Source organism: Jaculus jaculus, chromosome 6 (assembly GCF_020740685.1).
Source record: "Jaculus jaculus isolate mJacJac1 chromosome 6, mJacJac1.mat.Y.cur, whole genome shotgun sequence".
Lineage (NCBI taxonomy): Eukaryota > Metazoa > Chordata > Mammalia > Rodentia > Dipodidae > Jaculus > Jaculus jaculus.
In genome coordinates, this window is record NC_059107.1 from 43,854,570 (window position 1) to 43,998,748 (window position 144,179).

The window sequence follows — 144,179 nt, forward strand, 5'->3', positions numbered from 1 at the left end:
ACCATTTTCTCTCCTTTCCCTCCTCCCTCACTCCTCCCAGCTTCTAGTAACCACTATCCTACTCTCTACTCCTGTGACATTACCTTATTCCCACCTGCCCTGCCTGTCTTCCTACGCCTGGCTTATTTCACTTAACATCTTCCTGTTCCATTCATGTTGATGCAAATGACCGGATTTCATCCTTCTCCTGACTGAAGAGTACACACATTTTCTCTCTCCACTCATCTGTTGATGACACCTAGACTGACTCCATATCTTGGCTTCTATAGTTTGTGCTGAAATAAACATAGGAATACTGGAACTTCTTATGTCTGTTTCATCTCCTCTTGAATACACCCAGTAATGAAAATGCTGGATCGTGTGGTCATATGGTTGGTTCTAGTTCTAGTTTTTGGAGGAATTTTACTTCTCTTGTACCAAATGGCTAGGCATACTGACTTGCCAACCAACAGTGTATGAAAGCTTCCCTTTTCTCTGCATTCTCATTAGCATTTATTCTTTTTGCCTTTTTACAAGCAAGTGATTTTAACCACTCAGCTATCTCCCCCGACCTAATTTTGTCTTTTTGATAATAGCCATTCTAACTATGGTAAGACTATACGGTGATTTAATTTGCATTTCCTTGATAGTGATACATACATATTTGTTTTTGGGGTTTTGCTGTTTTCATGGTATGGTTTTACTCTGGCCCAGGCTGACCTGAACTCACTCTGTAGTCCCAAGCTGGCCTCGAACTCACAGTGATCTTCCTATCTCTGCTCTGAGTGCTGGGATTAAAGGCATATGTCACCACATCTAGCTCCTTTTTAAAAAAATTAAATTTATTGGGCTAGAGAGATGGCTTAGCAGTTAAGTGTTTGCCTGTGAAGCCTAAGGACCCCGGTTCAAGGCTTGATTCCCCAGGACCCACGTTAGCCAGATGCACAAGGGGGTGCACGCGTCTGGAGTTCATTTGCAGTGGCTGAAAGCCCTGGTGCACCCATTCTCTCTCTTTGTCTGTCACTCTCAAATAAATAAATAATATAAAAACAAAAAAAAATTAATTTATTTATTTGTGAGCAGAAAGAGGATGGAGAGAGTGAAAAGAGAGAGAGAGAGAGAGAGAAAGCTTGGGTTACACATTGTTTCCTGAAGCCACCTCAGCCACAAGATACCATCTTTTTTCTCTTGTTTTGTCATAGGTGGAAATTACTTTTCAGCATCTATAGAAGTTTGTATTAGAGGATTGCTACATCATTTTGCCTGATTTAAAAAATATTTTTTATCATTTAGTTCCCACAGAGAAACAAACAGAAAGAGAAATGGGCATACCAGGGCCTCCTGCCGCTGCAGACAAACTTCAGACGAATGCACCATTTGGTGCATCTGGCTTTAGCCGGTACTGGGGAGCTGAACCCAGGCCACCAGATAACACTGAGCAGAATCTCCCGTCCATGCTGACTGAACTTTACTGTGTACGTATACCACGTTTCCCCCACTCTCTGACACACACTGATGAAGCTTTTTGTATTAAAGTTTTTATTAACAGCCGGGTGTGGTGGTGCACACCTTTAATTCCAGCACTCAGGAGGCAGAGGGAGGAGGATCAAAGTGAGTTCAAGGCCACTGTGAGACTACATAATGAATTCCAGGTCAGCCTGGGATAGGGTGAGACCCTACCTTGAAAAACAAAACAAAACTATATATATATGCACACACACCCACCCACACACACACACACACACACACACACACACATATACACACACACATACATACATTCATACACACACGCACATACAAACAATTAGGTTTCGTTGTTATGTTTTTAAGTAAGTGTCTTTAAATCACTGAGCCTTTTAAAAAATATATTTTTCTTATCTAGCTGTACGAGAGAGGCAGCTAGAGAGAATAGGTGCTTCAGGAGCTCTAGCCACTGTAAACAAACTCCAGATGCATGTGTTTTTGTTTTTGTTTTGTAGGGTCTTGCTAAAGCCCAGGCTGACTTGGAATTCACTATGTAGTCTGTCTGGCCTTGAACCCACGGTGATCCTCCCACTTCTGCCTCCCCAGGGCTGGGATTAAAGGCATGTGCCAGCCCGGCTAACTTTTGTTGTTGTTGTGCTACTGAGCCACCTTAAAAATATTTACTTTTGGGGGGAGACAGGGTATTACCATGGAAGATGTTAATAAAAATTGAAGAAAAAAATCTGTAAGTTTAAAAATTTTTTTTTACTTGTTTGCCTGTGTGTGGGTGCACCAGGGATGCCTGCTGCAAACAAATGCCTGATGCATGAGCCACTTTTTGCACTTGGTTTTATGTGGGTACTGGGGAATCAAACCAAGGAAGCCCCATTATGATGTTTTTAGATACGTTTTTTTTTTTCTTTTTTAAGATTCATTTTTATTTATTTACTAGAGACTGGGTGGGGGGGGGGCAGGAGAATGGGCATTCTGGGGCTTCCAGCCACTGCAAACAAACTCCAGACACAGGCGCCACCATGTGCATCTGGCTTACTTGGTACCTGGAGAATCGAACCTGGATCCTTCCTTAGGCTTCGCAGGTTTGCACCTTAACTGCTAAGCCATCTCTCCAGCCCTTGACTCTATTTTGAGCCAAATGATTCTTTCTCTTTTTGCATTATCAATTATGTACATTTATCCATCATTCATGTATCTTTGTGCTATGAAACTATGTAACAGAAATTTTAGAGGAGTTTTAGATACGTTTTGTGTTTGTTTCACTTCACCTCTTTCTTCCCCATCCCCTCTGCCCCCGTGACTGCATCCTCCCCTCGCTGCTGCTGCCATGCTCCAGGAGCCCACCTGCCCACCTCCACTTTCTCACTAGCTTTCTCCCCTTCTGTGTCCTCCTACCTAGTTTCAGAGTCTATGTCCACTTGCATCTCCTAAACACATATGCTGAAATACTAAGAGTTAATATCTACATGAGAAAACATGCAATTTTTGTCTTTTTGAACCTGGCTTGACTTAATTAGTATAATCTTTTCCAGTTCCATCCATTTTCCTACAACCTTCATAACTTCATTTTCCTTTACAGGTGAATATTCCATTTTGTGTGTGTTCCACATATTCATTATCCAGCCATTAGTTGACGGGCATCTAGACTGGTTCTATTTGCTAGCTGTTAGAGAGGGAGGGAGAAAGAGAGGGGGAGGAAAGAAGATAGAGTGTGGGAGATAGAGAGAGAAGCACACGAGGGCCTCCAGCTGCTGCAAACAGACTCCAGATACCTGTGCCACTTTGTGCATCCGGCTGTACGTGGATACTGAGAAATCAAACTCAGCTTGTTAGATTCTGTAGCCAAGTGCCTTATCTGCTGAGCCATCTCTTCAACCCTTCATCACATTTCTTTTTTTAAAATCTTTTAAATTTTTATTTATTTATTTGAAAGTGACAGAGAGAAAGAGGCAGATAGAGAGAGAATGGGCGCGCCAGGGCCTCCAGCCACTGCAAACGAACTCCAGATGCATGCGCCCCCCCTTGTGCATCTGGTTAACATGGGTCCTGGGGAATAGAGCCTCGAACCGAGGTCCTTTGGCTTCACAGGCAAGCGCTTAATCGCTAAGCCATCTCTCCAGTCACATTCCTTTATTGATCTGCAGTGTACATCAAAGCTGATTGCATATCTTGGCTGTAAGCATGGATGTGCAGATAATTTCATGGTGAGCTAATTTAGAGTACTTCAGCTTTATATCCAAGACGTAGAGCTAGAACATATAGTAGTTCAATTTTTAGTATTTCGAGGAACTCTATATTGATTTCTATAGTGGATGTACCAGGTTACATTCCCACCAGAGTGTATAAAGCGCCCCCCCCCATTATGGCCAGAATTTACTGTTTGTTTCCTTAATAGCAGTTATTCTGACTGAGGTGAGATGTTCCTTTCACTTGCATTTCCCCGATAGATAGTTGAACTTAAGTCTGCCTTTCTCAGGAGGACAGCCTTTCATTTGAATCCGCAGATCAGTTATTTTTATGGTGCTGAAGGAGAATTGATGCCTGACTGGTTGCTGGTCTCTGTGGCCATGTGTTCAGGGACAAGCAGGGCAGGATATTCCAGGTGCCATCCACACACTGAGTTGCTGAGCGGGGTACTTGCTGGAGAGGTAAGGACTCTCACCTGAGCCACAGGCAGACAGTCGGTCCAGAACCTCACTAAAAGCTTAAGTCTACACCAGCCTTTTCATGAGGACCAGGGTTAGAAAAGTCAAAAGAGGAAGGCAGGATGGCATAGAACTGTGGAACTGCCTAGTGGGAAGAAAAGGGTGGATGAAACAGGGGCTTCTGGTGGGCTCAGACAAAAAGCATGGCCCTTCATGGGCTGGAGAGATGGCTTAGCGGTTAAGCGCTTGCCTGTGAAGCCTAAGGACCCCGGTTCGAGGCTCGGTTCCCCAGGTCCCACGTTAGCCAGATGCACAAGGGGGCGCACGCGTCTGGAGTTCGTTTGCAGAGGCTGGAAGCCCTGACGCGCCCATTCTCTCTCTCTCCCTCTATCTGTCTTTCTCTCTGTGTCTGTCACTCTCAAATAAATAAATAAAAATTAAAAAAAAGCATGGCCCTTCAGAGTGAGCTGTGTCTGCCCACAATTCCCCCTGAGCAGCAGAGCAGGGGCTTGCTAAAAGTGAAACTGTGATTTTCGGAGGGTTCCAGAGGCGTTTGCCCTGGGAGGAAAGATGTGTCACTTGAGGGTCCATGCTACCTTCAAAAGAGTGTCCCAGGCCCCTCAGTAGCCTCAGCCACCCCTAGATACTTCCAAGGCTACAGTGGGCCCCCTCATGTCCCAGCCTAGGCCAGGGCAGGAAGGGCCCCGAGTGAATGCAGCTCAAGTGTGGCTGCCGGGACAAGACCCTCTCTGGCTTCCTCAGCACAATGCAGCTAAGAACAAAATGACCACTGCTGTGGGCCTCCCTGAGCCAGCACTGCTTTGGGAGCTGTGCGGTCCTCTTAAAAATAATAATAATAATAGGGCTAGAGAGATGGTTTAGTGGTTAAGGTGCTTGCCTGCAAAGCCAAAGGACCCAGGTTTCATTGCCCAGACCCACATAAGCCAGATGCAAAAAGTGGCACATGTGTCTGGAGTTCATTTGCAGCAGCTGGAAGCCCTGGCATGCCCATTTAAAAAAATATATATTTATTTGCAAGGAGAGAGTGAGAGAGAAGGAGGGAGAGAAAGAAAATGGGTGTGCCAGGGTCTTTAGCCACAATTGAACTCCAGACACATGCACCACCTTGTGCATCTGGCTTATGTGGGTACAGGTGAACCAAACCCCAGTCTTTAGACATTGCAGACAAGCACCTTAACTGCTGAGCCATCTCTCCACCCCTTTCTGGCTAGCTTTCCTGATGACCAAATGAAATAGATATTAGTAACCTGTTGAGCAGTAGAGAAGAAAGTCAGAAAGACTGGGGAACGTTGGAAAGCACATTGTATAAATAAACTGGTCAGCTAGGAGTTAGCGCCTGGTGGCCTGGCACCCTATATACTCCTGACATGGTACAGAAAGAGCCAACCTAGTCCACAAGCAAGCTTCTTGAGTTTGAAAAAAAAAAAAAAAACTTAGAAGGAATGTGTAACCTGCTGGGCATGGTGACACATGCTTTTAATCCCAGCACTCAGAAGGCAGAGGTAGGAGAATCACTGTGAGTTCAAGGCCACCCTGAGACTACGTAGTGAATTCCAGGTCAGCCTGGGCTAGAGTGAGACCCTACCTTGAAAAACCAAAACTAAATAAATAAAGGAATGTGTAACCTGATAAAAACTTAGAAGAGCCACAGGCTCAGGGTGAGGGATGCATCACCACAGAGTGGGAGCCAGTGCCATCAAGAAAAGAAGAAGGTGCCGGGCATGGTGGCACACGCCTTTAATCCTAGCACTTGGGAGGCCAAGGTAAGAGGATCGCTGTGAGTTCAAAGTAGCCCTGAGACTGCATAGTGAATTCCAAGTCAGCCTGGGCTGAAGTGAGACCCTACCTCAAAAAATCAAAAGCCTGTCAGAGCCACATGGTGGGTCATGATATGCAGACATTTATCCTAACCATAACTGTGGGCTGACTCCAGAATGCATGACCCATACACCTCAACAAGGAGGGCCAAGGGGAGGGGCTAGGTAATGGATGAGCCTACTAATGGTACCAAATTGACTGTATTTGCTGAGTACAAAACTAATTAATAAAAAAAAACTTATAAGAAAATCAAAAACCCATGGGCTGGAGAGATGGCTCAGCGGTTAAGCGCTTGCCTGTGAAGCCTAAGGACCCCGGTTCGAGGCTCAGTTCCCCAGGTCCCACGTTAGCCAGATGCACAAGGGGGCGCACGCGTCTGGAGTTCGTTTGCAGTGGCTGGAGGCCCTGGCGCGCCCATTCTCTCTCTCCCTCTATCTGTCTTTCTCTCTGTGTCTGTCGCTCTCAAATAAATGAATAAAGAATTAAAAAAAAAAAAGAAAGAAAATCAAAAACCCAAAAAGAAGAGGAGGAGGAAGGAAGAGGGCTGGAGAGATGGCTTAACAGTTAAAATACTTGCCTGCAAAGCCTAATGACCTAGGTTCAATTCCCCAGTGTCCACGTAAAGCGGATGCGCAATGTGGCACTTGCATCTGGAGTGCATTCACAGCGGCTGGAGGCCCTGCTCCCTCACTCACCCTCATTCTTTCCCCCTTTCTCTCTCTATTTCTCGTGCTGCTTGCACCTCCAGGTCCAGCGAGGGTGAATAAATGAAAAGAATGAGCAAACAGAAGACGAAAGAACTTCAGAGGGGTTGAGGTTCCCTTCCCCTCTCAACTTGGTGCTTGGAAGCTTTCCCCAATCCCACTGCACTACATACCTCAGGACATGCCCAGCACCTGAGCCCCTCACCTTGCTGTTGGGTGCTTATCTCCCCTTTCTTCTCAGGGCCCAGGACCCCCCTGCCAGACTGCGGGTGCCAAAGAGCAAGCAAGAAGAACCTGGCCCCACCCCTTGATGCTTCTGCCCAGCTGTGCTGCTGGCCAGGTCAGCCTGGAGCTGAGCACCCCTTTGCCCTCACTTAGGATCTCAACTACTGTCGCGTTTCATTGTATGACAAGTGAGGAAAGGAGAGTGGAGAGAACTCAACATTTTTTGACATTTTAACCTTTTCTACCAACTGGTGGAACTGGTGACTCAGGACTCGCTAACCAATACTGAAAGATCAGGAGAGGCTGGGGGAGGGGGTCTCACTATAAACTCTATCTTGGGCCAGAAATTCTACCAGTGATTCTCGAGTCCTTGTAAATGCAAACTCCCACTCCCGTCCCATCAGCCCCAGAGATCACCAGTCTCCAAAGCGGGATTCTAGGCGAGGTGATGCATGCCTTTTACTCCCAGCAGTTGGGAGGCTGGGGTAGGAGGATCTCAAGAGTTCAAGGCCAGCCAAGGAGTCAGCTTGGAACTGAGCAATAACCAACCTCGAAATAAAAACTGGCAGCAATCCAGGGGACTTGTAACAGGGCAAGTGGGGAGGGGATGGTGAGGAAAGTGAGGGGCAGAGCCCCAGGCAAGGGCGAGCGCACAGGGACCGAGGTGAAGAAAAAGACGGCCGGGTGCCCCAGGCTGGGCAGAACGGTTCTTGGGCTTCATTTTCGGGTGCAGTCAGGGGCTGATTATTTCCAAGACCCCAACCTTCAAACCTGGCCAAACTAAACCCACGCCGCCCCCTGCAGGGCAGAGCTGAGCGTCTGAGGCCGGCAATGTTCGTGTTGCGGACAGGGAGTATCCTGAGCTGCTACCCCAGCCTGGGTTACTCGGCAGGATGTTCATTTTCCTCTGTTTCCCTTCCTTTAAAAAATATTTTTTTAAATTTTTATTTATTTGAGAGAGAGATAGAATGGGCACGCCAGGGCCTCCAACCACTTGCAAACTCCAGGTGTATGCGCCAGCTTGTGCATCTGGCTTACGTGGGTCCTGGGGAATCAAACCTGGGTCCTTTGGCTTTGCAGGCAAGCACCTTAACCGTTAAGTCATCTCTCCAGCCCTGCTTTCCTTCCTTTTGAAAGTGAAATATGACGGAGCCAAGAGCGATGACACACGCCTGTAATCCCAACCCTCAAGGCCAGCCTGGGCTACTTGAGATCCTGTCTCAAAAAAAAATAGTTTTGTGCTAAATCTAAAGTCCTTTCCTTTTTGCCGCCCCCCCCCCCGCCCCCCGCCACCACCACCAGGGACCTTCAGAATGTCCCTCTTTCTGCCCCTTCTCTTTCTGCCTTAGTAATGCCGCCGAGATCTCCCTTCAGGGGGCAGCTACAGACCCCCAAACCCGGCTTTCCCAGGGACCTTTCTCGGTCCCCTGGGGCAGGAGGGGGAGAAGCGCTGACCTCCTGGGTTCTGGGCTTTATAAACAGAAAAGCAAACCCAGCCTGGCGCCCCTTGGCTGGTCCCACCACCTGCGGGCCCCTCGCTCAGGCATCACGTGGTCTCTTAGCCGCCCCCTCGGCCGCGGGACCCCCGCCCTGCGCGCTGGAGCAGGTGGCAAGCTCGGAAGCTGGACGGACGTCACCACCCAGGTCACCTCCCCGGGCTCGCGGCGCGCCTCGCCTGGAAGAGGAGCCCGCCTGCCCTCCGAGGAAGAAGCCGGCTGCGGTGGGCCCGGGGCCCGAGGCCCTGGTAGCGACATCCCAAAGACCCTGGGACCTCCTCCAGCTGCTGGGCTCTTTTCGGATGCTGCGCCTCCGAGCATCCCCAGAAAGCCTCCCCACCGGAAGGGGAAGGGGGAGCCCGCCTGGGGACCAGAACTGGAGGAAGGGAGGACACGCTCCTGCTGCCTCTTCTCGCCCAATCCGACTATTTCTACCTTCCTCTCTCCACGTCTTCCAGAGGAGACAAGTTCTCGAAATGGGTCTCCAGCCACAGAAAAACCGTGGTGCCGCCCTGGGGCTCCCATGGGTGGCACCTGCCCATGTTTCCATCAATGCGTCCTCGCCCCTCTGCAGCTGGCAGTTCACCGACCAGGATCCAGGGCTTGCCACTGCCAAGGTCACCGTTTGCAAAACGTGGGAGGGCAAAGCTTTATGGTTGAGTTGAGGTTACAGTGGATCTGTGGCCAACGCCCAGACGAATGAAGCAACTTCTGAAAAAAAAATTAAATTTCCACTTAAGTTTCAAAGTTTCTATTTTGGGTAAAGTGTTCAAGATAACGAATTGCCTCCCATACAAAAAGAAAAGAGAAAGAGAAGCCAGGAGTGGTGGGTGGTGGCGCACGCCTTATTTCCAGCACTTGGGAGGCAGAGGTAGGAGGTTGGCCAAGAGTTCGAGGCCACCCTGAGACAACACAGTGAATTCTAGGTCAACCTGAGCTAAAGTGAGACCCTACCTTAAAAAGAGACAGAGAGAGAGAGAGAGAGAGAAGGGGCAGAGGAAGGGAAAGAAAGAAAGAGGGAGTGAGTCAGGGAAAAAGAAAATAAGAGAAATAACAAAAGGAAGGGAGGAAAGAAAAGAAAGGAAGGAAAGAGGCAGGGAGAAAAAGAGTAGTAACAAAAAGAAGTAAGAGAAGAAAAAAAAAATTTCTGTGCTATTTCTTTGGCCTCAGAGTGTTCCTTGCCAAACTTTAAAAAAGGGACTCACAGGGCTGGAGAGATGGCCCAGCAGTTAAGGTGCTTGCCTGCAAAGCCTGAGGACCTGAGTTCAGTTCCCCAGTGTCCGGGTAAAGTGAAATGTACAACGTGGTCCATGCATCTGGAGTCCATTTGGGATGGCATGCAAGAAAGAAGGAGGGAGGGAGGAAGGAAGGAAGGAAGAAAGGGAAGGAGGGAAAAGAGAAAAGGTCAAAAAGGATTTATTTTGGTTGTCGTGTTTATTGGTAGGAAAGGAATCGCGTTTGCTAAACATGGATGAAATTCTTACTGTGGCTCAGGTCTGGAATCCCAGCACCTGACAAAGTGAAAGCAGATCTCGAGTTCCAAACCAGCCTGAGCTAGAAAGTTAGACTCTGACCTAAAAATAAATCCCAAGGCCTTTGGCTCCCGCTTCCTGAGCTTCCTGATTGACCAGCACCTGAGTCCCCAACTCCTGGGTCTCCAACTCCCAGATCCCCTGCTCCAGAGGGTGTGCACCTGGAAAGGTGGCCAGAGGGGAGGAAATAAACCACCCCTCACATTCCAGCCAAAGCCCAGGTGAAACCACAGAGGAAATGGGGACACATGCCGCTTCATGGTGAACCTGGCAATCAGTGCCAGGGTGATGGAGACCCACGCTGAGGATACTCAACACCGACCAAAGCAGAGATCCAGAGGCCCCTGAGAGCTCATCACTGAAACGGACTTAAAACTCGCTGGCCATGGCTCAGGGAATTTTTTTTTTTAATTTTTATTTTTATTTGAGAGCGACAGACACAGAAAGACAGATAGAGGGAGAAAGAGAGAATGGGCGTGCCAGGGCTTCCAGCCTCTGCAAACGAACTCCAGATGTGTGTGCTCCCTTGTGCATCTGGCTAACGTGGGACCTGGGGAACCGAGCCTCGAACCGGGGTCCTTAGGCTTCACAGGCAAGCGCTTAGCCGCTAAGCCATCTCTCCAGCCCATGAAGGGCCATGCTCCAGCCCGGCTCAGGGAATTTTGCCAAAGGGGCAGAAAGATTGTAAGAGTCACAGGTTGGGACATTCTACCCAGAGGTCATTGCCTCCCCCCAATAACCAACTACTGCGCTCACAACGCATAACCCACAACCCCATGGGGAATACCAGCAACCCCACTGAGGACAGCCCCCTGTGGAATGGGAAGGGAGGAGAGGAAAAAAAAATGGTACCAACACATGATGTATCCATACAAAGTATGTTATTAATAAAAAGATAAATAAATAAGGGGTGGAGTGATGGCTTAGCAGTTAAGGTGTTTGCCTGCAAAGCCAAAGGACCCAGGTTTGATTACCCAGGACTCACATAAGGCAGATACAAAAGGGGTGCATGTATCTGGAATTCGTTTGCAGTGGCTGGAGGCCCTGGTGCACCCATTCTCTCCCTCTCCTTCTCTCTCTCCCTCTCTCTCTCAAATAAATAAATATATATATTAAAATTAATAAATTAAATTAAAAAGTAAATCCTGTGCTAGAGAGGTGGCTTAGCCATTAAGGTGACTGCAAAGCCTAAGGACCCAGGTTCAAATCCCCACTACCTATGTAAGCCGGCTGCACAAGGTGGTGCGTGTTGTTGGAGTTCCTTTGCAGTGGCTGAATGCCTTAGCACACCCATTTTCTCTCTCTTTCTCTCTCTCTCTCTCTCTTTCTGTGTGTGTGTGTCTATATCATCTATCTATCTGTCGGATTGTCTGCAGCTGAAGTTCCTTTGCAGTGGCTAGAGAGCATGGCGTGCCCATTCTTTATCTATCTGCTTCCTTCTCTCTCTGTCGCTCTCAAATAAATAAATAACAAAAAAAAAAAACATACAAATATAATTTGAAGATTCTGGCATAAAAAGAGCCACTAAAAATATTCTCAAGTTTAAAAACTGGTGTGGGATATATTTCAATACAACATCCTTTATGAATGCTAAACCCTTAATTTAATTCCATGATTTTATTATGCCAGAAGCACTGGGTCTTCTAATTTTTTTAAAAGAGATACTGATATAATAATACATTGGCTTAATAATAATTAAAGGCATTTTGTATACACAGTATCTGTGTGGGCTAAAACAATTTCATACTGATTATTTACTATGTTGCCTTAAACTTTCAAAGTCTTTTCAACAGAAGTAGCTGCAGACATTGAAGCGTCTTTTTTTATTTTATAAAACACAGTAAAATTAATGATTGGTTTTTGTAGTTCCTAGTAGTAAGTCCCATCTTATTTTCTCGCATAGGATAAATCGTCTCACGCAGGACCGCATGAAGACCCTGCAGTTCTCACGCAATGCTGCACGCAGCCGTAGAAACTGATGCCCCGTAACGCCGAAGCTGCTCCTTTTGGCTGTCTTTCCACTTCAGCGTGAGGGAGATTGTTAGGGTTTCATTAGTAGTTTCATCATGTGGCTTTTAAAAGAAAAAAATTATTTGATTTCTTCCATAGTCCACAGTTCTCAGAAGAGACTTACTTTGGGAAATCATTTAATCTGGTGATGTTTTCAGTAACCAAAAGCTCTGTAGTAGATAAAATTTCTCAATGCAACTGTAATAAAAAAGCATTTACATCCTTAGCTATATTACCAGTATATCCTGGAACCAAAGTAAGATGGTTTTTCCTGTTCCCATAATCCACTTAATTGTTGCTTCAAAATTTTAATATTTCCATCATTTATAATTTCCATTTTGGATGATAGTTCTGAGCACCACCTTTTTATTACTGCTTGAAGCCAGTTTAAACAAACTATTACATATTCTTCAAAGTTGCTTTTTAGTAATGACTTTACTAGAGGTAACATGTCTACACAGCAGCCAAGTGAGATATATTTCTTTTCTTCCTATTAGAACTGGAAGGCAATCTACCACAAGTCCAAGATCTTCCAGCCTCATCAAATAGGCAACAAGTTCAGTTATACTTCTCTTTCTCCAGAAAGTTAAAGCAACATTTAATCTCAAATTCCTGCTGAGTAAAACTTGGGCCATTGTTTCATGGTCCTGAGAAACCTCAGGGGGGAAAAAAAAAAGCCACTGTATTTTGATGATGGACTTTCTGTTTGTGAAGAACCAGAATCACTAGAGTTGACCAAAAGTGTTTGACTGTGATGGCGTAATTTTTCAGGCAGGTGGCCTGCACAGGCCAGTTCATTTTCTTTATTTGCCATGTCACAGTCCCCACTTTTAGGAGACTGTTTGTTTCTGTAATAGGGATTTAGAAATGGGTGATGACCTTTCTTTCTGCGACAGATCACCTTGCGTACTTTATCTGGGCTTTTCACTACTTGGGCCTCACTCTATCCCAGGCTGACCTGAATTCACTATGTAGTCTCAGGCTGGCCTCAAATTTATAGCAATTCTCACCATGCCCAGCCCATTACACATTTTGAATGTGGTTTCAAGTTGTATAAATTAAAATTATTTCATTCCCATCTTTTTAAAATGTGAGACTATGCTGTACATGATGGTGCAAACCTTTAATACCAGCACTTAGGAGACAGAAGTAAGAGGATCACTGTGAGTTCTAGGCCACCCTGAGACTACATAGTTCTGCCTGGGCTAGAGAGAGACCCTATCTGGAAAAAACAAAAACTAAAATGTGAGAATAACAAAAACCTACTTAGGGGTCATATATACATATATATATATATTGGAGGTAGGGTTTCACATTAGCTCAGGCTGACCTGGAATTCACTATGTATTCTCAGGGTGGCCTTGAACGTAGCTCTGCCTCCCGAGTGCTGGGATTAAAGGCATGAGCCACCACGCCCAGCTGGGGTTATAATTTTTTTCTATCTTTCTTTAGATTTTAAGAAATAGGTGGTGACAGAGTACAGTCTTTCTTTCTTTCTTTTTCTTTTCTTTTCTTTTTCTTTTTTTTTTTTTTGAGGTAGGGTCTCATTCTAGCTGAGGCTGACCTGGAACTCACTATGTTATCTCAGGATGGCCTCGAACTCATGGTGATCCTCCTACCTCTGCCTCCCAAGTACTGGAATTAAAGTTGTGCACCACCACTGCCTGGCTGCAGTCATCATTTCTTTACGCCACCCTTTTCCTGAGCTATCCCATGTAAGTCCTGCAATATGGGGAGGGGCTTCAACTGGCCATGATGGGCAGGCCCAACCTAGCTGAGACTACAAAAAACAAGCATCTGAAACCAGGACAATTGCATATGCTCTTCTGCCTGTTACAGGGCGGATGTCATTGTGGTTACAATTGAGAACCCACCAGCTTCTGTGAAAAATAACTTTGGGGTCACAAAGCCTCCTGTTGGGTCTGACATGTTGCCTTGGCATTCCCCCTCTCCCCATCTCTCATGGTGCTCTCTACAAAGGGGTTGTCACCTCCATGGCTGACACTTCTCTTAGCTGCAAGGTTGGAAGTCCCCCAGGTTAGCTACAGCTCACTTCCAGGAGACTGAAATGGAATTATTCTGTTTTCAGGTGTTACACCCCCAAGTCCAGCTATCATCATTATAGGGCACCTGATTCTCAAGACCCACAAATTGAAGGTTGACTACAGTCCTTGCCTAACTGGGCAAGGTAGACATTCATGTAGTTCCATTCTGTCTCAATCTTCTGATTGTATCCTTTGGCTCACAGAGTCCTGTGACCATCCTCCTGCAGTGGGAACAGTGGCCAAACACAATGCGAAACCACCATCTCAAACAACATTTGCCATGCAAGTGGGCTGTCAACTTACATGCTTCCTTGCTGTCCTCATTCATGTTGAGTTGAGGAAAGCACTGTGCCTACCCAGCCAGGGGCACACACGCACACACACACGTGTACAGCCATGTGTATATTCATAGCAGTTGTTGCAAAGATTTTTTTCCTTCTCCAACTCCATCTTCCACTTGAAATTGCTATGCTGGCAATCTCAATGGAACAATGATACAGGTACACTCTATCCACCACAGCCCTAATAGTAAAGTAATGGCATAAAATAGGAAATTGCCCAAATGTCCATTAATAGAACTAAGTTTTAGAACACCCATATAGAATGCGTCTATTTAAAAAGAATAGGGTAGGCCAGGCGTAGTGGCACACACCTTTAATGCCAGCACTCAGGAAAGCAGAGGGAGGAGGATCTCCTTGAGTTGTATATATGGTCCAACTTCCATAATATATAATTTAAAATGATATATAAATACCTGTTTGTAGTAAGTCTCTTAGAGAAGCCTACCATGTTGTGCCTTTGTTTTTTCTTCTCTTTTCTTTCTTTCCTTTTTAGGGGGTGCCTCTCTTTTTCTCTTAACCTCATGTTCAAGATATTTAAAAACTCCAACTATTTCAAAGAAACAAAACAACAAAACAAAACAAAAACTCGGTGTATAGCCAGGCATGGTGGCACATGCTTTTAATCCCAGCGCTCGAGAGGCAGAGGTAGGAGGATCGCCATGAGTTCAAGGCCACCCTGAGACGACATAGTGAATTCCAAGTCAGCCTGAGCTAGAGTGAGACCCTACCTAGAAAAACAAAACAAAACAAGAAACAAAATAAATAAATAAAAATATCTCTGTGTATAGACAATATTTCAGGGGCACACTCAGGTACATCAGTGGTTTTCTCCAGAGAGTGGAGGACAGTAAGAACTGAGATGGAGGACTTTCTCTGCACCCATTTCTGTATTGTCTGACATTTTTCAATAACATACTACTCTTGAAATTTAAAAAGACACTTTAAAAGCATCTCTAAGGCTGAGTGTGGTAGCTCATGCTTTTAATCCCAACACTGGGGAAGCAGAGGGAGGACGATTGCTGGGAGTTCGAGGTCAGCCAGGGACTACAGAATGAATTTCAGGTCAGCTTGAGATAGAGTGAGACCCTACCTCAAAATAAATAAATAAATATCTCTAAATGTCAAATGTCCCATGTTAGAGTATGTATTTTGGATGCTTTGAAAAGGGAAAGAGTGTTGAAATCAAGTCAGTTTTTAAAAACTCACCAAAGACTTGTTTAGTTTAAACCTGTCAGGGGAGCGTAAGTCAGCAAGCACAGCTTAGTGTGTGGTAGGGTGACGGGGGGGGGGGGGGGGGGGCAGGGATGAGGGACATGCCATGAAGTCCGAGATACGGTCCTCCTGGGCAGAACGCTTGGGTGGGGCAGACACGTGGAGCAGAGGCAGCCCAACGTGAGGACCACCGTGTGTGGTACCACAGGTGGGCAGACGCCACACAGTGGAGACCCTGGAGAAATGGGAGGAGAGTAAGTACATCACTGAGGCTGGCTGGTCTTGGGACAGGAGTGGGTAAGAGCTTTTGTTGTATAAGCGAGAGGAGGCGAGTCCAATTCCCAGGACCCATTTAAAAAGCCAGCCATGTGTTTGCCTGTAACTCCAGCACTGAAGTGAGCCAACCGCACATGTGCGGCAGGGCACAAGCATAAAGAAATGGAGGAGGAAGAATTCTCTTTCTTTCTGCCCTTTTCTCTCTCTCTCTTCTCTCTCTCTCTCTCTCTCTCTCTCTCTCTCTCTCTCTCTCTTTTGGTTTTTCAAGGTAGGGTTTTGTTCTAGCTTAGGCTGAGCAGGAATTCATTATGTAGTCTCAGGCTGGCCTCGAACTCACAGAGATCCTCCTAGCTCTTCCTCCTCTGCTGGGATTAAAGGCACGTGCCACCACTCCTGGCTTCATTTCATTTCCTTCCTTCCTTCCTTCCTTTTCTTGTCTTTTCTTTTTTCCAGGTAGGGTCTCATTCTAGCCCAGGCTGACCTGGAATTCACTCTTGTCCCAGGCTAGCCTCGAACTCACAGCGAGCCTCCTACCTCTGCTTCCCTAGTGCTGGAATTAAAGGCGTGCACCATCGCACCGGGCTTTCTTTTGTTTCCTGAAAGCTCTTAATTACTTTACCTTGTTGCTGTCATGCCTTCATGAGAACCATTTCCAAGGAGCCCTTTCAAGCCCCAAGTCTCATTCTCCTTCCCATAGTTGCAACTTGCTCCCCGCTGCTCTGCAAAGCTACTTCGGGGCTGCATTAGAGTGGCGTCCAGCCCAGCCCCTGCTGCGGGCTGGAAGGTGACAATCCCCAGGAGGAGGGCGACTCTCCTAGGCGGGGGTTCGGGTGACATCACATCCTCCAGCTGCGGGCCAGCCGCGGGGCGCTGCCTCCCCCTGCCATTGCGCACGAGCTCCCTGGCGGGCGTCCGAGCTGCGCGGCCCGGAGCGCGCCATGGCCCGGCCGGGGACCGCCTGGCTCCTGCCGCTGTCCCTGCTGCTCGGTGAGGGTGCGCGGCGCGGAGGGCGGGGTGGGGGGACGGCCCGGGCCCGGGGCCCCGCTCACCTGACCCCCCGCCCCGCAGACGCCGCCGCGGGCCTCGTGCGGCTGAAGGTGAGCCCGCCGCAGGTGGTGGCGCGAGCGGGCCAGGACGTGCGGCTGAGCTGCGAGGCGGCGCCCGCTCTGGCGGCGGGATGCTCGTGGCTGCGCCAGAGGCCGGGCGACGGCGCCTGGCCGCCCGCCTTCCTCCTCTACACGTCGGGCATGCGGGTCCAGCTGGCCACCGGGCTGAGCGACGCCAAGATCTCCGGCAAGAAAGAGGGGACGTGTACCTTCAATCTGCGCCACTTCAGCGAGGACGACCAGGGCCACTACTTCTGCCTGGTCATCGTCAACTCGCAGATGCACTTCAGCCCTTTGGTACCCGTCTTTCTGCCAGGTCGGAATACAGGGTCCCCTCGCCCCGGCGTTAGGGCTCACTTGTGAGCATCTTTGTCACACCGACGCCCGGTCTTCGAGTCTCTTGGGACCCCTACTTCAGTACTGTGGCCATTACAAAGCGAAGCTGAGGTGCCCCAAGATAGGATTAGAGGTGGCTTTTATTATTTATTTTTAATTTTTTAAAATTTATTGAGAGAGAGAGACAGAGCGCAGGGGGGGGGGGCGGGGGGAGGAAACAAACTGGCGCACCAGGGCCTCCAACAACTGCAAACAAATCTCCAGACTCTGCATCTGGCTTATGTGGGTCCTGGGGAATCGAACCTGGGTCCTTTGGCTTTGCAGGCAAGTGCTTTAACCGCTAAGCCATATCTCCAGCCCTATTTTTTTTAACATTATATTTAAGCTGGGGTGGTGGTGCACGCCTTTACTCCCAGCCCTCAGGAGGCAAAAGTAGGGGGATCACTGTGAGTTCGAGGCCAGCCTGAGACCACATAGTAAATTCCAGGTCAGCCTGGGCTAGAGCGGGACCCTACTTCAAAAAACCAAAAAATATTTTGTTTATTTTATTTATTTATTTATTTGAGAGCTACAGGCAGAGAGGGGGGAGGGAATGAATGGGCGCTCCAGGGCCTCCAGCCACTGCAAACGAATTCCAGACGCGTGCACCCCCTTGTACATCTGGCTAACGTGGGTCCTGGGGAATCGAGCCTCGAACCGGGATCCTTAGGCTTCACAGGCAAGCACTTAACCGCTAAGCCATCTCTCCAGCCCCAAACCAAATATTTATAGTGAGATTGGGCAAGCCAGAGCCTGTTGCCACTGTAAAGGAACTCCAGAATCATGCGCCACTTTGTGTATTTGGCTTTAAATGGGTACTGGGGTTTCAAACCCAAGCTGTCAGGCTTTGCAAGCAAGCGTCTTTAACTGCTGAGCCAACTCTCCAGTTCCTAGAGGTGGCTTTTAATGCCCGGCGATCTGGGATCGAATGGGAGTACGCCCGTGGTCCAGGGGCACGCCACTTCACCTCCCAGCACCGGCTGGTTTGCTCCGGGCAGAACGCGGACGGGAACTCCCCAGTTGCTGCTGGAGCCGGGGATGTGGTGCAGGTGGCGGGCGGCAGGAGGATCACCGGGAATTCGGGGACCCTTCTCCCAGTCCAGGGAAAATCAGGAGGAGGTGTCCCCGCGGGTCAGGGCGAGCCGGGAGGAGTCTGGGACAAGAGAGCCAGCGCAGCCGCTGCCTGACTTCCCGCCTGTCCCCGTGGCTCCCGCAGCTCAGCCCACCACGAAGCCAGCGCCGCTCCCGACCACGCAGGTGCCCGGCGGCTGGCGCACCCGCTCCCCACGCCCAGGACCGTGCCGGCCCGCGGCGCCCGGCGCAGGTGAGGCGGGAGGGGGGCGTGCTGCGAGGAGGGTCCCTGCCACCCGGACCCCGGCCCCGCGGGCGCCACGCGTGCGGAGGGTGGCCGTCCCGGCCGGCTCCTAAATGTGGTCCACCTCCGTGTTGCCAGCGGAGGAGACGGGGCTGGACTTCGCCTGTGACATCTACATCTGGGCGCCCTTGGCCGGTGTCTGCGCGGCGCTTCTCCTGTCACTGATCATCACTGTCATCTGCCACCACAGTAAGTCCCCGGGGGAGGAGTCGGCCGCATTCCCGTGCCACACCACAAGACCCGCACAGCACGTCCCTTCCCGGGATGGGGCACCAGAAAGTTCTCCCGCTCCTCTTACCGCCCTCTGGGGACTCAAGCTGGGGCCGTCAGGCTAGGCAGACCAGGGTCCAAAGACCTGGCTTTAGATTTGCCCTTGATCCCCACTCCAGGACCCTTGGCAATGATTTTATATATATACATATATGTATATTTATATTAATTAATGGTCAAAGACAAGGCTGGAAAGCCTGGCGGGGTGGCACACGCCTTTAATCCCAGCACTGGAGAGGCAAAAGTAGAAGGATTGCACTGAGTTCGAGGCCACCTTGAGATGCCATAGTGAATTCCAGGTCAGCCCAGACTACAGCAAGACCCTACCTGGTGTGGGGGTGAGGTGGGGGGAGGGGGAGACAAGGATGGAAAAGAGGCTGTCACCACAGCTCTCAAGAGTTATAACCCCCGAGAGACAGGAAAAGGGGAGAAACCATATTTGGGGACTGTGAAGGGACTCTCACTCCCTCCCCCCCCCCCCCCCCCCGCTTCTTTCTCTTTATCTAGGGAACCGGAGGCGGGTTTGCAAATGTCCCAGGTGAGTCTCTTAACTTTTGCTAACCCTGGGAAGCAGTGGTTCTGGTTGCTCAGTGGTAGTGCTGGAACCTTTCCCAGAAAGAGGTCCCGACAGTGGAGTTCCGCGGCAGCTGCTGGGAGTCAGCTAAGCCCTATGGGAAGAGGCAGAAGGCTGGCCTGGTCAAAAGGGAAGCCCACGATGCGCTAGTGAGGAGAGCTGAGTGACTTCAGTAAATCCAATTTGGCCTAACACCAAAAAAAAAAAAAAAAACCAGAGGTTTTCTGCCAATTCATCCTAGTTCTCAGATACCTAAGGTCCTCTTTTTCTGGATGTTTCCATCAAGATGTGTTAAGACACCCTCCTTTCCCCTCTTGATTGGTCTAGTTTTCTTGTTATTTGGTGTGGTGTGCATGGACATCTTCATTACTTGTTTGAGCACGTAGTTGCTTTTGCAAGACAATCACTTATCTCTACCAATTCTGCAAAATAATTTTTTTAAACTTTTATTAGCATTTTCCATGATTATAAAAAAAATCCCATGGTAATTCTCTCTCCCCCCCCCACACTTTCCCCTTTGAAATTCCATTCTCCATCATATTACCTCCCCATCCAAAATTATTTTTGAGCCAGCTTTTTAAAATTAATTTGAGAGGGAATGAAAAAAGAAAAGCCGGTGCGGTAGCGCACACCTTTAATCCCAGCGCTCGGGAGGCAGAGGTAGGAGGATCACCATGACTTCGACGCCACCTTGAGACTCCATAGTGAATTCCAGGTCAGCCTGGGCTAGAGTGAGATCCTACCTTGAAAAAGAGAAAAAGAGAGGGGGGGGGGGTGGCAGAGAGAGAGAAAGAATGGGCATGCTAGGGCCTCCAGCCACTGCAAACAAAGTCCAGACACATGCATCCTTTTGTGCACCTAGCTAACGTGGATCCTGGGGAATTAAACCTGGGTCCTTGGGCTTTGCATGCTAAGCCATCCCTCCAGCCCTGAAAAGCAGTTTTGAAATGCATACCAGAATAAAAATCTGGCCTGAAACACAAAGCTATGCAAATTCAACACTCTAGGAATTCACACACTTGAGTTAACATCCTAGATGATATCAAAAGACAGCTCGGGGCTGGGGAAATGGCTTAGCGGTTAAGGCTTTTGCTGTGAAGCCTAAGGACCATGGTTTGATTCCTCAGGACCCACGTAAGCCAGATGTACAAGGGGGCTCATGCATCTGGAGTTCATTTGCAGTGGCTAGAAGCCCTGGCATGCCCATTCTATCTGCCTCTTTCTCTCTCTCAAATAAATAAAAATACATTAAAAAGGAGAGAGAGAGCTCAGCTGGAGAGATGCCCACAAAGCCTAACGACCCTAGTTCATTCCATGTAAAAGCCAGGCCAGATGCAGAGTGGCACATGCATATGGAGTTTATTTGCAGTGGGTGGGGGCCCCGGGCACACCTATCCTCAGCCTCTCTGCCGGGGCATGGTGACCCCACGGCCTTTAATCTCAGCACTTGGGGTAGGGGAGGGGGAGGAGGAGAGGTAGAGGCTGAGGTAGGAGGATCACTGAGTTCAAGGCCAGCCTGAGACTATATAGTGAATTTCAGGTCAGCCTGGACTAATGACCCTACCTGAAAGAGGGGAGGGGGAAGACAGCTCAGCTTCAGTAGAGATTTTAAAAAGCAGGTGACAATTAGCCTATCATGAGTCACTTGCCCAGCACTGAATTTAACAGTCAAGTTTGACATCAAGTTTGGGAACTTTGAGCTCCAACAGCTCTAGTGGGCTGAGGGTGGTGGTGCCCTATGCTATTCCTGATCCTGGTGGTGATGGTAGCAATCAGGCCAGCTGATTTAGATTGTCAGCCTCCTTCGGTGTCCAAAAGACTCAAGGGACTCCACTCCTGTCTCAACTACCTGCTACTTGTGTGACCTGGGCATTTCTCTAACCTTGCCTGTGCGGTGTCGACCCCCTGGTCTCTCTGGACTAAAGGGAATGGCACAGTCAAGTACAAGGCAGGGTGGCTACAGTCATTCACTGCATTCAAGCTTGGGCCCCAATGGAAGTTGTCAGAGCCCTCAGATGCCCAGTGGTAGGAGGGTAATCACAGATGGATGCTACACTGAAGGGGTTCCTGCTATAATGGTAAGCCATCTGCCTTTCTTTCAGGCCCATCGTCAGACAGGGGGGCAAGCCCAGTCCTTCAGGGAAATACGTGTGACATGGCTCCGGGCCTGTGGTAAGGGTCTTCATGAACAGAGAAGACATGTCTGCATACATTTAAGCAAATTTGAAGCCTAGTAGCTTAGAACAGTTTCTGTACTGTAAGTAAGGGAGTGGAGGACTGGAGGAACAGAAGAAAAGACAAACAAGAACATTCCGCAGCAGGCTGGCAGGCATCCTTGAGCCTGCCTCCTCCCCACCTGCCTGAATAGCAATTGTGATAACTTTAAAAAATAAACTCAAGGGCTGGAGAGATGGCTTAGCGGTTAAGCCTCGCCTGTGAAGCCTATGGACCCCGGTTCGAGGCTCGGTTCCCCAGGTCCCACGTTAGCCAGATGCACAAGGGGGCGCACGCGTCTGGAGTTCGTTTGCAGAGGCTGGAAGCCCTGGCGCGCCCATTCTCTGTCTCTCCCTCTATCTGTCTTTCTCTCTTTGTCTGTTGCTCTCAAATAAATAAATAAAAAATGAACAAAAAAAAATAAAAAAATAAACTCAAAACCAACCATCCAGAATATGAGTATCACCCTGTATAGGAAACACGGAGATGAAAGTCTCTTTAAGGCAATGTCCTGCTGTGTTTGGGGCTCAGACTTTGGATTTGAATCCACTGAGTTTGTGTTAATATAAATATACTGCTTCCTGGAAGCAGCTTGGGGTCTCATTTCTTTTTTTGTATTTGTTTTTGTTTATTTGTTTTTCTTCGAGGTAGGGTCTCACTCTAGCCCAGGCTGATCTGGAATTCACTACACAGCCTCAGGGTGGCCTCGAACTCATGGCGGCAATCCTCCTACCTCTGCCTCCCAAGTGCTGGGATTAAAGGCATGCGCCACCACGCCCGGCTTTGGGGTCCCATTTTATTCCCCCCACCCTGCAACATGGCTTTAAACTAAGACCTTTCCTTGGAAGTTCTTCCCTTTCAGGTTTTTCCAATCCTCCTCCTCATTCATTCTTGTTACTGTTTTGGTGGGGGGGAGGTGGGTAGAGAGCCTATCATCTCTTTGACACAAATCCATATAAAGTCTGCAGTATACCACAAAGGCTACAGCACTGCCAAGCACACACAGAGGGGTACAGGGCATAAAGTGTATACCAGAGCTAGAATCACCTGGGTGGAGCTGGAGGGAGCCCAGGCACTTATTTGATAGAAACTTCTTAAAGAGGAGACCAAAGGCCAGAGACGGCATCAGCTTGATCAGTGAGACACAAGCCCAGAGGGGCCCAAGCTGGAAGAAATCATGCCTTGGGACTCTTGCATCCCTGCCATCCAAGCTTTCTGATCAGGGATCCAAACCTAGTGGTGTCATGCTTGTGCTCAGACCACAGAGGGACAAGTGTTTCTTTTGCACCTGTGCATAGTCAAAACTGGGCCTCACGCCTGGGGCAGCAAAGCAATGAAGTGAGAGAACTTTTGCCTCTGACACAGTTCTATGGTGCAGCTAAACAACGTCATAATTTCTTATAAAGGTTCGTGAAATTGCACAGACAGACAGCACAACTCGTACAGCAGAGTGAAGATGATCCTGGAATAGAAGTTCCCCCTTATCTAAAGAAAATCGTCATAAAGTTCCTATGGAATGCAAATCAGTCTCCCAGCCCTTGCACAGCAAAAAGCAAACTTGCCAAGTGATTTGAACATTAGTAAAGTTGTAGAAAGGGTCCCTCACATCTGTAAATGTGCCCAGGAATCACCAGGGGTTTAAATTTTTTTTTTTATTTTTTTATTGAGAACTTCCACAATTATAAATAATATCCCTTGGTAATTCCCTCCCCTCCTTTCCCCTTTGAAACTCCACTCTCCATCATATCCCCTCCTCCTCTCCATCAGTCTTTTATTTTGTCATCTTTTCCTCCTATGATGGTCTTGTGTAGGTAGTGTTAGGCACAGTGAGGTCATACATATTCAGGACATTTTGTGTCTGGAGTAGCATGTTGTAAGGAGTCCCACCCTTCCTTTGGCTCTTAGGTTCTTTCTGCCACCTCTTCCGCAATGGACCCCGAGCCTTGGAAGGTGTGATAAGAGATATCACACTGCTGAGCATTCCTGTCACTTCTTCTCAGCACCATGGTGCCCTCTGAGTCATCCCAAGGTCACTGCCATCTGAAAGAGAAGGTTCTCTAACCAAAAGTGAGAATAGCATTAATATATGGGTATGAACATTAAGAGAAGTGCTTACTGGGCAGTTTGGTGAGCACAGTATACACTTTTAGCCAGACAGCAGCAGACGTCACACCCCTAGGACTCATGACTACCCTTGTTGTCCACCAACCAGCCTCATCATTTGGTGATCCTGAGTCATATCTTGAGAACAGAAAGAAATTTAATGACTCTGTATTTAAAACATTTGAATATTTGAGGAAGTGTAAGACAAATGATGAGCCTGGCTGGTTGCTTCTAGCATCTCTGGACAAACTAGTGAGGGAACAGCGGCTCAGAAGGGAATTTTCCAAGCTCAAGACCTATATACATGATCTGTGTCAAGGGTGCCCTGTAGGAGAGTCTCCTCTCTAGCCAAAACAGGGCTCAAATTTCAGAAAACCAAACCCAAGCTCTCATTGTAAGATTGGCTAACTTGCAAGTAAACTCAAGTCCCAGTCTCACTGGATATCAGAAGTTAAAGTGAGGGCACTGATTGGAAGAGTGGGATCCTGTGACTTGGGATGGTGATGTGTGGGAAGACCCTGAAGAATCTGGGGACACTGAAGTGTCAGATTCTGAAGAAGTTGTGTTGAATGATGACCTCCCCTCCCTTAGCAGCAGTTGTATCCCCACCTCCACATCTATTACCCTCCCCACCCTTGCCAGAGGGAATTAATCCCTCTTTGTTTGAGGAATCAGCAGAGGTGCTGATGCTTCTCAGTTCCCACCCATCTTTGCCCCTAGGCCTATAACCAGAGGGAAGGCTAGGCAGGCCCCTATAGGTGAGACAGAAAATGTGACAAAACGCTTTTTGTGAACTGTGTTAAGAATCTGCATTGCCAACAACATTGCAGCTTGAACTTAAAAGTTGTTACTCAAATAAATATTAAAGAAAAAAAAAAAAAGAAAATGTGACACAAGAGGAGGTGAGGGACACCCCTAAAGAATTTCAGGAGCTTTCTAACTTGCAGAAGCATGGGGAGTATGTGTGGGAATGGATTTTACCCATGTGGGATGGTGGAGGAAGGAACATAAGATCCAATCAGGTTGAATTTACTGAAATGAACCCATTGAGCAGAGATTTTAGGCTTAACACGGCAGCTTGTGCAGTTGTAAGGGGTGCCAAGAGTTTGATTGGTTGGCTGAAGTATGGATCCAAAGATGGCCTACCGTGAGTGAGCTCGAGCTGCCTGGTATCCCTTGGCTTGGTGTTGATGAAGGGATTAAAAGGCTCTGAGTACTTGGAATGCCAGAGTGGACTTGCCATGTAAACTCGTCTTTGCCCCCACAATGGGAGTGTCCAGAAGATGTACCCTTCACTAAGACTATAAGAAACAGATTTGTAAGGGGATCACCAGAATACTTAAAGTGCCCAGTCATTAGTCTTTTATGTAAAGACGACCTCACAGTGGGAGCCACAGTTGCTGCATTAGGTGACTTAGATGCAATGGGTTTTAACAATCTCAGGGTAATAAGGGCCAAGTGGCAGCACTGAATCGTCAAAGATGGGGTGAGCATGTTTTTCATAATAGCGTAGGCAAAATTATGCACACAGAGGTATGACTCATATAGACCTTTGGTACTGGCTAATTAATCATGGTGTTCCCAGAAGTAAAACAGGTAAGAAGCCTACTGAGTTCCTGCTTGATCCGTATAAGCAGAAAAGTTCCAGGCCAAAGGAACATAAAGCCACTTTGAGTTATAGCAACAGAGAATCAAGGCATCTTAATCAGTTTCCAGACTTGAGCCGGGACTCAGATCCTGAGACCCAAGACGAAGGGTGGCTGGGTGCCCTCAAGGAAGGACCCTCGTACAACCCTCAAGTTTCAATATTAAGTTTACTCCTATCCTTCCTCATTCATATGACCTCAGTCCTTAGGACAGGTGAGGAGCCAGTTTCATCTACACTACCTGGGTAACTCGGGGACCCACAAGCAGAAAACAATCTGTTATACCAGATATTGCCACAGGACTCAAGTCCATAAGCTTGTCCTACTTCTGGTAGGTGAATTTAGGCAGAAAGGCCTTATTAAGTGGCTGAAGAATGAAGAAAAGCTGTCTTTGCTCACAAACTAGCTTCTCTATTCCAGGGACTAAAAGATTAGTTATAGAAAAGGATACATGGTGATGGCGCACACCTTTAATCCCAGCACCTGGGAGGCAAGAGGAAGGAGGATCGCCGTGAACTTGAGGCCACCCTGAGACTCCATAGTGAATTCCACATCAGCCTGAGCCAGAGTGAGACCCTACCTCAAAAAAACAAATGATAAACGAAGAAGGGCTTAATAAAGGGGAAGATTCATGTCTTTTCTACAAAGAGGTCGAGATCTTTAAGGAACTCAGGTGCCACCTCCTTTCACTGCTCTCATGGCCTATTGTTCAGTCATAATGGTTGGTGTCATTAGCCATAAATGGGGGGCAGAGGGGTGAGGGGCAGACTAGGCACGTCTCAGACAAGTTAACCTTGTTTTATAATAACGCTGAACAAGACATCTCTCAAATAATCAACATGAATACCCTCAGAGCTGAACAGAATCTGACCCTAAGGTTAAGGCAACAAAGTGAGATACAAGGAGGCAGTGCTATCAAGCATTCCTTCTCATCTGACTGCAGTCATCTATCAGAACTGCAGGTCCAAGTGAAGAGAATCAGTACAGTCAGTACTTTAGGTAGTGGCCTTCAAGTTAAGTAACCTTGGCAACTGTTACTGTAACCTAATGGCAGAGATATTATCTATACCAGAGCTAGTGGGAACCTAATATGCTGACCAGACATCAATCCCTTCCCCCAAACTAGTGATGTTTTTGGAGGTAGGGTCTCATTCTAGCCCAGGGTGGCCTGGAATTCACTCTGTAGTCTCAGGGTGGCCTCGAACTCAATGATCATCCTATCTCTGTCTCCAGAGTGCTGGGATTAAAGGTGTGCACCACCACTCTCCACTTAGTGATTTCTTTTTTAAACAAACAAGTTTTTATTTGAGATGGAAAGAGATGCGGGGAGGAGAAAGGGAGAGAATGGACCTCTAACCACTGCAAACGAACTCCAGATGCATGACCCATCATGTACATCTGGTTTACAAGGGATCTGCAGACTCAAACCTGGGTCCTTAGGGCTTCACAGGCAAGCACCTTAACTGCTAAGCCATCTCTACAGCCCCAAATTAGTGACTTTTAAGAACTAAGAGCTAGAGGGTTTAAGTTTTTCCCCAATGACACCATGGGAGCTCCATTATGAAGGAACTGTGGTTCTGAGACACTGCCTGACACCCAAGTTGATTCTAGTGGCTTAGTAAGATTTCATGTTTCCCTGGATAACAACATGATAGGCTCTTTCTAAAAAGTATACAAGGGGCTGAGATGGCTCAGGTGCTTGCTTGCAAACCTGTCAGCCAGAGTCCAAGACCTCAGCACCCACATGAAACTGGAAAAATCTGTAACCCCAATATGCTATGGCAATAGGGCAACCTGGAGGGCAAGCTATTTCTAACACGTGGTGCCAGGCATAGTCACTCCTGCCAGCATAGGTGTGAGGAGAGCAGTCCCCTCGTTTCAGATTCCAGATGGCACCTAGCCATCTCTTCTCATCCTCATAGCAACACAGGAGGCAGGGTGCAGCAGTGACGGGTAATGTTCTTCTATTCTTTCCGCAAGTGCAGACACCTGGCAGGTGCAGACAGCAACTGTCTCCCGTCACGCTTAGCATCAGATCCCTTCTCCCCCTGCCACCGGGCAAGTTTATAGACTATTTCCACAAAACACTTTTTAAATGTGCATTTCTTTAATTTTTAAAAATATACACAGGAGAAGTCATGTGTTTTACATAGGAACACACACATTAACAAAGCATTTCTTATAGTTTTCCAAAATTCTATTATATCAGTCCAAAATTTATAAATTAAATATATCAGAACTTTTTAAGTTAAAATGAAGTCCCTGAAACTACTGGATATGCTAGACTTTTTCCAAATTCAAATGAGCAGAGTATGAGTATGATTTAGTAAATACAGTTTACTGTTAGCTTCATTGCCTATAATTCTAGAAGATGCAACTTTATTGTGCCTTGCAAACAGGATACATCTGTTAAAAAACTGATCAAAATTTTCCATACATATAGCTCTATCTGATAGATTACAGTGCAACACTATTCATAATTATAGAAATACTATAGAACCCAAGAGCACGGGGTAATAAGCAAAAGTACAATCCTGAGCCATTGGAACGCGATTTGATGAATCCTTTAGTGTGAGCTTAGAACACATGGAAGAAAAAAGTGCATGCACACTGCAGTCGTGAATAAACGACATCCAACACCTGTCACTGCTAGACGTGAGGGAAGGGTGACGGAGAATTTCTGACACAATCTGACACCCACTCACACTTCCATTTCCTTTCCCTGCTTCTCTCCCATCCCCCAAACATTCACTGCTGCCCCTTCCCCAAAGAAAAGCTCAGGCACTGCCTCCTAGAGAACCCCCCACCTGCCCGGCTGGGGTTAAGACTGAGAAGAGAAAGAGGCAGTCCTCCTACAGAACATGAGATAAAGCACGTGCCACAAATCCAGCTGCTTCTGCCTCTTTGGAAGCCAATGACGCACATGCTCACTACTTTAAAACTATCATTTGAAAATGTCTTAAAAACAAAACTTTCTTGTTACACCTGGAAATAAAACCAGTGGTGGAAAAATTCACTCTAAAACTAACTGCCTCATCTGCTACTAAAATACATCTGTCAATCTATTTTTGGTATCTATTCAGTAAGAGTTTGATATGAAAAATTCAAGAAGGTTGTACTGACCTATGGTAAACACTATGACACCGAATATGACCTGTCACCGGCTTATAAAACACCGAGTCTCTCTTGTACGTGATCCTTGCTGTGTGTTCCCCAAGATCTCAGCACTCTAGTGTTACCCAAGATGATGTAGGTAGAGTTAAACTGTGAAAGGTATTTGGTTTGTCTTCGCCTCACACATCCTGGTAATGAAATAAACGATGGCGCCACACCTTCCCTGAAGATAACCTGAGCGCTGACTAGGCAGAGCGGCCAGCGTGGCTGTCAGTCACTTTATCAGAGGTTGAGCTGGAAAACCAGAGGGCTCATGGAGTCCACCAGCAGCTTGTCTCGTGCGGATAAACCAAGAGTTCCTGGTTTTCAATACCCACCGTCCCAAAGGCTGGAAGCAAAGGTGGAAATAACTCACAGCATGAAGAATACTGAGTGTGAACTGCAAAATCTGGGGGACTGACTACTGGAGAGAAGGAGGAAGAAAAGAAATGAAAAAGGATCCTCATCCCCACAAGCTTTGGTGTGGGTTTCAGTGTCTTTATACGTTAGCTGCTACGGAAAAATAAAACGAGAACTTTACTTCATAATGTTCTTATTTTCAACTAGATGCTCACACACTCACAAAATATACACCCTATGAATATGAGGTGGCTCTTTTCTTCAAACTTTTAGAAATAAAGAGGTGCCACTACCCGTTCATTTATGTATTAAAAGTCTCACATAGTCATCAATAAAACAAAAGTGGTCATCTGTGATGATCACACAAAGGAGAAAAAAAGATCAAAATTAACATTAGCCGCTGCAAGAAGCTCTGGAAAGGCCAGAAGCTCCGGCTAAGTCAGAATCTAAAGAGTTGCTAGTAAGGTTTGATTGGTTTAGCACAGTCCCATGGCCTTTGTCCAACCCGGAAAAGGGCATGGCTCTCCAAGAAATGTAAGATACTATTTATTGTCAAGTTCTGTTTCCAAGTATGTTATTCATCTGATTGTGTCAAACATCTTGCCTCTGCCATTAGCTTTTGTACGTGGAGGCAGAAAGAGACCAACAGCGTCCTTCCGCACGCTCCAGGACGGCATGGTCCTAACCCCGGCGTGAAGATGTTTCTAAAGGAGGAAGGACAGAACGTTGTACGGGAGCATCTTTGGTTCAGGTCTGGCCTCTTCGTGTCCACCTCTCTGCACATTAAGTCTCTCAAAGATTCTAAGCCCATGCATTTAAAGAAGGGCACAAGACCTAATCTTCATGGTCATTTGTTAGATTAAGCATTTCACTTTTTGGTCCTTGCCGTATGCTCTGTGGGACTACAGGGAACTTACACACGAAGCTGTAAAGTTAAATGCTGGTTAAAGCACGTTCTCTAGTTTCATGAGCTTCATGGTAAATGGTCAATATGACTCCCAGCACTGGAAGGGCAAAGCAGGCACTTTGTCCTGAAAGTGGTCTGAGCCAACTAAGTAACGGGAGCCGTGACAGCTTGTCAGCGTCACTCAAACTTTATGAACCCTAAACGTTCAGATTTTTGAGGTGGGAAGGTGAAAATAAGTGGCGAAAAAGATAAATTTGGCCTAGGGAGAAAAACAATTAAAAGGAAAAGATAGTCTAGAATTTAATTTGGAGAAAAAATATAGTAAACAAGTTTACACCCTTGACTGCCTGGCACTCTGCCTTTTCTCCCGCAACAGTGTCTCTTCTTGCTCCTCGGCTTTAGTGGAGGGTAACTTCAGAGGGTCCCAGCAGTTAGCACAAGTCACTGTGGGCCAGAAAGAGTTTAAACAAAGCACTGTGAGCTGGGCCAACTCTAATTCCTAGCTAACCTACATAGCACAGCGGCCATGACTATGAAAGTGACCCCATGATAATGACACAGGGCTTTTTCCATAGCATTCCTTCACAAGAAATCCCAGCTCTCCCAGGTAAACAGCTCCAGGCTGGTTGTACTATTGTTAATGTGGTCAATTTCCAACTAATTTAGCACCAAATCTGTTATTCCCACTCCCTTAAACTAAGTCCATCTGTAGTTTAAAATCTGAAGAGTCACATTTCTCTTTGCTTCTGTGTTTTCATTGTCTCAAAGTATTCCTATGTTGATGTTCAGTTCCATGTCAAATGAAATAAAGTTGCAAAGTATTTGGTGATTTGCACATAGTGATCTTCTCATGATGAAATAACTTCATGGGTTTAAGTCAGAACTATGTCCAGAAGTCTTTTCCACGCAGCTTCTCATACAGAGAAAGACACATGGCCCTCTCTGGGCAGTGCATTAAATGAAGATCTCACAAAAGAAAAGATCATTATCTGTAGCCATCTGAACAATTTACAGACTCACACTCAGTGAGATGATACACTCTGCAGAAGAGAGGCATTGAACATTATACTAATCAAACACAAAACAGCAGTAAACATATTCCACAGTACAGAAAATTGCTAGCTTCTATCTGTAAGGATTTAAAAGCGATGAAAACTGGTAACTGCACTTTAGGGCTGGAACATGCTTCTTCCCTTCCAGATACACAACGTATGGTGCTGGTGCACATAGATATACACACATGCGCAACACTGTGATATACAAATGTGACATCCAGCCAAGTACTGAAGGCAAAATCTCAAAGAATAGGTAACTAAGACCAAGAGAGCAGATATCAACTTGAGGACACTAACTTCAGAATCATTTTATTGAATATATTTTTAAAAAAGCACCTCTTGGTAATAAAAGCAAAAAATAAAAAATAAAATAAAAATCACTCAAACAGTAATACTTTTTCCACTGTAAGTGTAGTCAAAGACTTGCTATATTCATGACAGGATTTTAAGCGGGCCGCCTGACGGGGCAACTAAGAGCTCAAATGCAGGTGTGCTGACTTTGAGGCAAGAGCTAGAGCAGAGGAAAACATCAAAAAGCAAATTTGGAATTTATCATAGCTTTCTTCCTTAAGCAAAAAAAAAAAATAATAATAATGCAAACTAATTTTATAACCACAAGTCAGTTTGTCAAACTTGCTACGAAGAGTTTTCATTTAATTACTTATATATAACAAGAAAGAAAACTCTTCCACAAACACTCTCAGGCTTAGCAACTATCAAGAAAGTGACAAAAGTAAAAGCAAGAGGAATATTAAACACATGGCAGGAGGTCAATTTCTATTTCTGCTCTTAAAGAAGTAAAAAAATCACCATATAATTAAGTACAAAAACCTGCATTGAATGACAACTGCTGGTGTAGTCACTTGATCAGAAATGAAGACCAAGAGTATAGAAAAGCCCTATGAAAATCCTCATCGGGAGCGTTCCCCTGCGAACACGAGCATGTCGGCAGTCTCTGGAGCATGAGCTTATATAAACACGCAGTCCTTGGTTAGCTGCAAATGAAACGTGCTCTTCTGAACCCACAATTCAGTTTCACTTACAAACTGCAAACTAAACATATTTCTTCAGAAAAATATCTGTTTGGCATCTCCTGGGCTTTGTTCCATTGGACAATATGGACATTTTAACCTAATGATAAGAAAGAAAAGACAAGACAAGGATTAAGTTCAGTGCTAGACACTCTGCTTTCACTTGGTTGTAGACTAACTACTTCCAGTAAGTATAAACAATGCATGCACCAACACAACATATGTGTGTATTTTGCTTGGAGGAGTGATGATGCTTTCTCTAAATGTAACAGTCAGGCTCTGAGGAATCACAATTAAAATAAGTAACACCAAGCCAGATCTTAACCTGAAAGACTCTATAACACTGGCAACCAATAAAAACTGTTCTGTAATTTCCTGAAAATGGCTTCCAGGGTTTCAGAAATAAACATTAAGTTTTCTATTAAGTATGCACTGCACTTGTCCCTAAAAGATTTTCCAGTATTCGGCCATAAGGTCCATTCAAGGGCAGCCAAGCTGATGCCAGCTACTAATCCTGCACCAAGAATGGTCTACATGACTGGCAGGGGAAACCCAACCACTGTGAATGAAGACCAGTACTTTATTTGGCTTTTGGTCATCACCAATCTACACTGCCAAGGTTGTTGCAAGGTCTGAGGAGGATACAAACAGCTTCTTTCTCGCAAGGGACATCCCAGGAAAGAAGGACCTTACTACTATAATGATTCCAAAATTGAACACCTGTGCAAAGCTTTTTAGCTAAAATAGCTTTTTTTTTTTTTTTTTGAGGTAGGATCTCACTCTGGCCCAGGCTGACCTGGAATTAACTTTATAGTGTCAAGGTGGCCTCAAACTCACAGAGCTCCTCCTACCCCTGCCCCTGCCTCCCGAGTGCTGGGATTAAAGGTGAGCGCCACCACACCCGGCTTAGCTTGCACTTTTTTTGGTGGTACGAGGAGACTGAACTAGGCAAGCACTCTACCACAGATTTTTTTTTTTTTTAATTGAGCTCATGATAAAAATCCTTTGAATCCAACTGAAGGAACTTATCTTTCATATACAAATAAGGTAAATTCACTTTGGAATGGCATAGTAACAACACAAGTTCATCAACAGAAAAGTAGCTACATATTTATATTGCAGAATATTCTAGCTTGTTTTGGTGGGAAGGGGCCAGCAAGACAGGAGCCCCAGGTTGGCCTCCAACTTAGTATGTAGTTGAGAATGACCCTGAACTTCCGGTCCCTCTGCCTCTCAAGTGCTGGCATTATAGGCATACAGTGCCACAACCAGGTTTTCTGTAACTTTAACAAAGCAAAGAACAGGGGCTCTTTTGCAACACAGAATAAAAATTCCAGGATAAATTCACAACTGGAAAAGGCAAAGTGCAAAGAATACACTGCAGGCTAATATAAAACCTTCGGGGGAAAGCACTCTTTGATCCAAAGTACTGAAGACTATGCTTATACCCAAATCTATGAGCAGATTAATCAAATAAAAGATGACACCCACTTTTGCACAGTAGTAATAATTTCTTAAATTTATTTCTAAATGTAGCTGCATTCATTTATCCTCATTACTTCCTACTCCCCCACTAAGTTCTAAAAGATTTACTCCTACCATTTAGTCAGATACTTACTTGCTACCATTAAACATCTTATTGAGGGCATCTCTTGATATAATATGACCACAGACCAACTTCATAGGTGGATTGTTATCTGTTGTTTGCTGACGAAGAATGGGGCAGGCAAATATAGAGTGATACCAGCACTTTTTACCAAGGTCCACTTCAATCTGTTCAAAAGAAAAAAAAAATGGAAAAAGGCTAATTATCTTTCAGAACCCTATCCATATGTTATCAATGTGCACTGTGTAGCAAGAACACTTATGAAGTGTTCCTTCAAGTGGAATTTTCTTCAGCATGCTCCCCAAGGTGAAAAGCCTTAGGATTCAAGGTTTAGTTAAAAAAAAAAAACAACTCCATCTTTGAAGCTATACCAGCACTTTCATTAAATTCTGAGTCAAAGGCTAAGTGATGGTTTATAAATCAATTATTTATAAATTTATAATTATTTTGGTGGCAGGGACTAAACCCATAGTTGGGGCTATGAGTGGTTACAAGTAAACTGCACCTTACCCTAAACAATGCCAAACTCATAAGGATATACCTAGAAGCAAAAGCACCAGACACCATGATTGTTTGGCATGCAGCACACTTGGCTAGGTGATAAAATTCAGTGCAATAACTCCTTCACAAGGGCAATCTAAATGCAGGTTATGTCTATGTGAGCTTCATGTCATATTTCCCATGTTTTCTGTAGGAATTACCCGCAACAAGGTGATAAGCCAATTTTTTAAATTTTGTGGTGCCAGAAATCAAATGTGGAACTTTACACATGCTAGGCAAGCTCTACCAGTCAACTATATTATTAAAACACCAGCCATTCTTTTTAAACCTTCATTTGGAAGCACTGTTAAATTCCCCAACCTGGCCTTGAACTTGTGATCCTCTGGTCTCAGCCTCCTGAGTAGCTAGGATTACAAAAGCCTATGCCATTAGGCCCACTTTAAGCCAAATTTCAATAGGACCTTTTGCAATTTTTTATTCAAAGCTCATGGCATATTATCAGCTGTCTTTGTCCCAAACAAATCCTATGAAAGGTGACAAAACTGTAACAAAGAAGCTGGTCCACACCACAGCCTCAATGTTTCCTTCCTTCTGAATCTATAATGGCTATCAGTACAAAAATGCATTACTGGGCTGGAGAGGTGGCGCATGCATCTTGAGTTTGTTTACAATGGCTAGAGGTCCTGGTGTGCCCATTCTTTTTCTCTCTCTCTTAAATAAAGTATTTTTTAGGGGCTGGAGGGATGGCTTAGCAGTTAAGGCATTTGTCTGCAAAGCCAAAGGACCCAGGTTCAATTCCCCAGGACCCACATTAGCCAGATGTGCACAAGTTCATTTGCAGTGGCTAGAGGCCCTGGCATGCTCATTCATTCTCATTCTCTCCCTCCCTCCGTCCCTCCCTCTTTCTCTGTCAAATAAATAAACAAAATATTTTCTAAAATAGTTTAAAAAAAATCCACTACTAAGACTCTAAAGAAAACTGACAAAGGGGCTGGAGATGAAGCTCAGTTACAGCATTTGCCCAGCATGCTCAGAGCCCTGGGTTCAATACCTAGCACCTTGCCAAAAATAAATAAATAAGTTGACCAAATATAACGGAGCAATACTGGTAAGTGATGGCCAGGTCATCACTGATTGCTTCGCCAGCCCCATGTGCAAGCCCTCAGTCAGGACAGTTTACATTTCAGTCTGCTCTGCCCTAGTGTTTGCAGACGTTTGCCAAGATGTTTGCAGCATAACTAGGAAACTGCCAGGAGCCGAGCACTGCCTGAGGCAGTGAGGGAAGACTCAAGTTCCTCTCACTTGCTCAAGGAAGCAGCAGTGAAGCTGACACTACTCATGTCTGACCACATGCAGCACTGGGAAGGCACCTGTGCTCTAAGCACAGAAAATCTTCAAGGAAAAGCTGGGGGAACCAACTGACAAGTTTTTAGCTGCTAGAATGAGGTAACTGCAGAGAAACCTGGGCACAGGCAGGGGTGGCAGAAAAGAAACAAAAAGCCTAATGCATATTCTAGTCCTCTAGGGTCTGTGACAGAAAGGCTAAGTCCACCACAGAGCCTAGGCGTTTACTGCCAGAGGAAGGCACACAATCAGCTTTGCACTCCACGTCACAATTGCACCATGGCAACCACAGCGCTGCCTCCAGGCTTCAGTAGCTCCATCAAGAATGGACCTCCCTTCACAGATGAATAACTGTCACTTGGAGCAGTGAAACACGCTACAGAGCACCTCACGCTACAGCATGCACGATTGCCACTCAACATTTGCCTTCATCAGCTTCTACTGCCACTTAAGTCAAAATTTTGCACTTAGGAGGCAGAGGTAGGAGAATTGCCGTAAGTTCAAGGCAACCCTGAGACTACATAGTGAGTTCCAGGTCAGCCTTGGTCAGAGTAAAGACGCTACCTCAGGAAAAAAAAAAAAAAAAAAAAAATTGGACACATGCTTTCAGTGTCTCCAAAACGTGCTATGGTCCTCATATCTACTTTAATTAAATTTCAAGGTGAGGAGTGATACTGGGAGTTAGACCAAAAGCCTTATTCACTGACCAACACGCCTAGCCTTATTTTCAGTTGTTGGGGGTGTATGTGTATATAGTGTGCATGCATGTGGAAGCCAGGTTGATGTCAGGTGTCTTTGTCAATCACTTCTCTGCTTCATTTTTCTGAGACAGGATAGTTCTGGTTAAATGAAGGATGGCCATTTTGTAAACTTTTAAAAACATCCACATTTTTCTATGGCAGGACAGGTAAATAGTCAATGGACTCACAGGTAATTCGTCTTTCTGGTTCCAAACTCCAGTGCACTGCCTTTGTTCAATCACAGCTTTGATGTTAATTAGCGCTGGCAGTGCCACACAACCCGCTGAGAAACTGAGAGAGCAGAAGAAGAAGAGTCAGTGTCAGTGTCAGCCAGCTTTCAGGCTGGTTGAAGATGCCAGACTCCACATGCACAGGCCCAGCCGACAGGGCATACCACCTTCTGCTTTCCTAAAAGCAAATGCAGCTGCTTCCAGTAGAATTTCTTTCTCCCCAGTTCCCTAGACTGCCCGATGTATTTCCTATAGTTACTGAAAAATGTTCTTGGTCAAAAAAAAAAAAAAAAAAAAATTGGCCAGGTGTGGCAGCACACACCTTTAATCCCAGCACTTGGGAGGCCAACAAAAAGTGACACAAGTGTCTGGCACTCATTTGTAGAGGCAAAAGGCCCTGGCATGCCTATATATTAACCCCCCCCCAACCCACACATACACTCCACACCACCACCACAACAAACAAATGATTCTGGATGTGTCCAGGCATGGTAGGTCACACCTTTAATCACAATGCTCAAGAGGCTGAGGTAGAAGTGCTGGGAGTTCCAGGTCAGTCTAGGCCAGAGTGACACTCTGCTTAAAAAACAAAAAGGAAACCCAAAACAACAAAAATGTAACTACATGAATAACTGTGGTTTATTCTCTTGTTCTTGTGGGTTACATCTACCACTTAATATGTAAAAAGGTACTCATTATTTAGAAATTATTAAGCACTACATTATAGTATAGTATCTGTTAGTAATTATTTCAAGTAAAAGTTATGTTCCACAAGAGAGGGCAGTCCATGACTCATCACATGGGTGCATTTTCCCAAGACAAACATCACACTGTGGCATGAACCTGAAGTACCTCTTAAGCAATTTTTCTATTTTATTACACAGAATATTAAAATGATATGAATCCAAATATGAAGATAATGAAACTAATAATCTTAGCCAGGCGTGGTGGCGCACACCTTTAATCCCAGCACTCGGGAGGCAGAGATAGGTGGATGCAGTGAGTTCAAGCCACCCTGAGGCTACAGAGTGCATTCCAGGTCAGCCTGGGCTAGAGTGAGACCCTATCTTAAAAAATCAGTAAGGAGATAAACAAGTAAGAACTAATGAGCTTTACTTTCGACTGGCATATCTAAGGCTGCAACGTGCTGGTGAGGCGTAGAGGAGGACCTGCGGAGGCTGCACTCGGTAGCACTCTAGGACTGAACACGGGCTCCAGCATTTAACCCATTATTATTTTTTGCAAAATCTCTGCAAATGTTACCAGTAGAAAGGGGTACTGAACTCCCTAAGGTTCCCAGGTCACACTATGAGAACTGCTGCCCTAAAATTGTGCCATTACCAATTGTGGCAATTGGTTGAAATGCCAACTGAACAGTTGTCCAGAAAGAAAACCAACCTCTTGGTTTTAGCCATCAAGAAAGATTGCCCAGTGCAGCTCCCATTTCAGAATAGCCAAGGCACATTTCCCTACCTGACACTGAGAGGAGACTCCACAGAGAGCCCCAGGAGGGCACAGGCATCACGTGTAAAAATGTCACAGATGTCAGCCCACTGGTTTGCATCAAGCAAGTGAACATATGGTGAGTTCTCAATCCCTTGTCTCAGGTACACAAGGCTTCCCATCAACACTTGAATGTCTGAAGGGGAAAAACAGGAAAGAAAAGCACCAGCAATTTGGAGGTGTGGATAATGACCTGAAACATTTACTTGAGAATAACAGGCTGAGAAATACAACAAAATAATGAAAAATTTCTTATTCTTGTTTGTAGAATTCCCTCATCTGAAATCAAAAAACACAGAATGGAGAGAAGGGGGAGAGTAAGGTAAAGGAACTGAAAATCTTTTCTTAAAGAAGGATCATTATCAAAATACCATTATTTGAGAGTCAGGCATAGTGGTGCACGCCTTTAATCCCAGCACTCAGGAGGCAGAGGTAGGAGAATTGCCATGAGTTCGAGGTCACCTTGAGACTCCATAATGAATTAATTCCAAGTCAGCCTGAGCTAGAGTGAGACCCTACCTCGAAAAAAAAAAATCATTATTTTGATATTTTGGTAGAGGAGCAATAATGATATTCTAAGAGGCTGTCACATATATTCAGTGAAGAACTAACCAGCCAGCATCCTACACTGACTATGTGCCAAAGGCACCAGCATACCAAGAGGAGCAGAAGAGCGAGTGAGCACCTTCCTCTTGGGTAACAGTAGCCCTAAACTGTGAAACCTCTTCTTAATGTTCATTTTAACAGGCTTTGTCAGTGTTTTCATTGTAAGTCTAGATCCAGTCACATCACAGCTTTTTTTTTTTAAGGAAATGGTCTCGATTGTTTTAGTTTATTAGCAAATATGTTTATTAGCAAACATGTAGTTAACATAAACTGCTAAATCGATCTGGTAATGGCTATAGGCTCATTCCAAACATCAAAAACCTCTCATTCAAGCCAGTTTGGTAGCACGATCTGTACTCCCAGCACTTGGAAAGTAGAGCCAAGAGGATCTCAAGTTTGAAGCCAACCTGGGCTACACAGTGAGATCCTATCTCAAAATACACACACACACGCACTCACACACGCATACACGAAAATAAGTGTCTGACTCCAAACTCACCTTTTTGATGATTTAGGGCAAATGGTTGAAAATTCTTAGCATATTGTAATGCTTCTCGCTGATTTGTAGTTCCACCCATTAACAAACTAATAAAATACAGTCGGTGTAGCTTAAATTCCAAGGAGCTGTTTTGAGCTATAAGCATTTCTCGGTTTGATACTGCCCATCTAAAGAAAATAAGGGGTTTATGAGTAATCAAAAGTGAGAGATACATTAAAAACTGTTTGAACTCTCATCATGTGAAAACAGGGTCTGTTCTGCCATCTTGTGGAAGAATTTAGTAACATCAACCAAAGATTTATTTAAAAAAAAAAAACACCTACTCTACTTACAGGTACTTTAAACAAGGTTTTTATAAAAAATTTTTTTTTAAATTTATATACTTATTAGAGAGAGAGAATGAATATGGGCACACCAGAGCCTCCAGGCACTGAAAACAAACTCCAGACACATGTGCCACCTTGTGCATTTAGCTTATATGGGTACTGGGGAATTGAGCATGGGTGCTTAGGCTTTTCAGGCAAGCACCTTAACCATTAAGCCCTCTCTGTAGCCCAAAGCCTAGTTTTTAAACCTTCTTCAGGTTAATATGTGCTACTCACTTCTTGATTAAAAACATTACATAGAGCCGAGAGTGGTAACCATTAAGCCCTCTCTGTAGCCCAAAGCCTAGTTTTTAAACCTTCTTCAGGTTAATATGTGCTACTCACTTCTTGATTAAAAACATTACATAGAGCAGAGAGTGGTGGCGCACGCCTTTAGTCCCAGCACTTGGGAAGCAGAGGTAGGTGGACCACTGAGTTTGAGGCCACCCTGAAACTACATAGTGAATTTCAGGTCAGCGTGAGCTAGAGTGAGACCCTACCTGGAAAAACCAAACAATTTAAAAGTAAGTAAAAATAAAAAATAAATTTACAAATGTTGTGGTTGTATGGGCATTCCCAGGGCAACCCAATTCATCAAGGACCACTGGAATCTGAACTAGGTTTGAACAGAGAGAATGTGAAGATAAAGTGAAACCAATCTGAGTAACTCTACAAACTATATGAGAAAATGTTTGAAGTTATTGATAATGCATCAGTCAACTGGAATTACAGTATAAGAAATGTGCTTTTGTTGGATTCCACTTTTCCCCCCAAGACTGTAAAAGCATGTAACAGTTGTGTTGCCTTGCTGATATATCCACACAGAAACAAATTTCATAAAGTTTCCTAACTTCAAAGTCAAAGGTATTTTTTTAATATTATTTTATCCAGGTGTTGTGGCACACGTCTTTAATCCCAGCACTTGGAAGGTAGATATAGGAGAATTGAGTTCAAGGCCAGTCTAGGACTACACAGTCAATTCCAGGTCTGCTGGGCTAGAATGAGACCCTGCTTTGAAAAAATAAACAGCCAGGTGCGAGTTTCAGGTTGGCCAGGTAAGTTCCAGGTCAGCCGGGGCTAGAGTGAGACTCTGCCTCAAGAAAAAAAAAGGTATTTTTGAGCTGGAGAGATAGCTCAGCGGTTAAGGCACTCGCCTGCAAAACCAAAGGACCAAGGTTTGATTCCTCAGTACACACATAAAGCCAGATGTACAAGGTGGCACATGTGTCTGGAGTTCGTTCTTGGTGGCTATAGGACCTGGTGCACCCATACTCTCTGTCTCAAGTAAATGATTTAAACAAAAATAATTCATGTCTTGCACATATTTAAGTGGCACCAGGCCCAGCACTAACATGATGCAGTCAAGTTGCAGCATCAGGTGTAGTGAGCCCTGACAACATCAAGGTACTTATGGAAACTCCCTGAGAACCAACAACACTGGACTTTTGCAGTCTGTAGTCTGCCAAACACCTAAGGTACCATGGTTTCAAGGAGTGTATCTAAACCAGGTTTATGCCCTCAGGTCATAAGTGTATACTTTCCTACAACAAGCAGTAAAAGGCAGTGAGCCTTTTTACTGTTTCCCATACGATGTATGCAAGACTATGAAATTAAAGGTAGCTACCTAGAGCAAGTATATATTTCAATGACAATGAAAGCCAACAGAAAAAGACAAATCACCTATGCAGATAATTTAAGAAAATAAAAATGTGTGTCATTTTTGTTCACAAGAACATGTTCATGGGACAGTGTTAAAGAAGAGTGTGATATGTAAGAAAAATCCATCATCACCACCCAGCCACTGCACAGAGTTAACACAGGTTAGCCTCGTTTTTAAAAAAACATTTTGTGGGCTGGAGAGATGGCTTAGTGGTTAAGCGCTTGCCTGTGAAGGCTAAGGACCCCGGTTTGAGGCTCAGTTCCCCAGGTCCAACGTTAGCCAGATGCACAAGGGGGCGCACGCGTCTGGAGTTCGTTTGCAGTGGCTGAAAGCCCTGGCGCGCCCATTCTCTCTCTCTCCCTCTGTCTTTCTCTCTCTGTCTGTCGCTCTCAAATAAATAAATAAAAAATGAACCAAAAAAAATTAAAAAAAAAAACATTTTGTTTATTTATTTGAGAGGGAGGGAGATGAGTAAGGGAGTGGGAGAGGCAGATAGAGAATGGGCATGTTAGGGCCTCCAGTGACCTTGTACATCAGGCTTACATTGGTACCAGGGAATCAAACCTGGGTCCTTAGGCTTCACAGGCTATAGCCTTAACTTCTAAGCCATATCTCCAGCCCTGACAAGCCTCAAATTCTTTTTTTTTTTTTTTTGGTAACTGAAAATAAGCTCTATTACATCAAGTAATAAATACATACAAAGATGCAAACAATTTTAGTCACTTTCTTCCAGATGTTTTGATCAACTTACAATAAACATAGAACTGAAATCTACACTCTTAGTATGAAAATGTTCAGGGTGCATGTTAGGTTTGGTAGATTGCTCTTTCTTCGCATGTATAACTTGTGCATCTTTAAGATTGACTTCAAAGCACTCAGTCATGCAAATGCTTAAGCAAAGCTCTGCTGAGCAGGATCTGTGGTGTGGCAGGTAAGCCAGCTAGGAGTGAAGCGCTGTCAGTGTGTACTGCGAGTCCTCAGAGTCAGACGAGCTTATGAAAAGGAGCAGACCAATTCAGGTGATGCAAATGTGTTCAAAAGAAGGTTAAAGGGAGACACTGGCTTTAGGACAGTTTGCTGTAAAGTAATGTCACATGCCTCTTTAAGTCAATGCTAAAAATAATAAAATTAAAAAAAAAAAAAAACCCTGGGTCATCCTAACAACTTAAAATGCAAATTTTACTGCAAAATCTCTTCCCAATCTTTGAGGGTGTAGGTATAGAGCTTAGTGAACCATGGTAGAAAAAACTAAACTGTTACCATTTTGAAAACAAAGTTTTGTCTCAACAGGAGAGATGAATGTAACCTCCCATCTTGTAGAAAGACAGGACCTTCAGATCTAATGAGACTAGGATCTGGCATTGCATCCTGTCTCAGCCAAGCACTGCCGAACCAGCCCTCAGGCGTGGATGATGCCTCATTTGAGCCACTCCATGGCATTCTTGCTCCCTGCATATGTGGGTCTGATCTCCTTTCCCAGTTCTTCAATGATGGCTAGCAGCTCGGCATATTTGCTCTGAGGCACCTGGCTGATCCCGGTTCCCAGGGTACAGCCTAGCGATGGTGGCCCATAGTCACTCAACAGCTGACGGTACTTGGAGGATGTCGCCAAGCTAGTGGAAGGCGAGTGGATGCTTCCAGCAGCGTTGAGGGCAGCAGCGGGCATGTGTGCGGTCAAGTTCGGCTTGTAAGACATCCCCCCGAGCGGCAGGCGCACCAGGCGCAGATGGGCCAGGCTGCCCGAGCACGGCTCAGGCCACACTGGCAAATATGGCCATTATCCTCAAATTCTTGATTCTCCTGCCTCAAACCTTATTATAGGATCATAAATGTGTGCTACCATGTCCAGTTCATATTTTTCTTTCTTTTCAAGGGAGGGTCTTGCTCTAGCCCAGGCTGACCTGCAATTCACTATATAGTCTCAGGCTGGTCTCTTGAGTGCTAAGATTAAAAGATGCACCACCACACCTGGATCTTGTTGCCTTTTAATAAATCAATCTACCTTGAACTACCTTCACAGCCATCTTAACATCTTATGTCTTTCTCCTGCTGCATCTTTCCTTCTTTGACAATGATCATATCTTACCTAACTCCTTCCTTAACTAACTTGGAATCTAGATACAAGTTTCATGGTAGCACTCCTATATACTTTTCCCCAGGTAGCTTAATATTAGTGAACTGATGACAATCTGAGCTGATGTTAACTATTTTTCACTGGCAATGTTGTTTCCCTACATCCCTGTGATTACTGTCTTCTTTCAACAGGCTAATTTAATTGAAGTTAGCTTAGTCTGAATGTTAGCCCAATTACAATTATTATAAATATAAGCCTTTAATCAAAGCAAAAGTAAATGCTCCAATCAACCAACTGCCCTCCAATTGGACTGGAGGCCCACTCCATGGGGGGGGGGGGGATACGGAATACATCCCTGATACTGAAAACCTAAAACAGGAGTAGTCATGAGCCCTAGGGGTGTAACATCTGCTGATGTCTGGAAAAATGTATATACTATGCTTATCAAACTGCCCAGTAAGCACGTCTCTTAATATTTATACCCTTGTATTAACGCTACTCTCACTTTGGGTAGAGAATCTTCTCTTTTCAGATGGCAGTGACCTTGGGATGACTCAGAAGGTATCGCAGTGCTGGAAAGAAGTGGCTGGAGTACTGAATAACATCTCAATCACACCTTCCAAGGCCGAGGGTCTAATGCGGAAGAGGTGGCGGAAAGAATGTAAGAGCCAAAGGAAGGGTAGGACTCCTTACAACATGCTCCCCCCAGACACAAAATGGCCTGGATATACATGACCTCATAGTGCCTGACACTACCTACACAAGACCTTCACAGGAGGAGGAAAAGATCATGACATCAAAATAAAAGAGAGACTGATTGAGATGGGGAGGGGATAGGATGGAGAATGGAATTTCAAAGGGAAAGTGGGGGGGGGGGTATTACCATGGGATATTTTTTATAATCGTGGAAAATGTTTTAAAAATTGAGAAAAAGAGAAAATAAAATTTTAAAAAAGCAAAACAAACAAACTGTTCCAATCAAAGCATGAGCAGCCTTCAGGCACAAAAAAAAAGTGAACTTCTGACCAGGCATTGTGGTACACACCTTTAGTCCCAGTGCTCGGAAGGCAAAGAGGTAGGAGTATCACCATGAGGTCAAGGCCACCCTGAGACTACATAGTGAATTCCAGGTCAGCCTAGGCTAGGGTGATGCCCTACCTTGAAAAACAAAACAAAACAAAAGTGAGCTTCCGCAATGGACTGAACCTTGGAAGGTGTGGCAGAGATATTTCAGTGCTGAGCACTGCTCTGTCACTTCTTCTCAGCACCATGTTGCCTTCTGAGTCAACCCAAGGTCACTGACATCTGAATTTTCTAATGAAAAGTGATCATGGCATCAAAATAAAAGAGACTGATTGAGAGGGTGAGGGAATATGATGGAGAGTGAAATTTCAAAGGGGACAGTGGGGAGAGGGAGGGAATTACCATGGGGTATTGTTTACAAGTATGGAAGTTCTCAATTAAAAAAAAAAAGAAATAAAGTGAACTTCACCTTGGCGGTTTTGTTTGTTTTCAAGGCAGTGTCTGGTATGCTGACCTAGAAAGAACTCACTCTGTATTTCCAAGCTGGCCTTCAACTCACAGCAATCCTTGCTCTGCCTTCAGAGTGCTGGGATTAAAGGTGTTGACTGCCATACCTGTCTCTTCACCTTGGATTTTGCACTCATAGGACTCTTTTTCGTTTTGTTTTTTTTTTTTTCAGGGCCTTACTCTAGCCCAGGCTGACCTGGAATTCACCATGTAGCCTCAGAGTGGCCTCGAACTCCTCCTACCTCGGTCACCCTAGTGCTAGGACTAAAGGTGTGTGCCACCACGCCTACTTCACAGGACATTTTGAACATGCTGTGAAATAGCTTCCTACAGGCTCAGCTCAGCTTCACTTTGCTAATATCAAATGACAGTAATGTCACCAATGCTATAAATTCCTTCTGGTCACTGCCACATTCTCCTAATACAGAAAACTTGGCTGTCTTTCATGAACGAGGGATCCCAAATACTACTTTTTAGATGACTAAGTTAGAGGCAATCCACAATGACACAATTACCTAAAAGAATCATTAGAGTTAATTCTTTCTGTATTCGGCCAAAACTACTGACAACAAGAGTTCATGTGCATGGCTAGTTCAGCTCTCTGGAACCCGTATGTTGCTTGCTCTCTTATCATAACCTTTTCAAATATGTATTACGAGTAATACTGAGAGAAAAATGCTTTTACCAAGCAAGTGTCACAACAACCTCTATGACAGCCTTCACACTACTCATAAGACCCACAAATATTACTTTCTGGTCTTGTTTAGGGAGATTTTTTTGTAGTATCCCCCTTTTCCAGTCTTTTAAGGATGACAGCTGATGGTCCGGTGAATAACTCAATTCTACAAGTGTAGACCTGCTGGGATGTTATTAGCTATCTGACTCAAACCTCAAATTTTAGAGGATGGCAAGAATTACAAAATCAAACTTCAATTGGAAGTTAAGAACTTTTCTCTGAAAACAGAAATAGATTGACTGAGATTTCATTTCTAAGAGACTTTCACATAGAAAAGTCTGGGCTATAAGCCAAGCCCATCACTAGAATTAACAAATTACTCATATCAGAGGCGATACATCTTTGTCTTTTTTTATATGCCACTTATGAAACCACACAGCCAGATGTGCCTGTAATCCCAGGACTCAGGAAGACCAGGCAGAAGGATCATGGGTTTGTGGACAAGGCAGGCTACATAGTAAGGTCTAGTCTCCAAAAGCAAAAATAGAAAAAAAAGAACACATGCAGAAAAATTACACAGCTGAAGCTACAAAGACATATATAAGCTTAGACATGAGGGCATATCTGCAATCCTAGCACTTGGGACATAGAGGCAAGAAATCAAGAATCAAAAGCTCAAAACGAGCCTTGGGCTACGTAGAGAAGTTCAAGGCCAGCTGGAAGCACTGAATAAAGAAATAAATAAGGGCTGAAGAGATGGCTTAGCAGTTAAGGCGCCTGTGTGCAAAACCAAATGCCCCAGGTTCAATTCCCCAGGACCCACGTAAGCCAGATGCACAAGGTGGCACGTGTCCGGAGTTCATTTGCAGTGGCTGGAGGCCCTGGCGTGCCCACATTCTTCACCTCCTCTTCCCCCCCTCCTCCCGGTTCCCACCCTGCCCCCTGATGTGCTGTCTTCATCTCTTTCTCTCACTCTAATAATAAATATAACCCTTATATACAATAACAACGCTGGGCTGGAGAGATGGCTTAACTGTTTAGGCGTTTGCCTGCAAAGCCAAAGGATCCTGGTTCGATTCCCCAGGAAACACGTAAGCCAGGTGCACAGGAGGGTGCATGCATCTGGAGTTCGTTTGCAGTGCCCAGAGGCCCTGGTGCACCCATTCTCAAATAAATAAATATAAATAAAGTTTAAAAAATAAAAGTAATACCTTAATTACACTAGCTTCCTATCACAAAGCCAAGTAATTTTTTTAAGCCTAATGAATACCAGAGTAACATTTCACAGGTACAAACTCTAGCATCCTTCCTCTTTCACCCTGTGCTATTATGACTCTTAGCAAATGTAGTTCATTAGCTTCAACATAATCTCAGGGACAATTTACTTATAATCTCCCTTTGATTCTCAATTTCTCTAGTAATGGCTTGCCCACTCAGTTCCAATATTGCTCAAGTCCTCAAGGAAGATATAGTTAGATAGCATCTACTCTTCCTTGGAACTTCCTGTATACTTTTACCAGCAACAAGTATAAAACAGACAACAGAAGCCGGGCATGATGGCACACACCTTTAATCTCAGCACTCAGGAGACAGAGGTAGGAGGATCGTCGTCGTGAGTTCAAGGCCACCCTGAGACTACAGAGTGAATTCCAGGCCAGCCTGAGCTAGAGTGAGACCCTACCTCGAAAAACCAAATAGAAAACAGAAAATTATGTTATCATCCCAAATCTCTTCTCCTGTTCTGGCCTCTGTAGTCCATTGCACTCTTTTTCTTATCTTCCTTAGTGGCCACCTCTCTATTGATAAGGGTATGGGGTTATATATTATATAGTAAATGGCTGTAAATTAAAAAATTCTATCCCCCAAGAGAGGGAGGAGATTCAGAACAAATCTAGAAAAGGAGAACCCTCAAAGGCCATAGGAATACACCCCAAGGTTACAGGAACAGTAATAAATGTTGGGCAAAGACTCTGATCTGATCAGTGCTGTGTAACAGTTTTCTCTGCATTAAACCATTCCCTCAGAGAAACGAGGCTCAGAAGACTCAGGTCAACAGGTCTGGGGAAAAGGTTGCAAGATCACTCCCTAAGGTTATAAGAGGCTCTGGAACCAGCAGAGCTGTTTGCAGTGGTGCAGTGTGCTTCAGAAATACCACCTTTTTTTTGAAGTAGGGTCTCACTCTAGCCCAGGCTGGCCTGGAATTCACTATGTAGTCTCAGAATGGCCTCAAACTCAGTGATCCTCCTACCTCTGCCTCCCGAATGCTGGGATTAAAGGCGTGCACCACCACACCCGACTCCAGAAATGCCACTTTTGTGAGTCATCAACTGTGCTGAAGTGGGCTTCTTGGTGCTGTAGCTGCCTTTGAGTCATCCATGCACCTATAAGCAACCTATAACCCTGCTCTGTAAGTAACCCCAATAAACTCACTGGTTCACCAAACTGGTTCTGGTACAATTGTGCTTTGGTCTATTATTGTGTGAGCCCAATCTGAGGTGAACAGATGTGTGTCCATGTCTCCCCAGGAAAAGTTTGATGTGATAGTATGTATGTGTGTGTAATATATATATTATGTGTGCATACCTGTTTGTAGTTTCTCCTTAGAGATAACTAAATGTAGACATAAATAGCTTGATTATGGTCTGAATCTTAGGAGTCATATCCACTAGAGATTAGAAACCATCAGAAAGTCAACACTGAACACCTTAGTGTTACACTTTGTGTAACTGGCTTACATGGATACCAGGAACTAAATCTGGGTCACTAAGCTTTGCAGACAAGTGCCTTACCTGCAGAGCCACCTCTTTAACCCTCCGTCTTATTTTTTTGTTTGTTTGTTTTTTTTTAGTTTTTTGAGATAGGGTCTCACTCTAGCCCAGGCTGACCTGAAATTCACTATGGAGTCTCAGGGTGGCCTCAAACTCATGGCAATCCTCCTACCTCTGCCTCCCAACTGCTGGGATTAATGGTGTGTGCCACCAAGCCTGACTCCTCTATCTTATTTTTTGAGACAGGGTCTTTCGCTAGTTTGGCTAGACTAGGTAGTCAGCAAGATCTAGGGATCCTCCTGTCTCTGCCACTGGGATTCTACGCCATGTGTCACCATGCTTGGCTCTTACATGGGTGCCAGTGATATGAACTCAGGGGTTGTGCTTCAAGCACTTTACCAAGGGCACCATTTCCCTGACCCTTCTTATTTCTTTTCTTAGGGTCTCATGGTGCCCAGGTGGCCTTGAACTCACAAGAATCACTATTAAGTCCTGATTCTCTTACCTAAGCCACCAAGTGATGAAATTACAGGCTTCCAGCTACCATGCCTGGCTGTATTTTAAATGACCTTCTCTTTAAGAGATACCTTTCCTCTACCAGAAGCGCAAAGACAGAATGGGTTAAAAATAGATCAATTCTCTTTTTCTGATTTCCCAGAATTAAGGCCAATTAGTTGGAGAGGAAAAGGAAACCAAGCACTAAGGGTAATCAACTTAACCTTGATTGTCCTTCTCCATTCTCCCCTCCATGGTAGTTTTGTTTCCTCTATTATCTGTGATATTGAAAATTAAGCACTTGACATAGCTACACAGAGTTTCAAATGCTTTTCCATCTATTTCCTCTTCCAAAAGGAAAAGTCTTAAATACTTTAAGGCGGAAGCAGTTCAAATTCTCAGCACAATCACACTCTGAAACAATCAATACAAGTTGGATGAAAATCATACAAAACAAATGGAGAATTGAATAGTGCTGACGAACACACGACAAAAGTTTTCTCATTTGTCCTGGTGTCAACTTACTCTCCATTGGAGAATCTGCTTCTCTTTTTCAGATAGATGTAGATCCTAAGGAGAGAGCCACCCCATCATACCTCAAAAGGCCCCGGATGAAACTAAGAAAAACTGGCGAAACAAGCAAGGGTGCTGTTTTCCTGGTGAACTGGATACCAGCACAAGGGGGAAGGAGATCAACACAAAGAAAAATCAACTCCTACCAAATCAGAGAGCCAGAGACCCAGAGGCCCCCAACACCTCATCACTGAAGCAGACCAAAAATGAACCCAACATGACTCGGGGAAATTTTGTGGAAGTGGGAGCGGAAAGAATATCAGAGCCACATGTTGGGTCATGATATGCAGAGACATTTATCATACCAATAACTGGGGGCTAACTCCACAATGCATGACCCATATACCTCAACAAGGAGGGACCAATGGGGAGGGGGTAGGTCACGGATGAGCCTAATAATGGTACGAAACTGACTATTTGCTGAATACAAAACTAATTAATAAAATTTTTTTTTAAAAGAAAGAACATATGACAAAAAGTTTTTAAAAAATTGTACACTTGGGCTGGAGAGATGGCTTAGTACTTAGAGCAATTGCCTGCAAAGCCTAATAACCCAGGTTCAATTCCCTGTACCCACATAAAGCCAGATGTACAGGGTGGTGCATGCATCTGAAGGTTGTTTGCAGTGGCCAGAGGCCCTGGCACACCCATTCTCTCTGTCCTTCTCTGCTTGCAAATAAATAAAGTGTAAAAAATTGTACATTTAATAAAACTCCATATGAATTTCACCAACTATTAACTATTAAATGCAACTTTAAAATGTGTATTTAGCTGAGTGGCACACATCTTTAATTTCAGCACTCGGGAGGCAGAGGAAAGAAGACTGTCATGAGTTCAAGATCACTCTGAGACTAATAGTGAATTCCAGGTGAGCCTGACCTACAGCAAGACCCAATCTCAATAAATAAAACAAAAGGTGCCTGGAGGCACTGGCATGCCCATTCTCTTTCTGTATCCCTCTCAAGTACATAAAGTCATAAAATGTACCCTTAATAAAATTCCACATCTTGGGCTTCTGCGTGAGAATGAAAATACTTAGTAGCAGAGGCCAGTAAGTTAAAAAGGAAACACAAAGGGAAGAGAATGGAAGGGAGGAGGATACTTAATAGGTTGATATTGTATATATGTAATACAAGGATTGAGATGGGGAGGTGATATGATAGAGAATGGAATTTCAAAGGGGAAAGTGTGGGGGGGGGGAATTACCATGGGATATTTTTTTGTAATCATGGAAAATGCTAATAAAAATTTTTTAAAAAATAAAATAAATCCACATCAATTTCCCCAACTATTAGCTATTAAAACACTAGAATTCTAAGCAGAATTCACTACTTCTATCAATCAGTTTCTTCATGAGTGTGTGTGTAGTATGTGTGGTGTGTGCACATATGCAAATGCACAAGCCCATGCACACACGGAGGCCACAGAACATCATATGTACTTTCTAATGGCATTTTCCTTGAGGTAAGAGACTTTCTCTGAGTAAGGAGCTGTGGTTTGGTGAGCCCCAGCACTCCTCTACTCACTGCTATAGGTGTGCATGGCCACACACAGTTGGTTATGTGGGTCCTGGGGGATTGAGCTCTTGCCAAGTCATATTCCCAGTCCTCTTCAATTGTTTGGTGTGTGTGCATAGTATGTGTGGTATGGTATGTGTGTGTGTGGTGTGCGGTGGCCAGAGGAGATTATCGGGTGTTCCCTTCTATCACTTGCCTGCCTGTTTTTTACTTGTAATGGAGTCTTACTGATACTATTGCTTGCTGGAGATTCAAACTTGGGTGGTCTCAGAGCCCCTCCCTTGACCCTCAATGCTTGCATAGAAACACACTTAACCACTGAGCCATCTCTCCAGCCATTCTTCAGTGTGTGTGTATTATTTGGGAGTGTATGTATGTGAATGCACATGCATGGGAAGGCCAGACAGAGGACAATCTCGGATGTCATTTTCTGGAATGCCATACACCTTTGAGATAGGCCTCTCATTAGTCTACAGCTGGCCAATTAGGCAGACTAACTGGCCCAGGGACCTGGTTTTCTGACTCCCCAGCAGGGCCTTTTACATAGGTGAGAGGGGTCGAGCTCAGGTCCTCAGGCTTACAATGTACTTTACTGACTGAACTACTGCTCCAGCTCACTTCTCTTCATTTGAGTTACTTATTATCGATATCCTAGTGACCTTCACATTAAAAATTCTACTATAGGCTGGGTGTGGTGGCGCACGCCTTTAATCCCAGCACAAGTAGAGGATCGCTGTGAGTTCAAGACCATCTTGAGACTACATTGTGAATTTCAGGTCAGCCTGACCAAGAGTAACACCCTACCTCAAAAAAAAAAAAAAAAAAAAAAAAAAAATCTAGAATAGTCAAAAACCAAGCTAATTTAGCTTGCTGTTGCCTATTTTGTGACAAAAAGCCAAGAATGACTTCACATTTTTAAAGCATTATAAATCAAAACAAAAATGTGACAAATATTTTGTGCAGCCTGCAAAGCCTAAAATATTTATTATTTGGCTGTCTATGAAAACATTTGCCATACCTCTTCTAATGCAGCTTACTCAGCTAAATTTTATGCAATTCAGGTAAATGTCAAGTTCAAAGTAAATCATCAAAATCCACAGTAATTAGGAACAGGGCTATTTCATTTACCTAGCATATGAAAGACCTTAATACCACATACACAGAAACAGAGATCCAGATCCTTCAATAAATATTTGCTCTCTTCATACATACCATCTAATACCCCTCCCACCCCCCGCACATAAGATACGGTCTTGCTCTGGAATTCACTGTGTAGTCTCAGGCTGGCCTCAAACTCACAGTGATCCTCCTACCTTGGTCTTCTGTGCTGGGATTAAAGGCATGTACCATCATGTCTGGCAGAGAGAGAATGGGAGTACTGGGGCCTAGATCTAAGCCACTGCAAACTCCAGATGCACACGCCACTTTGTGAATCTGGCTTTATATTGAGTACTGGGGAACTGAACTCAGATTGTTAGGTTTTGCAGGCAAGTGTCTTAACTGCTGAGCCATCTCTCTGCCCCCATACCACCTAATTCTATTTAAGAATTAAACTGTTTCTTAGAACATTAACACAGAAACCAGCACATTATGGAAGCTCAAATATCAAGCTGGGGCTGTCTAAACAATGGTGCCTCAGTCATAAATGCTAGTCCACAGAAAGTAGTAGCAGAGCATAGATATAGAAAACCCTCTGCTCTTACACCAACTGACAAGCTAAATAGGTACTAACTGTTTTCTCATATTGCACATCCCCATATTTCAGCTGGTTAAAAGAAATAACATAGTTCTCCCTCGATTTCTTTCAAAGTCTGCCTCCGGTAAGATAAACATACTTAAACATTTCTATTATGTTTTAAATTTATTTTTTTCTTAATTAAATTTTCTTACAGAGACTTCTCTCAAAGTATGCAAAGGAAAACAAATGGAGTAACTTACTCCAGAGCGGGTCTCAGAACTCTGACTTTTAATGCTTCTAATATTCGATTTAACTCCACAAATGGTTCTTTCTGACTTGGGTCTACAGAAAGACCAGATTCCTGAAATGGGTGGAAAGGGGGACAGAGACATAGGCAGAAAGAAAGAACTTTGTTAGCAGTAATCATAGTATATTCATAGCACTAAATAGTGTCTGTTTTTTAGATTATAAAATATTCAACAAACCATCAAAGATCATTTCCTGCATGGTGGTACACAACTTTAATCATAGTGCTTAGGAGGCAGAGGTAGGAGGATCACTGAGCTCCAGGCCAGCCTAGCCAAGAGTGAGGCCCTACCTCAAAAAACAAACAAAACTAAAAAATCATTTCCTTTTAGTATGCATTATATGTGCTTTGTGACAGAGACTAATGCTGCCACTATGATGACTATACATAGTGTTGGTAAATGTTCTGAGACCTCCTAACCTCATATATAGTAGTAAAAGAGATGATGCTTACCTGAAAAAATTTTACTTTGAAGATCATTTGATAAATATATAAGTTGTGTTAGATCACAAAAATAACATTTATATTTTTGTCACCGTCTTCTTTTCTGATAAAACTCTTTCACTATCAAAGTAAGAAGTAGGAGCTGGGCATGGTAGTATATGCCCATGCTGCCAAGGCTAGTAACGTTGAGGCAGAAGAAACTGTGGCCAGCCAGGGCTACATAAGTGAGACCCTGTCTCAAAAATGCAGAAGCAGCTGGGCGTGGTGGTGCACGACTTTAATCCCAGCACTCACTGGAGAGGCAGAGGTAGGAGGATCGCCATGAGTTCGAGACCACCCTGAGATTACATAATGAATTCCAGGTCAGCTTGGGCTAGAGCGAGACCCTATCTTGAAAAACAAAACAAACAACAACAAAAAAAAAAAATGCAGAGGAACAAATAGCAAAAGTCCTATCACTTTGGTACCTTTGCTTCATGACTAGAATCAACATAACTATAGCCATAAAATAAGAAAAGAATAATTCAAATATTTAATTTTAAAACTATTAATTTCTCAAAGAATATTTCAGGTACTAAATTTCAGTACTAATAATTTCTAATTACTTCAAAACATTCCTAGTAAAATGAGGTTATTCATGGTAATTAAAATATTGTAACTACAATATAAAATTCATTCAAAGTTTCAATACAAAGTAATACAAACTCCAACACATTCCCTTGTTTCTTTTTCCTATTTTCCCAGTTGACCCACTGTTACCTGGCAGAGCTCCTCGGCTACATCAAGCATTCCCTGTCGGAAGAAGTGTTCCACCATCACCTCATTGAGAAGCCTTTGACTGTCTGCCTGCCAGCAGCCATCTATCCCCACACTGCTAATGTCAGAATCAAAATTCTGGAGAAAAACAAAGGGGAAAGGAATCATGAATATATGACTTTTTCACTCCATCTAATAGAAAGAAATGTTGACATTTCACATACTCGTAGCAAACACCCAATTCCAACTTATCACAGGAAGGATTTTCCTACTGCTTCTTTCTAAAATGTCACTCTTGGGAATTGCTGCTGAAAGAATATATGAAAATATTTTAGAAAAATACAGAGCTCAATCACCTAATTTCTAGACATTATACTACAGCAATCTTTTCAGAAGCATGCAGTGATGACATCTAAAAGCACACTTCATATAGCACTGTCTATCCATCTAAATAAATCACACACATTCCCAGGAAGTGCAGCACTTAGACTAGGGGCTTGGGGAGGAGAGAGATGAGGACGGCCAGGTGGTCAAGAAAGTGATTATGGCCAGGCGTGGCGGCGCACACCTTAATCCCAGCACTCAGGAGGCAGAGGTAGGAGAATCCCTGTGAGTTGAGGCCACCCTGAGACTACGTAGTTAATTCCAGGTTAGCCTGGGCCAGAGTTCAAGACCCTACCACCACCAAAAAAAAAAAAAAAAAAAAGTGATTATGTATTGCTTGGCTACATTTCTAGTATGCCTGCATGAGGCTAAACAGCATGCCACTGACAAAAATTCAGCTAGGGAAAGCTTGCTAGTGGCTGGTACACAGAAGACAAATGTGAAGCCAAAACCTGAAAGTGAGACTACAAAACCCATAGAAGGACATCAGCACTTATAAATCTGAACCCGTGCACTGGAGAGATGGAAGAATGGTTAAAGGTACTTGCTTGCAAAGTATGATGGCCAGCTGGATATCATGACCTCACAGCGCCTGACACTACCTACACAAGGCCATCATAACAGGACAAGATGATGACATCAAAATAAGAGAGACTGAGAGAAGGAGGGGATACGATGGAGAGTGGAGTTGCAAAGGAAAGTGGGGGAGGGAGGGCATTACCATGGGATATTTTTTACAATCATGGAAGTTATAAATAGAAAATAATTAAAAAATAAAAAATTTAAAGTATGATGACCAGTACTCATGTAAAGCTATATGCAGTAAGTGGTGCATGTGTCTGGTGTGCCCTCAATCATTCACTATCTCAAATAAAGTATTAAAAAAAAATAAAAAACTGAACCCAACCTGGTCAACTTCTTGATACAACAAAAATTACTATTCTGTGCCGGGCGTGGTAGCACAGGCCTTTAATCCCAGCACTAGGGAGGCAGAGGTAGAAGGATCATCATGAGTTCAAGGCCACCCTGAGACTACATAGTGAATTCCAGGTCAGCCTAAGCCAGAGTGAGACCCTACCTCAAAAACCAAAGAATAAAAATAAAAAAATTCAGCAGCGCAAAAAGCGAGCAAATATCAATAGAAAGTGTCCAGTCTGGGGCTGGAGAGGATAGTTCAGCGGTCTAAGGCATTTGCTTACAAAGCCAGACAACCCAGGTTCAATTCCCCAGTACCAATGTAAAGCCAGAAGCATAAAGTGGCACATGGCTCTGGCACATTCATTCTCCCTCCCTCCCCTTGCCTATTGTTCTCTCTCTCAAATAAGAAAAATATTACCAAAAAAAAAAAAAAGACAGCTGCAAATGAACTCCAGACCCGTATGCTACCTTATACATCTGGTTTAAGTGGGTTCTAGGGAATAGAACCTGTGTCTTTTGGTTTCACAGGCAAGCACCTTAACTTCGAACCCATCTCCCAGTCCCTATAAATAAATAAATATATGTAGTTTTTGTTTGTTTGTTTGTTTGTTTGTTTTTTAAGGTAGGTTCATTCTCCCAGGCTGACCTGAAATTCACTCTGTATTCTCAGGGTGGCCTCAAACTCACGGTGATCCCCTTACCTCTGCCTCCCAAGCGCTAGGATTAAAGGTGTTTGCCCAGCTAAAAATAGTTTTGTTTTGTTTTTTTTATTTATTTATTTATTTATTTGAGAGCGACAGACACAGAAAGAAAGACAGATAGAGGGAGAGAGAGAGAATGGGCGCGCCAGGGCTTCCAGCCTCTGCAAACGAACTCCAGACGCGTGCGCCCCCTTGTACATCTGGCTAACGTGGGACCTGGGGAACCGAGCCTCGAACCGGGGTCCTTAGGCTTCACAGGCAAGCGCTTAACCGCTAAGCCATCTCTCCAGCCCTAAAAATAGTTTTGTTTATTTAATGGGGAGGAGGATGGACATGCCAGTCTCCAGACACTGCAAATTCCAAAGGCATGTGTCATCTTGCTTTACATGGGTACTGAAGACTCAAACTCGGGTCCTTAGGCTTTGCAGGAAAGCGTCTTAAGTGTTGAGCTATCTCTCCAGCCCCAATAAATACTGTTTTTTAAAAGTAATTATTCAGTCTGAACAGAATAAAAGATTTTAAAAAATGAACAGAGCTTTAGTAACTGGGAAAGTAACAGATCTAGCACATGTCATTAGAGAACCAGAAAACATACTTTTCGATTTTTATTTTATTTATTTGAGAGACACAGACAGACAGAATGAATATGGGCCCACCAGGGCCTCTGGTGACTGCAAACTCCAGACACAATGTGCCACCTTGTGCATGCCTCACATGGGTACAGTCCTTAACCACTAAGCTATCCCTCCAACCCCAGAAAACATACTTGATACAGAACAGTATTTGAAAAATATTTCCCAAGTTTTCCAGATATAAACCCATAGATTCAAGAAGCTCAGGGATGGGCTAAAGAGGTGGCTCAGCAGTTATGGGTACTAGCATGCACACCTGATGACTTAGGGTTCAATTCCCCAGCACCCACATAAAGCCAGATGCACAAAGTGGTACATGCATCTGGAGTTCATTTGCAGAGGCAGGAGGCCTGGAATGCCCCTCTCTCTGTCTACTCAAGTAAAAATAAAATGTAAAATGCTAGCCGGGTGTGATGGCACACACCTTTAATCCAAGCACTGAGATCACAGAAACCTAAACACACTAAATTAAAAATTCGGCAAGCAACCAGAGAAAAGTGGCCTGTTACTTATAGAGGGAATATAATTAAAGTGATTACAAATGTTTCAACAGAAAGCAGAGTTGAAGGGCCAGAGAAATGGCTAAGTTGTTAACTAGGCTTCCTGCACAGGCATGAAAGCATGAGGGGCCTGAGACCATCTGAATTTCAATCTCCAGAGCCCACATACTACATTCACACAAATAAACCAAATCATTAAGTTCAGAAGGAACTTTCTAGGACCCAGAGAAAAGAACATATTCCCAGAACTCTATACCCAGTGAAAATATCCTTGAGAAATAAAGAAAGAGACCAAGCTGGAATCTGTGTCTCGGACTCGCGTGCATCCCAGCGGTTCGAACCGGGGTCCTTTGGCTGCAGAGTCAAAGGCTCTAACCGCTAAGCCATCTCCTGATTCTCAAGCTGGAATCTGGAAAAGAGATAGTCCCCAGACAGCTTGTCTAGTGCCAGAAGGTACTACATGAGCACCTGGAGGAAAATGACCAACATCTGTCCAAGCAATTCATGGTCTAAGCTACTCAGTAGCAATCTACCTGACATGATGCTTCTCCAAGTGCAATAGTGGCACACACCCATGGTGGGTAACCAACTACTCTTGAACTGGCTAACAGATCTGCTCAGTGGAACAGAACCCATACCTGGAACTGGGAAACAAGTCAGAACCATATCCAAAACACTATCATCAGCTGAGGACCGTCAAAATACCTGAGGAGGACATTTTATCACCATGGTGTTACCAAAATTGAGAACACTATTCTTCCCCATAGTGAGTTATCTTGGTTTTAATGTTCACCTACCAGTTCAAGTAAATGCCTCAAAATATGGAATCATTCAGACAAAACAAAACCACCACCAAAAAAAAAAAAACAGAAAAGAAAATTGGGCTGGAGAGATGGCTTAGCAGTTAAGGCACTTGCCAGCAAAGCCAAAGGACCCAGTACCCACATAAAAGCAGATGTACAAGGTTGAGCATGTGTCTGGAGGAGGCCCTGGCATATCCATTCTCTCTCTCTCAAATTTAATTTTTTAAAAATTATTGTTAGTCCTAATTTTTTTTCTTTGAGAGAAGGGGGGGGAGGATAAGAGGCAGACAGAAAGAGAAGAGGTGCACCAGGGCCTCCAGCCACTGCAAATGAACTCCAGACGCATGTGCCCCCTTGTGCAACTGGCTTACGTGGGTCCTGGGGAATTGAACCAATGTCCTTAGGCTTTGCAGACAAATGCCTTAACAACTAAGCCATTTCCCTAGCCCAAAATTTTTTCTTTTAATAAAAGTTCTTGGGCTAGTACTTAACCTGCCCAATGGAAATAATACAAAGTACCGAAATGCTAAAAGAATGTATGTCTGAATAGATTGTTCAGTAATACCAAAGAACCACAAGTGCTTACAGTCAATGTGGGGTTTTATTTCTGCTTATCAGAGAAATTGAGGGTCAAGTTTATAGCAGCAAATTAATAAGTCTAAGCAAAGCAAGTTATATTTTTATGTTGTTACATTTTTATCTTAGCTATACCAGCTAGACCACTGGAGTGGCAGAATTTTGCTGTTCTTCTGGACTCAAGTAGAAGCCGCCAAAGATGGGAATATTTTGCTCTCAAAAGGTCATCCAAAGGAAGAAACTTACTACAGATTGAGATGACAGAACTTATTACAAATTCAGGGGTTTGCCTATAATTCTCTAAATGTCTAAGTGCATGTAAACTGAGACAAACAGAACCTTCAGGATGCTCCCAATACATTACTTACCAATCCTTGTAACCCCCTAGCAAATTTACCAGGCATCTATACCTTAGGAAAGAAAGTAAGCAACTGTGGAAAAAACACTTTCAAACATAATTTTACAAGGCTGGGCATGGTGACACACACCTTTAATACCAGTACTTGGAGGCTAAAGTAGGAGGATAGCTGTGAGCTAGAGGCCACCCTGAGACGATAGAGTGAATTACAGGTCTGCCTGGGCTACAGCAAGACTCTACCTCAAAAAAAATAATAATAATAATAATTAGTAATAACTTTAGGACTGATGAGATGGCTTAGCAGTTAAGGTGCTTGCCTGCGAAAATCTATGGACCCATGTTTGACTCTCCAGGTGAGCCAGATGATGCAAGGGCACAAAGTGAGCACATGTCTGGAGTTCAAGAGCAAAGGCTGAAGGCCCTGGTGTACCAATTCTCTCTCACTCACTCATTAAAAAAATAATTTGGGGCCAGTAGATGCGGGAGACTTCAGTGGCTTGCTTGCTCGGAGGTGCCCGCAGGCTGCATTCCATCCGTACCTTGGCTCTCCCTGGAAAGGGAGGGAGGCTTCGTGCAGGGAGCGAGCCTCCGCCGCAGCAGTCAGCTCGAAGTCACTAGGACTTCTCCCAAACTTGTGTGCTGAGGAGACTCAGATGTTGGCCTCAGCTCCTAGGCTGAACTCAGCAGACTGGCTCATGAAAACTAATGTATTGAGACAAAGGAAAGGATCTGACAGGAAGCAACATCTATTATCCTGGGCTTGGCAGCAAGGAAGAGGATAAGTAGTGGAATTCCTGCAATCTGAAGAGCACACTGAAAGGTGACATAGAAGCTGAACGATGGGTGGCGGAGAGAGGTATAACATTCCAGCCCCTCAATCTAGAAACATCAGTAAGAACCAACAGCAGCTTACTAGACAGAAGACTAAGAATCAGCATTCCTAGATGAAGATTGTTCACAGGAAAAAAGAACAAGGACAGTTACAACTCATCAGCAGCTGCATGGCAGGCCATGCAAAATGGCAGGAAGAACAACTTTTCTAGTAATCCAAATTGGAACTCTAGCCTATCAAGTCCCAGTTTGCTTTTTAAATCTCAAGCTAACCAGAACTATGCTGGAGCCAAGTTTAGTGAGCCACCATCACCAAGTGTTCTTCCCAAGCCTCCAAGCCACTGGGTTCCAGTTTCATTTAATCCTTCAGATAATAATGACATTTCAACTTAAAACCTTACTTACAAGTACAAGTTTAAGACGAAGTACTAATATTTAAATTTAGCACTGTTTACGTAGTCATGAATTGGTCTGAACCAAATTGCCTTAAGGAGGTAAAACTTGTAATTTACAAGTATAATCAAGACACTCATTTATTTTATGCACTGCGTGCATGGTGACATATCAGTGCAACTTAAATAATTGTACTTGATAGGATTGCTACGAAAGTAAATTCAAGTGAACCATTCAGGTTGATTTGGGGAATAGCTGACTTTTAAAATTGTCTATTGTGGAGACAGTAGTTTACAGTCAGTCAGTCAGGTTATAGGTTTCTAGCTGAAATATACAGGGACTGAAAAATAATGTAGACATTAGGAAATTAAATGTCCTAGGGACACCTAAACTGCCAAAAGAAAATGAATTTTTACTAAAGATCTCATTTCACTAAATTGTATTTACTAATTGGTATATGTGTGAAGGTCAGTCAGGGCTTGCTAGAACAAAGCAGTCTATGTCCAAGTGGCCCTGTTTTTTGGATCTCACTCTAGCCCAGGCTGCCCTGAACTCAGTGATCCTACCTTAGCCTCCCAAGTGCACTGGGATTAAAGGTATGTGGCTTTGTCTGTTTCTTAAGTATAGTGGATATGCATCTGCCTGCAGACAGACTGATTTTATTTTAAACTGTTTTAAGTACCTAGAGAAGAAAGAGCCATGTAAATACATGTAATAAGCTTGTAACATATGTAAAGTTTTCTTTCATCCTACAAAGACTATTTTAGTATGAATTTGCTGGATGTATGACCATGGACTTTTTTTTTCCCACTAGGGCCTAATTTTAAAGGTCCCCAATTATTTTAAAGAAGCTTACCTTCATGCTAAAGTGCCAGTGTATGTACAATTGATTTGGTTGGTTTTAAGCTACATATCAAAGTAAAACCTAATATTAAGCTTATATTAAAACATTTAAGCTGCTAAGACATTTCCTGTTTTTGAGATTTAAAATGCAGTACAGGATCTCCACTCTATTCCCCAGTCTTTAAACCCAAAGATTCATTTTTGCTTTCACCAATCCTGATGAGACAGAGCTTGGTTCCAGTGCCTCTGATGCTTTTGGTGATTAAGTGCAATTTAGGGAGACTAAGGCAAAAGGTGTGATCTCAACCTAAAGGGTAAAAATACTAATAGCTGTTAATGCTACTAATTTGATACCCGTATTTTGCTGTTGACAAGGAAAATTAGCTAAGTTGTAATTTTCCAAATTCTGATGCAATGTGGAAATCTTACTAAGCAGGGCAAAAGCAGATTAAAGAAATGAAGGAAGACTCCCAAGAATGGGAGGGGTCCTCAAAAGAAAGGATGGGGTTACTTAATGCATACAATATGAGTCTGAACCATGAAACTAAAAAAATAAATTCTGCTCAGTACCTTGCTTTTATTAAATAAAAAATAATAACTTGGGGCTGGAGAAATGGCTTAGCAGTTAAGGCACTTGCCTTCAAATCCAAAGGACTCAGGTTCAATTCCCCAGTCCCCATATAAGTCAGATGAACAAGGTGGCGCATGCATCTGGAGTTTGTTTGCAGTGGCTGGAAGTTCTGGTGCCCATTCTCTCTCCCTCCCCCCTCCCAAATAAATAGTAAATAAATATATTAAAAATATACTTTTACTTGACAAAACATATTGTCTTTTTTTATTTGACAGAGGAAAAAGGGCAGAAAGAGAGAAAATATAAAAGTTTAGCTTTTAAGTTGGGCATAGTGGCACACACCTTTAATCCCAGCACTTGGGAGACAGAGGTACAAGGATCATTGTGAGTTCGAGGCCACCTTGAGACTACATAGTGAATTCCAGGTCAGCTTGGGCTAGAGTGAGACCCTGCCATGAAAACACCAAAATAAATAAATAAATAATAATAAGTTTAGCATTTAAACAATGTCCCTAGATTTTTAACAAATTTTACAAGGATGCCTGTCATACAGCTTTAGTTTTTTTTTTGGTTTTTTGATTTTTTGAGGTAGGGTCTCACTCTAGCCCAGGCTAACCTGGAATTCACTATGTAGTCTCAGGGTGGCCTTGAACTCACGGCAATCCTCCTACCTCTGCCTCCCAAGTGCTGGGATTAAAGGCGTGCGCCACCACACCCAGCCAGCTTTAGTTTCTTAAAGCTTACTATGGTCACTATGATGTGGATAAGAAAAAAATCAAATAGCCCTTATAGTATGAATATCTTTAATTATACTGTAACTCTAGGCTGGAGACACGGCTCAGTGTTTAAGGTGATTGCCTATATTGAAGCTCTAACTTATCTGCTATTCTTGGAAAGTAAGCATGAATGATCAATGCAATTTTCCCAGTATACTTTTATCATTCTGATGTTCTAGTTTAAATCACTGAGAAAGACAGGAAAACCTTTCATAGTTGATATTCTGGCTTATGCAGCAAAAATTAAAGCTAAGATTATAAATGAAGTTAAGAGAGTGCCACAGTGTCAAACTCCTAAATTAACACTAAGATTGTAAGTGGAGGTTAAGGGACCTCAGTACAATGTCAAATTCCTGTGTTGCAACTGCAGGCTCTTCCCCATGTTTTGTCAGAGTTGGCATCAGGTCTAGCTTCTGTTGCTAGGTGACCAAACTCATTTACATTGCAGCCCAGGAAGTCAGCAACACTACAAACCAACCAAGGTCGCTAATGTAGAGGAACACCTATTATTAGTATCACCTGCTTAACACTACCTTTTCCTGTCAGTTTTACTTTTTTAGAATTAATTTATTTATTTGCAAGCAGAGAGAAAAGAGACATACAGAGAGACTGGGTGCACCAGGGCCTCCAGCCACTGAAAAGGGACTCCAGATGAATGCACCATGTTGTGCTTCTGGCTATATGTGGATACTAGGGAACTGAACCTGGGATTAAGCCTTGGAAATGGAGCCATCTCTCCAGCCCCTGTCAGAGTTTTAGAACAATGAGAACAGCAAGAAGCAAAAGCAAGAAGAGGATCATGATTTTGGCCCCAGCCTCGGCTACATAACCAGACCCAATCTCCAAAACAAAAAAGAGTCACTTATCTGTGAAACTTAAAGATTCACGTCTTATTTCCCAGGACCCATGTAAGCCAGATGCACAAAGTGGCACATGCGTCTGGAGTTTCTTTGCAGTGTCTAGAGGCCCTGGCATGCCCATGCTCTCTCAAATAAATAAATAAAATATATATTTTTTTAAAACGAGGTCTGACATGATGTTCTTAAATGAGAAAGGATTCAAACAAAAACAAAAAGATCACACAATCAAGGGTGTGTCCACTGAAGATGTTTTGACTTAGAGAAATCCAGGATGCAATAAATCTAGACGCTAAGAGGAGTACCTAAGTTTCAGAAAGCACAATCGTGAACCTATGAGATGTAAACAGCATGTCCTTCTACCTCTCTGGCCATCTCATGAACATATTTACAAATTAAAATAATTTAAGTGTTCACCATCAAAAACCATCCAAGTCTCAAATATATTCATAAATTATCATTATTAAGAGTTATTAATACTAGCAATGTATGGTAAAACTTGGTATTTGTACTCTTTTTTTAATTAGAGAGAGAGAGAAAGAAGCAAATAGAAAATGGGTGCACCAGGACTCCTAGCTACTACAAACAAACTCCAGAGACATGAACCACCTTGTGCATCTAGCTTGCCCTGGTACTGGGGAATCAAACTTGGGTCCTTAATGAAGCCATGTCTCTAGCCTTGCATTAATTTTTTAAAATGTCAACTGACAATGTTAATATATTTTTCAAACCTCCTTATCTGAGCCAAAGTTTATTTGTTCTCTCCTTCCTTTCTTCCTTTCCTTCCTCCTCAGGGTAGCCTCTTTAGTCTGAGGGGAGCCAAAGTCCAAGCCTTAGTTAAAGCATCCTTTGTAGTGTGTCCTCCATGGCTAAACCAGACTAACTAGATTTTGAGAAAGACAACTACTGCTGGGTAGATGCAAAAATAGTGCATTCTGACCTGGGGAGATGACTCAGCGGTTAAAGGTGCTTGCTTACACAGCCCGCTGAATGGCTTCAGTTCTAATAGACCCATGTGAGGTAAGATGCAAAAAGTGGCACATGTGCTGGGCGTGGTGGTGCATGTTGAGGCAGAGATAGGGGACTGTCGTGAGTCTGAGACCACCGTGAGACTACACAGTGAATTCCAGGTCAGCCTGGGCTAGAGAGAAGCCTTACCTTTAAAAAAAAAAAAAAAAAAAGTGGCATACGTTAATGAAGTTCATTTCCTGCGGCAAGAGGCCCTGGTGCAAATAAATTTAAAAAATATTTAAAGAAAAAGGAAGCTGGGCATGGTGGCACACACTTCTAATCTCAGCATTCCGGAGGCAGAGGTAAGAGGATCACCATGAGTTCAAGGCCTAAAATAGTTGGGGCTGGAGCTGGATAGATGATTTAGCACTTGCCTGCAAAGCCAAAGGACCCAGGTTCGATTCCCCAGGACCCATGTAAGCTAGATGCACAAGGTCAGCCAGGCGTGGTGGAACACACCTTTAATCCCAGCACTTGAGAGGCAGAGGTAGGAGAAATCTACGTGCATTCGAAGCCACCCTGAGACTATATAGTGAATTCCAGGTCAGCCTGGACTAGAGTGAGACCCTACCTCGAAAACCCAAAAAAAAAAAAAAAAAAAAGGCTGATGATTTCTGATTGAGCTTAATTAGTATATTTGAAAACAAAAACAAAGAACAAGAAACTCACAGGAGATAAATCTAATGGTCAAACATTTAAAGATGCTCCACTTTAAAGATGATCAAGTAAAACTGATACAATTTCATAGCCATCCAGTTAACTTTAAAAGATTTAAAATTTGACAATACCAAGGGAAGGTGAGAAATGAAGCAGGAACTACCATACATGCTGGGTGGGACTATAAATTGGAATAAACTCCTTAGGGAAAATTTGGAAATACCCAGGTAATAGCTGATAGAATAAGCTCTGTGTAGTTATACTGGACAGCAGTGCTTTCCAAACTACAGGCTGGGAAATCACACACACACACACACACACACACACACACACACACACACTCCTTCTCTCCCTCTCTCTCTCACACACACACACTTTATCTAGTTTTCTTAGTTCCTATCCAGCACTGGAGAGATGGTTTGGTGGTGAAATATACTTCTTGTACAAGCTTGAGGGCCTGAGGGGACCCAAAACCATCTAAGTTCAAATCTCCAGAACCCATATAAACAGTTGGGCATGGTCACCCTTGTCTTTAACACCAGTCCTGTGGGAAGCGAAAACTGGAAAATTGCCGGGGCTCACAAGAAAACAGCAACATCTGAAATGTGTAAAACAACAAAAAAAAATCATTACAAGGAAAAACCAGGTGCGTGGAGTGATGGAGCAGTCTACCCTAGGTCCTCTGGCCACTTCAGGTGAGCACATCAGCACATACACACGCATACACCACACATACAACACAAGTAAAAACAAGCGTGGTGGTGTACACCTTGAATCCCAGCACTGGGGAGGCAGTAGTATGAGGATTGCTGGGAGGCCAGCCCGAGACTACATAGTGAATCCCACCCAGGTCTGCCTGGGCTACAGTGAGACCTTACAGATCGCACTCTTCCCAGAGGCTATTTGGTGAGAGTGGGAGATGTAAGAGATGGCAATGGGTAGTGAACATGATCAAGTGCACTGTATACATATATGAAATTGTCAAAAGTAAAATAAAGGTTTTCCTCTCTAAGCTTTAGTTTTCTCATATGAAAAGGGAGAAATTATATATCATGGGATGCATAAATGTAAGCAAAGCACTTACTTCAGTAACACATAGCTGCCGTCTTCCTGCTAGTGACCATTCCTATTTTCATCCTAAGCAGTGAGGTCAAGCTGATCTTTAGCTGCTTTCATCATTTACTCCCTTCGCTCTAGTTGCTGAACAAACCCTTTCTCAAACATTCTTTAGCTATTCCTAGGTAAAAAAGTCACCTAGGAAGTTAACCCTTTATGTTTTAATACAAGTTGCTGTTTTGTTCTTTCTCAGCAGAAAAACCACACTGCCTTTCCTTGCTCCTGGCCTCTAAATCTCTTCCCAGTCATATTTAAGTTCCTGACTTCACAACTCTTTGACTGAAAGTATAATAATCTTTCCTTTACAAGTCCCTGTAAACTTACTTTATTTTTACCTCATAACCTTGTGTACCCCCCAAAAAAATTTTTCGGGGGCAGGGAGATTTCGAGGTAGGGTTTCACTCTAGCCCAAGCTGACCTGGAATTAATTCACTATGTAATCTCTCAGGGTGGCATTGAACTCATACCACTGTCTCCCAAGTGCTGGGATTAAAGGCATATGCCACCAAACCTGACCAAAACCAAATTTTTTATGTTCATAATAATAAAAGGCAGGAAAATTCCTTCACTAACAGCACAGACTTTTCTGCTAGCATTAACAGAGAATAAAATCCTATGAAGACATTAAAGGAAAAAGTTATCATTAAGCATGTAAAAAATATACTGAAGTTTCTCCCTCAAAACCAGACAGATGGGCTGGAGAGATGGCTTAGCAGTTAAGGCACTTGCTCGCAAAGCCAAAGGACTCAGGATTTGCTTACAGTAGCTAGAGGCCCTGTCGTGCCCATTCTCTATCTGCCTCTTTCCCCTTCTGTCTCTTTCATCTCTCAAATAATACATATTAGAAAAAAAAAATTAAACAGACTGTTCACTACCATATTAGGCCCAGCCCTAATATGTCTCTTATAACAAAAAACAAAACAAAAAAAAAAAACCCGCAGCTACTGGCTTCTCTGCCACATTGTGAAGGTAGGAGGGTATGTCCATAAAATGGCATTCACAGGCTGTCAGGTGGCATTCCATTTTGTTGCTCAGGCTTGCTTGCTGTGCTTCTCACAAGCTATGGACCACAATAGTTTCAGCCCTAAGTGTGCCCAAGACTTCACAACAAGCTTCCCAGAGCTTACACAAATTTGCCAGGTTCAAGTTAAGACTACAGGAGTTTAAGTCATGGGAGTCGTATGTAATAACTCCCTATGCAAAATTTCTCACGTATGTAACAAGCCTGTTCACAATGGCTAAGTATACCCAGTGGGGAAATGGCTTCCTCCTCACCTGAGGCAAGTAATGTCAAAGTGCAGGGAGAACACACTGAAAGATGCGGGAGAACTAAGCTGAAAGAGTCAAGCTTGTGCTAGGGTTCTGGACTATAATCCTGGAACTTATCAATTAAATAATGTACTTTTCTATGATGGATGAAAAGAATCCGTTACCTAGGACATGATTTTCATAAGAACATGATTTTTTTTGGAAGAAACTAGTTTCAGAAATAGTTATTTGAAAAAGGTCCTTATAAATCAAGCACATTAAGAATAAAGTAGTTCTCAAAAAGGTTAAGAGTGAATAAAAATACATTTGTTTCAAATGACCTAGCCATGACTCCCCCAATGTCAAGATGTAAATCACTGTAAATGTGCTCTTTAGATATCCATTTTCTTTTTTTAAATAATGTATTTTTATTTATTTATTTGACAGAAAAAAAGGGAGAGAAAGAGATTGGGCAAGCCAGGGCCTCCAGCCACTGCAAACGAACTCCAGATGCGCACACCCCCTTGTGCATCTGGCTACCGTGGGTCCTGGGGAATTGAACCTGGGTCCTTTGGCTTTGCAGGCAAACTCCTTAACCGCTAAGTCATTTTTCCAGCCCTAGATATCCATTTTCAAAGAGTAAGTGTACCTAACTGCTTTGCCTAAAAGATAGGTCAAAATATCTGACAACAAGGCTTGACAGATGGACCAACTGAAGGCGCTTGTTGCACCAACGTCCCAGGTTCGATTCCCTAGTATCCATGTAAAACCAAATGCACAAAGTGGCACATGCATCTGGAGTTCATTTGAGGACAGGAAGCCCTGGAATGCCCATACACTCACTCTCTCATTTTTTCTTTAAATAAATAAAAACATTTTAAGAAATATCTGACAACCATATTTTTCAAAACCTGTTGGATCTGAAGAAGACATGCCCAGCAAGTCACTTGCAGCAAGAGGGTGAGAGCAAGAGAATTCAAATAATAATTATGACAGAACAACAGACATAAGCTGGACATAGGTAAATATGGTTACCCTGCTGGAGGCACAATATACAACTGGTAAATAATTTTTCCTACTGTTCTGATATTGGTCAGTAGCACCCACATACCCAGGAAGTATGCCTGCTGATACCACCCTCATTATTTATTTATTTATTTATTTATTTATTTATTTATTTATTTATTTATTTATTGCAAGCACCAGGATCTTTCCCCAGACATGCTGATTGCCTTGGAAGCATTAACCCTTCTCACTGTCATGGCACCTCTGGCCTGGCTGTCCAGATATGACCCTCTGTCATTAACTACAGGTAGCAGGCCTGGTGATCAAGGAGCTGTCCCCCAGGAACATCCTGGGTTTCTCTATGGTTTCAACCATCAGAACAACACGAATGCTTTAACCATCAACATCTTAAGTACCACCAGAAAAACTGAGTTTCTCTCTCAACCACTCATGACTTAAGACTCTCAGGTGTTCACCACCACTTCCATACTCCTTAAGCCACACTAACCACTTTATTTACCAACAGATGACCACCAATATCATAACCTTAAATCGGTTTGATGATAAATCTACTTCCAGAGCACTGTTCACTTGCTTTGAGCTACCAAACAGGCTTTACATCTCAAAGATGTTTCAGAGAATACTTAGTACCTTCCCAGCTTTTGCCATCACTGATCCAATGCCATCACCTTGGAAGGCCACTAAAATTTCTAAGCATCACAAAACTAAACACATTCCCAGAGTTCCTGCCATCATACCCACCAAGGAACAGTATCTCCTTAGAAGCTGTCTGACTGAGGCAGCCTTGAGCCTTTCAAAACTAGGAGTCTATAGAATAATTTCTAAAAGTGGAACCTGCCCAAGAGTCAGATGCACTCACTTTTTAGATTCCCAATACTTCTCTTATCTATGTTATAGCTACACAATTTTGCATACAGACTAAGCAACCAAGAACCATTTTGGAAGCATGTCTGCTACACAGTGCTCTCTCCAAATTCTGCCTACCCTCCCAAAAGTTTATTAAGTGTGAACAGAAATGCATGTGACCAGTAGCCATTCCTCTGAGGGGTGAAACAGTTGAAGGTATCAGATAGTAACTGGGCTACTCCTCTAAAGCTCCACTAGGACTATGAACTCCACAGGTTAAAACTGGCCCAGTGCTAAAAAACGGTAACTGCTCAGGAGTCAAAAACTAAGTCAAGGATTGGTATTCAAGAAATGTCACAAGAAAAAAAAAATCACCTAGAGAAAGTGACTGGCCTGGCAGCAAAACACCGACTCAATTACTTGCACAGAAGGCAGGACTAAGGAAAATCAAGTAGCATGCCTCCCCCCCCACCAACAGAGACAAGAGTTAGGATGGGGCAGGAGGGGCAGTTGCAAGGGTGTTACTAAAATCATCCCTGAAGAGACACAAAGAGCCAAAGCCAGAGGACTACTTACAAGGTAGCCAAACATTCCTGTAAACAAACTCCCACATACTGGCTTAACATTTCTCTAGAAGTTTATTCATCAGGACTTTTGCAAACAGATACACAACAAGGCTATAAAAAGAAAGGGGTCTTTGTATTACTTTGTTCTTGCTCTTGTTTCTTAAATAATAGCAACAAAGAACAATTAGTAAGGACAGCATAGCAAAACCATAACTGTGAAAGTTGTTAAAAGCAAAGATAAAAGGAACAGCACAAAATACAAAGACTATCAAAGTCCTTATAGAAGGATGTTAAAAACACAAAGTATTTCCTTCAATACCATACCTTATCAATGGCTTTTCCAACTCGAGAAACACTGCTGTGGATGTCTTTGTGGTCCGAGGCCAATTTTTGAACAGTATCCTTTATTCGTTTGCAGCATTGTGTCAAAACAAGTGAAAGTGTCCCTGATAGTTCAGCATCTTGGCCTATTAAAACAAAAAACAAATAACAACAACAAAAAAAAAGGTTGGTTCCTCACTAAAGCAAACCCAAAAATAGCAAATTTCAACTAGATCCCTAGAAATACAAAAGATGGAAGAAAGTGAAGGAAAATCAGTACCTACTTTAAAGCAGAAGGTCATATTCATAGACTATTTGTCAAGTGAATAATTCTTTGTTTTGGGAAATAGGAGCATTACTTTAAAATTAGCTACTCCCAGTTGCTCACTGATGTAGGAGTATGACTATGTGTGAAATAAGGGCTGGAGAGATGGCTTAGCAGTTAAGGTGCTTGCCTGCTAAGCCTAAGGAGCAAGGTTCAATTCCCCAGAACCCACATAAACCAGATGCACATGGTAGCACAAGTGTCTGGAGTTTGTTTGCAGTGGCTAGAAGCTCTGGCATGAAATTCTCCCTCTCTAATAAATGAACAAAGATGTGTGAAATAAGCTATTTCCATAATAAAAATCATGTCTAAGTCACTTATTCAATTAAAAATGTAAAATAAGGGTCTGGAGAGGTGGCTTAGTGGTTAAGGCACTTGCCTGCAATGTCAAAGGACCTTGATTTGATTCCCCAGGACCCATGTAAGCCAGATACACAAGGTGGTGCATGCAATTGAAGTTTGTCTGCAGCAGTTGGAAGCCTGGCATGCCCATTCTGTCTCCCTCCCTCCCTCCCTCCCCCCCCCCCTGCCTCTTTCCCCTCTCAAATAAATAAATAAATAAATAAATAGATTTTTTAAAAGTTTAAAGTCCACTTAGGATTATTTACCAATTATCTATAGCTACACATTCTCAATAAGCAACCCAGCTTGGCCTTTCAAACTCTACCCAGTGTTATATAACTTCGATGGTTTTCTTCTTTTCCTTTTTTGGTTTTTCAAGGTAGGATCTCAACTTAGCCCAGGCTGACCTGGAATTCACTATGTAGTCTTAGGGTACCCTGGAAATCAGGGCAATCCCACTTCTGCCTCCTCAATGCTGGGATTAAGGCATGTGCCACCATGCCTGGCTTCTCTTCCTTTTTTTTGAGACAGGCTCTAATACAGCCTAAGGTGACCTCCAGCTCCTTGCATAGCCAAAGCTGGCCTTGAACTTCTCATCCTCTTGTGTCTACCTCCTAAGTGGTGGGATTACAGGCATGCAACAATGCCTGGTTTTATGCTGTAGAGGTAGGAGAATTGCTGAGATTATATAGTGACTTCCAGGTCAGCCTGGGCTTGAGTGAGACCCCACCTCAAAAAACCAAACCAGAAAGAGGGGGGGGGGAATCAATCAACAGCCAAAACAGTGAATAGCCATGGAACAAATGACATTCAACTGCAGACATGAAAGAAGGGAAGCAATTAGACACATAGCTCCTTTGGAGGAGGAGGAGACATCCCAAGACAAGGCAACAGTTGGGCATGGTGGTCTATGCCTATAAACTCAGCCCTCAGAGAGATAAAATGAAATTCATGAAGCACTGACTGATGGGACAGGAAAATCAAGGAAGGTGCTGAGGAAGCCAAGCAACAGGAAACATGTTAAGGTAGAACAAATAACCACCTGTCTTAACTGTTAAATCAAGCAGAGTAAGATGTGGCGTGAGAACTGGCTATTACATTTACAACATGGACATCATCCATGACCACGAAAAAATAAGCTTTCAAGAAAATCCAGGCTAGAAGGCTGCAGGGACTGTGATGACAGACTACAGTAGGCCTGGGTCAGAGAAGTAAAAAGTCAAGCAAAATTCAAGGAGTGCTCATACACTGACCAGTCCAATATGGCGTAGACAAAACAGACAGTCTATCTGCATACACTCACACAAAGTTAATCAGGTGCTTCCTACTTGTGTTAATATAATGGCTAATTCTGTCCCACTGGAACTAAAAGAGTCTAACTACTTCAGTATTGGACACTTCTGCTCTGTTTGCACTAAGCCTTACCTAACCTCAGTGGTCTCACTTCCTCTACAAGCCTCCTTGTCCACAGACTTACTCTCTCTTCTGAATACCTGTAATTTCTGTTCTCTCCACCACTCCTCTAGAACTCAATTATGTATCATTTAACCATTTCTGCATGTCATCCTCCACCTCAACAAAACATAAGCAGCCCACCCCCAGGGGAAACAAAGTTCTTACTGTATATTCTAAACTCCACAATCTCATTTGAACAATGCCTGCAAATATCTAAGACATGTAAGAATGTAGATTAATGGTGAACAAAGCTAGGGCTGGGGAGATGGCTCAATTGGTTAAGTGGCTGCCACACAAGCATGAGGATCTGGATTCAGATCCCCTGAACCCATGTAAAAGCCAGGTGTGGTGGTGTACGCCTTTAATCCCAGCACTTGGGAGGCAGAAGTGGGAGAATTCCTGTGAGTTCAAGGTCACATGAGACTACATAGTGAATTCCCGGTCAGCCTGTACTACAGGAAACCCTACCTCAACAGCCCCCCTTCAAAAAATAAAAGGCATGTATCAGCAAGAATTTGTAATCCCACCACTGGCAAGACAGAGACAGTAGAATCCCTAGGACTGGTTGGCTAGCTAGTTTAGCCAAATTGACTAACTCTAGGAGAAAATATTTCCAAATCATACTCTTAATATAAACAAAGGAATGGAACAGACATCTTTCTGCCTTGTATATCTGGTGCTGCGTGGGTAATGGGGAATCGAACTTGGGCCCATAGGCTTTGCAAGCAAGCACCTTAACCACGGAACCATCTCTCCAGCCCCTCATTTTTCCAAATTAGATACATAAATAACCAATAAGCACATGAAAAGCAGCTTAATATAATCATAGGAAAAATTAAATAAAAACTACATAAGGTACTATTGCATACCCAAAAATATGGCAACAATGAAAAATGATGATGGGGCTGGAGAGATGGCTTAGCGGTTAAGCGCTTGCCTGTGAAGCCTAAGAACCCTGGTTCGAGGCTTGGTTCCCCAGGTCCCACGTTAGCCAGATGCACAAGGGGGCGCAAGCGTCTGGAGTTCGTTTGCAGAGGCTAGAAGCCCTGGTGCGCCCATTCTCTCTCTCTCTCCCTCTATCTGTCTTTCTCTCTATGTCTGTTAATAAATAAAAAATTAAAATAAAATAAAAAAAATGATGATGAAGCTAGAGAAATGGCTTAGCAGTTAAGGCACTTTGTCTGCAAAGCCTAAGGACCTGAGTTCAGTTCCTCAGTTCCCATGTAAAACCAGATGCAGATGATGAAGCATTTTTCTGGAGTTTGTTTACAGTGGCTAGTGGCTCTGCTGGTGTCCATTCTCATTCTTTCTGTCAGATTAAAAAAAAAAAAAAAAAAGATGTTGGGTGTGGTGGTGCACACCTTTAATCTCAGCACTTGGGAGGCAAGATAGAAGGAATCATCATGATTTTGCCACCCTGGGACTACATAGTGAATTCCAGGTCAGCCTAGGCTAAAGTGAAACCCTACCTTGAAAACAAACAAAAAGAGATGATAATTTAGTGTTGTTGCAAAGGCTGTGGATAAATTTAAGTCTTATATAAAATAATATGACAGTCCTTCAGATAGTTAACCTGTGACCCAGAAATCATCCCTAAGTGGAAAAAATGTAAGAGAACTGTAACTTCCATCCAAAAGACAAAAAAAAAAAAAAAAAACAAACAAATAAAATTGTTCCCAATGTTGGTAGCATTATTCATAACAGCCAAAAAGCTGGAACACGCAAATGTCCAACTGAGAGGGTAAACAGGGCTGGGGAGATGGCTTAGCGGCTTAGCGTTTAAGGCGTTTGTCTGCAAAGCCAAAGGACCTCGGTTTGATTCCCCCAAGACCCACATAAGCCAGATGCACAAAGTGGCACGTGCATCTGGGGTTCATTTGCAGTGGCTGGAGCCCTGGCACACCCATTCTCTTTATCCACCCCCCCTTTTCCCAAATAAATAAATAAAGTATTTCGAAAATAAAAAATAAAAAAGGGCAAATAAAGCATGTGACAAAAACATACAATAGATTCAGTCAGGAAAAGAAGTACTGAAAAAGGGGGGGGCTGGAGAGATGACTCAGCAGTTAAGACACTTGCCTGCAAAGCCTAACAACCCAAATTCGATTCCCAAACATCCATGTAAAGCCAGATGCACAAAGTGGCATATGCACCTGGAGTTGGCAGTGACTGGAGGCCCTGGCACACCTGTTCTCTGTCTGTCTCACTTCTATTTCTCTCTGCTTGCAAATAAATTAAAACAGAAAAAAAAAGAAAGGGAGGGAGGGAAAGGAAAGGAAGCAATGGAACACATTACATATGGTATAGAGGAAACAATGCTGTTATGTAACTGCAATAGACCAGACACAAAAGCCACATATTGTGACTCTATTTATATGAACGTCCAGCATAAATAAATCATAGAAACAGAAGTTGATTAATCGTTGGAAGGAGCTAAAGGGAGGGAAGCATGGTGAGTGAACTAAAGAAAGGATGCACACATATGTGAATACAGTATAAACCTCTGAATTAATACATTTTAGAATGGTATGGTAACAAAATACACTTCAATTAAAAAAAAAATTAAAGAAAAGCCATGCGTGGTGGCACACACCTTTAATCCCAGCACTTGGGAGGCAGAGGTAGGAGGATTGCCATGAGTTCAAGGCTACCCTGAGACTACCTAGTTAATTTCAGGTCAGCCTGAACCAGAGTGAGATCCCACCTCAAAAAAATAAAAAAATAAAATAAAATAAAAAAGCTAAGCTGGAGAGTATTCATCTGGAATTTCCTGACCAGGTTTCCATGCATCAACCTTGAAGTGAAACTCACTGGCGTTTTCAAGTACGAACAACCTAGACTTATGGAGTTTGGTGCTGTTAGTACCTCCTCCTCTCTCCAGTACTGTCTGCAGATTCCTCTCCTTTGGTTTTCAATTTTGTATATGACACACAGGATTGCATATGGTTAATTAATTAACACTGAAACATTCTTGGCATTCTCAAAGAAAAATAATTTCTACAAGGAGACAGTCAGTGGCAATTCAGTCAATATAACAGGACACAGACACTCATAGGATAACTTATATCCTATAGCTTAGGTGTGTAGGAAGCTATGCCATCTAGATGTGTGCATGCACACTACAACAATACAATAATGAAATCGCCTAACAGCGCATTTCTCAGAGTATGTTGTATTGTTAAACAATGCATGACAATCTGGAAGCCCAAAGAAGTATAATGGAATAATCTGAAAGAGAACCCTGGGAAAGCCCTGTTCAGAGAAAAGGAATCCACTAATGCATTTTCAAATGGATTTGATGGAAAGCAGCCAAAGGGAAAAACAGCCTTGAAAAATCACTAAAATGACCAGACTGACTGAGACATTACCAAACTTCCAGGTCCTAGGGGTAAAGCTCTAAAGTTCTCTCTTTCTTTCTTTCTTTCTTTCTTTCTTTCTTTCTTTCTTTCTTTCTTTCTTTCTTTCTTTCTTTCTCAGCAGAGAGAGAGAGAGAATGAGAATAGAGACAGAAGGAGAATGAGTATGAGTGCACCAGGGCCCCTTGTCACTATATGGCTTTATGTGGGTACTGGGGTATCAAACCTGGACCAGCAGGCTTTGTAATCAAGCACCTTTAACCACTTAGCCATCTCCTAGCCCGTTCTAAGGTTCTTTCAATCTTTCCATGAAAACACAACCTGTGTCTAGACTACCCTTCTAAGAAATATAATTAGATTAACTTCCTAGATGTAAAACTGGAACTGCCAGGTGTGGTGGCACATACCTTTAATCCCAGAGGCAGAGGTAGGAAGATCACTATGACTTTGAGGACACCCTGAGACAAGATAGTGAATTACAGGTCAATCTGGGCTAGAACAAGACCCGGCCTCAAAAAACTGGACTTACAAATATCTTTACCATAACTAGAGCAGACCACTTATCACCCAGAATGAAGTCTTATGCCCACTGTGTCTTTCATTGTGATAAACTTCCTGGACCTCATATACAAGCAGGACAAAAGAGATAATATAATCATTGATGATAACAAGTACATTATAAAGGTCACATCATGACTTGAGGAAATAAGAATTAACATGTTAAAACCAAGCAAAGAAGCAACAAATGGAGAAATAATTTCATTTGTATACATCTCAACAGTAGAGTACTTGCTCAGCATGTTTGAGTCCACAACAACAAATTCAAACAAACTTTTCAGTAGAATAGAATGAATATATATATATATATTGGTTTCACTCTGTAGTCAAGGCTGGCCTGAAATTCACAATAATCCTCCTATCTCAGCTTCCTGGGTGCTGGAATTACAGGCATGAACTACCATACCTAGCCAAGGCCTTTTATTTTAGGTATAATATTTTCAGAATCCAGAAGTCAGTGTCTCCTCAAAAACTAGACATTTAGCCGGGTGTGGTGGCGCACGCCTTTAATCCCAGTGCTCGGGAGGCAGAGGTAGGAGGATTGCCATGAGTTCGAGGCCACCCTGAGACTACATAGTTAATTCCAGGTCAGCCTGAGCCAGAGTAAGACCCTACCTCGAAAAACAAAACAACAACAACAACAAAAAAAACTAGACATTTGCCTGATGTGGTGGCACACTCCTTTAATCTTAGCAGTCGGGAAGCGGAGGTAGGAGGATTGCCGTGAGTTCGAGGCCACCCTGAGAATACAGAGTGAATTCCAGGTCAGCATTAGCTAGAGCTAGACCCTACCCAGAAAAAAAAAAAAAAGGATATTTGCCAAACTAAATTAGACATGATTGAGTTTTCTTTTGTTTGTGATGACTAGCTAAGACTTCCAAGATCGACCCTTGGGGTTCCCCACCTAACCATTTCAGGACTTATGTCCAGAGTTTCACAGAAACAATGTATTTGAAAAATATTTGTTTACACAGCATCCTATATTTCCCAGTCAGGGTTTTCACACTTTGTTGTAAATAGTTATTTGTCTATCATTCCTATGAAATCAAATGAAGATGGGAAACATGGCCATCTAATTCTCAATATTCACCATGGAAACTTATACACAGCTAAATTACATGGTATAAACTTAACAATACCCCTGGAGCAGTGAACTAGACCAATGACTGTCATTGGGAGAAAAAGAAAGGCTTCACAGTATATGAGAAAACTATAGAGCAGAAAAGATACCCAGGTACAACTTTAAATGCCTACCAGACAGTAATGATCATCCTTAAAGACTTCCAATCAAAACAGTGAGACTTCATCTCTAAGGATCTCCAGCTCTAAAATGAACAGCTGAACCACATAAGGTTTCTTGTTGTATTTAAACCTGGTTTCACATTAAAAAAAAAAAAAAAAAATCAAGCCGAAGTTTGTTTTTTTTCCCTTTCTTCTAAATTTTTTAGTCCCTAGTTTCATAATTATCTACCTGTCACTCATGTCAAAACCTTAGGTTAATCTTTGTTATTTTTCCAGCCCTTGCTTCCCACTCTGCCAGAATCCTTGCACCCAGTCCTGGTAAGTCCTTCTCTCAGATTCCTCATTCTAGTCCCTTTTAAATTTCCACCACCCAAGGACAAACCCTCACTGGATCAGATCTAGGCTGACACTTCCTGTCTTTGCACCTCCAATCAAAGTCAAACGTCACTCCCAACTTCAATCCTACTTAAATACTACTGACAATCTGTCTCCAGTCATGTCCCTACCCATTCCTATTGAAATGTGCCGAAGCCAGCCCAAAGGCCTTCATTGCCTTCCCAGTCTACTTACAATTCCACACTTTCTTGCCTCTCCCTACCACTCATCCAACATTTGGTGTACGTATGTGCATGCATATATATATTGCCTGATAGCCTGACATTAGAGCATTGTTAAAATTCACACCAGCTTCATTTCCTTGATTCCGGAATTCTTAAAACACTCATCCTTTGTCATTTCCACAACCAATTTCTGCAAGTAGTTGGTGATAAGTACTTATTACATGATCTAAAATTTCAACTGAATCAGGCAGATTAGCTTAGTTGAGTGTAGTGCTAATAAAGTCCAACTGAAACAATGTCCATCTCTCACTTCATGCAACTACCAACTTTTTTTTTTTTGAGGCCAGAACCACACTGTAGCCACACCTGCCCCAATCTCAGTGAACCTCCTACCTCAGCCTCTTCATATTGAGATTGCAGAATGAGCTACCACACCAGCTTAATGCAATTTTTTTTCTTCTTCAAATTTTTAAATTTTTATTTATTTTAGAGAATAAGAGAAAGAGGCAGATAGAAAAAGAGAGAAAGGGTGCACCAAGGCTTCCAGCCTCTGCAAATGAACTCTAGATGCATTCGCCATCATGTGCATCTGGCTTATGTGAGTACAGGGAATCAAACCAGGGCCTTTAGACTTCGCAGGCAAACACCTTAGCTTGTAAGCCATCTCTCCAGCCCCCCTTTTTAATTTCATTTTATGTTTTATCATTTCACAATTTTTAACATTTTCCATAATTATAAAAAATATCCCATGGTAATACCTCCCCCCTGCACTTTCCCCTTTGAAATTCCATTCTGTATCATATTACCTCCCCATTTCAATCATTCTACTTACATATATACAATACCAACCTATTAAGCACCCTCCTCCCTTCCTCTCTCTTCACATTATATCTCATTTATAACTTACTGGCCTCTGCTACTAGGTATTTTCCTTCTCACACAGAAGCCCAATCACCTGTAGCTAGGATCCACATATGAGGGAGAACATGTGACACTTGGCTTTCTGGGCCTGGGTTACCTAACTTAGTATAATCCTTTACAGATTCATCCATTTTTCTGCAAATTTCATAACTTCATTTTTCTTTACTGCTAAGTAGAACTCCATTGTATAAATGTGCCACATCTTCATAATCCACTCATCAGTTGAGGGACATCTAGGCAGGTTCCATTTCCCAGCTATTATAAATTGAGCAGCAATAAACATGGTTGAGCACGTACTTCTAAGGAAATGAGATGAGTCCTTAGAATATATGCCTAGGAGTGCTATAGCTGGGTCATATGACAGATCAATCTTTAGCTGTTTTAGGAACCTCCACACTGATTTCCACAATGGCTGGACCAGACTGCATTCCCACCAGCAGTATAGAAGGGTTCCGCTTTTTCCACATCCCCGCCAACATTTATTATCATTCATTTTCATGATGGTGGCCAATCTGACAGGAGATGGAATCTCAATGTAGTTTTAATCTGCATTTCCCTAATGACAGTAACGTACAACATTTTTTAGATGCTTAAATGCTATTTGTATTTCTTCCTTTGAGAATGCTCTATTTAGCTCCATAGCCCATTTTTTGATCGCCTTATCTGATTCCTTATTATTTAACTTTTTGAGTTCTTTGTATATCCTAGATATTAATCCTCTATCAGATATATAGCTGGCGAAGATTTTTTCCTATTCTGTATGTTACCTCTTTGCTTTATTCACAGTGTCCTTTGCAGTGCAAAATCTTTGTAATTTCATGAGGTCCCAGTGAGTAATCTGTGGTTTTATTGCCTGAGCAATTGGGGTTGTATTCAGAAAGTCTTTGCCAAGACCAATATATTGGAGGGTTTCCCCTACTTTTTCCTCTAGCAGTTTCAGAGTTTGAGGTCTGATGTTAAGGTCTTTAATCCATTTGGACTTAATTCTTGTGCATGGAGAGAGAGAAGATTCTATTTTCATCCTTCTACAGATATATATCCAGTTTTCTCAACACCATTTGCTGGAAGGGTGTCTTTTCTCCAAAGAGTATTTTTTGCATTTTTATCAAATATCAGTTGGCTATGGCTACCCAGACTTAGATCTGGGTCCTCTATTCTGTTCCACTGATCTACATATCTGTTTTTGTTACTATGACTCTGTAGTATAGGTTAAAATCAGGTATGGTGATACCACCAGCCTTATTTTTGTTGCTCAGTATTATTTTAGATATTCGAGGTTTTTTGTGATTCCAAATGAATTTTTGGATTGTTTTTTATGTTTCCATGAAGAATGTCTTTAGAATTTTGATAGGGATTGCATTAAATGTGTCGATTGCTTATGGTAATATTGCCATTTTCACAATATTGATTCTTCCAATCCAAAAACAAGGCATGCATTTCCACATTCTTGTGTCTTCTGCAATTTCTCGCTTGAGAGTTTTAAAGTTCTCATTGTAGAGATTCTTTACTTCCTTCGTTAGGTTTATTCCAAGGTACTTTTTTTTTTTTTGATGCAATTATGAATGAGAATGATTCTCTGATTTCACCATCTGTGTGTTTGTTGTTAGCATATATGAAGGGTAGTGATTTCTGTATATTTATTTTGTATCCTGCTACATGGCTGTAGGTTTTAATCAGCTCTAACAGTTTGCTAGAAGAGTCTATAGGGTCCTTTATGTATAGAATCATGTCATCTGCAAATAATGACAACTTGATCTCTTCCTTTCCAATTTGTATCCCTTTTATGTGTGTCTCTTGCCTTATTGCTATGGCTAAGACTTCCAAAACTATATTAAATAAAAGTGGGGACAGTGGACACCCTTGTCTTGTTCCTGATTTTAGTGGAAAAGCTTCCACTTTTTCCCCATTTAGTAATATGTTAGCTGTAGGCTTGTCATAAATAGCCTTTATTATATTGAGATATGTTCCTTCTATTCCCAGTCTCTGTAGGACTTTTATCATGAAGGGATGTTGGATTTTGTCAAATGCTTTCTCTGCGTCTAATGAGATGACCATGTGATTTTTGTCCTTCAACCCATTTATATAATGTATTACATTTATAGATTTGCATATATTGAACCATCCCTGCATCACTGGGATAAAGCCTACTTGGTCAGGGTGAATGATCGTTTTGATATACTCTTGTATTCTGTTTGCCAATATTTTGTTGAGAATTTTTGCATCTATGCTCATGAGGGAGATTGGTCTGTAATTTTCTTTTTTTGTTTTATCTTTGCCTGGTTTTGGTATCAGGGTGATGCTGGCCTCATAGAAGGAGTTTGGTGGAATTCCTTCTTTTTCTATTTCCTGGAAAAGCTTAAGAAGCAATGGTGTTAGCTCTTCATTAAAGGTCTGGTAAAATTCAGCAGTGAATCCATCTGGGCCTGGGCTTTTTTTAGTTGGGAGATTATTGATAACTGTTCGGATCTCCATGTTTGTTATAGGTCTATTTAAGTGATTAATGTCATCTTGATTTAATTTAGGTAGGTCATATAAATCAAGGAAATCATCCATTTCTTTCAGATTTTCATACTTTGTGGAGTATATGCTTTTATAGCATGTCCCTATGATTTTTTGAATTTCTCTGGAATCTGTTGTGATGTTACCTTATTCATCTCTGATTTTATTAATTTGTGTCTCTTCTCTCTATCTTTTGGTCAGATTTGCTAAGGGTTTATCAATCTTGTTTATCCCTTCAAAGAACCAACTCTTTGTTTCATTAATTCTTCGGATTGTTTTTTTTGTTGTTGTTTTTTCTATTTCATTAATTTCTACCCTAATCTTTATTATTTCTTCCCATCTGCAGATTTTTGGTTTGCCTTGTTCTTCTTTTACCAAGGTTTTAAGGTGAAGCATCAGGTCGTTTACTTGCGACCTTTCTAATTTCTTAATATAGGCACTTAAGGCTATAAATTTACCTCTTAGAACTGCCTTCATTGTATCCCAGAGATTTTGGTATGTTGTGGTCTCATTATCATTTGATTCTATAAATTTTTTGATTTCCTTCTTGATTTCTTCATTGACCCATTCATCATTTAGTACTGTATTGTTTAGTTTCCATGATTTTGTGTATGCTCTATAGCCATTCTTGCTACTGATTTGTAGTTTATTTCCATTGTGGTCAGATAGAATGCAAGGAATTATTTCAATTTTCCTGAATTTGTTAAGATTTGCTTTGTGTCCTAATATATGGTCTATTTTACAGAATGTTCCATGTACTGCTGAAAAGAATGTATATTCTGCAGCCTTTGGATAAAATGTCCTATATATATATCTGTTAGGTCCATTCCTTCTATGACCTCATTTAGTCCAGATGCTTCTCTGTTTATTTTTTCCTGGGATGACCTGTCAATTGGTGAGAGTGGGGTGTTAAAGTCACCCACTACCACTGTGTTTGGTGTTATCTGTGACCTTAGTTCTAATAGTGTTTGTTTGACGAATTTGGGAACCACCAAGTTAGGTGCATGTATGTTTAGGATTGTAATGTCCTCCTGTTGGAGTGTGCCCTTAATCAATATAAAGTGACCTTCCTTGTCTTTCTTGACTAACGTTGGTCTGAAGTCTACCTTGTCAGATATTAGGATAGCAACCCCTGCTTGTTTTCTAGGCCCATTTGCTTGAAACACCATCTTCCAACCTTTCACCCTAAGATAATGTCTATCCTTTGAAGAAAGGTGAGTTTCTTGGAGCCTTTTTAACCCAATCTGCAAACCTATGTCTTTTTGTTGGGGCATTGAGGCCGTTAATATTAAGAGATATTATTGAACGGTGTGTATTTATGTTTGCCATTTTGTGTGTGTGTGTGTGTGGTTCTGGTTCTACCTGTGCTCTCTTGTGTTAACTAGTATTTGAGTATTGCTTGTTTTGTCCAGGTTCCTTATGTGTGTGCTTTTCCTTTTCTTCAGCATGGAGGATTCTATCATGTATTTTCTGTAGAGCTGGTTTTGTCTTCAAATACTCCTTTAACCTGCTTTTGTCATGGAATGTCCTTATTACTCCATCTATTTGAATGGATAGCTTTGCAGAATAAAGTAACCTTGGTTGACAGTTGTTATCTTTCAGAACTTGGAATACATCACTCCAAGCCCTTCTGCCTTTTAAAGTTTGTGTTGAATAATCTGCTGTAATCCTGATGTGTTTGCCTTTTTAGGTAACTTGATTTTTCTCTCTAACTGCTTTCAATATTTTTCCTTTGGATTGTGTGTTTAGTAGTTTGATTATAATATGGTGAGGAGAGGTTCTTCCCAGGTTTTCTGGCGGGGGTTCTAAAGGCTTCCTATATCTGCAATGGCACCTCTTTCCAATTTGGGGGAAGTTTTCTTCTATGATTTTGTTGAAGACACCTACTATGCCTTTGGAGTGGAATTCTTCTCCTTCTACTATGCCCTGAGTTCTTATATTTGATCTTTTCATAGTGTCCCGAATATCTTGAAATTCCCATTTATACTTTTCTATTAGTTTTTTTCTTTGTTGGACTACATTAGATCTGCCACCTGGTCTTCTAGCTTAGATATTCTGTTCTCTCCTTCATCCACTCTACTGGTGAGATTTTCTACAGAGTTTTTTATTTCACTAACTGTGTTCTTCATTGCTAGTAATTCTGACTGGTTTTTCTTTATTATTTCTATTTCCTTATTTATGTCTTCTATTGCGTTCTTTATTTCATGAAATTGGTGTCCTGCGTCTTGATTCCTCTCATTTCCTCTCTGACTCCTTTGATTTGTTCTTTGAGTTCTTTGAACATATTTACAATCATTCTTTTGAAATTTTTCTCAGGCATTTCCTCTAAGTCGTTCTCACTGGAGTTCATTTTTGATGCATTAATACTTTTAGGTGGATTTATATTGTCTTGCTTTTTAGTGTTTCTTGTGTTATAATGTATATATTTTTGCATCTTGGATTAAGTTAATGCTTGGATTTTCTAGCTAGCTGGGTATTCTTAGCTATATCAATTGATCTGATGTTATATATCTTCAGGGTAGGAGCTTAAGGTGTTAGGTGTGGCTCTTAAGACTCTCAGAGTATCTACATTGGTGTTCCTAGGGGTTGTGTCTGCCTGCTATGGGAGCATTCAAGTAGGCTGAGTGGAATAAACATAGGTAGATTCTAAAATTTAACTAAACACTGTACACATTCAATCAAAAACAGCACCGAGTATGTATATAAGAGTAGGTATTAAAACAACCAGATCCTCTATCAACAAAGAGGTTAAGATTTCTGGTCTGTTGAGGGATCCAAGTCAGCTTGCGACCAAGTGAGACCCTTCCCTGGTGCAATCCCAGTTACATTTTTGGATGATTTTGGTCTCAGTGAAGTTTCTGGCTGGGTCGTTGGGCCACTGTTCTGATTTCTCGAGCTGGGCACTGGCTTTTCCTGCAGGGCAAACTGAACCTGGCAACTGTGGCCCTGCAGATCATCACCCCTGCTGCTGCTGAAGCTGCCGCTGCTAGATCCGCTGTCACTGGGGCTGCTGTTGCCGGTGCCGGAGCCACTGATGTTGCTACCTGACTCTGCTCCTGCTTGGGTCCCACTCTCAGCTCAAGTTGGCGTGGGCGGGTCCCAGGACCACTGCTCTGTTCGCTGGAGCTGGGCACAGGCTCTGTTCCTCCATTGTAAACTGCCGCTCTCCCTTCACGTTTCTTGAGTTTGCAGAGAGCGCCAGTGTGAGTGGAAGCTCCCTTCACCTGGCTTTTCCTGCATCTCAAGCCAAGCCTGGCGGCTTTCTGGTGCGCTGCCGCCATGGTCGGCAGACCTGCCAGGGCCGCTTTTGCCAGCCTATGCGGGCTCTGGATACTCTGGATCTCTTCCACTTCCCCACTGCCATTTCAATTTCCTATACACCTAGCTTTTTAGTAAAGCTGTGTATTTTGCTGTTCTTTTGGTCTTCCCCCCCCCCCAGGCTGCTTTAGCATGGTACCTATGCCACCATCTTAACCAGAAGTCATGCAATTTTTTCTAAAGGTTTTTCCTTTATGTATGTCTCAGAATTAACAACATTTGTCTCAACAAAACATGTACTTCTAATTACATATTGTGCTACAGCCTTGGATTTTTTTCTTTCAAATATAAAAGCTTGAGTTCTCCAAATAAGTGCCTTGAAGAGCTGCACTTTTTCAGTATTACTTACATTGTAAAATCCAGCAGATTGCTAAGTGTAAACTATTACCACTAACAACAACCAAATGCTAGTTAAACTCTCTCAATGACAACAGTGTTCACCACTGCTCGAAGGCACACACTATTACGCAGGCATGGTGGTATGGCTCCTCTGAAGCAAGAGGATCCAGAGTGCCAGCAAACCTGGGCTAACTAGTAATACCCTGTCTTATACAAATAAAAGGTCTACCCTGTTTCGTAGATATCAGCCAGCTCATATTTATTATTCACTTCATTCCCATAGCTCAGTAGGACAGACTATTAGTTTATAAAGAACAAAAACAGGCTAAGACTGTATAACCAGTCTAGTGACAAAGCAAGAACTCAAGCCCCTATGCACAGTCATCCCTTCTCATTCATAGACTGGCCTCAGGATTCCTAGCAGATACCAAACTCTGTTGACATTTAAGTGCTTATACAAACAGGCATATCCAAATAACCTACAAATATCTTCCACAATACTTCCAGCCATCTCTAGAGGACTGATCATACGTAATATAATATAAAATAAGCTGGGCATGGTAGCACACTCCTTTAATCCCAGCACTCAGGAAGCACAGGTAGGAGGATCGTGGTGAGTCCAAGGCTACCCTGACACTAATGTGAATTCCAGGTCAGCCCTGGACTACTTTGAGACCCTACCTCAAAAAAAAAAAAGAATAAATTAATTAAAATTAGAAAAAAATGCTGGGCTAGAGATTGCTTGCAATGTCTAAGGACCCAGGTTCAACCCCTCTGAAGCCAGATGCACAAGATGATGCATGCATCTGGAGTTTGTTGCAGTGGCTAGAGGCCCTGGTGCACCCATTCTCTCGCTCTCTAATAACTAAATAAAAATATAATATTAAAAATAAGTGCTGTGTAAGTCCTGTCATATTGTATTATTTAGCAGTTCAGTACAGATAGAGTTTCGATCCAAATGGTTCACAAATGGAGGAGGCCTCAACTGTAGGCACACAACTATTGCTCTAAGCAATATAGAGCCTTGGGAGTAGGCTCATCAGCTCCCAAGTTCCTGGAGCACCAGGGCCATGGACATGTTTCTTTAAGGAATCTCTTCTCCATTCCTCCCAAGTATCTTTAGATATCAATAACTGGGTAATATTAAGTCTTTATGGATTCCACAAATATGGAAAACTTAAAAGATAGCAGAGGGCTGGAGGGACAGATCAGCAGTTAAGTGTGATTAATTTGGAAGCACAAAAAAATTCAAATATCTAAAACAATACTGAGCAACAAAAATAAGGCTAGTGGTATCACCATGCCTGATTTTTAACCTATGCTACAGAACCATAATAACAAAAACAGTATGGTACTGGCACAAAAGCAGACATGTAGATCAATTGAACAGAAGACCCAGATGTAAGTCTGGGTAGCTATATCCAGCTGATATTCGATAAAAATGCCAAAAATACTCATTGGAGAAAAGGCAGCCTCTTCAGCAAATGGTGCTGGGAAAACTGGATACGTATCTGTAGAAGGATGAAAACAGATTCTTCTCTCTCTCCATGCACAAGAATTAAGTGGATTAAAGATCTTAACATCAGACCTGAAACTCTGAAACTACGGGAGGAAAATGTAGGGAAATCCCTTCAACATATTGGTCTTGGCAAAGACTTTCCGAATATAACTCCACTGCTCAGACAATAAAACCACAAATTAACCGCTGGCACCTCATGAAATTACAAAGATTTTGTACGGTAAAGGACACTGTAAGTAAGGCAAAGAGGCAACCTATAGAATGGGGAAAAAATCTTTGCCAGCTAAACATCTGATACAGGATTAATATCTAGAATATAGAAAGAACTAAATAATAAGAAATCAAACAATCCAATTAAAAAATGGGCTATGAAACTAAATAGAGTTCTCAACAGCAGAAATACAGATGGCATATAAGCATTTAAAAAAATGTTCTACATCCCTAGTCATTAGGGAAATGCAGATTAAAACTATGTTGAGCCAGGCGTGGTGGTGCACGCCTTTAATCCCAGCACTCGGGAGGCAGAGGTAGGAGGATCGCCGAGAGTTCGAGGCCACCCTGAGACTACACAGTGAATTCCAGGTCAGCATGAGCCAGAGTGAGAACCTACCTTAAAAAAACAACAACAACAAAAAAAAACTACATTAGAGATTCCATCTCACTCCTATCAGATGGGCTACCATCATGAAAACCAATGACCATAAACACTGGCAAAGGTGTAGAAAAAGAGGAACCCTTCAACACTGTTGTTGGAAAGTAATCTAGTCCAGCCATTGAGGAAATCAGTGTGGAAGTTCCTAAGACAGCTAAAAATAGATCTACCATGTGACCCAGCTATAGTACTCATTCATAGGCCTATATCCTAAGAACTCATCTCCTTACCTTAGAGATACTTGTTCAACCATGTTTATTGCTACTCTATTCATAATAGCTAGGAAATGGAACCAGCCTAGATGTCCCTCAACTGATGAGTGGATAATGAAGATATGGCACATTCACACAATGGAGTTCTACTCAGTGGTAAAGAAAAATGAAGTTATGAAATTTGCAGGAAAATGGATGGATCTGGAAAGGATTATACCAAGTGAGGTAACTCAGGCCCAAAAAGCCAAATGTCGCATGTTCTCACTCATGTATGGGTCCTAGCTACAGATGATTGGACTTCTGTGTGAGTAGGAAGAAAACTCAGTAGCAAAGGCCAGTAAGCTAGAAAAGAGATAAAAGGGAAGAGAAAGGAAGGGAGGGAGGTACCTAATAGGATGGTATTGCATATATGTAAGTAGGAGAAGAGATTAATGGGGGTGAAAAGGCCTAAGTGAAGTCAGGGGAAGAGACTAAGTAAAGGAAAGGGGGAGGGAGGGCTAATCAAAATCAAAGAGGATATAAATAAATCATATGGAAACCTATTATTTTGGACAATGGAACACTCAAGAACCACAGATTGCTGCTAGAAAATTTTCAGTGCCAGGGATGGGATACCTTCTAGTAAGTTGTTGGCCAGGGAGGTCCCTGATGCCCCCAAAACATTACAGGCCATTGCTGAGGCCCTTGGTTTCCCACCAGGAATAGATGACAAGACCCTATTGCTGAAGACTCCACATACTTGGGCTGCAAGGCCACTGAGAAATACTGCTGGAACTGAGCTGATAACCTCTTCCTTGTAGACCAGCTGACAGAAAGCTGTAAGACATTCTACATGCAGTTCAATGGTAGAGAGAGATCACCCCTGAAGATACTCAACGGTGGACACTGCAAGCCTTACATTTGGCCAGCCAGGCCAAATGAGCCAACGGGTGCAATAGTGGCACGTTTGTCATGGAGAAAACCAGCTGCCCACTAATTGGACTAAAGGCCCAATCCATGGGAGTGAATACATCCCTGAAACTGAATAAAACAGGGATAGTCATCAGCCCTAGGGGCATAACATCTGCTGTTGTCTGGCTAAATGTATATACTATGCTCAAACTTCCCAGTAAGTACTTCTCATAATGTTCATATCCATATATTAATGGTACTCTCGCTTTGGTTAGAGAACCTTCTCTTTTCAAATGGCAGTGACCTTGGGATGACTCAGAAGGCACCATGGTGCTGGGAACAAGTGACAGAGGAGTGCTCAGCACTGCAATATCTCTACCACACCTTCCATAGCTCAGGGTCCATTGTGGAAGAGGTGGCAGAAAGAATGAAAGTAAGAGCCAAAGGAAGGGTAGGACTCCTTACAACACGCTCCCCCCAGACACAAAATACCTAGATATCCATGACCTCACAGTGCCTGACACTACCTACACAAGACCATCATAAAAGGAGGAAAAGATGATGACATCAAAATAAGACTGATTGAGAGGGGGAGGAGATATGATGGAGAATGGAGATGGAGTTTCAAAGCAGAAAGCTGGGGAAGGGAAGGCATTACCATGGGGTATTGTTTACAATCATGGAAGTTGTAAATAAATAAATAAATAATAATCTAAAATAACACATACTGGGGTTGGGGATTTAGCTCAGTGGATGAGCGCTTGCCTAGCAAGCGCAAGGCCCTGAGTTCGGTCCTCAGCACCAAAAAAAAAAAAAAAAGACAAAATCATAAAAAGACCAAAAAAAAAACACAAGGGAACTAAAATAACACATACTACATGCACCTTTGACTTTTACAAATATAATTTTCCCAACTACATTTTAAACACATCGTGAACGGCTACCTAATTGTTCCAGCCTCATTTCAGTTTTCCATTCCACCACAGAAATGCTAATAAAGTATTTTCTGCCGGGCGTGGTGGCGCACGCCTTTAATCCCAGCACTCCGGAGGCAGAGGTAGGGGGATTACCATGAGTTCGAGGCCACCCTGAGACTACAAAGTGAATTTCAGGTCAGCCTGAGCTAGGGTGAAACCCTACCTTGAAAAAAACAACAAAAAAAAAAAGTATTTTCTAATTCATTCATTTATTTGAAAGCAGAGGGAGGAACAGAAGGAGGGACAGAGTGAGAATGACAGTCAGAAAGAGAGAAAATGAGAGTATGGGTGCACCAGGGTCTCTTGCCACTACAAAGAAAATTCCAGATGCATGTGCTACTTTGTGCATCTGACTTTACATGTGTACTGGAGAAATACATTCTAAAAGCATATAATCACAAGCCAAATCACTAAAACCAGTGTGCTTTCCCTATACCATTGACATGAATGATGGCTTTGGCTGGTACATGAACTAACGTTAATAGTTGTTAAGTTATTTTAATTATGTAGTTTACCTAAAACATCTATGACTTCCTAAGTATCAAGGCTTAGAATGAAGACCAATCTATTTAAGATCATATAAGACTACCTGGACAATGAAGACATATACATGTGTAAGTGACATATTCTCAAATTACTGAAAAAGATCACCAGCCAGTATCAATAACTGATGTTGCACTAAACACAATTCTACCTTTCACGGAAACTGGCCCACCTAAACAACAGGAGTACTTTCCTCTGCCCTCAGTTGGAGGTATTCGCCTCAAGTTCAACCAAAAAAATTAAGGGTAAGAATCAGAGCTGAACCATTTGTGGTGGTGCCCACAGGTAGGAAACTGCTGAAGAGGCAGAAGCAGAGGGAGGAGGAACAGGAGTTCAAGACCAGCCTAAGCTATACTTAAAAAACAAACAAACAAATAAACAAACAAAAATCAAAGCTCACTATCATTCCTGAACTTCTGACAAATTAGGTTAAAAAATGTTATTACTGGGCTGAGGAGATGGCTCAGCAGTTAAAAGACGCTTGCTTACAAAGCCTGCTGACCCAGTTCAATTCCCTAGTACCCATATAATGGCACATGCATCTGGGATTCACTTGCAATGAGTGAAAAAGAGGCCCTGCGTGCCCCTACTTTCTCCTCCCCGCAATACATAAAACACACACACACACAGTTTTGTTTTTAGAGGTAGGGTCTTACTCTTGCCCAGGCTGACCTGGAATTCAATATGCAGTCTCAGGCTGGCTTCAAACACACTCTGCCTCCTGAATCCTGGGAACCATGCCTAACTATGAAAGAAAAAAAAAAAAAAAACATGGAGTGGAAGGTGGGCGTGGTGGTGCACGCCTTTAATCCCAGCACTCAGGAGGCAGAGGTAGGAGGATCACCATGAGTTCAAGGCCACCCTGAGACTACATAGTGAATCCAGGTCACCTAAGCTACAGTGAAACCCTACATCAAAAAACAAAAACAAGTGTGTGGGGGGGGGAGGGAATTAACATGGGATTTTTTTTTATAATCATGGCAAATGCTAATAATATAATAATAATAATAATAAACAACAACAAAAAATGCTATTACCTTCCCTGACAGACCAACACACTGGCACAGGTGTTGAGTAATCCGCTATAATAAGTTATCCTTCTCAACAGTAGACACTGCCAGCCTTGTATCTGGCCAGCCAGGCCATATGAGCCAATGTGTACAATAGTGGCATGTCTGTTAAGGGGGAACCAACCGCCCACTAATTTGACTGGAGGCCTTCTCCGTGGAAGGAAATATATCCCTGATACTGAAAACCTACAACAGGGGTAGCCATGAACCCTAGGAATGTAATATCTGCTGCTATCTGGCGAGGCTGGAGAGATGGCTTGGTGGTTAAGCACTTGCCTGTGAAGCCTAAGACCCCAGGTCAAGGCTCAATTCCCCAGGACCCACATTAGCCAGATGTGCAAGGGGGCACAAGCGTCTGGTGTTCATTTGCAGTGGCTGGAAGCCCTGGTGCGCCCATTCTCTCTCTCGATCTCTCTCTCTCTCTGTCACTCTCAAATAAAAAATAATAATAATAATTAATAAAAGTATATACTATGTTCCCCAAACTGCCCAGTGAGCACTTCTTTTAATGTTCATACCCATATATTAATGCTACTCTCACTTTTGGAAGAGAACCTTCTCTTTTCAGATGGCAGTGACCTTGGGATGACTCAGAAGGCATCATGGTGCTGTAAAGAAGTGACAGGAGTACTCAGCACTGCAATATCCTATCACACCTTCCAAGGCTCAGGGTCCATTGTGGAAGAGGTGGCAGAAAGAACGTAAGAGCCAAAGGAAGGGTAGAACTCCTTACAAGGTGCTCCTCCAAACACAAAGTGGCCTGGATATCCATGTCCTCACAATGCCTGACACTACCTATACAAGACCATAATAGGAAGAAAAGATCATGACATCAAAATAAAAGAGATACTGACTGAGAGGGGGAGGGCATATGATAGAGTGGCGTTTCAAAGAGGAAAGTGGGCGGAGGGAGGGAATTACCATGGGATATTGTTTATATTATGGAAGTTGTCAATAAAAAAATATATTATAAAAAATAATTATACCTAGCATAGTTGTAAAAAAAAAAAAAGTCTTATACTTCAGTATTATTTCTTTACCAGAAGCCACGCACCTCCCTTTTTTCCACACTAAGGAACTAAGAGAGTGAAGTGAACGAAAGAGTAAAAACTAACTTACCAGATGTGAGTTGCCACCCTCATTCTCCAAAGTGTATGCATTACTAAATTTACTTTTTACAAAGAGATGGCTAATAAGAAAAATTTCTATGAAACAATTCTAGGTTATAGAGAGCAATTTGGGACCCAAAGCAGGACTAGCCCCTTCCCTCAGACAGTGTTTTACAACTTGAATTAAGAATGAAAATGAGGGCTGGAGAGATGGCTTAGCGGTTAAGCGCTTGCCTGTGAAGCCTAAGGACACCGGTTCCAGGCTCGGTTCCCCAGGTCCCACGTTAGCCAGATGCACAAGGGGGCGCACGCGTCTGGAGTTCGTTTGCAGAGGCTGGAAGCCCTGGCGCGCCCATTCTCTCTCTTTCCCTCTATCTGTCTTTCTCTCTGTGTCTGTCGTTCTCAAATAAATAAATAAATAAAAATTTAAAAAAAAAAAGAATGAAAATGAAGAGCTTGTCAGTTACACTTAAACTCCACCTAAGTATAACCAGTTTCCCCACACAAATGTTCTGCCTGTTCTCATTTACTATAGTTGTCCACTATCCCTTTTACCTCAGGTACCTCTGCAGGCCCAACTTAAACCTAAGAAATTATGGTTCTTCCCTGAAATCAAACTAATCCCTTGCTCCTGGCCAAAGGATGCTTCTGAAACAGGAAGTCACTTATGAGTATGATTCAATGATCTATCCCTGTGTAAGACCTTGTGGAAGAGTGTTTATAATCCCCATGGTTCTATTTTACTCACTTCACATTCTTTCAATATGACCACACATTAGCAGGACGTGATGGCGCACTAATCCCAGCACTCCAAAGGGAGAGGTAGGAGGATCGCCATTGAGTTCAAGTCCATCCTAAGACTACCTCAAGAAAAAAAAAAAAAACTATTACCACACATAAACTCTGAGACTAAGATCCAAAGTCCTGATAAAGGGTCCCATTTGGAAGCCCTCCCTCAGATCACAGAATCTCACCAAATGACTTGCCCAGACAGGGATACTCAAGAGCCTTGAAAATATCCCTGTAACTTGGAAATGGAGTTTGCACTCAGTTTTCAGTAGATACACCTTTGAAAAGTACATGCTTATAATTCAACTTAATAGCTACCATATCACTTGCACAGTACTTTAATACAGAAATTAGCTATTTTGAAAATACCTAAATACATGAGCCAGAGGGATGGCTTGGCAGTTAAGGCATTTGCCTGAAAACCAAAGGTGTTCATTTTTACACTCAAGACCTAGTACTTGTATTTTTCTTTCATGTTTTATAACTACCTTTAGGCATGTCCTCCTATTAATTAAAGGAAATCAAAAATATGCTATGGGAAACTGACAATTTTATACCCAGAAAGGTAAAAGGTAGGCTAAAAATCAGAGATGTAACAAACACGACTGCATGTCCTAACTACACAGCATACTACCTGGCTAACATCCCTCACACCATACATTCCTAGCAAAGTTCTCAGATACAAAGCCTAGAGGCCTAAAACCAATTCCTGAAACTTCCCTGTAACAATATCCTCTTCTAATATCCTCTTGCTTTGGGTAGGTACTATATATTCCATCTTTCCCCTTAAGTCCTCCAGGTCCAACCCCTCAGTTTCTGATCTGGTCTCTCTCCAAGTCTAGGCCCTTCATTTACTCTATTCTCTTAATGATTATTTCCTTTAGGCCACAAGACAACGATTTCTCTGGAGGAAGTGGGAGTCATGAAGCACTTAACTAGAGCAGCCTTGGATGGCCTTCAACCTGAGCATGCATTTTCTTCACAGCCCCCAACTACCTGACTTGTATAAACAATTGTACAAAACATGAGCACAGGGCTGGAGAGGTGGCTTACAGGTTAAGGCACTTGGCTGTGAAGCCTAAGGAACCAGTTTCAATTCCCCAATAAGCCAGATGCACAAGGTGGCACATGCATCTGGAGTTCATTTGTATGCTGTGGCTAGAGGCCCTGGTGTGCCCATTTCTTTCTTTCTCCCTCTCTCAAGGAAAATAAAATAAAATAAAATAAAATAAAATAAAATAAAATAAAATAAAATAAAATAAAATAAAATAAAATAAAATAAAATAAATAAAAAGCTGGGCATAGTGGCGCACACCATCCCTTGGGAAGCAGAGGTAGGAAGATTGCCCAGAGTTCAAGGCCACCTCTCTGAGACTACATAGTGAATTCCAGGTCAGCCTGGGCTAGAGGAAGGCCTTATTTCAAAAAAAGAGCACAAAGGGCTACCAAATAGCCAATAACAATTAAGCAATCTCAACCCCGGCCTCTGTCCATTTCTGCTGGTTCTGCCTAGATCTTATATTCTCCAAAGGAAGTCCAAAGTTGTGGCTAGATCCTAAGGTCTTTCCTCCTCAGATCCTATTACCTCCATCATCCTCAAATCCGAAAACAGGCTCACATCAGTAATCCCTATATGTTAACGATTTGTGAGTTCAAGACTGGCCTGGACTACAGAAGGAAACATAATCACAAAACAAACAAAAGATTCCCAAGACCTACACTCTATCTTCATTTACCTCTCGCATACAAATTCACCATTTTCCCAGCATTTCCTTACGTCCCATCTTACTTCCACATTTATAACATCACCATCAAATGAGTCAAATTTCTTTTCACATACAGCTGTCAACATCCGCTTTTTTCCATGTTACTATTCTAACCACTGTGGCTGCAGGACTGCTCCTTCCCGCCGTGTCCAGACTTCCTTCCCAAGAAGGAGCAGTCAGCCTCAACTGGAGACTCAGTATACAGGTAAGGAAGGATGGAGAGGCCAGAAGCCACACAAACACCACCTTCATCTCACCTGCCGCAAGCATCTGCATTACTCCCAGACTATCAAACTTCCCTATACATTAATTTCTGTTCAGCCTACAAACTGAGACGGCCCCAACCTTTTGAATGACTCCATTAAATTAAAAGTCCTGTATTTCTTGTTCAGAAAGGAGTCAGAATTGTGGCTCCATTACACCAGGCCTTGAAATAATAATAATAATAATAATAATAATAATAATGATGATGATGATGAAGGCCCTTCCTCAACTTCACTCTGGCAAAGCCTGAGCCCAGGGCAATAATGAAATGATCTAGACAAAACACTTTCTATGGAAAACCAGTCTTCTGCCGAGAAAAACAAGTACAAGCCGAACCAGGTGAGGCAAGTAACTAGCGCCGTGTGTCACAATCGCTTCCTGGGTCTCCGAACAGGTCGGATTCCGCCGGTTTCCTGGGAATCGGGTGTGCAACCGCTTGAGGAATTCACCGGGGCTGCTTCCTCCCATCGGTCAAATTAAGAAGTTTGCAGGAAAGGACTATATTCTGTTAACCCACGGCTAAGAATAACATGTCCCTTTCGAACGCTGAAGCGGTTCAAGAAAAAAAATAAAAAGACTCCCGAGCCGCAAGCATTTGGGGCGGCGGGAGACCCCGACCCTCTCGCTCGCGGCCCGCAAGCCCGGCTCGCGTCTGCGGGTGGGCTCGCGCTCGCTCTCCGCGAACGACGAGGGGACCACGGGCTCGGGGAGGAGTCTACCCACCGTGGCTCTGCAGGATCTCGTGCTTGAGGCCGCCGGTGTAGTCGATGAGCTCCTCCAGGCCGCGCTCGCACAGCTGCCCGTAGCCCGAGAACTTGTGCAGCACCTTCTCCAGCTCGCGCTCCACCGTCACGCACTGATCCATGCCGGACGCCGCGGCGCTCGGCTCCCGCGGCAGGGAGTGGGAAGGGGAGTCCGCAGCTGTTCGGCCCGGGCCCGGCCGAGGCCGCGTCTCCGCTCCTCGTCCCGCAGGCGTCGGGCGCGGGGCAGGCTGAGGAGGCGGCGGGCGGGCGGGCGAGCTAGCCGCGGCGCCGGGGGAAGCCCGCGCGGCCCATGCCCGCCTGCCCGGCGCGTCCCCGCCTCTCCCGGCGCCGCGTCCCCCTCCCCGCTCCCTCGCTCGCCGAGTTCGGCTGCCCGCGGCTGCGCTGCCGATTGTTTTTGTTTTCACGAGAACCGACCGATGACCTGGTTCTCCCGGGCGCCACCAAGAGCCTCGGACCCGAAGGGGGTCGGCTTCCCCAACGAGGGACTGGCGCGGCCCGTACCAAGCGCAGCGCTCGGGAGGGGGGTAAGCAGCCGGCGAGCGAGGGCGGAGGAACGCGCCCGGCGTCCGCACGCGCCGCCGTTCTAAAGGTGTGGGCCGTACCACGCGGAAGGCGGCGGAGGGAGAGCGCGGGGGTGGGGCGAAAGCCCAATTGGTTCGAGGAGCTAAATCGTGAACTTTGGAGCGGGCCCGGGAGCTCACGGAGAGCTACAACTACGCGTCCCGTAAACAAGGGGGTGGAAACCGTCTCCAGCCGCTCCGCCCAGAAACGGAGAAGGTGAGCCAATAGGCAAGGGGGATAGGTTAAAAAAAAAACCTTCTCCAATCATTGGCTGAGGCGTACACTTCAGCCAATCAGAGCCTAGGGGCTAAACCAATAGGTTTGCTGTTGGAGGGGGTGACTAGGAGACCGTACGCGAATGTATGGTATCCCGAAAGCCATAGGGAAAAAGAAGACAAAACTCAAAAGGACTATTTTTATTTAGGACTTCTCCCTAATTGCCTTAAATGTTACCTCACATCGTTCTCAAGGGAAAAAGGTCTGACATTCCAAAGTTAGGATAGACGGATCCCCCTCCTCGGATGAGAGCGCCAGCCAGGCCGCCTGGGGGCGGGAGGAGCCGGGCGCGGTCGCTCGCCGGGAGTGAAGGAGGGGGCGTTCTGGGGACCTGCGGGGGCTGCTCGCCGCTGCTTGCCCGGGGTCCCCGCCGGGGCTCAGTGTCGCCTTGGTGCTTGCGGCACCCGGGAGGCCACGCGCCCCGCCTCCCTCGACCTGGAAGTGTCCCGCCCTGTCGCCTCGTCGTCTCCTAACCCCGTGCTCCGTAGCGGACAGCTTGACGGAAGGTGAAGAGCCCGCGCGGGGCAGCCGGGCAGTGTGCCCCTTGCTCCTTGCCCCTTCGATTCCACTCGGGAAGATCCGCTGCTCACGCACTCGGCCCCAGGCCTGGCCCGGGTTCACCAGGAGGCCCCCAGCCTCGGCCTATGCCCGCTAGCTGTCCAAGCATCCCCGCCAGGCTTTGCGTCCCTCCCCACCAGTAGAGCCGAGGCATGCATGCCTTGGGTTAGGCCTAGAAAAGTCTTCCACCTTTCTCAACCTGAACGTCTCAGCTCGCTTGTCACCGCTACTAGGGTCAGTGTGTAACCTGTACTTTTCCACACGTGCTCAGGGTCCATCATCCCTATTTTATTGTCTGTTACAGCTCGTACTGCTTTTTCCCCATTACCTGTTAAAGTTTGAAGCGATATTTTTAAAAATACTTTGTTTTTATTCTTTATTTGAGAGAGAAGGAGGCGGATAGAATGGGCGTGCCAAGGTCTCCAGCAAACGAACTCCAGATGTAATCCCTCCCTTCTGCAGCTGGCTTACATAGGTCCTGGAGAATCGAACCTGTGTCCTTTGGCTTTGCAGGCAAGCACCTTAACCGCTAAGCTGAACCTGAAATGATATTTATTTTCTGCAGTCTTTAATAGAACTGTGAATCCCTGTGTTCTCTGCTTACGTAGAATTGTGCCAGCACTGTAATAGGCAGTCTTGTTTGTTTGTCTCTCCCTGTAACTAAAATAACTTTCTGGCTGGGTGTGTGGTCCACGCTTTTAATCCCAGCACTCTGGAGGCAGAGGTAGGAGGATTACTGTGAGCTCGTGGCCACCCTGAGACTACCTAGGGGATTCCAGGTCAGCCCAGGCTAGAGCAAGACCCTACCTCGAGAAACTAAATTAAATAATTAAATAAAATAACTTTGGCGGGCCTCGGTTTTCTTTTTTCTTTTTTCTTTGGGACCAATTGGAACAATACTAGTGGACTGAATTGTTAAGTAGACTGAGATAAGATATACAAAGGCCTATAATACTCACGGAGAAATGGTGGTGTGGTGGTTATCACAGGAGCAGCCCCAACTGATGTTACTTCTGAGCCTCCTTGGCCCCATTCACCCCATTTTGCTTTCCTCCTTGGCAGATGGCCTTGGTTCCTGCATCACTAAGCTAAAGTGTGCAGCCCCAGCACGTTCTCAAGGGAGTACTCTCGGTCCTCATTCTTCCCAAGACAAGCCCCGGCCTCCTGACTTCATCTCATCTCGCTGTTGTCCTCCCTTCCTCCCTCCTTCCTGTGCCCTTGTTCTTCCTGCCTTCTGGCTGCAAAGAAATTTCGCCCTACCTGGGAGTCTGGACGACCTGCATTTAACCCATCTGAAGCGATTTCCCTTTTCCTTAATGCTTTTACTGTCATACTGCAAATTCACACTTGTTTTTTCCTATTCTCCAAAGAGCTTGACAATGTTGTTTGTTTGTTTTTTTTTTTTCCCCCTTTTCCTTGAAGGATTGTTGTTACAATAATTAAATAGAGTCCACATAAGACACTCAACATACTGTCTGGCAGAGGTAAAACCTATGATTGACCACCAATCTGAAATAGTCATTGACTCTTGGTTACCCTCAGCTCAAATCTAATTTTCTCCCCCTGACCTGCTCAATGTAATAACCCATCACAAGCCCCCATCCTAATTGGCACTGTCACGTTCTCAATGTGAGGGGTGCATGGCCCCCTAATGCCTTTTCTTCTCTTGGCCCACTTTCACTTATCCTGAGCTTTCAAATCTTCCCTTCATGAAACAGTTCTATTTAACTTTTGTTGTTGTTTTTGGTGGTGTTTTTTTTTTTCAAGGTAGGCTCTCCCAATCCAGGCTGACCTGGAATTAGTCTCAGGCTGGCCTCAAATTCACAGTGATCTTCCAACCTCAGCCTCCCAAGTGCTGGGATTACGGGCATGTACCACCACACTGTTTTTTGTTTGTTTGGTTGGTTGGTTGGTTTTTTTTGAGGTAGGGTCTCATTCTACCTCAGGCCAACCCTAGAATTCCCTCTGTAGTCTCAGGGTGGGTGGCCCCAAACTTACAGTGATCTTCTGCCTCCTGAGTGCTGGGATTAAAGGCATAAACCATTACGTCCGACTTGTTTTTTGGTTTTTTTTCAAGGTAGGGTCTTGCTCTAGTCCAGGCTGACCTGGAATTCACTCTGTAGTCTCAGATGGCCTCAAACTCAGGGTGATCCTCCTACCTCTGCCTCCTGAGTGCTGGGATTAAAAGCATGCACCACCATGCCTGACTGTTGTTTTTTTTTGTGTGTGTGTGTGTGTGTGTGTTTTGGGGGGCGGAGAGGGAGGGAAAGAAAGAGAATGGGTGTGCCAGGGCCTTTCAGCTGCTGTGAATGAACTCTAGACATGTGTGCCCCTTTGTTTACGTGTATGACGTTGCACACTTGTGTCACTGTGCATCTGGCTACCATGGGACCTGGAGATTGGAATATGTGTTCTTAGGCTTTGCAGGCAAACTCCTTCACTGCTAAGCCATCTCTCCAGAACTCTTTAACTTTTTTTTAAAGATATTTCTTGACAGGACTTTATCACAATAATATTAAGTAACTGATCATTTATAAAAATATAAAGTATGAACAAGTGAGAATTTGGGTAAAATATCTCACACAAATTTTTCCATGACAACCTAAACACAGAATTAAATTCTGAATAAGAGCATATTCTTCAATGGAAGAAACAGGGTTATGGCACAGAAAGTATATAAAAAAGATAACTAATTCACAGTAACAGAAGGCTTCAAAATGCAAATAAAAGTTGGTGAATATCACTTAACATGACTATTCCTGATGAGATTGCCATCTTAAGGACCTCCACTTCCAAGTATGCATTCAGTAGCCAGTAAGTTTCTGAATTGATTTTTCTGCTATACTCCATGTTGCAAATCCATGTTTCAACTTGAAGATCAATTCTGATTTGGTTATGCAGTTCCCCAAGAACATCAGGCTGTTGTAGCTTTCCAGCATCACATCGCTGCAGAGGTTTCGCTGAACAACATCCAGGTGGTGCCACTCTTGCCAGGGGAAGTCCACACTGTTTCCAAATAACACCAATTCCATGTCTAAATTCTGAGGTATAAAGTGTCCTCACTTAATCCCACTGAAGCTAAGTTTCACAGAGAATTCTGGAAATTTTCAAGTTTTCATCATTTCTGACTTCCAAGCGTCAACCATCTCCCACCCACTATCCCTAAGGCACAGTGGCACAAGCCAGAGTGTAGGACCCAAAGTTCCCAAACTCTAGATAAGGAAATGATCCTAGTGCAGATCCAAGGTAGCAGACATAGCTTCTGATACTGCCTGAGCATACCCTGTTCAGTAAGAAAGGCACCAGCTCCAGTTATCCATTTGAATTAAAAATGAAGTTAAACCAAAATCTTAGTCCCTTAATTGCACCAAGCACATTGTAGGCAATCAATAGTTACCCATTGCTGACAGCTTCTGTGTTAATCATATACAATGAATGTTTCCATCATTGTGGAAAGTTCTAACAGAGTGTGATGCAGATCGTGACCATAGAAAAGTTACCAGCTCTGCATTTGACTGCTTTAACAAGTCCATTTGATGTCCGCTTGCATACTGCCCCATAGCTCTGCTAAATGTTCTAGTTGACCTCACCTTGTTTTCTCAACTTCATCGTTGCCTTCCAAATCAGAGAGAATTTCTTTTCCTTTCCTTAATCAGCACGGAGATAACTGCTGTAAGGATTTGTTAAAGGAAAGACAATCAACAAATCAAAAAAGTGGAGAGTTTAAATTTAGAGTAAGGAAAGGAGAAAATAGTACTGATAAGGGCAGGGACTTTTCGATGTGTGTGTGTGTAAGAGAGAGAGAGAGAGACAGACTTGTGGCCAGAGGAAAGGTGTCCTCTGTCACTCTTTTGCCTTATTTCCTTGCACTAAACCTGGGGCTCACCTCCTCTTTTGGTTAGCTAGCCCCAGTAATCCTGTCTCTGCTCCCCTTCAGGGCTAAGTTCTGAGCACACCCAGGCAGGGAATTTTATTTTGCCTCTTTCCATGGCCCTTCTTACCCTGTGCTCAATTGCTTTATGCTTAAACATTGAATTCTCAAAAAAAGGATGTTTAGCCAGGTGTGGTGACGCACACCTTTAACCCTAGCCCTTAAGAGGCAGAGGTAGGGGAATCACTGTGAGCCTGAGACTACATAGTGAACTCAAGGTCGGCCTGAGCTAGAGTGTGAGATCCTACTTCTAAAAGCCAAAAATAAATAAATAAGATAAAAGGTATTATGGGTTCAAAAATGAAATAAATGTCACTATGACTGGATCACTGGTGGTTCCTGTATTGGGAGGTTCTGGACATTGTAGGTATAGCCTCCTTGGAGGAAATAGGTCAGTGAAGGTGGGCCTTTGAAAGGTACACTTGATCCTTACCCCTCTTTCTCCTCTCTTTCCCTTCCTCTCTCCCTCTCTCTCTCTTTGTTTCCTGCCCACCATGAGGTAAAGAGCTTCCTTCACCACGTGCTTCTGTCAAAGTGATATTCTACTCAAGGTCATGGAACCAAGCAACTACTGACCAAATCCTCCCAAACACAGCAAAGTAAATCTCCCTTCCCTTTAAGTTGTTTCTGTTGGATATTTTGTCACGGTGATGAGAAAAGTAACTAATATAAGAGAACATTCAGTTTCCAGAGCAACCACAAATTGTTTTTCTATAATTGCATTTTTATAACACAACACAGAACTGACTCACAGGCTGGAGACATGGCTTAGCAGTTAAAATGCTTGCCTCCAAAGCCCAGGACCTCATGTTCAACTCTCCAGGTCCCACGTAAGCCAGGTGCCTAGTGACTAAAGTGCACAAGGTTGCAATGTTCACAAGGGGGCGCACATGTCTGGAGTTCAATTGCAGTGGCTGGAGGCCCTGGCATGCCAATTCTCTCTCTCTCTCTTTCTCTCTTTCTCTCTTTCTCAAATAAAAGGCAGTCTGTTGGGTTTGCCTCAAAAAAGCTAAAAACAAAAAAATAACTGACTCACATACACACTCTAATAAAATCTCCACTCCAGTATTGAATGCACTCCTGGCATCACATTCTGTTCAATATGGAGAATCTTTTTTGGGGGGGGGAGGGAGGGAGTTATGTATATATTTTACTTATTTATTTTATTTTTATTGACAACTTCCATAATTACAGAAAATAAACCATGATAATTCCCTCTCCCCTCACTTTCCCCTTTGCAACTCCACTCCATCATATCCCCTCCCCCTCTCAGTCTCTTATTTTGTTTTGTTTTTCAAGGTAAGGTCTATCTCTAGCCCAGGCTGGCCTGGAATTCACTATGTAGTCTCAGGGTAGCCTTGAACTCATGGCAATCCTCCTACCTCTGCCTCCCGAGGGCTGGGATTAAAGGTGTGTGCTATCATGCTTGGCTAGTTTCTTATTTTGATGTCATCATCTTTTCCTCCTATTATGAGGTGAGGATCTTGTGTAGGTAGTGTCAGGAACTGTGAGGTCATGGGTATCCAAGCCATTTTGTGTCTGAAAGATTGCACTACAAGCAGTCCTTCCTTTGGTTTACATTCTTTTTTTTTGGGGGGGGGGTTCGAGGTAGGGTCTCACTCTACCCCAGGCTGACCTGGAATTCACTATGGAGTCTCAGGGTGGCCTTGAACTCACCGCGATTCCTTCTACTTCTGCCTCCTGAGTGCTGGGATTAAAGGCATGCGCCACCACACCCGGCTTGGTTCTTACATTCCTTCTACCACCTCTTCTACAATGGACCCTGAGCCTTGGAAGGTGTGATAGATATGTCTCAGTGCTGAGCACTCCTCTGTCACTTCTTCTTAGCACTATGTGCCTTTTGAGTCATCCCAGAGGTCACTGCCATCTGAAAAGAAAAGCTTCTCTAACCAAAAGTGAGAGTAGCATCAATATATGAGCATGAACATCAAGAGAAGTACTTACTGGGAAGTTTGGTGAGCATAATATATGCATTCAGCCAGACACCAACTCCTAGGACTCATGACCTTCCCATCATAGGTTTTCAGTACCAGGCATGTAATTCACTCCCCTGGAGCAGGCCTGTGATCTAATTAGTGAGCTGTTGGTTTCCCCACCCCATAACAGACATGCCATTATTGCACCTGTAGGCTCATTTGGCCTGGCTGGCCAAACTTAGGACTTGCAGGGTACACTGTTATTTATCGCCACTGATGACTTCTCTCTCTCCCATGGAGCTGCATGCAGCATAACTTTTTCAAGCTTTCTGTCAGCTGGTCTATAGGGAGGGGGTTTTCAGCTCAGCTCCAGCAGGATTTCTCAGTGACCTTGTAGCCCAAGTATATGGAGTCTTCAACAATAGGGTCTTAACATCTACTCCTGGTCAGAAACCAAAAGCCTTGGCAATGGCCTTTAATGTTTTGGGGACATCAGAGACCTCCCTGGCCAACAACTCACTGGAAGGTTTCCTATCCCACTCAAAAAAAAAAAAAAAAAGTTTTTGTTTTGTTTTGTTTTGTTTTTTGAGGTAGGGTCTCACTCTGGCTCAAACTGACCTGTAATTAACTATGTAGTCTCAGGGTGGCCTCGAACTCATGGTGATCCTTCTACCTCTGCCTCCAAGTGCTGGAGCATTTTTAGCCAGATGTGATAGTGCACATCTTTAATCCCAGCACTCAGGAGGCTGAGGTAGAAGGATCTCTGTGAGTTTGAGGCCATCCTGAGATTACATAGTGAATTCCATCCAGGTCAGCCTAGGCTAGAATGAAACCCTACCTCCAAACACCAAAATAAATAAATAAATAAATGCATTTTTAGCAAGCATTTTGTGTCCAGTATTGAAAAATTCCTTCCTAACATATGGTAAGACCCTATTGCTGAAGACTCCACATACTTGGGCTTCAAGGCCACTGAGAAATCCTGCTGGAACTGAGCTAATAACTTACTCTATGTAGACCAGCTGACATAAAGATGGAAGAATCCATTCTGCATTTCAATGGGAGGGAGAGAAATTACCAGTGAAAATACTCAAGAGTGGACACTGCAAGCTTTATATTTGGCCAGCCAGACCAAATGAGCCAACGGGTGTTATAGTGGCACATCTGTTATAATGGAAACCAACTGCCCTCTATTGGGACTGGAGGCCTGCTCTGGCTAAATGTATATATACTATACTCATCAAACTGCCCAGTAAGCACTCCTCTTAATGTTTATACCCATATATTAATGCTACTCTCACTTTTAGTTAGAGAACCTTCTTTTTTCAGATGGCAGTGACTTTGGGATGACTCAGAAGGCACCATGGTGCTGGAAAGAAGTGACAGGAGTGCTCAGCACTGAACAATCACTATCACACCTTCCAAGGCTCAGGGTCCATGTGGAAGAGGTGGCAAAAAGAATGTAAAAGCCAAAGGAAAGGTAGGACTCCTTACAACATGCTCCTCTAGACACAAAGTGGCCTGGATATCCATGACTTCACAGTGCCTGACACCATCTACCCAAGACCATAATAATAGGAGGAAAAGATCATGACATCAAAATAAAAGGGAGACTGATTGAGAGGAGGAGGGGATATGATGGAGAGTGGAGTTTCAAAGGGGAAAGTTGGGGGAGGGAGGGCATTACCATGGGATATTTTTTATAATCATGGAAGTTGTTAATAAAAAAAAGTAATAAAAAATAATAAATTTTTAAAAATCAAAAGAAAAAAATCCTTCCTAGTTCCTTCAATCATCTCATCTCAACCCATAATTAGCCATCTTTCTTATAAGACTTAGGAGAAACTATACCAAATTGATTAATCGTATTACCCACTGACAAAGAAGCAAGTACTGTAGCCTCAAAGGGTTAATTAACCTTCTTACTATTGGACATTTGTAAAGAAACAGCCTTAGCAGAAAAACTTATAATCTCCTTAGTATTTATGTCACCAAAAATCTCTACCTGACAGCCAGACTTGTCTTATAATACCAGTTTATACATATACCTATAAATTTTATATAACTCCTTGATTTGAGACATCTCCTGTTAATAAATGTCATGAAATATATTTTTTAAAATTATAAGCCTCTGAATACAGACAAAACATGACAACTGTTTTGGAGATAATACTTTTTTTTGTTTGTTTTTTCGAGGTAGGGTTTCACTCTAGCTCAGGCTGACCTGGGATTCACTCTGTATTCTCAGGGTGGCCTCCAATTCATGATGATCATCCAACCTCTGCTTCCCGAGTGCTGGGATTAAAGGAATGTGCCACCATGCCCGGTTTGGGAATAACCTTAATCAATACCTCTAACACACTTGGAAATGATTTTATTGAGTAACTAAGGCAAATTTTTGTTTTTGACTTGAGGCAAGCTGGGCTGGAACTCAGACCACTAAGTAATAGGACATTATAATCTTTTAAAATACCTGGCAAGTTATGAGCCCCCACTTCAGGGAGAATTTTGTTGTTTTCAATAATCCTCTGTGTAGGTTGTAGTTGACCTAGAACATAAACCCAGTAATCATATTTATGGTATCATGCAACAAATTATGGCCTGTTTATATAAAAATTCAGCTCACTGTAGGCTTCAGTTAAATCTGACCTCTTAAAGACAAAACCAAAAAGAAAAAAATCCTTGAAATAAATAAAATGTTATTAAAAAAACCCAAAAGGTATCTATAAATAACATCTTATTTGTTTAAAGTCTAAACAAAAGGAAAAATATCAGGTATAGTTCAAATTAAAATTATGTACTTATATTTACCAAACAATTTAAAAGTCACATTTTAAAATTTTATTCATTAATTTTTATTTGAGACAAAGAGAGAGAGAGAGAGAATGGGTGTGCCAGGGCCTCCAGATACTGCAGACAAACTCCTGATGCATGGACTACCTTGTACATCTGGCCTACTTGGGACCTGGAGAATCGAGCCGGGGTCCTTAGGTGTCAGAAGCAAGTGTCTTAACCACTAAGCTATCTCTCCAGCCCCCAAAGTCACATTGTTTTAAAAAGTGGAGTCAGGATATCACATTGGAACCTTGAATTGGTGATCCTCCTGTCTCAGCTTCCCAAGTAGCTAGGATAATAGGCCTGTGTCATCAGGTCTAGTTCATTTTGCATATTTTTAAATTTTATTTTTATTTATTTATTTAAGAGAGAGAGAGATAAAGAAATAGGCAGGTAGAGAGAGAGAGAGAATGGGCACACCAGGGCCTTCAGCCACTGCAAATGAACTCCAGATACAGGTGCTCCCTTGTGCATCTAGTTTATGTGGGTCCTGGAGAGGCGAACCTGGGTCCTTTGGCTTTGTAGGCAAGTGCCTTAATTGCTAAGCCATCTCTCCAGCCCCTCATTTTTCATTTTATAATACCTGCATGAGTAAATGATTTACATTATTTAAAGATATATTTGTCATAGAACACTTAGGCAGAAAATCATGGCAGTTAGCAAGCACCATCAGTCATGTCTTTCCCATTGTATCTCTGTATTTCCTGAGAAATAGTGTGGTTACCTCCCCCATCCAGTTGATACAGGTCTCAGCTCCATGGGAATGGGAGAGGCATGTGGCCAGGACCCAGGCCTGTTAAAGAAACCTTTCCAGCCAAGCATCTAGGCTTGAGGGTTGGCTGGGGAGAGAGGTGATTTAAGGTAGGGTCTCACAGTAGTACAGGATGTCCTGGAATTCACTGTGTAGTCTCAGCATGACCTGGAACTCATGGTGATCCTCCTACCTCTGCCTCCTAAATGCTGGGATTAAAGGTGTACACCACCATGCCCCAGCTGAGAATCCTTTTTTTTCTTTTCCAGTAGTTTATTTTTTTATTTTTATTCATTTATTTTGATGTAGGGTCTCACTCTAGCCCAGGCTGACATGGAATTCATTATGTAATCTCAGAGTGGCCTTGAACTCGCAGCAATCCTTCTACCTCAGCCTCCCAAATGCTGGGATTAAAAGCATGTGCCACCGTGCCCAGATATTTTATTTTTATTTTGATGTAGCTACATATTTGCTCTGGTCCTGCCTTGCACTTGATATTTGATTTTCTGTAACATGTACATAAATGTTAACCTTTTTTAAAGATTTTATTTTATTTATTAGAGACGGAGAGAGAGACAGAGAGAGTATGAGAGAGAATGGGCACATCGGGGCCTCTAGCCACTGCATATGAACACATATGCATGTGCCACCATGTGCATCTAGCTTACGTGGGACCTGGAGAATCAAACCTGGGTCCTTAGGCTTTGCAAGCATGCGCCTTAACCACTGAACCATCTCTCTAGCCCAAATGTTAACTTTTAAAAAAGGGTTAGAGAGATGGCTCAGTGATTAAAGGTGCTTTCTTGCAAAGCCTGATGGCCCAAGTTCAATTCTCCAGTACCCATGTGAAGCCAGATGCGCAAAGTGGCCTATGTATCTGCAATTCATTTGCGGTGGCAGGAGCCCTGGAATGCATGTGCGCATGCACGTGCATGCACGCGCGTGCACACACACACACACACACACTATCTCTCTCTCTCTCTCTCTCTCTCTCTCTCTCTCTCTCTCTCTGCCAATTTCTATCTCTCTATCTAAAATAAATAATACAAATAATTTTTTTTAAAAAAGAAGCTGGGTGTGGTGGCACATGCCTTTAATCCCAGCACTCAGCAGGCAGATGTAGGTGGGTCGCCTGAGTTTGAGGATACCCTGAGACTACCTAGTGAATTCCAGGTCAGCCTGGGTTAGAGTGAAACCCTACTTCTAAGAACCAGAAAAAGAAGAAGGAGGAGGAGAAGGAGCAAGAGGAGGAGTTGAAGGAGGAGAAGAAGAAGAAGGGCTGGGGAGATGGCTCAGCAGTTAAGGCACTTGCCTACAAAACCTAACAACCCAAGTTTGATTCCCCAGTACCCATGTAAAGCCAGATGCACAAAATTGTACATTTATCTGGAGTTCATTTGCAGTGACTGGAGGCTCTGGTATACTCATCCTTTCCCTCCCGCCCCATCATCTCTCTCTTTCTCTGCTTGGAAATAAATGAATGAATAAATAAATCAATAAATGAAGAGTAGCAAGTGCGAGTTAACTCAGTAGCAAAGCATGTAACATGCATGAGGCCCTGGATTTGATTCTAGCATCATGTGAAAAAGGGAGGCATAGGGCAAAGGTTTTTGTCTTGGACCAAAATACATATTCATTGTGAGAAAATATAGCATACATATGAATAAAACAAAAAAAAAACAAAATAAAAATACGAAGATTCAGGGGATAAAAGTCAGCTTTACAGTGAATCTCCAGGTCTCACTATGTAGCCCTGGCTGGCCTGGAACTTGGTGGGATGATAGGCATGTGCCATCACACGCAGGACATGTGTGCGCTTTCACTAAAGATAGCTCTAATTATGTTTTATTTTATTATTTTGACACAGACTCTCATGTATCTCCCGTATGTAGCTAGATGACCTTGAACTCCTGATCCACCCATTCCACTTGCTAAGAATTACAGACATGCACCGTGGGCTTCATACATGTTAGGCAAACACTCTTTCAGCTGAGCCACACCCCCAACACTGCTTTACTATTTATTTATTTATTCATTTGAGAGCTACAGAGAGAGAGATTGGGCACTGCAGGACCTCTAGCCATTGCAAACTCCAGACGCATGTTTACCTTGTTCATCTGGCTTATGTGGGTACTGGGGAATTGAACTTGGGTCCTTAGGTTTCACAGGCATGCACCTTAATCACTAAGCCATCTCTCCAAGACAGAAAAAAAAATTTAAGAACTGTTTTGATTGATCCTTAGAAACTTGAGACCAGATATACAGAAAGAATTATAGAGAAAACCCCAAATTTGAACTCTTAGATTTGAGATATATAGTTTTTTGTTTATTTAAAATTATACTTTTATGCAAAATGTGCTTTCAGATAAGGTGAAGAATAACCAGCCAGGCGTGGTAGCACACTTTTCATCCCAGTACTAGGGAGACAGAAGTAGGGAAAGCACCTTGAATTCAAGGCCAGCCTGAGACTAGATAGTAAATTCCAGGCCAGCCTAGCTAGAGCAAGATCCTACCTCAAAAAAATAAAATAAAATAAAAATAAAGGATCTTATGTTTATGATTATGAAAATGAATTAGTAAGGCTTCAAAAAGACCTTGTGAAACAAGTTCTTACTAATTGCCTGACTTTATTCTAGCTCATAGCTACTAGAAAGAGTAGGAGGAAATTGACAAGCTGTGTTATTTTTTAAAAATACTGAATTATAAAAAATATTCCTTCAGTATATCGAAAAGATCAATTTTCATGGTATCTGTCTCTTGAAATTACCACTACAACCTTTTTTTTTTTTTTTTTAAGCAATCCTCCTACCTCTGCCTCCTGAGTGCTGGGATTAAAGACATGCACCACCACGCCCGGCCACTAAGACCATTTTAAGAAACACAAATAATAACAAAAGGTATTGATCCGAATGCTTTCTGCTGCTTTTGTGTCTACTGTATGATTTGGGACTCGCTGCCATTTGCCAGTAGCCAAATGATACTTGCAACTCTTGGGGACTGAGCAAGCAGTGTTATAAAAATTGGTGTTTCTTTTGTACCCACTAGGCCTTTAATAGTCACAGAAGTTAGTGCCTCCCCAGCAGCCAAGTTATTCAGACGCCACCACTGGATACCAGGGCAGTTCTCATCTGGCTACCTAGCAGATAGGTAACCTTCTGGACTTCATTGCCCTGGTACTCAGCCTCCAGAGGGTATTTATGCCATATGGACCTCCTCCTCCCGGTTTTATTATTGATGATTTTGTTTTTTGAGATAGGGTCTCACTCTAGCCCAGGCTGACCTGGAATTCACTATGGAGTCTCAGCCTTGAACTCACAGCGATCCCCCTACCTCTGCCTCCCCAGTGCTGGGAGTGAAGGCAGGCGCCAGCACGCGAGGCCCCATTCTTCTTTTGAGTGCTTTATAGGTAGAGCAGGCAGAATGCTAATGTGGTCAACTTCAAGTAATTCTTTTAAACTCCTCCAAGCCTCAGTTTCCTTTTCTATAAAATGAGTGGCTTGGAACGGGTGACCTTTATGTTCCATCCAGCTCTAAAATTACAGAGACGTAGATGTCAACGCTTATTAAGTAACATGTGGGGTGCTACACAACCAAACAGGACTGGGCAGGTGCACCAGAAGGCTTTGAGGCTGAATCATAACTTCCTGATTATGGAAGTGTAGTGATGTTTTTGTTTGTTCCTTTGGAGGGCTTTATTAATATCTGATAATGGCTACCCTTTACTGAGTACTTACAACATCCCAGGTGCTCTGCCTTAGGCACATGATTATCTCCACCCTCAAAAAGGCAAAATCAGGCTGGAGAGATGGTTTTCCAGTTAAGCGTTTGCCTGCAAAGCCAAAGGATCCTGGTTCAATTTTCCAGGACCTACCTAAGCCAGATGCACAAGGGGACGCATGCATCCTGGAGTTCGTTTACAGCTAGATGCCCTGGTGTGCCCACTCTCTCTCTCTCTCTCTGTCAAATATATATATATATATTATATATATATATATATATATATATATAATATATATATATATAATTTTAAAGAAGGCAAGCCGGGCATGGTGGTGGATGCCTTTAATCCCAGCACTCAAGAGGCAGAGGTAGGAGGATCACCATGAGTTCGAGGCCATCCTGAGACTACATCGTGAATTCCAGGTCAGCCTGTAGTAGAGTAAGACCCTACCTCAACCGCCCCCCACCATCAAAAAAAAGGCAAAATTATATTCAATAATAATTTGCTAAGTAAGGGATTTCCAATTAGATAAAGGATAATTCAGTCCTCAGGAGTGCGGTTTTGTGATAGAAGCACAGGACTGAAGTTTATAAAAATGATACCCCTTACCAGCTTTTCAACCTTGGGTAAGAACCTTAACCAAAATGAGCTTTTTTTTTTTTTTTTTTTTTTTTTAAGCCCAGGAGGTTGACCTGGAATTCACTATGTAGTCTCAGGCTGGCCTGACCTCCCTGCAATCTTCCTACTTCTTCTTCCCAAATGCTGCAATTAAAGGTGTGTGCCACCACACCAGGCTCTAAAATGAGCTTTAATTAAAAAGCAAAAACTAGAAATAAAACTTTTAAAAAATAGAAAAAATAAAGAGAGAAAACTACATAGCTTGCAGCATCTCTCTATCTCTTGCTCTCTCTGTTTCTCTCCCTTTCTCTGCATGCACACCCTGTAGATGACAAAACCTCACGGAGGTACAAGGTGCTATTTCCCTTTATTCTGATTCCACATGTTCTGTCTTTCCTTCACAAATCAGCTGCTCCTGGTGGCTGTACCTTACCTTTACAAGGGATCCAGGCGCACTTTTTTCTTTTTTTTTTTTAATATTTTTTGTTCATTTTTTATTTATTTATTTGAGAGAGACAGACACAGAGAGAAAGACAGATAGAGGGAGAGAGAGAGAATGGGCGCGCCAGGGCTTCCAGCCTCTGCAAACGAACTCCAGACGCGTGTGCCCCCTTGTGCATCTGGCTAACGTGGGACCTGGGGAACCGAGCCTCGAACCGGGGTCCATAGGCTTCACAGGCAAGCGCTTAACCACTAAGCCATCTCTCCAGCCCCCAGGCGCACTTTTGAGTAACACTCCACCACTACACTGGTAGTACAGTTCTGTGTAAAAACACAGTAGGCCCAATTCGTCCCTCTTCCTGCTGTCATTTATTCTACTTACACATAAGTCATCATCATTTACTATATTACTGCTATTATTTTGAACAAACTCTTATCTTTTAGGTCAATTAAGAAAAAGGAGGTCTGGAGAGATGACTTAGCTGTTAAGGTACATGCCTGTGAAACCTAAGGACCCAGGTTCAATTCTCCAGGTCCCACGTAAGCCAGATGCACATGGTGGCACATGCATCTGGAGTTCGTTTGCAGCGGCTAGAGCCTCTGGTGTGCCTGTTCTCTCCTTCTTTCTGTTTCTAATAAATAATTTTTAAAAAATCAAAGAAAAATAAAGGAGCTGGGTGTGGTGGCACATGCCTTTAATCCCAGCATTTGGAAGGCTGAAGTAGGAGAATCATTGTAAGTTCAAGGCCACCCTGAGACTACATAGTGAATTCCAGGTCAACCTGAGCTAGAGCAAGACCCTGTCTCAAAAAAAAAAAAAAATGCTGGAGACTTAGCAGTTAAGGTGCTTTTTTGGGAAGCCTAAGGACTCATGTTCCACTCTCTAGGGTCCACGTAAGCCAGATGCACAGTGATACAAGTGTGCAAGGATGCACATGCACACAAGGGGGTGCACGCATCTGGTGTTCAAGTGCAGTGGCTGGAGGCCCTGGTGTGCCAATTCTCTCTCTCTCTTCTCTCACATAAAAAAAAAGGGCAGCCTGTTGAGCTTGCCTCAGAAAGAAAGAAAGAAAGAAAGAACAAAAGAAAGGAAGGAAGGAAGGAAGGAAGGAAGGAAGGAAGGAAGGAAGGAAGGAAGGAAGGAAGGAAATGAAGGAAGAAGAAAAGGAAAGGAAAGAAAAATAAAGGACTGGAGAGATGGCTTAGCAGTTAAGGCACTTGCCTGCAAAACCTAAGGACCCAGGTTTAGTTCCCCAGATCCCACATTAGCCTGATGCATATGGTAGCACATGCATTTGGAGTTTGATTGCAGTATCTAGAGGCCTAGGCATGCCCATTCTCTCTCTCCTCACATTATCTCTCTCTAAAATAAATAAATAGGCCAGGCGTGGTGGCGCACGCCTTTAATCCCAGCACTCGGGAGGCAGAGGTAGGAGGATCGCCGTGAGTTCGAGGCCACCCTGAGACTACATAGTGAATTCCAGGTCAGCCTGAGCCAGAGTGAGACCCTACCTAGAAAAACCAAAAAAAAAAAAAATAAATAAATAAATAAAATAAATAAATAGAAATTATTTTTTAAAAGAAGGAAAAAGAAAAGTAAGCTTTTATCTTCCCTTTGCCTATTCATTAATTTAAGATTTTTATTTTTATTTATTTATTTATTTATTAGAGGGAGAGAGAGAATAAGCACACCTAGCTACTGCAAACAAACTCTAGATGAATGTGCCACCATGTGCATGTGGCTTATGTGGGCTCTGGAGAATTGAACTTGGGTCCTTTGGTTTCACAGGCATGTGCCTTAATCACTAAGCCATCTCTCCAGCCTTCCTTTTTGGCCTCCGTGATTCTCTTTCTCCTGAAAAACTTAAGTTTTTTTTTTTTCTTATTGTTTTTTTGAGGTAGGGTAGTGCTGTAGCCCAGATTGACCCTTACTTAACAGGTTCTTTTTGCAAGGCAGTATGATTAAAAACAAAAGCCCTGGGGTATTTTTTATAATCATGGAAGTTAATAATAAAAAATTTAAAAATTAAAAAAAAACAAAAGTCAAATTTCAATCAAAATATACATATATAATTTTATATGTTTATTACTTTTAAAAGTATTTATTTTTGCATGCAGGGAGAAAGAGAGAGAGAGACAGGAAAAGACAGAGGGCGAGTTGGGCATGCCTGGGCCTCTAGCCACTGCAAAAGAACTCCAGATGCAAATGCTACTGTATGCATCTGGCTTAAGTGAGAACTGGGGAATCAAACCCAGATCATTAGGCTTTGCAGGCAAGCACCTTAACCACTGACCCATCTCTACAGTCCAAAGTATAGTATTTTACATTAATTCATTAACTGATTTGCAAACACAGAGAGAGGGAATCAACATGCCAGGGCTTCTTGCTGATGCAAACGAACTCCAGATGCATGTACCACTTTGTGCACCTGGCTTTACATGGTTACTAGGAAATCAAACCCAAGGTACCAGGCTTTGTAAGCAAGCACCTTTAACTGGTGAGCCATCTCGCCAATCCCAGTCCCTCAATTTTTGTTCATCTACCAAAGTAATTCTCCTTCACTTTTTTCATTTGTTTGTGTTTATTGTTTATCTGTTTGAAACAAGGTCTCAAGTAACCCAGGTTGGTTTCAAACTTTCTGAAGCACTCCTCTGTCACTTCTGAAGCTGGTTTTGAACTCTTGATCCATCTGCTTCCACCTCCTTCATGTTAAGAGTCATTTCACAGGCTATAGAATTCAAGCTCATGGTTTTCCTCCTCAACACCTGAAATACTTCATTGCACTTTTTCTGGCTTGCTTTGGCTACAATTCTTATCTTTGTTCTCATAGGTAAGATATATTCCTCATTTTTGTGTTTTGCATGATTCTTTTTTCACTATGTTGGATGCTCTGGCATACTTTTAAAAAATAATCATATTTCTCCTCTCCCTTCTGAAAGCCTGAAGGGATTTTTCTCTGATAATCATTGTGAAAACCTAGGAAAACCTTAGCAGCAAAACCCACAACATATGAGACACCTCTGTGACTGAGCCCTCTTGAAGTTTTTTTGTTTGTTTGTTTGTTTTTGTTTTATTTTTTTCGAGGTAGGGTCTCACACTGGTCCAGGATGACTTGGAACTCACTATGGAGTCTCAGAGTGGCCTCGAACTCACAGTGATCCACCTACCTCTGCCTCCCAAGTGCTGGGATTAAAGGTGTGTGCCACCATGCCTGGCTTCCTCCTGAAGTTTTTTTTTTTTAATATTTTTAAAACAAAGAAATTTTAAAACAAATTATAAGGACTGGAGAGATGGCTTAGCAGTTAAGTGCTTGCCTGTGAAGCCTAAGGACCCCAGTTTGAGGCTCCATTCCCCAGGACCCACATAGGCCAGATGCACAAGGCGGCACATGCATCTGGAATTCATTTGTAGTGGCTAGAGGCCCTGGCATGCCCATTCTCTCTACCTGTCTCTTTCTCTCTCTGTCTGTCGCTCTCAAATAAATAAATAAAAATAAAGATAAAACAAAATTTTTAAAATATATTTTATTTGATTATTTATTTGAGAGAAAGAGAAAGAGGTAGAGAGAGAGAGAGAGAGAGAGAGAGAGAGAGAGAGAGAGAGAGAGAGAACAGGTGGGCCAGAGTCTGCAAGCACTGAAAATAAATTCCAGACACCTGAGCCACATTATGCATCTGACTTTATGTGGGCACGCACACACACACACACACACACACACACACACAGACAGCCTGTTTTCCCTAGCCAAAGGATGCCAGCAGAAAGCCATATCATCAGTACCAAATACTGGGGCACAAGTGGACTGTCCATTCTCCCAGCACAGTTTGACCAGTGCCAACCAGAGAGCCTATCTTCCTTCCTGACCCTTAACCCAGGCAGCAGGAGGCAGCTCCAGCTCCCCCGTGAGAGGTTTGGGCAGGCCTGTCTGGGGAGGTGGCCTCTCATCCCTGAAGCAGGCAGTGCCGCAACATTCTAGCAGACAGTGTCAGCAGTTTGAGCAAGAAGCTGACGTCACCCTCCAGTAGAAGTTGTACTTTACTGGGAATTTGTAAGTGTAGCAAGGACTGGGCTGAACTTCCACCCCACCATTTGCAACAGGCCTTCTAGCTCCTCTAGTTTCTCCCCGTCTCCCCCCCCCCCCAAAGGAGGGTCTCACTCTAGCCCAGACTGACCTGGAATTCATTAGGTAGACTCAGAGTAGCCTCGAACTCACAGCGATCCTCCCCCCTCTGCCTCCCAATTGCTGGGATTAAAGGCATGCACCACCATGCCCGGCATTAATTGCTTTTTAAAAAAATATTTATTTATTTGAGAGAAAAAGAGAGAGAGAGGAAGAGACAGATAAACAGAATGGGTGCACCAGGGCCTCCAGCCACGGCAAACAAACTCCAGACATGTGCACCCCCTTGTGCATCTGGCTTATGTAGGTCCTGGGGAATCAAACCTGGGTCCTTAGGCTCCACAGGCAAATACCTTAACTGCCAAGCCATTTCCCCTAGCCCTATTTTATTTATTTTGAGAGAAAGGGGAGAGAGGAGAGGAGAAAGAGAGAGAGAGAATGGCCATACTAGGGCTTCCAGCCATTGCAAATGAACTCCAGAAGCAGGCACCACCATGTGCATCTGTATTTCGTGGGTACTGGGGAATTGAACCTGGGTCCTTAGGCTTCATAGGCAAGGGCTTTAGCTGTTAAGCTATCTCTCCAGCCCTGGCTCCTCTAATTTTGCCAAGGTGGTGATCAAATGGCCTAGAGGGAGAAAAACAAGAGAAGGAATAAGGGAGGGGGGATGAGGAGGTCAAATCAGATCAGGAGTCTTATAATAAAATCATTCATTCAAGAACCAGGAAAATAAACCAGAGGTGGTGGTGCATGCCTTTAATCCCAGTACTCAGGAGGCAGAGGCAGGAGGATCACCGTGAGTTCAAGGCCAGATTACATAATGAATTCCAGGTCAGCCTGGGCTAAAGTGAGACCCTGCCTTGAAAAAACAACAACAGAAAAAATCCAAAAAGAGTGGGCATACACATCAAAAGGTCAGCAGTTCAGGCAAAGCCTAATGATCCCAGTTCAATTCCCCAATACTCACATTAAAGCCAGATTCACAAGGTGGCACATGCATCTGCAGTTCGTTTGCAGTGGCTGGAAGCCCTGACACATCCATTCTCTCTTTCCCTGTCTCTCTTCTCTCAATCTCTCTCTGCTTGCAAATAAATAAAATAAAATGAAATAATTAAAAGTCTAGCAGGGCCAGGAATGGTGGTGCACACCTTTAATCCCAACACTGAGGAGGAGGAGTTAGGGGATAGCTGCGGGTTTCAGGCCAGCCTGGGACTACAGAGAGAGGTCCAGGAAAGTTGGGCTACAGCAAAACCTACCTTGAAAAAAACAACAGCAACAAGTCTCTAAAGTAACTATGCACATCCCCTTTAGACCAAGCTGCTCTCACTCTTGGTTAGAGAAGATGTTTTATTTTACAGGTGATGGAGAATATTGAGGAGATCCAAGATCCATCAATACAAGAAAAGATAGCCGACTGCCTACCACAAGGCATGCCACCTGTACCACGTCAGGCAGTGCCCAGGAGAAACTTCAGAGGAAGCATCAACAGGAATACTGCTCTCACTGCTAGCACAACAACCAACTCCAGGGAGATGGCAATGGACAATGTGGTTAATCAAAACCCATCAAAGGAGAAACCTAAAGACTACAGAGAACTCAACTAAGTCAGACTCCTAACAGGCATGCCTTGTCTCAGAAACATTGCAGAAGTGTGGGGGGACTAGGGGATTTTAAGAGCCACTGAGTAGATAGGAATGTCCTAAGGCACAGTACCCCCATAAGGTATGACTGAGGCCATCATGAACCTATAGTGAACACCAATAACCCCACTGAGGAGGGTTCTCAGGGAAACAGGAGCAGGGAGGGGAGAGCAGGGGACTAAACTAATAGAACCTGTTATAAAAATAAAAATAGAGCAGGGAGTGGTGGTGCATGCCTTTAATCCCAGCACTCAAGAGGCAGAGGTAGGAGGCTCATAGTGAGTTCAAGGCCACCCTGAGACTACAGAGTGAATGCCAGGTCAGCCTGGGCTAAAGGAGACCCTACCTTGAAAAGCCAATAATAAAATAATAATAAATAAAGAAAAATAGGGGCTGGAGAGATGGCTTAGCTGTTAAGGCACTTACCTGCAAAGCCAAAGGACTCAGGTTCAATTCCCCAATACCCATGTAAAGCCAGATGCACAAGGTGGTACATGCATCTGGAGTTCATTTGCAGTGACTGGAGGCCCTGGCATGTCCATTCTCTCTCTCTCTTTCAAATAAATAGAAATATGAAAATAAAATTTAAAAATAAATGAAAAATAGAGTTAGAAGTTAAGACACGTGCCTGTGAAGCCCAACGACCCAAGTCCTATTCCTCAGTACCCATGTAAACCAGATGCACATCGTGGCTCATGTGTCTGGGATTCATCTGCAGTAGCTACGGGCCCTGCCTTGGCCATTCTCTCTTTCTCTAGTAAATAAATAAAAATAAAAGAAGATTCTTTTGATGTAATGTTATTATTTTTTTTTTTTTTTTGAGGTAGGGTCTCACTCTAGCCCAGGCTGACCTGGAATTCACTATGTAGTCTCAGGGTGGCCTTGAACTCACAGCGATCCTCCTAGCCTCCCAAGTGCTGGGATCAAAGGTGCCACCATACCCAGCTAGCATTCTTTTTTTTTTTTTTAAGATTCTTTATTTGTTTATTTGCAAGCAGATATAGAAGAGAGACAGAGAGAATGGGCATACCAGGGCCTCCAGCACTTTGTGCATCTGACGTTTACATGGGTACTGGGGAATTGAACTCTGGTGTGTAGGATTTGCAGGCAAGTACTTTAACTGCTGAGCCATCTCTCTAGCCTGAAGATACACAGAGGTGTTTTTTTGTTTGTTTGTTTTTTTGAGGTAGGGTCTCACTCTAACCCAGGGTGACCTGGAATTCACTATGTATTCTCAGGCTGGCCTCAAACTCAAAGTGATCCTCTTACCTCTGGAGTACTGGAATTGAAAGCGTGTGCCACTGTGCCCATCTATATAGCACTTTTTCTTTTCTTTTTTCTTTCTTTTTTTTATGAGAGAGAGTGAATTGTTGCGCCATGGCCTCCAGCCACTGGAATCTAACTCGAGACACATGCACCACCTTGTGCACATGTGTGGCTTTGCGTGTTTGCATCATTTTGTGTGTCTGGATTATATGGGATCTGGAGAGTGGAACATGAGTCCTTAGGCATCACAGACAAGCACCTTAACCACTAAGCCATCTCTCTAGCCCCACATATAGCATTCTTACAATGACATAACTATAGATAGAGAAGAGTTTGTCAGAGATTAGAGACAAGAGGGGGGATGGAAGTGGGTGTGACTATAAAAGCATGGCTTGAAGGATGTTGTGATGGAACTGTTCTGTATTTGTAAAAAATATTTTCTATTTATTTGCAAGCAGAGAAAGAGAGAGAGAGAATGGGCGCACAGGGCTTTTTGCCACCACAAAGGAACACTACATACACGTGCTACTTTATGCATTTAGCTTTACGTAGTTATAGGCCCTGGGCTGTTAGTCTTTGCAATTGAGCACTCTCTTTATGTCCCTAATTATTATAGCCTCTTACCTCTGTGTTTTTAGTGTTGCCTGGTTTGTTTTTGTTTTTTTTTTTCCCCAGGGGATTGGTTCTGTGTTACATTCATTTCCCCCTCTTTTTTTCCCTGTTCTGTCCATTTTCCTATCAATCAATAGGATACTTGGGTCTCATGCAGGATTATTTCAGTATAGAAATGTGATTGTGTTGTGAATCAAGCTGATCTTCCCCATTGTCCAAAGGGGAGTGAATTGCACTGTGGTTGTTGGCGGGCAGTGCACACCAAGTTTGCTGCAATAGACAAGCGCCTCAACCACTAACATCTGTCACTGCGTGTTAAAACAAGGCATTTTTATGATCAATTTTTATTTTGGTTTTTTTTTAATTTTTTTTAATTCTTTTTTAATTTTTATTTATTTATTTGAGAGCGACAGACACAGAGAGAAAGACAGATAGAGGGAGAGAGAGAGAATGGGAGCGCCAGGGCTTCCAGCCTCTGCAAACAAACTACAGACGCATGCGCCCACTTGTGCATCTGGCTAACGTGGGACCTGGGGAACCGAGCCTCGAACCGGGGTCCTTAGGCTTCACAGGCAAGCGCTTAACCGCTAAGCCATCTCTCCAGCCCTTTTTTTGGTTTTTTGAGGTAGGGTCTCACTCTGGCTCAGGCTGACCTGGAATTCACTATGTACTCTCAGGGTGGCCTCGAACTCACAACGATCCTCCTACCTCTGCCTCCCGAGTGCTGGGATTAAAGGTGTGCGCCACCACACCCGGCCAATTTTTTTTTAATATATTTTATTTATTTATTTGAGAGAGAAAGAGGGAGAGGAGAGAGAGAGAGAGAATGGGCATGCCAGGGTCTCCAGCCACTGCAAATGAACTTCAGACATATGTGCCATCTTGTGCAGCTGGCTTACGTGGGTCCTGGGGAATCAAACCGGGGTCCATTGGCTTTGCAAGCAAACACTTTAACCACTAAGCTATCTTCTCCAGCCCGTTTTTTGTTTTTTTTATTTGAGAACGACAGACAGAGAGAGAAAGAGGCAGAGAGAGAGAGAGAGATTGGGCGCGCCAGGGCCTCCAGCCACTGCAAAGGAACTCCAGATGCATGCGCCCCCTTGTGCATCTGGCTAACATGGGTCTTGGGGAATCAAACCTTGAACCAGGGTCCTTAGGCTTCACAGGCAAGTGCTTAAGTGCTACACCATCTCTCCAGCCCAAGCCCGTTTTTTAAAGTATATTTTATTTATTTATTTGAGAGAGAAAGAGGGAGGGAGGGAGAGAGAGAGATGCTCAACTTTTTTTGAGCCTCTGTCATTTTCTTTGATTCAAGTATGATATTTTCTGAAAAAGAGTAATGGCTTGCTAGAATCAAGATGATGTTTAGCAAAAAAAGATAAGGTTTGCACAGGAAGAAGGCCACAGTAACTGATTGCAAACACTTTAAACATGGTGCAATAGTAACATACCCTTGGCAAGTACAATGGTGGTGTAGTAGTTTGATTCAGGTGTTCCCCCATAAACTTAGGTGTTCTGAATGCTTGTTTTCCAGCTGATGGATATTTGGGAATTAACACCTCCAGGAGGTGGTGTATTGTTGGGGGCAGGCTTATGGGTGTGATCATTAGTTTCCCCTTGCCAGTGTTTGGCACACTCTCCTGTTCCTATTGTCCACGTTATGTGGGCCACGGGGTGATGTCTGTCCTCTGCTCATGCCATCGTTTTCCCCTGCCATCATGCAGCTTCCCCTCAAGCCTGTAAGCCAAAATAAATCCTTTTTTTTTTTTTTCCAAAAGCTGCTCTTGGTCAGGTGATTTCTACCAGCAATGTGAATCTGACTGCAACAGTAAAGTGGTACCAAGGAATGTGGGATTGCTGCTAGACACCTGACTGTGTGGCTTTGGCCTTCTGGAGCTGGTTTTCAAGAGGAATGTGGAAGGACTTAAAACCTTGGCCTAAGAGATGCCTTGCAGTGCTGTAAGTACAGCTTGATGGACTATTCTGGTCAGAGTTGAAAGGCCTGAATGTAGTAAGAACTATGGACTGTGAGGTTTGGCTTATGAGGGTGAAAAAAGCTTTGCCTAGGCTGGGCTAGCAGTTTGTATGGGAAGCTTGCTGTTATGCCTGGGTCCTGAGAAGTTGTGCAGGGTTGCTTTACACAGAAATGAACTGGTGTGAGCAGAAGGATATGGCAAAGAAAGAAAAATCTTTAGGTGAACTATTGACCATTCAGCTGCAATTGAGAGATTACAACCTTTGAAACTGGGCTAGCTGACCTGCACTGGGGCAACAGGAAGAATGTAGATTCTTTTGGAGGGGACTGAGTGCTCAAGAAGTGTCCTGTTCTTCAAAGTCTGCTTTATTCCCCCCTGGATTAGCAAATTGGCACCCTACCTGGTATTGTGGCATATAAGAAGTGCAGGAAAGAGAGGGTCATTGAGTTTGCAACACGGTCTTGTGTTTTGGAAATGGCCATGGGCAGTGTGAAGCAGGTTTGCTGGTTGCCTCCATGGAGACCCAATGGAGCCATGAGGATGAACTGTGGAATGCAATGGAAACCCAGGAGAGATGCCAGGACCAGGAGATGGCTGCTACGGAAAGCTGCCAAGCCCAATGAAATCTTCTAGGACTGTGAGTAGCCTAGCTGGAGAAGTGGAATTGGAATGGCAGAGATTTGTTGCTGGTTAGAATTATCGGACTTGGAGACTTGTCACTGGCTATAGTTGTTGGACTTGGAGCTATAGAGTTTGGTGTTTGCCCTGTTTAAATCATGTATTAGTTGAATATTTCTTTGCTATGACCAATACCATCTTTTGCAGTGTGAGTGTTTGTTCTGTGCCATTATGGGTTTTTCGGTTTTTTTTTTTTTGGTTTTTTTTTTTTTTTTTGGTATTATGGCTTAGTTAAAATATCTTGGACTATTATAGGGATGTATGAACATCACTGGAATTGATAAACACTATGGGGACTTTTAAAGTTGGATGAATTCACTTCATTTTACATCATGGATGGTTATCAGTTTATGGGGGGCAGGGATGGAATGTGGTAGTTTGATTCATGTGTTCCCATAAACTTAGGTGTCCTGAATGCTAGGTTCCCAGCTGATGGAGACAGGAATTAATACCTCCAGGAGGCAGTGTATTTTGCAGGGCAGCCTTATGGGTGTTATAGTCAGTTTCCCCTTGCCAGTGTTTGACACACTCTCCTGTTCCTGTTGTCCACCTTATGTGGGCCAGGGAGTGATGTCCACCCTCTGCCCATGCCATCATTTTTCCCTGCCACCGTGGAGCTTCCCCTTGAGCCTATAAGCCAAAATAAACCTCTTTATCCCACAAGCTGCTCTCAGTTGGGTGATTGCTACCAGCAATGCGAACCAGGCTGCCACAGGTGGTCTATGCACCATTCTTGGCATGTGCTATTCTACCTGCAAATGATGCCATCCTTCCATCCCTCAAAGCATTCCTTGTCAGCAATCCTCCAACTTCTTTCTTATACAGATGCTATATCATTGCCTTGGCTGCTCATCTTCCATAATGCATACAAACATCTACTGTGGTATGTAGGATGGAAAGAGGCAGTGCAACATCGCCATTAAGAACTTGAGGCTGGCCTGGAGAGATGGCTTAGCAGTTAAGGTGCTTGCCCACAAAGCTAAAGGGCCAAGGTTCAATTCCTCAGGACCCACATATGCCAGATGCACAAAGTGGCACATGTGTGTGGAGTTCACTTGCAGCAGCTGAAGGCCCTGGCATGCTCATTCTCTCTCCCTCTTTCTCAAACAAATAAAAGGAAAAAATTTAAATTATAGTCATTATAACACCTCATAAAGTTGTAGAGATAAAATTAATCAATGTGTGTAAAATCATTGAAAAGTACCTGACATAAATATGGTATTATAGGTATTGTTTTTATTCATGTACTTTTAAAAAATACAATTAGACTAGAAACTACTTGAGGACGGTGTAAAGTTATTACTTTATTTATTTAGTTTTATTTTTTGCTTTTTTTTTTTTTTTTTGGAGGTAGGGTCTCACTCTAGCTCAGGCTGACCTGGAATTCACTATGTAGTCTCAGGGTGGTCTCGAACTCATGATGATCCTCTTACCTCTGCCTCCTGAATGCTGGGATTAAAGGCATGCACCACCATGCCTGGTAATTTATTGCTTCACATCATTCCAAAATGACTCCAAAAGGCAGTGCCTTAACAAACACTCTCTTACAGTTTCTGTGCGTCATGAATTGGGACCTCTCTGCTGAACTACTCACAGGCTGTTGGCTGGGCGGCCAATCATTTACAGGCTTAACCTAGGGAGTGTGTTTCCAGGATCCTCACATGGCTGTGGTTAGGATCCTGGGGCAGTTCCTCACTAGCTGTTGGCCAGAGGTCACCTTTTGTTCTTTACCACGTGTCCTTTCTGTAGGGATTTACAACAATGTAGTGAGTCAGAGTAAACCAATCCTGTTGTGAGCAGCACAGACAACAACCTACTCTCAGAAGTGACTCACCTTCTGGAATACCAGGAAGCCAGTCCTAAGATCCAAGCTATACTCTGGGTTGAAGGAATTATCAGAACAAGAGTAATGGTAGCTTTTCTAGAGGCTACCAGCAACAGCCTGCCTCTGGCCCCAAAGAATCACACTGCGGTCATATACAGAACACACAGCCTCCCAAAGTCCCCCAAAGTCTTACCCTATTATAGACAAATAACTGTGCCTTAGCCAGATGTGGAACTACCCTCACCTCTTCTTACACACTTGGCAAAAAAGAAAAGGGCCATGTTCTTCATTATAGAGGAGAGCTATAGTATCTCATGTCATTAAAGCTATATAAGTAAGAGTCTATAAATTAAAACATAGCGAGTTTTCTTAGCCATTAATTTAAATATCCTGATATTTTATGGAGGATGTAAGAATCATGTTTTACATATTCATCATGTGATTTCATGTCCATGTTTTATTGAATGAGTCAATACCCCAAGACATAAAAAGGTAAAATTACAAACTCAGATGTCATTAAGTTAACCCATATAATTCTGTTTTCAACTGGGGTTTTTGAGGTGCTAAGGAATGTGGATCATTTATTTCTCATGTCTCAAATTAACTTCTGATTGCAGTCCTATTATATACAAACAACTAAAACATGTTATTGCATAGAAAAAGAGCTCACATGCCTTTAATCCCAGCACTCAGGAGACAGAGGTAGGTGGATTTCTGTGAGTTCAAGGCCAGCCTGGGGCTATAGAGTAAATTCCAAGTCAGCCTGGGCTACAGTGAGATCCTGCTTCAAAACAAACATGCCTTAATCCCAGCACTCAGGAGGCAGAGGTAGGAGGATCACTGAGTTCAAGGCTACCCTGAGACTACATAGTGAATTCCAGGTAGCAGGCACACACCACACCATGTGCAGCGCACTCTTGCTTTCTAACCTGCCTCTTCATGATGATATTCCTTTTTGTTTGTTTGTTTTGTTTTGTTTTGTTTTTGAGGTTGGGTTTCCCTGTAACCCAAGCTGACCTGAACTTCACTATGTAGTTTCAGGGTGGCCTTGAACTCACAGCAATCCACTGGCTCCCAAGTGCTGGGATTAAAGGCATGCGCCACCATGCCCAGCTCATATTCTTCTGTGGATTTCTCTATAGATTGCCACTACTTGTTTTAATTCTAAATCAAATATTCTGTTCAGTTGTAACCTTTTCATGATTGTGTGTCCACCACAAAGCCACCACCTCAGGGTGTTTGTACTGCAAGTTCAGACCTTCGGAGAAGAAGTAGTCTATGAAGTGGGTGCTGGTCCTGTAGGAGATGTGTGATGGTACAAGTGGGGTTAGACTGTACTGTATATTCGCAGGCTTTAAGGGTGCAGGAGCATAACATTCCTGAATTTAATGGTAGGTTTCTGTCTGACCTTATATCAAAAATTCAATACAAACTACAGAAATAAGCTAAAACTACTTACAATTTAAAAAGCTACACACAGGAGCTGAAGATGGCTCAGTGAATAAAGCACTTGCCACATAATTCTGAATGCTTAAGTTCGGATCCCCAGAACCTATGTGAACCCAGATGCCATAGTGTTAGCATTTGTAACTTCAGCATGCACAGGGTGAGAAGGGAGGTAGAGACAGGAGAATTGACCAGAAGCTTGCAGGCCGGCTATCACTCACATGCCATTCACAGCGATGATTGCCACAAACAATAGGCAAAGCTAGGATTAACATTCAAAAGTTGTGCTCTGACCTCCATTTGCATGTTGTGGCATGCGTGTACTCACAAGAACATATGCATGCATACACACACACACGTGCACATACCTACACAGGAATAAATTAAAAAGTAGGGCTGGCCAGGTATAATGGCAAATGCCTTTAATTCCAGCACTTGGGAGGTAGAGGTAGGAGGATCACCATGAGTTCAAGGCTAGCCAGAGAGTACATAGTGAATTGCAAGTCAGCCAGGACTAGAGTGAGACCCTACCTTGAAAAAACAAAAAACAAAAGTAGGTTGGAGAGATGGCTTAGCAGTTAAGTCACTTGCCTGTAAAGCCTGAGGACCCAGGTTCGATTCCCCAGAACCCATGTAATCCAGATGCACATGGTGGTCCATGTGTCTGGAGTTCATTTGCAGTGGTCCTGGTGTTCCCGTTCTCTCATTTCCTCTCTCCCTCTCTTTCTCCTTTCTTCTTTCTCCTTCTCTACAATAAGTGAAATAAAATTTTAGATTTTTTAAAATAAAAATAAAGGGACTAGAGAGATGGCTCAGCAGTTTAGGCACTTTGCTGCAAAGCCTAAGGACCAGAGTTTGATTCCCCAGTAGTCATGTAAAGCCAGATGCATAAGGTGGCACATGTGTCTGGGGTTGGCTTGTAGCAGCTAGACACCCTGCTACACCAATTCTCTCTCTGCTGCTTTCTCTCACTCTCTCTTTCTCTCAAATAAATAAATAAAATATTTAAAAATAAATAAATAGATAAAAATGGTAAAGTCACCTACAGCTTATGTTTCATTAAGGTACCTTACTAAAATGTGAGTAGGAATGTATATGTAGTCTATTACACATGAATTTATTTCCTCGTGTTCCTTAATTATTTCTAGTACTCAAGTTTATTTTTTGTCCTTTTAATTAATTTTTATAATTCTATTGTTCATTTATTTATTTGAGAGCAACAGACACAGAGAGAAAGAGGCAGATAGAAAGAGAGAGAGAGAGAGAGAGAGAGAATGGGCATGCCAGGGCCTTCAGGCACTGCAAACGAACTCCAGACGCATGCACCCCCTTGTGCATCTGGCTAACGTGAGTCCTGGGAAACCGAGCCTCGAACCAGGGTCCTTAGTCTTCACAGGCAAGTGCTTAACGCTAAGCCATCTCTCCAGCCCTAATTAATTTTTTTTTTGTTAACAATTTCCATGATTGTAAACAATATCTCATGGTAATGCCCTCCCTCTCTCCCCCATTTTTCCCTTTGAAACTCCATTCTCCATCATAATTTTTGTTTTTTTGTTTTATCTTCATTTATTTACTTGAGAGTGAGAGTGAGAGAGAGGGAGAGAGAGAGAGAAGAAGAGAATGGGCACGCCAGGGCTTCTAGCCACTGCAAACGAACCCCAGATGCATGTGCCCCCTTGTGCATCTGGCTAACGTGGGTCCTGGGGAATCGAGCCTCAAACCGAGGTCCTTAGGCTTCACAGGCAAGCACTTAACTGCTAAGCCATCTCTCCAGCCCAATATTTTTTGTTGTTTTGTGGTAGGGTCTTGCTCTAGCCTAAGATGACCTGGAATTTACTGTGTAGTCTCAGGGTGACCTCGAACTCATGATGATCCTCCTACCTCTGCTTCCCGAATGCTGGGATTAAAGGCGTGGGCCACCACCTCTGACTTTCTACTCATTTTTTTCATATAAAATACTAGTCTGGGCTGGAGAGATGTCTTAGTGACTAAGGCACTTGACTGTGAAACCTAAGGACCCACATAAGCCAGATGTACAAGGTGGCACATGCATCTGGAGTTCATTTGCAGTTGCTAGATGTCCTGGTACACTCATTATCTCTCTCCTCTCTCCCTCCTCCCTCCCTCTCTCTCTTTTTTTAAAGTTTAATTTAATTTAATTTACTTATTTGACAGAAAGAGGGAGGGAGAGAATGGGCATACCAGGGCCTCCAGCCACTGCAAACAAACTCCAGATGCATGGACCACCTTATGCATTTGGCTGACACGGGTCCCGGGAAATTGAACCTGGGTCCTTTGGCTTTGCAGACAAACTCTTTAACCTCTAAGCCATCCCTCCAGCCCTCCCTCTTTCTTTCTGTCAAATAAAAATATACAAGTCTACCAACAGACCTATTGACAATGGGAAGTAGAGTCAGGAGAACCCTGAAACTCACAGGCAGCTAGTCCCAGCCTTTCTAGTGCCCAAACCAGCAAGAGACCCTGTCTCAACCAAGGCGGAAGGAGAGGGCCAACACCCAGAGATGGTCCTCTGACCTCCACATATATTCTGTGGCATGTACACACCCATACACACATACATTTTAAAAAATAGTTTATTTTTATTTATTTGTTGGGAGGGTGGAGAGAATGGAAGCGCCAGGGCCTCTTGTCACTGCAAACTCCAGACACATGCACCACCTTACATGGGTTCTGGGGAGTTGAGCCCAGGTACTTAAGCTTCACAGGCCTTAACTACTAACCCATCTCTCTAGCCCCACACATACATTTTTAAAATAAATAAATAAACAACAAATTTAGCCAGGAGCCAGGCATGGTGGTGCACACCTTTAAATCTCAGCACTTGGGAGGCAGAGGTAGGAGGGTCACTCTGAGTTTGAAGCCAGCCTGGGACTACATAGTGAATTCCAGGTCAGCCTGGGCTGAAGTGAAACCCTACCTCAAAAATAAAATAAATGGGAAGGTAAGATGATGGAGAATGGAATTTCAAAGGGGAGAGTGGGGGGGGGGGGAATTACCATGGGATTTTTTTTATAATCATGGAAAATGCTAATAAAAAAATAAAAAATAAAATATATAGACTATGTTCACCATAATATATGGGTATGAACATTAAAAGAAGTGCTTACCGGGCACTTCTTTTAATGTTCATACCCATATATTAATGCTATTCTCTTTTGGTTAGAGAAGTTTCTATTTTCAGATGTCGGTGACCTTGGGATGACTCAGAAGGCACCATAGTACTGAAAAGAAGTGAGGGAGGAGTGCTCAGAACTGAAATATCTCTATCATAACTTCCATGGCTCAGGGTCCATTGTGGAAGAGGTGGTGGGGAGAATGTAGGAGCCAAAGGAAGGGTAGGACTCCTTACAATGTGCTCCCCCCAGACACAAAATGGCCTGGATATCCATGGCTTCACAGTGCCCACACTACCTACACAAGACCATCATAATAGGAGGAAAACAGAGCTGGGCGTGGTGGTGCACGCCTTTAATCCCAGCACTCGGGAAGCAGAGGTAGGAGGATTGCCATGAGTTCGAGGCCACCCCGAGACTCCATAGTGAATTCCAGGTCAGCCTGGGATAGATAGAGACCCTACCTTGAAAAACCAAAAAAAGGAAAACATCAGGCATCAAAATAAAAGAAAGACTGATTGAGAGGGGAAGGCGTATGAGTGGAGTTTCAAAGCAGAAAGTGGCAGGAGGGAGGGAATCACCATGGGTTATTGTCTATAATTATGGAAGTTGTCAATTAAAACAATAAATTTAAAAAAGAAAAATAAAATAAGATAAAATAAAAACAAATTTAGCCAGGCATGGAAGATCATGCCTGTAATCCCCATACTTGAGAGGCTGAGGTAGGAGGATCACTGTAAGTTCAAGGCCAACCTGGGCTGCAGAAAGTTCTGGAGTCAGTCTTCCATAGAGTAAGACCTTGCTAAAAAAAAAAACAAAAAAAAAAAAAAAAAAAAAAAAAAAACCCTACACATATACTCACACACAGAGAGAAAGAGAGTCTTGAGCCGGGAAGATAGCTCAGTAGGTAACAGCACTTGCCATGCATGCTTGTGGACCGGCGTTCAACCCCCAGCATCCATGTAAGGTGCCACGTGTGATGGTTAAGGTGTTGTCAACTTGATCTGTTTAGTAATCCACAGAAATCCCTTTCAGGTGGGTCCCTGAGGCTGCTTCCAGGAAGGATTAATGGAAGGAGGAAGTCCTTCCCTCAGAGTGAGAGAGTGAGAGCTTCCCCAGAGTGGGCAGCTCCTCTCAGAGGGGGACTTCATATAAGGAACCTCTGGGTGCGAAGAGCCCCTTCCCTCCTTCCCCTTGGCTGCCGGAGCTGCTCACTGCCTTCCAGCATGGACTGAAGACAAGCAGCTCCTCAGGAAGCCTCTGGGCCTTCAGAGCCGGATTGGGACTGCTGATGGCCACGTGGACTGAGGTTCCTTGATTCTCAGACCTGCAAATGCTATTGGACTACCATGAACTAATCCAATAAATTCCTTTTTAAATATAATTCATTCTAGCCATTCTGTTCCTCTAGAGAACCCTAACTAATACACCAGGCATGTGTGTGTGTTTATATATATATATATTTTTGTTTGTTTTGTTTTGTTTTTTGATTTTTCGAGGTAGGGTCTCACTCTAGCCCAGGCTGACCTGAAATTCTCTATGTAGTCTCAGGGTGGCCTCGAACTCATGGTGATCCTCCTACCTCTGCCTCCGGAGTGATGCAATTAAAGGCGTGCACTCCCATGCCCGGGTACACCAGGTACAGTGTTACATGCCTGTGACCACAGCCCTGGGGGTAGAGTCAGGGGTAAAGACAAGCAGAGCTCTGTGATTATCTAGTCTAACTGAAAAATCATGAGCTTCAGTTCTGTGAAAGTCTTTCTCATGGAATTGAGGAGAACAACAGAGAACGCTCAAACATGCTTCCTCGGCCTCTGCGAGCACATGCACAGGCATGTACATATACACACAAACACCACACACACCACAATACACACAGAGGCACAAAAATATAAATGTCTACTTTATAGTCAGGAGCCAAGATTCTTTTATATTTTTTACCCAATAGACCATCATGTGCAGCCACTTAGGAAAATTCTCCTTAATTTTGCTCTCCCACTGTTCTTTTAGGGAAGGAGTCAGTGTGGCAATTTTAATTGGTTGCTGATCTAAGTTACTAATTTAACAATTATTTCACTGGTTTTCCTTAGTATATCCGTGTGCGTGTGTGTCTGTGTGTGTGTGTGCGCATGTGCATGCACACATACACACATTATTTCATGATTTGCTTCAAAGTAAATTCAAAGTGACAGTATCACTTCCCAAAGGACAGAAAAGTGACTTCATAATGCTCAACAATTAAACTGTAAATTTGTATTCAATTTTTCTCCTCCTTGCATCATTCCCATTTTTGTGCTACTGTTCAAATAGTAGACACAGCCACATGTAGAGATTGAATTTGGACCCTGTGGTGGTTTGATTCAGGTGTCCCCCATAAACTTAGGTGTTCTGAATGCTAGGTCCCCAGCTGATGGAGATTTGGGAATTAATGCCTCCTGGAGGGAGTGTATTGTTGGGGGCGGGCTTATGGGCTTTATAGCCAGTTTCCCCTTGCCAGTGTTTAGCACACCCTCCTGTTGCTGTGGTCCATCTTATGTTGGCCAGGGGGTGATGTCCACCCTCTGCTCATGCCATCGTTCTCCCCTGCCATCATGAAGCTTCCTCTCGAGCCTGTAAGCCAAAATAAATCTCGTTTTCCCAGAAGCTATTCTTGGTTGGGTGATTTCTACCAGCAATGCGAACCGGACTGCAACAGACCCCCTCTTCCAACCTTGCAGAAACATCAACTCCAAATGGGTCAAAACTCTAAATCAACTAGAACAGAAAGTTGGGAGAACACTCCAAGATACAGATGCAGGGAGAGATTTTCTGAAGACTCTAGTAGCCTAGAGACTCAGACAAACACAAAGCAGCGGGGACCTCGTGAAAATAAAAAGCTAATATACAGATGAGCAAACCATCAGCAGAGTCAACAGCCAACCTGCTGAATGGGATAAGATCTCCACCAGTTATACCTCTGACAAATGGTTAATACCTAGAATCTGCAAAGAACTCAAAAACCTAAACAATAAACTGGGCGTGGTGGCGCACACCTTTAATGCCAGCACTCTGGAGGCAGAGGTAGGAGGGTCACTGTGAATTCAAGGCCATCCTGAGACAACTACATAGTGAATTCCAGGTCAGACTGAGCTAGAGTGAGACCCTACCTCAGAAATAAATAAATAAACAATTAAAAATCAAGCTCCTCACTCAAAAAAATTGGGCAGGGAATTAAAAAGAGAATTTTCAATGGAAGAAATACAAATGGACACCAAATGGACACTAAGCACTTAAAGAGATGTTTCATCAGGGAAGTACAACATAAAATGAGTATGAAATTCCATCTTACTCCAGACAGACTGGCAACCACCAGAAAATCAAATGGCTGGAGAGATAGCTTAGTGGTTAAGGTGCTTTCCTGTGAAGCCTAAGGACACGGGTTTGATTCTCTAGTACCCGGGTAAGCCAGATGCACATGATGGCATATGCTTTTGGAGTTTGTAGTGGCTGGAGGCCCTGGTGCACCCATTCTCTCTCTTTATCTGCCTCTTTTTTTCCCTCTCTCTCTCTCTCTCTCTCTCTCTCTCTCTCTCTCGAATAAATAAATAAAAATAAATTTAAAAAAATCAAATGACAGCACATGATGGTGGGGTGTGGGGAAAGAGGAACCCTCATCCACTGCTGGTGGGGGTGCAACCTTGTACAGTCACTATGGAAATCAATATGGTGTTGCCTCAAAAGGCTAAAAATAGAACTACCATTAGATTCATCTATACCTCTTTTGGGTATAATTCCTAAAGACTCACTATGTACCACAGAGACACTTAGTCAACCATTTCTTATCACTGCTCTATTCACAATAGCTAGGAACTGGGATCAGCCCAGATGCCCGTCAAGAAATGAATGGATAATGAAGATGTGGTGCAGATACACCATGGAATTCTACTCAGCAGTAAGGAAACATGAAATAATCAGATTTTCAGAAAAATGAGTGGACTTCGAAAATCATGCTGAGTGAGCTCGCACAGGCTTCGAAAGACAAACGCCACATGTTCTCTCTCATATGCAGTTCCTAACATGGACCAGTGTCAGTTCATTGACAGCCATAATACCATGGACATGGTACCAGAATAAAGATAAGAAAAAGAGGAAATAGGGAGGGAGGGAGGGGAAGAAGGGCTACTGGACACCAAGTTAAGGGTCAGCAAAAAGAGACAGAAATGAAAGGTTTAGGGGAAGGGGGCAGTGGGAACAGGGAGGATACATAAAACGAACAGCAACATGAATCAACTGCCAAGGACCCTTCCTTCTGGATACCATTGTACAAGTCATTACCCTCAACAGACGGAGGGGGACCCCAACAGAAGAACCTTGTGCGCTTGTGTTACCTTGTGCATCTGGCTTACGTGCTATATGGAGAGTCGAACATGGATCCTTAGACTTCTCAGGCAAGTACCTTAACTGCTAAGGCATCTCTCCAGCCCTTGTTTTGTTTTCCAATGTAGGGTCTCACTCTAGCCCAGGCTGTCCTGGAACTTGCTGTGTCATTCCAGCCTGGTCTTGAACTCATGGCAATCCTCCTACCTCCGCCTCCAGAACGCTGGTATTAAAGGCATGTGCCACCATGCCCAACACTACCTTTTAAAAAGTATTTAATTCTGGGCTGAAGAGGTGCTTAGTGGTTAAGGTGTTTGCCTGCAAAGCCTAAGGACCCAGGTTTGATTCCCTAGAACCCGGATAAGCCAGAAACATGGTGACACATGTTTCTAGAGTTCATTTGCACTGGTGAGAGGCCCTGGTGCACCCATTCTCTCTCTCTCTCTAATAAATAATAAGTTTTAAAATTCAAAATAAAAATTATTTAATTTTTTTCCATTTTGGACAATTTCATACATTCATATATATATATATATAATATTTATATAATTTTTATCTTATTACCTTCCTTATCCCCCTCCCATTAACACCCTTCTCCTCCATGAGTCTTACTTTCACGTTTTTTTTTTCTTCCTAACACAGTGACTTAAATTAGGGTTGCTTGGCCAGGCGTGGTGGTACATGCCTTTGATCCCAGCACTTGGGAGGCAGAGGTAGGAGGATCGCCATGAGTTTGAGGCCACCCTGAGACTACATAGTGAATTCCAGGTCAGCCTGGGCTAGAGTGAGACCCTACTTAAAAAAAAAAAAAAAAAGGTTGCTTGACTAATCATAGGTAGATGGTTATTAACTATGGAATGGGCCACTTACCAGTGGTGCTATCACTGATGAACTTGACTACCCTTGCCCAGCAACCATAAGTTACTCTAGGAGAGGTGAGATGTCATATATCTTTCCTCTATCCATGGTAAAGTACTGACAAGCTCAATCTTGTGGAGGAAACTACAGGCTGTTTATTTACTTATTTATTTGCAAGCAGAGAGTGACACAGAGAGAGAATGGGCACACCAGGACCTCTACCTGCTGCAAGTGAACTCCAGATGCAGGTGCCACTTTGAGCATCTGGCTCTATGGCATACTGGGGAATCAAACCCTGGCTGTTAGGCTTTACAAGCAAATTCCGTTAACCACTGAATCATTTCTCCAGCCCCAGGTTGTTCTTGTTATTAACATTATCATTATTGTTATTTTATCGAAACAAAGATCTCTCATTATTATTATTATTATTTGGTTTTTCAGGTAGGGTTTCACTCTAGTCCAGGCTTACCTGGAATTCACTATGCAGTTTCAGGCTGGCCTCAAACTCATGGCGATCCTCCTACTTCTGCCTCCCAAGTGCTGGGATTAAAAGTGTGTACTACCACACCTGGCTTTCTCCTTATTTAAATTTTTTTTATTAATTTATTTGAGAGAGAGAGAGAGAAAGGAAGAGAATGGGCAAAACAGGGCCTCTAGCTACTCAAATGAATTCCAGATATATGTGCCATCTTGTGCATCTGGTTCACATTTGGGGGAATTGAGCCTGGGTCCTTAGATTTCACAGGCAAGCGCTTTAACTGCTAAGTCATCTCTCTAGCCCTAAATATAATAGCTTTAAAATAACAATAACAATAATATGGGCTGGAGAGATGGCTTAGTGGTTAAGGCACTTGCCTGTGAAGCCTAAGGACCCATGTTCAACTCCCCAGATCCCATGTAAACCAGATGCACAAGGTGATGCATGAGCCAGGTCACACATGCACATAAGGTGGTGCACACATCTGGAGTTTGATTACAGTGGTGGAGGCACTGGCATGCCAATTCTCAATCTCTCTCTCATTTAAAAAAAAAAAAAAAAAAAAAAGGCCAGTCTGGGACTGGAGAGATGGCTTAACAGTTAAGGCACTTGCTGGCAAAACCAAAGGACCCAGGTTCAACTCCCCAATACCCACATAAGCCAAATACACAAGGTGGCACATGCAGCTGGAGTTCATTTGCAGTAGCTGGAGGCCCTGGAGTGCTCTCTCTCTCTCTCTCTCTCTCTCTCTCTCTCTCTCTCTCTCTCTCTCTCTGCCTCCCTCCCTCCTTCTCTCTTAAATAAGTAAAAATAAAATATATATATATATTAAAAAGGTCAGTCTGTTGAGCTTGTCTGAAAAAAAAATTATATTTATTTATTGGCAAGAGAATCAGACAGAGAGAATGGATCTGTCAGGGCCTCCTACTATTGAAAATGAACTCTAACACAAGTGAAACTTCATTGGGCTTTATATGGGTATTGGGGAATTGAACCTGGGCTGTCAGGCTTTGCAAACAAATGCACTTAACTGCTGAGCCATCTCCACAGACCCACCATTTTATATTTTATTTAATTTATTTATTAGAGAGAATAGACACACCAGGGCCTCTAGCCACTGCAAATGAACTCCAGGTGCATGTGCCACCTTATGCATCTGGCTTACATGGGTTCTGGGTAGTGGAACCTGGGTCCTTAGGCTTCACAGCAAGCACCATAACTGCCAAGCCATCTGTCCAGCCCACTTTTTTCCCCCTGCATGTCCTCATTATAGCTCAAGCGGATCTGGAACTCATGGACATCCTACATTGGCCTCCCAGTGCACATACCACCACATCACATCTGGCTCATCCACCTTTTGTTTTGTTTTGTTTTGTTTTGTTTTGTTTTGTTTTGTTTTGTTTTGTTTTGTTTTGTTTTTGGAGGTAGGGTCTCACTCTAGTCCAGGCTGACCTGGAATTCACTATGTGGTCTCAGGGTGGCCTCAAACTCATGATGATCCTCCTACCTCTGCCTCCCAAGTGCTGGGATTAAAGGTGTATGTCATTGCACCTGGCTCATATATACATATATATATATATATATATATATATATATATATATATATATATTAATGTTTTACTTTTTAGAGCGTGAGAGAGACAAAGAAAGGGAATTGGTATCCCCCAGCCCTCACCCCCGCCGCTGAGGCCTCAGTCATAGCAATTGAACTCCAGACACTTGTGCCACGTAGTGGGCACGTGAGACCGTGCGCTTGCCTCACATTTGTGCATCTGGCTTACGAGGGATCTGAAGAGTAGAACATGTGTCCTTAAGCTTTTCAAGCAAGCGTTTTAACCACTGAGCCATCTCTCCAGCCCTCATCCACCTTTTTAAATATATCTTAAAAAATTGTTAAGCTGGGCATGGTGGTGCATGCCTTTAATCCCAGCACTCAGGAGGAAGAGGTAGGAGGATTGCTGTGAGTTTGAGGCCACCCTGAGACTCCATAGTGAATTCCAGGTCAGCCTGGGCTAGAGTGAAACCCTACCTCAAAAGACAAAAATATATATATTTATTTATTTATTGAGCCGGGTGTGGTGGCGCACACCTTTAATCCCAGCACCCAAGAGGCAGAGGTAGGAGGATTGCCATGAGTTTGAGGCCACCCTGAGGCTCAGTAGTGAATTCCAGGTGAGCCTGAGCTCAATTGAGACTCTACCGCGATAAACCAATATATATATATTGGATATATGAATATATATATAAGGTGAGCACCATGATGCTCAGCCTCATTATTTATTTGAGACAGAGAAAGGGGCAGATAGAGTGAGAGAGCGAATGGGTGGGACAGGGCCTCTAATACATATACATATAATACGTTTATATGTCATATATATATATATATTCATGAGAGGGAGAGAGAGAAAGAGAAAATGGGTGCACCAGGGCCTCCAGCCACCACAAATTAATTCCAGATACATGGACTACTTTATGCATATGAATTTACATGGGTTCTGGGGAAGTGAACCTGGGTCCTTAGACTCATGTGTCTCTTTGTTAAATATGTTTACCTATTTGCTTATTTCTTTAAGATTTTTGAGGCAGGTTCTTACTCTAGTCTAACCCCAGGCTGGCTTTGAACTCACAGTGATCTTATCTCAGCCTCCTGAGTGCTGGAATTAAAGGTGTGAGCCACCACACCCAGTAAATTTTACTTTTTTTTTTGTTGTTTGTTTGTTTATTGAGGTAGAGTTTCACTCTAACCCAGGCTGGACCTTAGAATTCACTAAGTAGTCTCAGGATGGCCTTGAACTCTTGGCATTCCTCCTATCCCTGTGCCAGAGCCTCTAGCCACTGCAAATGAACTCCAGAGGCATGTGCCACCTTGTGCATCTGGCTTTATGTGGGTACTAGGGAATTAAACCTGAGTCTTTTGGCTTTGCAGGCAAGCTCCTTAACCACTAAGCCATCTCTCTAGCCCCGTAGGGGTTTAAAAAATAGTATTTATTCATTTTTGGGTTTTTAAAAATTTTTTTTGGTTCATTTTTATTTATTTATTTGAGTGTGACAGAGAAAGAGAGAGAAAGAATGGGCGCGCCAGGGCTTCCAGCTACTGCTAACGAACTCTAGACGCATGCACCCCTTTGTGCATCTGGCTAACGTGGGTCCTGGGGAATCGAGCCTCGAACCGGGGTCCTTAGGCTTCACAGGTAAGTGCTTACCTGCTAAGCCATCTCTCCAGCCCTATTTTGGTTTTTTTTGTTTGTTTGTTTGTTTTTGAGGTAGGGTCTCAGTCCAGCTCAAACTGACTTGGAATTCACTATGTAGTCTTAGGATAGCCTTGAACTCATAGTGATTCTCCTACCTCTGCCTCCTGAGTGCTGGGATTAAAGGTGAGCACCGTGATGCTCAGCCTCATTATTTATTTGAGACAGAGAAAGAAAGGGGCAGATAGAGTGAGAGAGAGAGTGGGTGGGACAGGGCCTCTAGCCACTGAAAACAAAGTCCCCATGCATGTGCTACTTGTGCAGCTGGATTGCGTGGGTCCTGGGAAATTGAACCTGGGTCCTTTGGCTTTGTAGGTAAGTTCCATCTCTCTGGCCCACAATTGTGTTTTGACTATAGCCCACCAGGCGAGGCCACATGAGGAATTTTCCACTTCTGGTATTATGTTAGTGCACAAGCAACTTGAATTTGAAACATTTTGGGTTCATGTTACAGAGTATTTGCTAAAAGATGCCATAAACATGATTTATTTTTAGATAAAGTGCCTAGCCAGGTGTGGTGGCACATGACTGTAATCCCAGCATTTAGGAGGTGAGAAGGAGGGTCAGGAGCTCAAGGCCACTCTCATTCATTATGCCTGCTTGATTTTTTTTTTAACTTTTTTTTTTTAACTTATCCATGTAGATCCAAACTTCATCACAAATTCCTACCAAGTGAGATTCTAATGAAAGTGATACATAGTATATATTATATACCACAGGAGCTATTTTCCTCATTTAAAATTAAAATATCTTTTGAACCATCTGTTCTTTAGCTAAGATTAGTTTACTTTCCTTGAAAAGATTGTCTTCAGTGCCTTTTCATGAAATTTTAAAACTCCTATAAAAAGTATAGCACATTTTTGTTAAATCACATGTGTGGTGGTTTGATTCAGGGGTCCCCCAGAAACCTAGGTGTTCTGAGTGCCATGTCCCCAACTGATGTCAATTTGGGAATTGAAGCCTCCTGGAGTTAGTACATTGTTGGGGGGCAGGCTCATGGGTGTTATAACCAGCTCCCTCTTGCCAGTGTTTGGCACACTCTCCTGTTGCTGTTGCCCACCTAATGTTAGCCAGGAGGTGATGTCCACCTTCTGCTCATGTCATCATTTTCCCCTGCCATCATGGAGCTTCCCCTCAAGTCTGCAAGCCAAAAAAAAAAAAAAAAAAAAAACTTTTTCCCCTCACAAGCTGCTCTTGGTTGAGTGTTTCCTGCCAGCAACGTGAACCTGACTACAACACCCATGCTTAAGACAAAATGAGATTTTTTTCCAAAAGTAGAGGAAACAGTTTGAAAATCAACCTTAATCAATATCACTTACTACATGAAAATTAATTGGCTATGGTGAAAAGAAATGCTACTAAAACTATAAGCAAAGCAATACAAACAAAAATGTGCCCACAGCAGTTTCATCCAGGTTAACCTTGGCCTTTCCTTACTGAGTGTCTTGATTAGGCTCCCACAATTTGGGAAGGCCTGGAGGTCCCATGCATTCACAGTCAGCTTCCTTCTTTTCCTTCACTCTGGGACCCCAGCCTGGTAATGAGTGGCGCTGCCCACAGTTAGGTTTTCCCACCTCAATCAACCTAATCTAGAAACTCTCTCACAGACACACCAGAGACCTGTCTGCAAGGTGATTCTGGATCAAATCAAATTTCCGTGGCTCTTCACCCAGTCTGGCTCTGGGTTGACAGCGAGGGAACACAGCGTCCGGGGTATGTTCTCGATCATTCTCCCAGGTGGTACTCAATAAGCACTCCTCAAAGATGTACAAGGACCCATCCTCTTCCTCCAATCCAGTGTCTTTAAAAAAAATAAATTTATTTGACAAAGAAAGTGAAAGAGAGAAAGAGGCAGATAGAGAGAATGGGCACACCAGATACATGTACCACCTTGTGCATCTGGCTTACATGGGTCCTGGGGAATTGAACCTGGGTCCTTTGGCTTTTCAGGCAAGCTCTTTTACTGCTAAGCCATCTCTCCAGCCCCCAACCTAGTGTCTCGATGTAGAAACATTTCAGGATTTCTCCTTTTTTGTTGTTGTTGCTTGTTTTTAATTATTTTATTTTTTATTGACAACTTCCATGATTATAAAAAATATCCCATGGTAATTCCCTCCCTCCCCCCACTTTCCCCTTTAAAATTCCACTCTCCATCATATCTCCTCCCCCTCTCAGTCAGTCTCTTTTATTTTGATGTCATCATCTTTTCCTCCTGCTATGATGGTCTTGTGTAGGTAGTGTCAGGCATTGTGAGGTCATGGATATCCAGGCCATTTTGTGTCTGGAGGAGCACGTTGTAAGGAGTCCTACCCTTCCTTTGGCTCTTAGATTCTTTCTGCCTCCTCTTCTGCAATGGACCCTGAGCCTTGTAAGGTGTGATAGAGATATTGCAGTGCTGAGCACTTCTCTGTCTCTTCTTCTTAGCACTATATGGCCTTCTGAGTCATCCCAAGGTCACTGCCATCTGAAAAGAAGAGGTTCTCTAACCAAAAGTGAGAGTAGCATTAATATATGGGTATTGGGTATAAACATAAGAGAAGTACTTACTGGGCAGTTTGGTGAGCATAGTATATACATTTAGACAGACACCAGCTGATGTTACACCCCCTAAGGCTCATGACTACCCCTGTTGTAGGCTTTCAGTATCAGGGATATATTCCCTCCCATGGAGCTGGCCTCCAGTCCAATTAGAGGGCAGTTGGTTTCCCCCATAACAGACATGCCACTATTGTACCCTGGCTGGCCAAATATAAGTTTTGCAGTGCCCACAATTGAGTATTTTCACTGGATATTTCTCTCTCTCCCATTGAACTGAATGCAGTGTGGCTTTTTCCAGCTTTCTGTCAGATGGTCTACATGGAGGGGACTTTCAGCCCAGTTCCAGCAGGATTTCTAGATGACTTTGTAGCCCAAGTATGTGGAGTCTTCAGCAATAGGGTATATTCCTGATCTCTTGTCTTTCTTTCTTTCTTTCTTTTTTGTGGTAAGGCCTCATTCTAGCCAAGGCTGATCTGGAATTCACTCTGTAGTCCCAGACTGGCCTTGAACTCACAGCAATCCTCTTACCTTAGCCTCCAGAGTGCTGGGATTATAGGTGTGTGACACCACACCTGGCCCAAGATTTCTTTTTGCAGCATAATTTGTCAAAAGTTTCCATGTCTTTTAAACCCAAGAACCTGGTCACTTAAAACATTTTCTCCCCAGGTGTGGCACACACCTTTCATCCCAGCACTCAGGAAGCAGAGGTAGGAGGATCATTGTGAGTTGGAGCCCAACCTGAGAACATAGTGAATTCCAGGTCAGCCTGGGCTAGAGCAAGACCCTACCTTTGCAGGGGGGCGGAGGGGGGAAAGCAACACCAAAGGGAAAAAAATCCCACATTTTCTATAGGGTTTGATGACTCACCTTTGTGTACATACCACAGCACATGTGTGGACTTGAGGGAACAACTTGGGTAGCTGCTCCTCACCCTCCACATTGTTTGAGGCAGGTGCTCTCATTGTGTTACTCAGGGCAGCACTCATGAAGCTAGCTGGCCTGCAAGCTTCCAGAAAGTTCTCCTGTCTCCCCTTCCTTTCTCCTCATAGTGCAGCGGACTGCAGATGCCAGTGCTACAGTGACCAGCTTTACGTGGAAACTGAGATTCCCAGCAGGTCCCGGCACTTGTGTGGCAAGCTCGGTACCCACTGAGCCATCTCCCAGCCCCTGGTGACTCATCTTTTAGCCCAACTGAGGACTCGTCCACTACTAAGCACCCAATTCCCATTTATAGAAGGACATGTATGTGCTTGCTGTCCAGACATCTGGATGGTTTTAAAAACATTTTGGAGTAAGATGGCCTGTTTCATGAAGTTGAAACTTTCTGCCATGTCTCCAGGGTTTTAAAATTCCTTCTTTTACAGGTTCAGGCACCCACATCTGCATAAAGTATAAACAGTATGCTTTTCTTTGTTCACTTTGCCTCTCTTGGACCTTAACATAGATGGGCCCTGTCAGTACAGATGCCCGTATGTTTCCCTTTTTTGCTAGGGTCTTAGCAACCTTTCTCCTGTCTTAGAGGACAAGATGGACCTCTACCTAGTTAATCTCTACATTTTTTTAAAAAATATTTGTTTATTTATTTGAGAGAGACAGACACAGAGAGAAAGACAGATAGAGGGAGAGAGAGAGAATGGGCGCGCCAGGGCTTCCAGCCTCTGCAAACGAACTCCAGACGCGTGCGCCCCCTTGTGCATCTGGCTAACGTGGGTCCTGGGGAACCGAGCCTTGAACCGGGGTCCGTAGGCTTCACAGGCAAGCGCTTAACCGCTAAGCCATCTCTCCAGCCCAATCTCTACATTTTTATACACATCCTACTCTCAACTCCAGAAACGAGTTCCACCATCTCTCTCACTCTCATTTCTTTTTGTTTGTTTTTTGGAGGTAGGATCTTACTCTAGCCCAAGCTGACTTGGAACTCACTTGGTAGTCCAGGCTGGCCTTGAACTCATAGTGATCCTCCTTTCTCTGTCTCAACTATGCCCGGCTTTACTCTTATATATTTTTCTTTTCTTTCTTTATTTATTTGCAAGCAGAGACAAAGAGAAGAGTCAATGGGGGGAGGGAGTGGCATGCGAAGGCCTCTAGCCACTGCAAAGGAACTCCAGATGCATGTGCCACTGTACATCTGGCTTTATGTGGGTGCCGGGGAATCAAACTCAGGTTGTAGTCAGGGGCATGGTGGTGCATACCTTTAATCCCAGCACTTGGGAGGCAGAGGTAGAAGGATCTAGAAAGATCACTGTGAGTTCGAGGCCACCCTGAGACTACATAATGAATTCCAGGTCAGCCTCGGCCAGAGTGAGAACCTTCCTTGACAAACAAAAACAAAAACAAACAAACAAACAAACAAACAAACAAAAAGCCTCAGGTTGTGAGGCTTTGCAGGTAAGCCCCTTAACTGCTGAGTCCATCACTCCAGCCCCCACTCTCCTATTTCTTTAGTCACTTATCCTCCTTCATTTCAGCATGTTCCTCTTGTTGTCTCTGAAATACATAAGCAAAAACATTGATCTTGGCCTCGACAATGTCATCTTTCAATCTTAAGTGAAGTTTCTTTTTTTTTTTCAAAATATTTTTTTATTGGTCTGGAGAGATGGCTTAGTGGTTAAGCGCTTGCCTGTGAAGCCTAAGGACCCCAGTTCGAGGCTCGGTTCCCCAGGTCCCACATTAGCCAGAGGCACAAGGGGGTGCACGCATCTGGAGTTCGTTTGCAGAGGCTGGAAGCCCTGGCGCGCCCATTCTCTCTCTCTCCCTCTATCTTTCTCTCTGTGTCTGTCACTCTCAAATAAATAAATAAATAATTTTAAAAAAATTTTATTAACAACTTCCATGATTATAAAAAAAAATCCAATGGTAATACCCTCCCTCCCCCCACTTTCCCCTTTGAAGCCCATTCTCCCAATCTCAATCAGTGTCTCTTTTATTTTGATGCCATCATCATCTTTTCCTCCTATTATGATGGTCTTGTGTAGGTAGTGTCAGGCACTGTGAGGTCATAGATATCTAGGCCATTTTGTGTCTGAGGGGAGCACATTGTAAGGAGTCCGACCCTTCCTTTGGCTCTGACATTCTTTCTGACTCCTCTTCCGCAATAGACCCTGAGCCTTGGAAGGTGTGACAAAGATATTGCAGTGCTGAGCACTCCTGTCACTTCTTCGCAGCACTATGATACCTTCTGAGTCATCCCAAGGTCACTACCATCTGAAAAGAGAAGATTCTCTACCAAAAGTGAGAGTAGCATTAATATAAGGATATGAACATTAAGAGAAATGCGTACTGGGCAGTTTGATAAACATAGTATATGTATTTAGCCAGACAGCAGCAGATGTTACACCCCTAGGGCTCATGACTACCCCTGTTGTAGATTTTCAGTATCAGGGATGTATTCCTTCCCCATGGAGCGGGCCTCCAATCCAATTAGAGGGCAGTTGGCTTCCACCATGGCAGACATGCCATTATTGCATCAGTTGGCTCATTTGGCCTGGCTGGCCAAATATAAGGCTTACAGTGTCCACTGTTGGGTATGTTTGAGTGAAGTTTCTTAAAAGGGAAGTGCAATGACCCTTAACATTTTCTCAACTCTCTGCAATCTAGCTTGGTCCTTTTTTGAAATTTTCTCCTTTGACTTCTAAGACCAACATCTTCCCTGTTCAACCCCATTTCTCTTTTTGTTGTTATTGTTTTTGGTTTTTCAAGGTAGGGTCTTGCTGTAGCCCAGGCTGACCTAAAATTCACTATGTAGTCTCAGGGTAGCCTCAAACTCACAGTGATCCTCCTACCTCTGCCTCCCGAGTGCTGGGTTTACCATGCTGGGCTACCCCCATTTCTTTTTTCAGTCTCTATCTTTGGTTTCTTTTCTCATTAACTTCCATTTTCTTCCTCAGTGATTTCCTAGCCAATCTTGCCAACTTTCCAGGTGTCCCTCGCTGTGTGTTGATGAACTCCCAGCAGCACCATACATGAGAAAAGCCCTCTCCCTAGCCATGCCACAGACACCCCAAGTTGAACACATGTAAAGTGACTAGCACCCTTCCCATGGTGCTGCCCCCCACTACCTCCCCCTCCTATTCCTTATCATCAGTCTAGCGTGACCTCAGTCACCCAACAGAAGCCCTTGGGGTCTCCCATTTCTGCATCCTTCCAGATTTCATTTGACAGCCTGATCTGCGCCCTCTGTCTCAGTGCTGGCCCAGGTCACCATAGTCTTCTGCCTAGAAATTTGCACCCAGCCTTTCCCTCAAACCAGCTGAGTCAGACCAGAAGGACCAATGCTCCCCAGGGTCATCTGGCTGGGGCTTAAGCCCTGTTAGGTTAATTCTATGATAGATCTTGGTTGTAAGTACCACTAAATGATTTTTCCTTCTTAAATGCTGGACACTGTCAGGTGCGGCAGTGTGGCCATCTGACTAATAGCTGTCACACCCATGCCTTTCTGCCATGACAGCTGCCCAGAGAGCTGAACTAGGCAGCTGTCCCGGGCTGGGCAGGTATGGAGGCCCACTCGGAACACCTACTGCTTTCTTCACAGTTCCCAGTTGCAGTGGAGCAGTGAATAGTACCACTGCTGCTGAAAGGCCAGCCAGGGCAGGAAGTGCAACGGCCGCCACTGCCAATTTTTACAGAAAAAGGGGGCCGTCCATGAAGCAGTCACTTCCCCAGTGACTCCTCCGGCTTTCATCATGATGCTGTGACTGTTCTCAGCCTCTCACAGCTCCTCGGGGAATCTGACTCAGCCACAGACTCTAGGAAGAGACCTTAAACCAGCCACAGAAGATGCCCTGGAGAGATCTGGTTCTTCTCCTAGGAACCACCATAGTTGTCATGGCTCGTTGGCACTTTGCCTCAGGCAACATCACTTCTGCCACAATAGCTTCGGATTGTTTGAGAAGCCCTACCCCGTCAATGGTCATGTGCAGACCTCCCAGCATCAATCAGTCTGACTGGGGATTAGCACCTGTCCAGCCCATGCTAAGCTGTGCACCTGCATGACCGGCTGTATAAGCAGCCCTGGCCTCACTCTCCACAGAGGGACCTGGGGGACCTTCCTCCTGTGCTCGGCCTCTATCCCATCTTGTGCTACAGCTCAGATCCGAGTTGCTTGCCTTTATTTATTTATTTGAGAGAGAGAGAGGCAGATAG

The 144,179-nt window shown here is 43.4% G+C and overlaps 2 protein-coding genes and 2 pseudogenes across 2 annotated transcripts; 2 read left to right on the plus strand and 2 right to left on the minus strand.

Moving 5' to 3' along the window:
- Positions 1 to 16,724: 16,724 nt before the first annotated feature.
- On the plus strand, positions 16,725 to 21,746 carry Cd8a (CD8a molecule). The gene is made up of 5 exons (XM_004660565.2): positions 16,725 to 17,208; positions 18,484 to 18,591; positions 18,721 to 18,831; positions 19,420 to 19,450; positions 21,589 to 21,746. Exons 1-5 carry the CDS (start codon positions 16,725 to 16,727, stop codon positions 21,638 to 21,640), a joined length of 786 nt encoding a protein of 261 aa, XP_004660622.2. The 3' UTR covers positions 21,641 to 21,746.
- A 9,461-nt stretch (positions 21,747 to 31,207) lies between these two features.
- Positions 31,208 to 95,410, minus strand: Rmnd5a (required for meiotic nuclear division 5 homolog A). The gene is made up of 9 exons (XM_004660509.2): positions 95,192 to 95,410; positions 69,765 to 69,907; positions 53,831 to 53,965; positions 52,581 to 52,681; positions 38,985 to 39,151; positions 37,850 to 38,015; positions 36,335 to 36,437; positions 33,574 to 33,728; positions 31,208 to 32,055 (listed from the first exon to the last, which is right to left on the minus strand). The coding sequence occupies exons 1-9, from the start codon at positions 95,331 to 95,333 to the stop codon at positions 31,992 to 31,994; spliced, it is 1,176 nt and encodes a 391-aa protein (XP_004660566.1). The 5' UTR covers positions 95,334 to 95,410; the 3' UTR covers positions 31,208 to 31,991.
- LOC101614108 lies at positions 42,294 to 42,705 on the minus strand (annotated as a pseudogene).
- LOC105944155 lies at positions 59,512 to 59,969 on the plus strand (annotated as a pseudogene).
- Positions 95,411 to 144,179: the final 48,769 nt, after the last annotated feature.

Coding starts and splice junctions, on each gene's coding strand:
- Cd8a (XM_004660565.2), top strand. CDS start 16,725: ATGGCCCGGCCGGGGACCGCCTGGCTCCTGCCGCTGTCCCTGCTGCTC. Junction 18,832..19,419: donor CACTGTCATCTGCCACCACA/GTAAGTCCCCGG, acceptor CTCTTTATCTAG/GGAACCGGAGGCGGGTTTGC. Junction 19,451..21,588: donor CGGGTTTGCAAATGTCCCAG/GTGAGTCTCTTA, acceptor CCTTTCTTTCAG/GCCCATCGTCAGACAGGGGG.
- Rmnd5a (XM_004660509.2), bottom strand. CDS start 95,333: ATGGATCAGTGCGTGACGGTGGAGCGCGAGCTGGAGAAGGTGCTGCAC. Junction 39,152..52,580: donor GTTCTGAGACCCGCTCTGGA/GTAAGTTACTCC, acceptor TATTTTCTTTAG/ATGGGCAGTATCAAACCGAG. Junction 32,056..33,573: donor AAGATGTTTAATGGTAGCAA/GTAAGTATCTGA, acceptor TCTTATCATTAG/GTTAAAATGTCCATATTGTC.